Genomic DNA, 127921 nt, shown 5'->3' on the forward strand with positions numbered 1-127921 from the left:
TTAATGCATCCCATTCTTTAAACATAACATGAATGCTGCTAATAAATCACACTGTCGATACCAGTATTTTGACGTACTGTGTAGCCACATGCTCAATTAAGTGAGGATTGTGAAGGAATATTGATTTTGAAGACTATGAAGTCGAGGGCACTTTTTGAAAGCGTAGCAAAGGATATTTTTAGGGGTCCAAGCACCAAGTGTTCGAACCCTATCGAGTCTGCTATGGCTTTTCCTACTGTTACAATTATAAACGTGGTCCATATTTGGCAGGTGTTTAGAGTTCAGGTGGATAAAACACCTCAATTCACCAATTTACACCCAATTTTAAAGGCTTCAAACAAGAATGATAAGTATTTGGACAGTGGCACATGCTTTGTAATTTTGCTTCTGTACACCAGATGTCACCGAGGGGCTCTGGGTGGCTCAGTTTGTTGAATCCCGAACCATGCCACTTTGCCATCAGCAGCTGGCCATGGTGGGTAGATGGCGTACTCTTGAAGCGATATTGGCCGCCACAGGCGGCGTGGAGCTGGGGACCCATTGTTTCCTCAGAGCGTGATATCTGCTCTGTACTGTGGCACAGATTCTGTGGCATAAAATGACCCCTATTGTGTTTCATGTCGCATTTCATGTGACCCTGCCTGGTAAAGGACTCGAGCCTTGCCCTCAGAGCTTTAGGATGTCGACCATTTATCTACCAGTTTTTAGATGCGAAGGGTCCAGGACCTTGCATATTTAATGTAACGGCACATAAGCCGGCGGCTGTTGCAGTAGCGGTGTTGTTGGTGAGGACGATGCTGGGGGAGACCAGCGGCTGGCGAGCTAACACTGTGGTAGCGACTAACATTAATGCCACTGTATGTCTTTGCACCACTTGCCTTTACAATAACATCTCGAACAAGGAGTCAACCTAACTTCAGCTTACCTAACATTACAGCGCCTCCCAGCAGCACAGGTACTTGTTAGCTTTGTGGCTAGATGTAGTCCTCAGACCATCAGTACCAGGAAACGTCTTCTAGGCAAACACTTGGAGGTTCTCGCTAGTCAGTCACTCGCCACTTTTAGGCCTGATAGGACTGTGCTTCACATTACAGATCCAAATGAGCCATGCTTTCCATGTACTGCAGACAAATGTGATGCAGAAAGACCTGCTGAAGATGGCTGGAGTCAAGGTCTGGCAATACCTCTCAAGAAAGGTTGGATAGGTTGGGTCCGGTTCATTTAAACTCTGATGAGACCATACAAAATAATTAAAGATCAATCAGTTTGAAAGTAATTAACATATTCTAGCTTTTAAGGCCGGATTAAAAACCTTGGTTGGCCCGGGGCATTAGAGCTATGGTAGCTTGCTCCTACAAGGTCTCTATCACACACATACAGTTATCACACACTTATCCATTAATAATAATACGGAGTACGGAAAGCTCGCAAGTCTGGAACAGATGTGGCAAGGAAGGAAACCGGTTATGATTAGCTTGCATAAATACGTGATGGCTGCCGTTCAGGATAAGAAAGAGGGCTTTTGTATCGCTGGCTTGTAAAAGAGGGAGCGAGACAATGACAGAGGATGTAGGAACACCTGAGAGTCAGGTTTTAAAATAGCTCCATCCATATGCCAGCCAGTCTGCTGGGTATTATTCAGTAAGTACATACATACATTTCTGCCTCTTTCTTTTGTATAGAGATGCCCAGTTCCAACTGTTCTATCCTGGTACCCCCAGACCCTGGCTCTCCACTACCCTGCTGCCCGCTGTCCTGCTCTGGGGCCTTACGTTTATTGATTCCTCCTCACCTCACTGCATGACTATGCTTGTTTATCTGCATAGACTTTATCATATCGCTCACGTCTTCATCTTTTTATGGCTTGATGGCCAAGTTTTATTGTTGTTATTTTGCTACCCGGTGTCGACCAGAGGAGGATGGGTTCCTCTCAAGGTTTCTTCCTCTCGACCCGAGAGTTTTTCCTTGCCACTGTTGCCATTAGCTTGCTCAAAAGAGGCTTGTTTCTAATAAAGTGGCCAGTAAATGGAAGCACAAGGCCGGTGTTTCTAATAAAGTGGCTAGTGAACGGAAGCACAAGGCCAGTGTTTCTAATAAAGTGGCCAGTGAATGGAAGCACAAGGCCGATGTTTCTAATAAAGTGGCCAATAAATGGAAGCACAAGGCCGGTGTTTCTAATAAAGTGGCCAGTGAATGGAAGCACAAGGCCTGGTGTTTCTAATAAAATGGCCAATGAGTGGAAGCACAAGGCTGTTTTTTCTAATAAACTGGCCAATGAGTGGAAGCACAAGGCCGTGTTTCTAATAAAGTGGCCATTGAATGGAAGCACAAGGCCGGTGTTTCTAATAAAGTGGCCAGTGAATGGAAGCACAAGGCCGGTGTTTCTAATAAAGTGGCCAATGAATGGAAGCACAAGGCCGGTGTTTCTAATAAAGTGGCTAGTGAATGGAAGCACAAGGCCTGGTGTTTCTAATAAAATGGCCAATGAGTGGAAGCACAAGGCCCGGTGTTTCTAATACAGTGGCCATTGAATGGAAGCACAAGGCCGGTGTTTCTAATAAAGTGGCCAATGAATGGAAGCACAAGGCCGGTGTTTCTAATAAAGTGGCCATTGAATGGAAGCACAAGGCCGGTGTTTCTAATAAAGTGGCCAGTGAATGGAAGCACAAGGCCGGTGTTTCTAATAAAGTGGCCAATGAATGGAAGCACAAGGCCTGGTGTTTCTAATAAAATGGCCAATGAGTGGAAGCACAAGGCCCGGTGTTTCTAATAAAGTGGCCATTGAATGGAAGCACAAGGCCGGTGTTTCTAATGAAGTGGCCAGTGAGTGAAAGCACAGGGCTGGATTTGAGAGGCAGTGTATGGGAAGTGTACAGTATATGAAAGCTGTGGCTATTCAGTGTTGACCCTAACACCCACATGCAGTTACCCAGCAAACACAGCTAGGGCTGATGCCAGCTCTGGGCAATATCCAAGGGCCCTGTAACGACAGGGGCCTCCACATCATTGTCTTATTGGATACATTGGTTGGTTGGGGAGTTCTGAAAGTATAACCTTGCCTAAAGCCTCCTATATTCCAGAGCCGGCCCTGTACCCAGCAACTCACCATTATATGTTCCTCTGTTTATGTTTCCCTGCGATCCCTGGTCAAGTCACTCAGTTTTTCCATTTCGCCTCATTCTTTAATTCACCCTGTTATTGTACCTTTTATCCAACGGCAGCCCACACACACGAATAAAAGAAGCAAGTACAATGCTACACACACAGTTTCAGCTGGTCAGACTTAAAATTGCACAAAAGCTGTACAGAACAGCCCTCTTTTCCAGCCCGAGGGAAAGTAAAAGGGAATTAAAGCGAATTTATTTAGAAGAAAGAAGGAAAATGTTATTCAAATGAACCATTTGTTCGAGCAAAGCTGATTCCAGCTATTGTTGTAATCTTGTGCTGCTTTCTGAATGCGTTAGATTAGTGCTAGAATACAGAGCTGAGAGGCTATGGGCAAGATAAACACCCCACCAGAGCTGTTTACACTTTTAATCACAAAGAACAAACTCAGTATAGTGACTATATACCAACGCCCTGGCCACTATGCCAGAAACCCATGAGACCATGAGAGTCCGGTACATGGAAGTAACAAATCATGAATCGCAAACACTGTATTTTCTGTAGAAAGAAAATCCAGCATAACCAAAACAGCGCTGTAAAATGACCCTTTCGACCCCTAGGGGCCTCTATCTTTAGTGAAGGTCAGGGAGCTGGACGCGCTGCGTGTGAAAGCCAGTCCCAGAGAAACAAGCTAGTGGGTGCTAGGCAGGTTAGGCAGGCATGGCTATAAAAGCTAACCTGGCTACAGTTTCTTTAGCTAGCGAACTGCAGACTTCAGCGACAGGACAGCAACGCTATTCAGTAAGTTTCGAAAATCCCTAAAAATCTGTTTACGTAGTTTAATTTATTTGTTATTTAAATAATTTTGCTACAGCGCTAAAAAAAATATGCTATGCTATGTGGCTCAAACAGAGCTGAGCTCATCATTTTTATCACATCATGTTTCATTCTGAGGTAAATTGATTCAATTCTGAGGTAAAATGATTTAGTTCTGAGGTAGAATAATGATTTTGTTGTGAGGTAAATTGATTCAATTCTGAGGTAAAATGATTTAGTTCTGAGGTAAAATAATGATTTTGTTCTGAGGTAAATTGATTCAATTCTGAGGTAAAATGATTTAGTTCTGAGGTAGAATAATGATTTTGTTGTGAGGTAAATTGATTCAATTCTGAGGTAAAATGATTTAGTTCTGAGGTAAAATAATGATTTTGTTCTGAGGTAAATTGATTCAATTCTGAGGTAAAATGATTTAATTCTGAGGTAAAATGATTTAGTTCTGAGGTAGAATAATGATTTTGTTGTGAGGTAAATTTATTCAATTCTGAGGCAAATTTATTTAATTCTCAGGCAAAATAATGGTTTTGTTCTGAGGTAAATTTGTTCAATTCTGAGGTAAATTTATTCAATTCTGACGTGAAATAATGATTTTGTTCTGAGGTAAATGTATTCAATTCTGAGGTAAAATAACTTAGTTCTAAGGTAAAATAATGATTTTGTTCTGAGGTAAATTTATTTAATTCTGAGGTAAATTTATTTAATTCTGATGTTAAATTATTTAATTCTAAGGTAAAATAATGATTTTGTTCTGAGGTAAATTTATTTAATTCTGAGGTAACAATGATTGTGTTCTGAGGTAAAATTATTTAATTCTGAGGTAAAATAATGATTTTGTTCTGAGGTAAATTTATTCAATTTTGAGGTAAAATAACTTAGTTCTAAGTTAAAATAATGATTTTGTTCTGAGGTAAATTTATTTAATTCTGAGGTAAATTTATTTAATTCTGATGTTAAATTATTTAATTCTAAGGTAAAATAATGATTTTGTTCTGAGGTAAAATTATTTAAATCGGAGGTAAAATAATGATTTTGTTCTGAGGTAAAAATATTTAAATCGGGGGTAAAATAACTCAGTTCTGAGGACAAATAATGTAGTTCTGAGGGGAATTAATTTCATTCTGAGGTTAAATAATAGTTCTGAAGTGTAAGTAGGATTAAAACTGCATCTGAGCATTTTTCACCCCAGCCAGAGTCACACACTTACTATTTATACACCAAATGACAACATAGATATTCAATAAAAGCATTCTATGGCACCATTAAATTCCATTTTAAAATATTAAGATTAAAATATTATATACGGACAGATATTCAGTTATAATTTTAATATAACTTGACCTCATTGCAGTGAGATGTTCTTGAAAGCCTGAAGCTAAATCTGAAGCTCGAGCATTAGCCTCCAGCAGTCCCTTGGCAGTCCACTTTATTTTCCATCATCATTTTCTCCGACATTTCTCAGCATTTGATAAACACAGCGGTGAACCTAATACCTTAGCGACGCTGTGTTTACATTGCAAAATAAAAGCGCTAATACGTCACTACGGGAGCTTGGAGGCTGGGACCAAACTTGATGATGATTACTTTGCGTAAAAAAAAAGATTGTACGTAATACCCGACTCCAACACACCAGCCTGCTGCAAAGCAATGTGGGGGAAAAAGCACCCTCTACCCTCCCTCGCGAGAACAAGGCCAATTGGGCTCTCTCAGGGCATCGGCTGCCGATGGCTAACACCATGCATGGGGTTCGAACTGACTGAAGCCTGATTAGATTGTCTGTGATTAATCTGATGTGTAGGACCAGCTTTGGAAGATCTACCTAATGACAGAGCTTGTATGACTGAACCTGCCTAGATCCCATAAAGTGGTCAGTACCACTGTACCACTGCCAAAAGTGCTCCAAAGAAGTTCAACCAGTGAACCAGCAAAACAAGGTCAAGGGCACCCAAGGCCCATTGATTCTCATGGAGGCCCAACCTCCCAACTTACGGGACTTAAAGCATCTACTGCTGAAGTCTTGGTGGTCAGGTAAAACAGGACACCTTCAGAGGTCTTGTGGAGTCCATGCCCTACAAAGCTGTTTTGGCAGCACAAAGGGGACCCATGTATTATTATGGAGGTGGTTTCGGGTTCTCTGAGGTTCTCGGAAGCCTTAGGCTCGGAGAGCCCTGAGGGCTTCAGTGTAGGCTGATATACATCAGCACTGTAGGCTAATTACACAGTGATGTTCAATGATAACTTCTGATAGCTGCTCATGGCAGACAATTTCAAACATCGAGGTGAAACTAAAAGATTAACTGAGCCATTAAAGACGAAATCGATTGGCCGGTAAAACCCCCTTCAGATGATTCCCAATGGAAATGTCCTCCTAGAACTTTTCAGGAGTCATTCCTCTCAGCTCCTGCTTAGTGAAAACGACTCAGATTATGGCTGAATCTCTGAAATATGAGAAAGAGAAATATTTAAACACTCAAAGCATTCTTGGCTGGGATGAGCACTGCACTCGGGCGCTTTGCTTTGACTATGAGAGGACATTTGGTTTGAAGCCCGGCTCGCTCTTCAGATGAAGCACTTACACTGGTGACGCTGTGCCTTCAGAAAACCCGATAACGGCCCCCGGCTCCACTCTTTGGTGAGGAACGGTCTGCCCACGGTCTGAATGCTGGCTAGGCGTGATAAGCCCACAGTCATTAAGCTGATGATGACATCAAAGGATTAGACTGATTTACAGGAATTAGACACCTGTGTGTGTGTGTGTGAGTCGGGTGTGTATTGTTATATATATATATATGTTTTAAACAACAATGAATTAATGATGTAACTGATGTCTTTGCTAGTGTAATTAATGCCTGTGCTACCGTCTTCTAATTGTAATGGGTGGGGTTGAGGCCCAGGTTGAGACCCCTACGGCCACCAGGGGGAGGCCTAGAGTCACGCCGATGACTAATCAAGCTCAATGGCCAACACCTGGGCCAAGAGCTATATAAGCTCTAAGAGTCAGGGGTTCAGTGCTGGATTTTTGTCTTTTTAATATTTAATAAATGTCTAGACCCCCCCCCCCCCCCCTTTACTCTTTCCCCTACACACCACCGTTTTCTCCTGCCTATTTCCTCTCATGCTGGGTGTGGAGTTTGATTTTCCACCCATTTTCGAAGGCCTACAAGGAAAACCCTCTTAGCTCTGGTTTTAAGGACCCTCTTTATAAGTGCTGATGTAGTGGGATGCATCTCTTTTTACCTTCTTTGAGTAAATGGCCACCCTAGCCCGACCTGCTGGAAGACTGCTCGCTGAGGTCCCCTCTACCTGCGTCAGACCAGCTGCCACCTACCAGTCTGACCATCAGGCCGCCCACCCACCACCAGCCATACAAGACCAGCCGCACACCCTCCTAACACTGCTACCTGTTTAATGACCATGTTAAAACCTAAATGGACTCGTAACTATCTGCCATTATTAATATCACCACTATTAACTATCTACACCATTATTATTATATTATGATTATGATCAGAGCAGTTCAACAGTATAGAGGGTTCGGTGGCTTTTATGAATAATTTATAAATAGTTCTGATCAGAGGACGACGGGTCGAGGCCCCCTTGTGAGTCTTGGTTCCTCCCAAGGTTTCTTCCTCCAGCTCTGAGGGAGTTTCTCCTTGCCACTGTCGCCGTTGGGGCTCACTGGGGGTCTTGGATCCTTCATGTCTTACGTTATTTCTTTTTTGTCTCTGTCTTTTACTAATTACTAATTCTGTAAAGCTGCTTTGTGACGACAACAGTTGTAAAAAGCTATACTAAGAAGTTTGACTTTACTTGACTAGTGAAGCGGTAGAGCATTTGCCTTGTAGCCTGGCGGCCTCGGTTCGAATCCATTTCTTATGTAATAGAGGGAGCTCGCTTAGTAGAGTGTTGGCCTGCCAATGTGTCTGCCTGGGTAGGCAAGCACTGTATTGGGCTTAACCCTTTTTCTAATAATAAGTGGCTAAAACCAAAACATACAGCTATGAGCTATCATTACCTTGTCTGATGTGTGGCTGTCTTTCTTTTTAACGATTGCCTAATGTCCACGATGTGCAAAAACCAAAATAAACTGGCTCTGGCCAAACACTGACTTAGCTGCTGAAGCTCTTGGAAGGAAACTGGGGCATTATGGGAAATGTAGTGCCTGTTTAGTGTGCTCGGTTATTGGTCGCACAGCAACTGGGACTAACAGTGCCCTTGCTCTAATCTTCTGGGAAGGCTGTAAAGTAGAACATTGCTGTGTCACTAGAGCATTGGTGCCCACGCCACTCTGTCTCATCCCAAAAGTATTGGGTGGAGCTTGTTCTCTCCAGGGAATGCAGTTCAACAGCTTGGTGCTTGGCCCTTAGGCATGTTGATCATAGGCTCATTTTTTCAATTCCTCCAGCAGAGCAGTTTGCACACAACTGACCTCTGTGTCAGCAATGGTTGCAGCTTAAGTGAACTCATTAGAAGGGGTGTGGGGATACTTTCGGAAGAGCTCCACCCACAAACACATGCTCTACTGGAGCATGTTTTGCGAGGGTTGGGAAACCCTTGTTTAGCTTGTCCAACCTAGAAACGCTATGAAGAACCGAACATTATTTGTGGGAGGAAAAATCTTGGCCCGGCGACTGTGGCGGTGATCTTTGACATTTCGGTCTGCTGGATTCTCTCCATAGCCCTCCCTCCAGAAGATGCTTTAGGCCTCAGGTTTTCCAGCGTTGTGTGAAGAAGAGTCAGCATTTCAATCGGAGGAAGAGAGCGAGTTCTCTAGTAATGAGGCAAGAACTGAGACTGTGAGTCATGCAGGAGACAAGATGGGCTCTACAGGAGACACGTACTCCCACTCACACCTGTAGGCTTCGGTAACGAGGGAACAACACACAACACAAATGAGTTCCTGCATGCCCACTTAAATGAAAGCCCCTCTCCAGTTCACTGTGCCACCTTACTAAGGGCCAGAGCACACCGGCAGACACGGGCGAACAGGAACCGTTGCAAATGTTGGGTTGATGTGCCAGGGCTGTTGGTGTTTGTTTGAGTTTGTCCGGTGATGTTTGGTTGAATTCGGGTTTGATGTTCGGGCAGTTGGCCATGACTTCGATAAGACATGCAGCTGCACACCCATTACTTATTGCCAAAAAGCCAAAAGGCCACTGTTAAACATCCCGTTTGGAACTGGAGGAACCTCCTGAGGTGCTTTTGAGGAACCTTCAATGAACATTTTCCTCCCTCAAAGTTTCTCAAGGTTCTTATACTTTTAACAGTGTGCACTTTAGATCCCCCCTGGGGAGATACAGTCCTATTACTGGTGTTTTGCCCTCTCATGAGGTGAAGCTCACCGTCATTTTCTCCGTCATTTTCTCAGAGGACTCAGGAGAAAGCCACAGGTGTGGTCGATCCGGGCGGGAATACACTTGCAGAAGGGCCCCTAGAAAGTGAATTACCCCAGGACCCCATTAATATGGCTTAAAACATGCAAGTCTTCATTTTTCTCTCAATGAAGATCTGCAGTTTTCGACAGCATTCGAATAACGGACTGTGTCCTAGAATGCTTGGTTGGTGTACTCTGGCTGTTTACCCCTATACGCCACCAAGTACTCTGTTGGGTCCTTCAGTGTTGAGCATCTTTCTACTAGAAGACTTCAATGCAGGATATGGTGGAGCAGTCTTCTATGGATCTGACTGATGAGACAGGTCAAAGGAGATCAATCAGTAGGAGAGCAAAACTTCAACCTTCGCGAGCAGCTAAAGGATAAACACAAACACATCTGGATGCTTCCATATTCTTAACCGACACCTAAGAAGATCCTGGAGGACATTTTTTTGGAGGTTCTTCAGGAACCTTTCTTCTAAAGAACGTTTTCTTGAAGGTTCCTCAAAGGCCTCAAAAGAACCTCCAAAAGTGTGCACTTCAGATGCTCCCCTAAGGAGATGCAGTCCTGTTACTGGACTCGTCGTAGTCTGACTACTAAGCATGGTGTGCTTGTCACTAATGCCATTCACAGGACAGAGCACTGTTCGATTATGACCACAGGTCCTGAAGGAAGTGAATACACTGTTCTTGACTGAAAGAGGCCCAGAACAACTTGCAGAAGAGAACTCTAGTGGTCCATAATAAGCTTCTGGCAGCTCAAAGCTCTGAGGCAACAGTCCAGACTATCAGGTGTATCTTGCATGAAAGTATGATGGATGGTGATTTGCATGTGGTCAGGAATCTGAGCCTTTTAACTTTTACCCCAGTTGTAGAGTTTTAGGGATTCATGGATTCATGTTTGCACAAGTCGTCTTCCACAGGTTCCCCCAGCTGTGTTACTCGCTTGCTTGACAAGAAGATTGAAGGCAAACGTTGAGTGACGGTAAGTCATAGAGGACTTGGACATCTGTTTAACTTTGGCAGGCTTTCAGCTACCACTACATTTAAAGATTTGTGCACGTCCGGATGCAGATGATCATGTACCTGCCAGAAACCATGTAGATGCCTCCTTCCTGCACCATTGAAGTGCTTCCAAAAAACAACTGCAAGAGTATGCAGACCATGCTAGTATAACAGTGACCTTCTGAGCTGGCCATATTGTCTGACTGTCTGCCATCACCAAGGCTTTTCACAGGCAATTACACCGGGGACAGTGCTTGGCTCAAGGGCATTAGACGATTTGAGAACCATACTGAGTCATTCCATATCTGTATCCTGGAACATGCCACCCTGGCATGTCTCATCTTCAGGTCTTCGGGTAGTCCAAAACCTCCGGTCTTGAGTTCATTTACTTTGCTTTGGGTCACTGTCTTGCTGCATTACCCCACCCAACATTTCTTCAGCTTTCTTCATAAGCTGCTGGCCCTGCATTCTCCTGGACAATGTTTTAATACAGTGCTTCAGGTCCACTTTTGTGGAACATCCATGCAAAGTTGTTTTGCATCCTGGCATGGTCCAGAGCACCCAGTCTTTTCCGAGAACAACAGATTTGTCAGTAACAAGGCTTTGTTTCATGGGCAAAGTTCACATCTCCTCATTTCCCCTGATTTAGAGCATTTTTATGAGTCAGTGATGCCGAAATCTCGGTATTTCCAAAAGGCTCACTTCAGTAGCAGAACTCTAGGTCCAGTTGGCCAGTCTGGAGGCCAGATTAAATGGTCAGGGTGCACCTTTTGTTGTGTAAACTCTTCAAAAGGGTTCGTTTGTTGTGGCATGACCAGTCTTAATTGTGGCGGCTACAGTTGGACCAGTTTTGGACCACAGTACACTTGCCTTTGCCATCCTTGACCCTTGATATGGGGCAGTCTTAATTGGGCAGTATTTGGCCTAGAATCACCTGCTGTCTTGGAGCTTACTGCCTGCCTGCCTGACTGACAAGACACACACACGTCATCAGTTCCTCCGTTTTGGGTCATAGCCTTGTTTACTGAGCAAGAGAAAGAGAGGGAGTGAGTGAAGGAGTGAGCTGGGCACAGGAGAGATTGTGGCAGGACGGCTGGAGGATGATGAGACGAAGTACGGAGCGGTGGGTGCTGGTGGGTCAGGGAGTCGGAGAACGTCGGAGGCCAAGTGCTGAAGTTTGTTTGTCTAAACACGCTGACAGCTGGGAGGCACAACAGAGGATGGCTGTGTCATCCTCTCCCACACACACACACACACACACACACACACTCACACTCGTCATACACAGCCCCTCTGTCATCTGGGCCGACAGGCTTGTTTTTGCACTTATTCTCCCTTCAAAACAATGCAGCGAAACCATGACACAGACAGTTGTTACACGTGTACACACACACACACACACACACACACAACACACACACACAGGTATGGTAGACGTGTGAATGAGCTGAGTCACATGTTTACCCGTTCCTACAGGCACTCACACACTCGTTAGAGCTGTACACATGGACACACACTCAGCTTCACAGACATTACTCATCCATACAGACTCAGTGCAACACACACACACACACACACACACAAGCTGGAAACACTAAGCACTATGTCCCTGGCAAGTGTGTGAGTGTGTATCTCTGTGTGGGGACAACCCCCCCCCTTTCACCAGCCCAATTACAAGGAAGATTAAAACTCCAGTATTGTCCAGTATTAGACCCTGTACCTGTTATAGGCATGTCCTCACAGACCACCACTAACCCCTGAGACAACAATCCTGATTGGACAGGTTTTCATTTAGCATTTCACCAGTTGAACCCCTTTTGTTGCCAACCAAACCTTAACCATGACATTTTTACACTAGACCTTCTGTTAAGGCCAAGAAGACCCTCGAGGTCCCTGCGCTTCGCTAAAGAAGTGATTGTGACCCGCCGGGGGGGTCTTAAGGTCTTAAAGCTGGTTGTCTTAGGTGGGGCACAGCATAATCATGGACACACACTCATACAGAAGACCAATACAAAAACAATACATGTGTATATTTCTGTATGTGTGTGTGTGTGTGTATATATATATATATATATATATATATATATATATGTATGTGTGTGTGTGTGTGTGTGTGTGTGTGTAAGCGAGAGAGAGAGAGAGAGAGCAGGTCCTGGCTGGCCTTGCCCAGAGCACGTGTCTAGACCTTCGTACACTGTGCTGTGAAATGTCACACTGTTTTTTTCCCCCCACACAGCGAAAGATGTCCTGGCACTGTTCAAATCTAAGCCTGTGTGTGTGTGTGTACATATTCTTCAGGCTAAATTCACCCCCATCCCACCCCACCCACACCCCCCACTAATTTCCAGCTTGGCAGAATAAGAAACAGACTAACAGAAATGTAACATTCCAGCACCAACATAACGTTCCTAAACCAGTTAGAACCAAATGAATAACTGGATGCTTTTTTACTACCTGTTATATAAGCTGTTTTTCTCAGACCTGTAGCGCAGCTACGAGCTCTGCCATACGGCAATGTAATAAAGTTTATATGTAGAAGACTTTTACAGTAGACTACAGCTACAGTTTCCATCTTCCTGTCTGTGCAAATTACAGGCGATGAGCTGGGCCATCTCTAATATGAGGCCTACCAAAAATAAAAAGGCACAAATATGGCAACAAGCAGCAATTTTTGGGGGCCCAAGCATTTTTTTGTTTGTTCTTTTTACAGCTGTTCCATAGTAGTCCTAACAGAAAGTCTAATATCACAGAATTTAAACCAGGACTTATTAAACAATTTGATGGAAACGCAGCTATAGTCCACTTTTACAAAGTTTTAATGTAACTTCATTATATTATGGTATGTCAACACTGTCTATTGCTGCATTGCACCGGTGAGAGAAAGGCAGCTTACCTAAGAGGTTCTAACCAGTTTAAGAATGTGATATTGGTGCTAGAACCCAAGAACAACATCAAAAATGTTACATCGGATCAAATTTACAAGCAACAAGTAGGACCATTTTTCCAATGTGAAGCCTAAAATACCTAAATTAATGCACAAATATGGCAACAAGCAGCAATTTTGGGGGGCCCAAGCATTTTTTCCTTTTAACAGCTGTTCCACAGTAGTCTAATATGGTTCAAAGACCTTAAAGCAAAACATCTGGTTTAAGATCTTCTACTAACATGTGTTGAGTCTGTATTGTAAGAAACACCTGGTATGTGTAAATGCAGGTGTATTGGGGCTTTTACACACCCTGAAATTCTGGCAAAGTTGATGTTTGGGTTGAATTGTGTACATTTTGATCTGGTTACTTTTGGTTTCACATGCTGAAGAACCCCTGCATGATACACCTACATCCCGTCACTGTAGCTTTGTGCCTTTCAGTAAGATGTCCCAGCAAAGAGCTACCACGCTAACTCAAATGTGGCTAGGCTATCACTTGTAGAACCTCTACAAGACCTACAATGAGTTGATACTGGTTTTAAATGGACTATTTTTTTATTTATTAGGAACGTAATGTTCGTGGTAGAATCCAAGAACAGCAAATAAATCGTTACATTTCTGTTATTCTGTTTGAGTCCCTTAAATGGGCACCACCACATTTTACATTTACGATAGACTCTAGCTACATTTCCATCTTCCTATCTATGAAAATTACAAGCAATAAGTAGAACCACCTTTAATATTAAAAGCTACCTAAAATTAATGCACAAATATGGCAACAAGCAGCAATTTTGGGGGGTCCAAGCATTTCAATTTAATTTCTAATATGTTTACAGAATTTAAATCTTAAATCTTTTTATTAATCAATAAGCATTGGGTTTTGTAAGATTGCAATTTCATACATAGCTATAATCTACTGTAAATGTTTACAATGAAGTTTGCCAACCCTGTCCATTGTTGATGATGGTACTAGACATGCAAGACCAACAACCAAAAAAGTTACTAGGTACCACTGGGGACCTAAAATGGAAAGGGGAAAGCAGCCTGCAAAGCCAACAGAGCACAGCAGAGGATGTTTTCATCAAGAGGAGGCTGAAGAAATTCAACCTGCCGCAGGCCCTAATGATCCAGTTCTACACAGCGACCATTTGTCAGTCCATCCTGACAAAATCCATATGGTTCGGACTGTCCTCCTTACAGGAACGAGCCAAACTCCAGCACATAATCAACAACAGAGAAGACCACCGGGTATACACTTCTATCAACACCTTAGGACATTTACGACGGCAGGGTCATGAAGCACGCCGGCAAGATTTATATATTTATATCTTCTCCAACCATTACAATCTGGTTAAAGACTCCGGGCCATCAATGTCAGCACAACCAGACACTCTAACAGCTTTTCCCCCACCATCAGCCGTGGCACCATCAACTGCAGTGGATGCCTGAACCCTAAAACCATACAATTGCAAAACCACATCATCAAATTCTGCACAATTCTGTAAATAATCCATCTTATTTTTCTCTCCATTTTCCTCTAGAGGTCTGCTCTTGGGCTGAACTTGCTAGGACGGTCTGACCTGGTCATGTTGGCAGTTGTTTTACTGGTAACTTATTTAGCAGACATTGTTCGGAGCTCTTGAGTTTTGAGACCCTTCCCTGCCTCCTCTGCACCTACAGTCTTCAGAGAGCTCATTGGATTTGGCCATGATGGTGATCTTCACCACTCACTACAACAATCAAGAGCAGACCAGACTAAAGGTCTGGAACCATGTTCTGCAGATGATGTTCTGCAGAACATGAAGTAGTAGTGATAAATGTTGGGGTGTCCTAACTCTCAATGTTGTTTTAAATGAAGACCAGTAGTTCAGATTTAAGTTTAAATGTGTTAAAGACCAAGGTTTTCATGGGGTCCTGATTTTGCACATGGCAGTAGCTCAGTTTCTTGTGCCTCGATGTTGAGCAGTGCTGAGGAACAACGGTTTGACATGAAGCAGTTTTGAGATAGTAGAGCAACTCTGTTGTTTATTTCGGCGTCACACAAATACAGCTAGATATAAAACACCATAAACATCCACATTCCCTTTTTTCACTTTTTGGCTCTCCAACATCACGTTAGTGACTCCGTCCAGTTCTCTTCTAATCCAGCATTTGAGCATTTGATCGAGAAGTTAAAGAATCTGCAGCAATATACATTTATATTTTTGTTTGTGCATTTTACCTTGTGTGCTGTATTCATTATAATATTCAAAAGTAAATGGAGTTCTCAGTGCAGGGGGGTTGGGGTGGGTGTGGCCTTTCTCAAGACAGGAAAAATGACATCACAAACAGGCTTGCAATGGTCCGAATGTCTTTTCCTTCGTCGCATATGTGTGCTCCTTTTTTCAAAATATTTCTATACATTTTTTTTTTATTTTTACGTTTTTGCATCATTCCCGCCCGGCACAAAAGCCTCCTCCAAATAATTTGCGCAAAATAAGAAATTCAACAAAACCTCAACAAACAAAAAAAAGAGAAAATCCATCTGGTTTCAGAGTCCATTCCGTTCTACTCGTCCTCAAAGGTGCAAGCCATAAACATAAAAAAAAGCATAATCCCAGTCAATAAATAGGTCTGCCTTTGTGTATCGAGACACCTGTACACCAACCAGGCTGTTGAGCGCGCAACCATGGGTTCAACATGTTAACCAGCTAACTAGCGCTGATCTAGCGCAGCTAATCAACACCGTCGGACCGCAAGCCCCTGTGAGTCACGTCCACTACATAATCACGCAGCTCTTGGCGCGGTCCTTCCGGATGGTGGGTGGCCGCTCCAGGATCTCTGCGCGCTGTGCCTGCTGGGATACCCGCTTGAGACCTCTACGAGAGTTGGATCGCTTTAGCGGCGGCCGATGTAGCTGAGCCACGGAGGCCACCGTGGTGACGTGGAAGACGTCCCGCACGCTGTTCTCTGAGTACTTGGACGTGCACTCGGCGTACGCCACGGCCCCAATTTGCCTGGCCAGGGAAGTGCCCTAGAGGAGGGAGAAGGAGAGCATTAGGTAGCATTTTGCTAGCGATAGGCTAAAATGCAACTGTGGATCGGAATCTTGGTATAGTGTTGATCTGAACAGGTCGGATGCTTTTGTACAAGATCAGTAAGGAATTCATCTTCCATATTCAAGACCAGCTAGCCAGCTGTACACGCCTATGACACTACCTCCGCCATGTTTGACAGATGAAGTGGCTTGCTTTAAGTAAAACGGCTATATTTGTCCACTATGTTTTACTTTCTCCATCATTCTGCTACAGGTTCAACTACATCCATCACGTATCTCAGAACTCCTAAGGGTCAGCTTTTGTAAAAGTGGTGCTAATTAATGATCTTTTACCGACCAATTAGGCTGCTGGTTGAGAATGTAATTTGAGGTAGAAAACATGGAGCTATTCATTATACCAAGCAAGCCACCTCCTCTGTCAAACGTACTGTGAATACCTTCCGAACACTGGGTGGGTGCTTCAGGTCCTAGGAGCGATGGTGCTGTTAGCTGATATCCGCTTAAGCTATTCATTACCCAAATCAAACCACCTTACCTGTGAACCATGGTGGAGGTAGTGTCACAGGGGTGTAGGGCTGGTTCATTTGTCATGGAGGTTTGACATAATGTAAAGATACAGCTGCCAGATTCAAATTGCTTATGTAAATAAATAAATAATAGTAAGTGTGATAGGAAACAATGGCTATTCTTTAGCCATAGCAAATCATCTGCCTCATCTGTGAAACCTGGTGGAGGTAGTATCACCTGGCTCAACTGTCCTCAATATGATGGATGATGGATCTGGATCTGCTGAAATCCAACTGAACGCTTCAGAACTAAGTTAAGTAAGCTAATCTGTCCATTTTTGCACTTTAGCATCACTGCTGAAATTTTGATCAAATCATTTAAAAGCATATTTGGAATAGGCAGGTATTTCCAGAAATATTTGATTGCGAGCACTTTTGTACACACCTTTGTACACTTCCCCTTTTGTTTTCAATCATTGTCCGCCCATAAAAGCACTACCTGTTACTTTACTGTTAGCTTAGACTGTGCTGAAGCCCTCTAAGCAACATGCAGAACTGCTGCAGCTGAGATGGATGCACGCTAAAGGAACAGACAAAGCTAACGAGCTAACGAGAAAGCTAGTGAAGATCAGAGAGGGAGAATCAGACAGTATAAGGTAAGGGAAGCATGTTCGTTGGTGTCTATCAAAACACACTCCACTGTCACTAACGCTGCTCATGATTATTTTAGCGTGAGATGCTCGGGGTATCAGCAATTCTATGGCCTCAAGCTAAGTGGTGTGTGTGTGTGGGGGGGGGGATGTCGATCCGCCCATCCATTATGCTATGGAGGCAACTAATGCTGGAGCCCTGGTATGACAGTGGTGGTGGTGGTGGTGGGTGGGGGACCACACATATGGCTCGTAAGACTGGGGCTGGGTTTTGTATTCTGCAGAAGAGTACCAGCCGCCTCTATCTGCGCCTCTATCTCTCTTTCCACAGTGTGATTTTGTTGCCTAGGTATTTCTCTCATAACCTCTCACACCCATTTCATGCCATTGAGAACATAATTCTGGGAACCAAATAAAAAAAAAAATAGAGCGAGAAAGAACCCTCCTGTTTATCCCCCACTCAGACCCAGGCAGGCTCCACACTCTAAATGCCACTCGTCCAGAGCGTTTTACATAATGACCTCGCCGTTTAGAGCTGAAAAACTCATGAATGTCAAATGGGCAGCTCCGGCACTCATTTATCGCTGGCCGAGGACAGTGGCTTAGCTTATTTGTGTCCTGATAGATGCTTCTGCACATTCGTAAAGTGCTCCAGACGGCCGACCGCACGTTAAAGTGACCAGATCAAATCGGCAATGCCTTTAAAAAAAAAAAAAGGACCCATCATCATCATTTCACGTGTAGGCATTTCTAATAAAGTGGTCAATCGCTAGCAGTACAAGGTATGTTTCTAACAAAGTGGTCAGTGAGTAGAAATACAAGTTAGGGGTTTCTAATAAAGTGGCCAGAGCAGAAGTACAAGTTAGGGGTTTCTAATAAAGCGGCCAGAGCAGAAGTACAAGTTAGGGGTTTCTAATAAAGTGGCCAGAGCAGAAGTACAAGTTAGGGGTTTCTAATAAAGTGGCCAGTCAGTGGAAACACACGGTAGGTGTTTCTAATAAAGTGGCTAGAGCAGAATTACAAGTTAGGGTTGTCTAATAAAATGGCCAGAGAGTGGAAACACACGGTAGGTGTTTCTAATAAAGTGGCCAGAGCAGAATTACAAGTTGGGTGTTTCCACAAAGTGGCAAATTAGTGGAAGAACAAAGTAGGCATTTCTAATAAAGTGGCCAGTGAGTGGACGTAACCGGGGGACGGGGTGGAGGGACATATGTAGGGTTTCTAAGTACTGAAGGCTTGGGCTTTCTTTCACTGTACGGTTGCTGCTGAATGAGGCATTTAGTGAAATGCTCTAAACTGGATTAGACCTGCATTCCCGTGTAATTCACTTTAGCCAGGGATCGTCAGTCCCCAACTGTTAGCATTCGACTCCACTTTAAGGAGCCACCCTGTTCTCACAGGCCTTGTGCTGAAGGCTGAATCGCCTTCCCGGCGATTTGTTGTAGTTTGGGTAAATTAACTTGTGATCTGATCTGACTGAGTTCAGGTGAATTCAATGTGACCCACAGAGACCCAGTTCCAGATAGTGCTGGCCCAGTTTGACCCCTAGGCATCTGTTCAGCAAGTTCTGCTGAAGGATTTGTATAAATCAATACAAATATATACTTATATTTGCTCTCTACCAGAAAAAATCCATGATGTAAAGCTCAGGGGCGCTTGGGCCACGCAGCAGGACGATGATCCAAAATACAAAATAAAGGTTTTGGAGTGGCTTAAACTTAAATGAGATGCTGTGGCTGGACCTTTATACTTGAATGTTCATGTGTATATTATAATTCAGTACAGAACTAAAGACGCTAACACTGAGACCTAGTTCCAGATAGTGCTGGCCCAGTTTGACCCCTAGGCATCTGTTCAGCCAGTTCTACAAGTCACAGCAGCCGTCTGACCTGGGTGTGTAGGAGAGTTAGCCGGCTGTGTCAGTTGAGGCTTCCGATACGCTAGCTATCTGTCAGTCTCACTCTCTCTTTCTCTCTGTCATCAGACAGCTGATTGGCACCCAAAGCCCATCTTGTCCTTCAGCGGGGACGAGAGGAGCTGAAGGATTTGTATAAATGAAGCGTGGAGGAAAAGGGGAGGAAGATTTTAAAAAAAAAGAAGAAGAAAAATTAGCGTCAGAACGATGCATTAAAATTCACACATTGGTAGTCCGGCATGATCGCTGCTAGAGGACACTGCAAACAAACAATTAAAATCATCCCCGGTTCATCGCCGTCCCCTCCCTCCCTCCCTCTCTTCCTCTCTTCCTCTCTTCCCTCCCGTCTCTTTACAGGCCTTTGATACCTGGAGCAGTTTCCTTTTTCATTGTCATCCTCAGTGACAGAATGTCAGTGAAGTACGAGGTGGCGGCGGATGCTAAAAATAAAAGTTCGGTCTCCAGGGATACGGATTAATGTCAGCATTTCTGCGCTCTGTGATGATGTCTACCTGAACTGGAGATGTGTGTGTGTGTGTGTGTGTGTGTGTGTGTGTGTGTGTGTGTGTGTGTGTGTGTTAGGGAGCATTAATCTGCACAAAGCAGATGGTTTTAGATGGGAGGTGGAAGGGATGCTTTATTAAAAAAAAAAAAGAGGATCAGAGGGGAAGAGCGAGTGTTGCTTCATGTGTGTATGAAGATCTGCTAAGTGGTTGTGTGCTTTCACTGCGTTCAGGACCAGATGTTCTCATAAGAAGAGCATATTCCTGACTGCAGATGTGTACAAGGGCCTGTGCTGTGCTGTGTTGTAGGCAGTGGAGCCCTTTTGTGCTAATGCAATGGGCTGTGCTGAAATATTTTATAGTGGATAAGGGTGTTATTAGACTATAAGGGATAGCGTGAAGTGGAGTAGAACCCCTTTACCCCGGTATAATCATGGCCGATAAATAGCCGATTACCCATTAGTGCACTCTCCCTATGACATGTGAGGGCCGACACAGGCCTCCTCCAACACATGTGCAACCAAGCATCACTGGGCAACCAACATACCCAGCTCTGATGCATGGGCTAGCAGATGCCCGTGCCAGCCGGCTGGCCAGCATCACACTAAAGTGCAGTGGAGAGAGAGATTGCCATCCATCCACCTAGGGAGAGCAAGGCCAATTGTGCTCTCTCAGGCTCCGGCTGCTGATGGCAGGCAGCATGACCTGGGATTGGAACCAGGGTTGAATCCTCAGGTCATAGTGGCGGAGCCCCCAGAATAATTGCAATCAACTAAAATTAGACCAAATCAGAACATTTGTTTGTAAACACAGACTTCAGTGCAGACTGCTCAGATAAACCCCGTCTGAGAGGTAAAACGAGCCGTTATAGCTGGGCACCCGTGCAGTTACATGAATGCTAACATTTAACTATTTTAGCACAGAATGGATCAGGCTAAGGTGTTTCCTCTTTTTCAGCTTTCAGAAGCTGCAGAGCTGCTGTGGAGCTGAACCCAGTGAGGGGAAAGTGGAACACCAGGTTCAACAATATCATCAACAGCAACTGGGTGAGTATCTGTTTTGTCGAAATGTGGATATTCTGCAGTACATACGATCTCAGGATTTCATTATTCACTCACACCACCACTGCACATGCTCTTTTTTATATAGGTGGGTAAATAACCCTTTAAATGCAGTTACTACCAAGATCAACTGCAGCGCTAACAGCTACGCTATCCACCTATTTATTCATTTAGGCCTTATTTAGTTTTACAACTATGCAAAATCAGGTAATGTCCAAAGACCCCACATTTCCAATATCATAAATAAGGCCAGTCTAAAAACATTACCCATCATTTATGCACTGTTGGCTCTATTTGGCGAATAGTGCTTGAACCCCGATAATTGCCACTGTAATGCAATGTAATGTACCAGTGTAATATACCAGTGCAGCTTGCTGGGAATCCTCACTCTGATACATAACCAGTAAGTGTCGTCATTTGTCTGTAATTTCCTAAAGTGTGTGAGTAGGGTGTATGTGTGTGATTTACCTGTTCATGTGTGACTGGTATTAGCCGTAGTTTGGACAGTTCCCTCAGCGTGTTCAGGTCGGTCCTCATGTCTAGTTTACAGCCAACTAACACCACTTTAGCATTCGGGCAATACTCCTGTGTCTCCCCCTGCCACTGTGAGTGAACACAGACAGACACACACATAGAGGACATTTACAGAGATGTTGCATCACAAAGAAGAAGAAGAAGATTTAGCATGAAACTAATGGAATTCAACAAAATGTTCCACACTCCATCTATTAGTCAAGCCGTCAAACATGGTGGTGGTAGTGTTACGGGTTAGAAATGCTTAGTTAGATGTGCTGTAATTGATGGAACCCTGAATTTTGCTCTCTGCCAGAAAAAAAAACCCTGCAGGAGAATATCTGTTCATTAATCCATGATGTTAAACTCAAGGGCGCTTGGGCTACGCAGCAGGACGATGATCCAAAATACAAAATAAAGGTTTTAGAGGGGCCTAAATCTAAATGAGGTGCTGTGGCAGGACTCTTATACTCGAATGTTCATGTGTATAGATAACTCAGTACAGAACTAAAGATGCTAACACAAATGTACGCTCAATGGCAAAAGTATTGGCACCTGCTCATTCATGTTGCTCTTGTTGGAGAAACTGTCTGTACTGTCTAGATTTTAGAGAGCACGGATTTGATGCGAGGATTTGATTGCTTTCAGCGACCCGAGCGTTAGTGAGGTCAGGATGTTGGATCATCACCACCCCACCTTATCCATCCCCAGCTACTATCCCAAAAGTATCAGATGGAGTACCATCCAGAAAACACTTCTTCCACTTCCAATGCTGGGAGGCTCCAGAGAGTAATTTTCTATTGGCAGTACTTCTCTACTTATTCTCTCCTATTTTCCCTTTGGGTTGTTGCTTCTTCATTCCTTTCACACAGAGAGACAAAGGACTGAGGGTCCTGTGTGTGTGTGTGTGTGTGTGTGTGTGTGTGTGTGTGTGTGTGATGATGTCTCATGACTGATGACTATTTCGCGCATTTGTAAACACTGACTGTCTTCAGCAGACACAAACACCAGCAGTGTTCAGCTTCTGTGCTGTCGTTCTTTCGTCCTGAGACGGAGCCCAGTGTGCTGGGCGCTTACAGGACCGATGGGAGCAATCTGCTTTGTTGTCTGGAAGGAACAGGCTGTGTTTTTGGGTCTCGTGCACAAAGTCGACTATTAAAAGTGGCTGGACAGAATCGCTGTTGGTAAAATAGCGTCTGATGTGAGTGCAGTGAGCGCTGCCAGCTGCCGCCATTACATCCAGCCTCTAGTTAACAAATGCCGACTGTACACTGTTAATCTGCAGTATTGCAGTTGCTCATTATAAAGCACGGGACTGTTATACCGCAATATTGCCCTTATATCGTCCCAGCATTTGGGATAGATACCATTTCAGCTCCAGATTGTGGGACAGCTTGTATACAGCTTGTTAAAACTACGCTTGCCCTGATTTTCCCATAGGAATGAATGGGTTACAAAAGTCATAGCAACCACCTAGCAATACCATAGCAGCCACCTTACAATGCTACAGTTATTACTTAGGAGCACTACAGCAACCACAGAGCAACACCATAGCATCAACATAACCATTTAGAAAGCCACAGAAACTATCTAGCAACCACCTAGCAACATTATAGCAACCATTTCGCAACAACATTAACCACATGGGATGTCACATAAACTACGCAGCAACCATCTAGCAACACAGCCACCTAGGATGCCACAGAAACTACAAAGCAACCACCTAGCAATACCATAGCAGCCACCTTACAATGCTACAGTTATTACTTAGGAGAACTACAGCAACCACCGAGCAACACCACAGCATCAACATAACCATTTAGAAAGCCACAGAAACTATCTAGCAACCACCTAGCAACATTATAGCAACTATTTCGCAACAACATTAACCACATGGGATGTCACATAAACCACATAGCAACCATCTAGCAACACAACCACCTAGGATGCCACAGAAACTACAAAGCAACCACCTAGCAATACCATAGCACCCACCTTACAATGCTACAGGTACTACTTAGGAGCACTACAGCAACCAACTAGGATATCATAGCAACCACAGAGCAACACCTTAGCAACAACATAACCATCTGGAAAGCCACAGAAACTATCTAGCAACCACCTAGCAATATTGTAGCAACTACTTAGCAACAACATAACCACATATACCACTTTGCAACCATCTAGCAACACAACCACCTAGGATGCCACAGAAACTACAAAGCAACCACCTAGCAATACCATAGCAGCCACCTCACAGTGCTACAGGTACTACTTAGGAACACTATAGTTACCACCTGGGGTACCATAGCAACCACCTTGGATGCCACAGAAACTACCTAGCAACATCATAGCAACCACCTAGCAATACCATAGCAACCACCTCACAATGCTACAGCAACCACATAGGATACCGTAGCAACCGCCATATAGCAAATAGCAACAACTTGGCAACAGCATAACGGTAGCATGTAGACGTCTATGGGTTAAAGCCCCAAACTCAACTTTGTTAGGAAATTAAATATAAAAGATCTCCAATTGCTCCCATAATCCATCACACTGTCAGGTGCATATGAGCGAGAGAGACTGCATGACATTACATACGTCTCTCTCGCTCTCACACACACACACACACACACACACACACACACACACTTGCCTGTTAACATGTCACGTTTCCTTCGTTCTCAGAGCTATAGTGTTTCAAAACACTCAGTGCGGCCGGATTAAGCTGTGTGTGAGTGTGTAGGAGTGTGTGTGTGTGTCCTGAGGCGATAACACACACAGGAGTGTATGTGATACACACAGTGTGAGTTACACAGACAAAGGGAGGCCTACCTTTGTGCACAATCAGTGTTAGTCATCCCCTAGCCCTTCATCAGTGTCTGATCACAGAGCTGCTCATGCTACCGCTGTCGGTGCCACTACTGTGCTGAGAAAGGCCCACCACTCCTATAGTATCTGGACTATATATATATATATATATATATATGCAGTGCCCCATAATGTTTTGGACATGTTTGCTTGTTTCGGGGTCCTGTTCCCCCACGTTTTCTCCTTTAGAATAAGGAACGCATGCTCATCTGACTCCTGCAGTTAATAGCCTTAGCAGTATGTTTGGGACTCATTATCTCGCTGTGGGAGGAAAACACTAGAACCTGAACAAATAAGATGTTCCTACACACCTCAGAAGTCATTGTGTGGCTGCCTTCAGCAGTTACGTCATCACTGAAGATAAATGTGCCAGTCACTGTGGCAGCCATACATGCCCAAGCCATGACACTCCCACCACCATGTTTCACAGATGAGATGCTATGCTACTGAATATGAATGCTGCAACTGTAATCTGGGCGTTTTGCGTTGTAGCCTCTGTATTTCTGTTCATGAAGTCTTCTGTGGATTGCAAACTCTCTGACAAACACCCTCCCCCCCCCACACACACACACATACCTCCTGAAGGCTGGTTCTGATCTGCCTGACACATAATTGAGAAGTATTCAGCAGTGGAGGTCTTCCTTGGCCTACCATGCCTAACATGTCCATGTGAGGCCTGTATGGGTAACCCAGCTGGGAGCCTGATCCGTCCTGATTCGACCTGTTTCGTCTTCGGGTTTCCGTGCTGGCCTCACATATGGATGCCAACCAGGGTCGGTGATGGGACCAGAAGCGGTTAAACATGGGCCCCATCTGGGTTGTACACTGAATATGAGGCCTAGATGAGACCAATGTGAGACTAATGTGGGCATTTGGGAAGCCCTTGGGTTGTAGTACAAATGCATGTAATCCCCACCCCGCATTTTGCCTGGCAAACGTAGCTACATAGCTAATTAAAGCAATGGCTTGGTTCTATTTCCCTCTCTGCTCTAGAAATGAAGCCAAACTGTCCGCCATGGTGTCAAATTTGCAACCAGAGTCTGGGCAGTAGAGACCAGAAGAGGAGCCAGACTCGCCTACTCATTTGGTAGACCCCTCCCCTTCTCCCAGAGCAAGCAGTTGAGCTGAGCGGAAGCAGAGCGGATTTCCCTCTGGATTCCCAGTTTGTCCGGTAAGTGGATTGCTCCAGCAGTAAAAGTGCAGCTCATGTAAGTTCAGCTACAACTCAGCCACTGCATGTAATGAACAGAAAGGGCATCAAGCAGGTCCTGCAGATGACCGGTCTCTTCCAGCCAAGGCTGTCAATCACTTATTTCCTAAGTCTAAACCCGCCTTCTTACGCTACGGCTGAACAGGGGTGGGAAAACTGATTTCTGGGGGGACATTATTAGCAAAGGGGAAACTAGCTGTTGGAATTGGACTCTGGAGATGGAAAATGACATGAAAATGGGCTGTTTTGTCATGGAAACATATGGGGATGGGCGGAGCTACACATCATACTACAACCAGCCAGCAGAGGCGCTAGACCTGTGGTCCCATCACCCTCCCCCCTCACCCTACAGCTGATCACCCAAGACCCAAGCTTCTTCAGTTCTGCACTGGAGCCATGAGGCTAATGTAGCTAGCAAGCAATGGAAGCTTATATCCCCACCAATTACCATCAAGCAAACTGCATCCCTGGAGGCTGATTTCGACTTCCGCTTAGATGCATATAAGCACATCTGTGGCACATCTGTCATCGTGGGTCATGGGTAATTGTAGTTTTTTGATGAACTGGTAAATGTAATACCCTGGAAAATTGAACAGTATTAAAGGCCAAGTGGCTTTGAAATGTGAGGGTCGGGCAGTGTAGCGGAGAGTAGACCAGGCCTGCTGGTGTTTTTTGTGGGTATGTCGTTCACGCTCCAAAGTTCTTCTGGCCGAGTGCCTTTATGTTGCTGTTCTTTGTATCATCGTGTTTCTTCATGACCTTTACGCTCGCACGCCACGTCCAATCAGCCTCATTTCACGACCCCTGCAGCCAAGGGCAGATTAGCTAAGCATCGGGCCAGAGGTCAGGCCACAGGGTCAAGCTGCTCGGTTCCGAGGGCGTACATTAAAATAACGAGAAAGCTGCAACTGACCGCTAGCAGAGCTGTGTTTTGAAGCCCACTGTAAGAGTGTTGTACACCCTTACAGTGCCTCTAAACATACGCTACATGTCCAAATGTTTGTGGACACCCCTTCAAATGAATGCATTTAAGTTGCACCCATTGCTCAGTTGCACAGATGTGCAAATGCATTTTGTCATGCATTTGTGAAGAAAAACAAGACTCTCTGGAGCATTAGGCACCATCCCTAATGCTGGGTGTGGTCTAGACCGGTATAAAGCCCCCCAGCATTGAGCTGTGGAGCAGTACAGTACAATACTATTGGGATGAATTGCGGAGTTGGGGTTGAGGTGGGGTGGTGATCATCCAACATTCAATCATCCTGACCTTACAAACTACACTCCCGTCTCCGAATGCAATCAAATCCTCACAGCAATGCTCCAAAATCTTAATTTTAAAAAAAAGAAACAATATAAAAAAACAAGTGTCCCAATATTTTTGTCCATATAGTGTCCATATTGTGGCCAGACTCTGTACCCTGGTCTTGGGGCAACCATGCTTGTGTGTGTGTGTGTGTGTGTGTGTGTATTATGGGTAACAGATTTATTGAAGCCTGTGTATTTTGTTATTACTTTAAAATTCCCTAGCAACTCCCTAGCAACCCCCGTGACACCATAGTAGCAACTGCCTAGCAAGCACCTAGCAAGCATCAGTGGTTGCTAACGTTTTTCTAGGTGCTGGCTAGGCACCACTTAGCAACAATCTGGGATACCATAGCAACTGCCAAGCAACCACCTGAAATTCCATAGCAACCACTTAAAAGACCTCTCAAAGGACACAACCTGGCCCAAGACAGTCCACTGGACAATAGTGTGTGTGTGTGTGTGTGTGTGTGTGTGTGTGTGTGTATACCTTTTTCAGTACGCTGTCCAGTGTCTCTGGCCGGCTGATGTCAAAGCAGATAAGGACAGCATCCGAGTCCGGGTAGGCCAGAGGTCGAACATTGTCATAATAGGAAGAACCTGAACACACACACACACACACACACACACGAGTTATTGAGTTAATGAGTTAAACATCATACAAAACACTGTAAGCTGTAACAGCCATTGAAAAACTAGAGATACAGTTGTGTAAACAGCATGGTTCCGTTTCTGAGTACTTAATAGTTAATAATTCTTAGATTATTGAGAAAAGGTCAAGGCTGATATTGGACAGAGTAATTAAATATGAATTAGGATGTAACTGTTTAGGTAGATCAGACACGTTTTTACATGATTAGTCGAATAATCGTTTTACAATTAATCGAGATTAATCAGGTTTTGACACATTGGTTGAATGTTCACATTTTGATTTGATTGAATCATCACATTTAGGTAAACTGGCTGAATAATCAGGTTTTGATAATGAACAGGCTGAATAGTCACATTTTGTTAGATTAATCGAGTAATTCTGTTTTGACAAATTGGTTCAATAATCACATTTTGATGATTAATCGAGTAATCAGGTTTTTTGGCAAACTGGCTAATTCATCACGTTTTGATGATTAATCGAGTAATCAGGTTTTGGCAAATTGGCTAATTCATCACATTTTGATGATTAATCGAGTAATCAGGTTTTGGTAAATTGGCTAATTCATCACATTTTGATGATTAATCGAGTAATCAGGTTTTGGCAAACTGGCTAATTCATCACATTTTGATGATTAATCGAGTAATCAGGTTTTGGCAAATTGGCTAATTCATCACATTTCAATAATCGAGTAATCAGGTTTTGGCAAATTTGCTCAATAATCAAGTTTTGGCACATTGGCTCAATAATCACATTTTAATTTAATCGAGTAATCAGGTTTTGACAAATCAGCTCCATAATCACATTTTGATGATTACTCGAGTAATCAAGTTTTGGCAAAGTTAAGACAATCAAATAATTTGTTTTTGGCTAAAATATGAAGTAATCAAAATTTGAATATGAACTGATTTGAGCAAGCACGTTCTGGAAAATTGATGGACTAGTCAGGTTTTGATGATGAATCAAGCAATTACGTTCCGTTGATTAACTGAGAAACCAAGTTTTGATGCAATCTGCTGATATCAATATGTATAAAATGCAGAAAATGCAGAAATTGAAACTACTTCACATTATAGAACAAAAACCACCTACTTCTGTACAGCAAATTAAATACATAAAATTCAGCGTATTACTTTTCAGGGTTAATAAATACATACACTGTCAAATATCATTCTGAAATTTCAGCCAAATCCAATCATCAGTCTGATATAGAGCATCTTAGCCCAGCAATTACCCAAGAACACCATCTGATTCACTGTGCATTGCTAGTTGTAAAGGTAAACTACGCTAACATGTAAACAGGCCAATATACAACTCCCCTTATTGTTTTTTGGCCAGTTTCTAAGATTATCAACTATCTGTAGACTACTGTGTGCATGTCAACATAATGAACGACAGACAACCACCATAATCCTACCCCAATCCAAACCATCAAAACCAGCAAATATGCTGTTTTGAATGGATTTAACAGATGGATGTCTTCCAGTTCTACTCAGGCATGAGCACAGTACACTATGTTTACGTCACCAGAGCCTTTCTGCATCGCTATCGTTGCTGTCGGCACGCTTTGCATGTGTCTGTGGTGTTTGTTTGCATGACCACCCGAGCTAAAATTAGCTGTGCCCTTGCACATTCCCCCTGGGGGAAACCCTTTGTTGGGTCCAAATCCCCACTAAAAGTGACAAAGGGGGTAAAACGCTGTGGTACAAAGAGGAGGAGAGCCGCTTTGTCTGGAGCCTTTTTTTTTTGCTCAACTTGTTGTGTGTTAGGAATTTAGGGCTACAAAAGGTCCTGCTGTCCACGTGCCACTCCACAGTCCTTGCTTTCGGCTGGACAATGCTGTGTATTGGAGCCTTAATTGGAGCCTTAGAATGACTCAGATGAAGTTATGTACACAGATCTTTTTCTGATTGGCTGAGTACTGAGTACTGTGACTCATTCCAACATTAGTCTGAGCTCAAATATGGGGAGTAATCCTTAACAATGACGGAAACAATCATTCAGCTATACCCACTTATTATGGAAGTGCCAGTGGTTTACAAACGGCATCGATGTCTTTGGTTGAACTCGGCTTGTTGAGGATTATTCGAAGATCGAGTAACTGTCACTAACGACCTAGAACAAATCTACGGTTTCTAGAAATCTCTATTAGGCTAGTTTAATTGCAGCCTTTTGCTTCTCTTTGACTTGAATTGAAATTCTCCACAAGGGGGCGCAAAACAGCGGAGTAATGCATTAAATAGTTACGAAAATAATAATACTGAACTATTCCACTATGGGCCTGTTACCAACTAAGAAGCCAACACCTAGCTGCCTTGCCAGATGTGGACATATCTCAGGTGACCATTAGTGATGTCACGGCAAAAAAAAGAAAAGAAAAAAAAGCATATTTTATTGGATTCAATTTTGATTTTTTTTTTTTTTCCTTCTCCTCAATTTCTCTCTTGCATTGCAATGGAATGTTCCCAACACTGGGAGGGTAGGCAGTGAGGAAATCAGGTTTTGACAAATTGGCTCCATAATCACATTTTATATCCATGGTAATCACAATATGTCCATGGTTCTGGTGTTCTAAGACACTTTTGCTGAAGACATTTGTCCATTTCTGCAGTTTGTTGCCTGTCTGGGAAATGTCGGCCTTCCCTGCCGGACTCTTGAGTGGCTAGCTAGAACCTAAACTATGGTGGAAATGCCCTGTTTACCAGCGGGAGAACCGCACACCTCTCTCTGAATCGAGACATCTCTGCTGACTATCACTTTGGAAGCTCAGACCCTTAACATGCTCTTGCCAGCTAAGCTTCACAGTGGCCTCACAGAACGGCAGCTGCCTGTTCTGGAGAGTTCTAGGGTGTGTGGCTCAGCCTTCTCAGGTGGGCTAGCGTCAATCCCTTCCAGACACACTGCAGTGAAACGTGGTGCTGCTTGGGCGTTGCAGGCCTGTCAGATCTACAGCGCACTACGCTTCCTGGAAATCTATAGCACCCTGACCTCCGCTAAGCTGCGAAATCCTTCACATGCCCACCTCTTTACCTGGCTGTAAAACAAAATATAGAAAGAACACATGGTCCATTATCAGACAGACCTGTAATTAAGCCTCTGACATATGACCCAAATGAACTAATAACCTAGATCTGCTGGAAACATGCTCCAAGCCCCCTATGACAGTGCTGCCGTGGTCTCCAGATCCAGACGATCCCGTTTAGAGACTAAACCTTCCTGCAGATCCTTTGTGCTTTTAGGGTTTGCTTGCATTTCTTGGTCATCCAGAGCTCTCCTGGACTTCTACAGATCCCCTAAACTGTAATGTCTTAATATCTTCTCACTTTAGGGAGGTATGTGAGATTCAGACAGAAACATGCATGCATGGTAATGTTAGAGTTTTCAAAAATCAGCCTTTTCGTGTCGACGCAAACACTTAAATAAAAAAATGTTTTTTAAATATTCGGACACGTTTGGACCGGGCCAGAAAAACGTATTACACTCTGGAATTAACGAGTTCTGAGAGTCCGATTTGGCCTGGAGTAACTTTTAAAAAGTGCTCTCTGCATATTTATTTAGTAGGATATCATCCGGACGCCTCCTCCATGTACTTCAGGCAATACTTGCGTGAATAGAGAAAGTTATTAACTGCTTTGGTGAATTAGTGAATTATCCACAGCTTAGCTGCATTCCATTCTACAGGATCACCAAGCAGTACCAAGCAGACACGCCGAGCACAGGGTGTGTGTGAAAGTAACTGCAATACCTTTAATTCCAATACCTGGAACGCTCCCTAAAATTGGAACCACCCTTGAAATGCTGAATGCCCTCTGTGGTCCACTTTTTGCGGAAATACAAGGGAGATTAAGAAGCACTACCTGTCCCAACTGAACGTACTTTGGCAGGACACAGGCCCTAGAAAGCCCAGCTGGAAAGCTAGAAATGGGATAGAATAACTGTAAACAAAAAGAGACCACAGAAAATGCCAAACAATGGAGTAATCATACCCGAGTTGATGAGTCTTAAAGTAGTCACAGGTGCGTGGGATTATGAGCGGCCTGAGGCAGGGTGGAGCTGGAGGCGGTGTGGACCCAAATGCAAGCAAAGGGTCTATACAGAACACAGTACTCTGCTCAACCCTCCATCCCCCCTTTTTTTTTTTATACCTGGTCCTCTATCATTCCTGGCTCCACTCCAACTCCTCAGGGTTGTCCCCTGATCATAAGCCGAAGGCAATGGTCCGAACTCGCAAAGCCTGGATTACATCATAGCTGTGGACAATAAGGTAAACCGCCACTCCGATGGGTTTTGGCATAGGCCGCCATCAGGGAGAGTGACCGTGGTCAGAGCCTCGATCTGAGGCAGGATCTGGCCCGATGCATTTCTTATCTTCCCACACCAATGTGCTACTTTATCGGCCAGTGTCAGTAGGGTTTCTGCCTAAGGGCGATGAAGGGTTTGCATTGGGCTTTCAAGGTCGAAGATAAGGTGATATGTGGTTCTAAAGCCAGCAAATATATTATTTTTACAAAGTTCTGAATTACAAAACCTGCTGTTTTTCAGAAATATAGCGTTTTATTACTTTAATAGGAGGTGGGAATGTGATGTTTGAGTCCCTCTGAGTCTGAGATTCATATGATAATGACGTAAACATGTTGAAATGGGTTTCACTGGCTAGTTAGCATTGGTGTTACTTGCTAATTATTGTGATTAGCTAGAAATATAGCTGTAAGCGGCAATATGTGGGGTTCAAGCACTTCAGCTTAATAAGGCCTAATGCCCCTAAACGGTGGGGAGGTCTCCATACGGTATGATTATTGATCCTAGGCCTTCAGTAACTTGTTTCGTACATTGTTCATTGTTTTTTTTCAAGGGTTCAGGTTAGAAAAGTTGCAGTTTTTCAGATTTATAATGTACAAATGCCTGCTTTTCCTGCCTTGTCTGGATCTCCCCCCACCCCCCTCCTTATTTTGATCAAATAATTGGCTAAATGTAATCTCAACACATCGACTGAATGCCTTTGGTCTAGGTACTTCAGCAATTTCATGTGGATAATCGCATTCCTGAGATTTATTCCCCTGGAAATGTTCTGGTGTCAGCTGATCTAATTTTCTATCATTGGATAATATGACCTATCCAGTCATATTCAATTGTAGAAGAGACGTTAGTTAAATATATGAATAGGGAGATCAGTCTGGGTTTAAGTTGAGTCCCCCTGAGTCTGAGATTCATATCATAAAGACGTAAACATGCTGAAATGGGTTTCACTGGCTAGTTAGCATTGGTGTTAGGTGTCCATTATTGTGATTAGCTAGGAATATAGCTGTAAGCGGCAATATGTGGGGTTCAAGCACTTCAGCTTAATGAGGCCTATTGCCCCTAAATGACCGGGAGTCAAAGGCCCCTATAGGTATTATTGGGATTATTGATCATATTAGGCCTTCACTGAAGTTGTGTACAAGGTCAGGCATTTTGACCTTGTATACTAAGCTGAACAATTACAAAATATGAGACAAGCAGTGACATTTCTGACATGTGGCAACTAGTTCAAGTTTTGAGATGATCAGATTTACTGTTTTTGAGTTTGTCAATGCAGCAATAACTGATATGTACTTATATGTACTGATAACCCATTGTAGGAATTGACAGGAATAATTACCGTCGGTGCTTGGGCCCCTAAGAAGTCGTCGCCAGCATGCTTTCAGGGTCTGTTCACAAACCCTGCAGTGTATCTACCTGACAGTTTTCTTTGGATGCATCCACAGTGAAATCTGGCTGAGTAACCATAGCAGATCAGAACAGGGCAGGTCTGCGAAGGAGGGCTTTTGCTATTCTCCTCTGGAGAGAGAACATTTGTCTTTGAGACAGGTAGCATTCTCCTCTTCTCCAGCGTGAACGCTGGTGGAATTTGGCTCGGGTGCTCAGAAGCTTGTCAAACGAAGCCAAACCTCAGGCCTCGAATGGGGAATGGAGGGCCGGAGTACCTTGTAAACCTGGTGATTTCATGCAGTTTAATTGGGTGTGTTAAGACCGCCAAAATGGAGAGCACCTCACACCGCCACATCGTTACCGTGTTGTGTTGCCCACAATTTCAACACATAACTGCCCTAAATCTCACCAATATGCTGGAAAGTAGGCCACGAATGGGCCTTGCCTCCTTCTTCAGCCAAAGCCAACATGAAAAATCAGTTACGTTGGTGCTGTGATTTGCTACATATTGAATGTACATTTCACGAGTAGTTTACTCATTAGTTTGATGGAAGAGGGAAACACTCATCTAGAGCTGGGATTGACCCGGAGGCCCATCGCATATACTGTGATTGGTTAGAGACAGGGGGGGAACCGTACATGTATTCGTACCACTGAAAATTAAAGTATTTCACAGCAATTCTGTCTGTACCCTGTGCTTCATCGACAAACTACGGCTGTATTAACTACCTCAGAGGGGAGCTGAATTGAAAGAAATGTAAATATACCATGAGATACCAGGACTTTTCTGTGTACCGTTAAACCCTTAGTTAGATGGCCCATTTACATACACCTGGAATTCAATGATCTCAGTCAATGAGAGTGTATAGACTGCTGTTTCCAGTGGGGGGCCGGCTGAGGACAGTCGTGTAATGTCTGTAGAAGTTAATCTGCCCAAAGTTTTATTATCACAAACAATTCAGCCCAACAAAACAGCAGAACCTCACCAAATAATAAATACACTGAAAAAAACAGCCAAAACAAACAAAACCGTCTCAGTTAAACATTATACTCAAATAAATTATACAAAAAAATTATTTAGTTATAAAAAATAATAGTTATTTAGGTTGTTTATGTAAGTTGTTTTATTAATAATAATAATAATAATAATAATTTGTAAAAATAGAAATCTATTACTACTACTACTATTAACGGCACTATTAAGCGCTTCATAACAGATTAAAAGACAGAATGAGATCAATACTAAATATAAACTGTACAAATAAAATTGAAGTACGGAAATAAATAATACTATAATACATCTAAAGTAAATACATAAAAAATAAATAATGTAAAATGTACTGTAGCTATATCGAATATTTAGCTAAATTGTTTTTTACTAAATTAGTACATCTTCATTTAATTTATGTTTACAAAAGATTTTAATGAAATAAATATTTTTAATCAACTGTATTATAATATATAATATATGAATATATAAAAGTTATATAAAATAGTTCATTAAGTTAGTAGTAGTAATTACTATTTTGTAAAACAAAAAATAGTATTATAATTATTAATAATTTAAAATATATATAATAATAATTATAATGAACTATTTTTGTTTTTATTGTTATTCATATATATATATATATATATTATTATGTTTATTTATTTTTCATATGTAATTAATATAATTGTATATAAATTGTATATAAAATACATTTGAATAAAAAGGTGGTGCTCTTTTTGCTGACTGGTTTGCTAACCTTTAAGCTATGGCTGCCCCTGGTATTATTATTATTATTATTATTTATGGTCTACATATCAGAAAAGCAGACTCTCTTACCAGAAACTTTCCAATTCAATCCCCTGGACAAGCAGGAAGTGGGGGGTTTGGGGGGGCGGCGGCGGGGGGGAGGGGGGGGGCAGAGCTTTCTTCTCCCTAATCCCTAACTGCACTGTGTTCACTGCCCCCAGTCACTCGTGTGTCTGTGTGTTCACTTTCATATTCTGAAGCTGTGAAGTAGTTGTCAGGCTTGTGGGTGAAATGTTAGGACGTCCAGACTCTCTGGAAGCGGACAGTGGCCAGAGGGTAGTCTAACACCATTCAGAAATAGACTGAGGTGAAAGGAGGGTGGAATACCTACAGCTCACTGTACTGTACCATGTTACCAACACTGTACTGACGCTTACCAATCAGACGAATCCGAGCTCCAGGCAAACATAAAAACAACCTCAGAATTTCAACCTCTCTCTCTCTCTCTCTCTCTCTTTCTCTCTCTCGCTCGCTCACTCGCTCAGCGAGGGGGATGAGGGCAAGAAAGAGAGAAGTCTTTAATAAAGATGACAAAAACAAGCAACCGGTTAAACTCCAGTCTCCTGCGGATCCGGTGGCATCTGGGTGCCACCCTCGCCAGCTGCGCAGACTGCTTTCATCTATGCAAAATAAAAAACACTCCGAAGGAGGTGGAGGGGGCATGCCACAACCTCTGACTGCGCTCGTCCCGGAGCCGGTGGGAAAGGAAGAGCGAGCTATAAAGTGAGACTCTGAAGTTTTTAAAAGCCCCTTTCAGCTTTGCTGGCTCCAAAACAGCCTCGCTTCTCGCCGATACGAATCGCTAGTGACGGAGACGCTCTCGCCGCTTCAGAGAGCGGTTTGCTGCCCTCCTCCGCAGATGAAACGGAGGATTTTAGAAGGTCTTAGAAGGGCCTTGTAGCTGCTTTCAGAAAGCTATGCAGAAATAAGGAGGTGACGTCATTGTTGTGTTTTCTCCCTGCTGAAGCAGCCATGACAAATACGCCCTGGGAAGCTGGGTGAAGTAGTAGTCAAATGGAAAAGAACAAGAGGGTAGGATTGTAATCTGCTTCGTGCTTCAAGAGGACATGCAAAGCGAGCTGAGGCCTGCTAATGCTAACCTGCTGCTATAGCACTGCGTCTAGGGCGAAGGGCTGGAATACAAATGGCACTGGAAGCTATGACCTACAGAACAGACCGCAGTCATGGCTGTCAAACTGGGGGCGCGGAGCTTGCTGTAAGACGCTCAGCAAGCAGTTCATTAGGAAGGCCTGGTCACCTACACCTTCATGGCCTGATTGGGCTGGTTTGAGTATTTCTAGATACTGCCGATCTCCTGGGATTTTCAGCACAGCAGTCTCTAGAGTTTACTCGGAATAACGGAATAAAGAAAGGACAGTTCTGCAGACGGAAAGGTCAGCGGTGAATGGCCAGACTGGGTGGAGTGGACAGAAAGGCTACAGTACCTCGGATAACCACTCTGTACAGTCGTGGTCAGAATCTACAACATGTCCGCAACAAATCTTGAGGCCGAGGATGGTCTACAACAGCAGAAGACCATGTTGGATTCCACTTCTTTCAGCCAAGAACAGAAAGCTGAGGCTGCAGTGTCTTGCTCATGCCTTCATGACTACCTTCAGACTCAGACTTCAACCAGGACTAGAGTATAGACTGCACTTTTTAGTCTGGTTTAATCTGACCTTGGTTCGTTTGCCCCCTCGGTGCGGACCAAAACAACCGAACTGAGACCCTGGAAAGGAGGAGGTCTTGGTCTGGTCCAAAGTGAACTCTGGGGGCGGTTTGTTTGGGGGTGAGAACGTGATCTGACCTCAATGAAACCCAACTATCAGGTCTACTCCAGACGTCTGAGCAAAACCCTGTTAACCTGATGTACCGCCCAGAGAATTAGCCGTATACAGCTATAAATAACTTGGTACCCAACAAATAAAGATCTGGATGAAGATTTAAGAATTGTGGCGGTCTAACTCCAGTTAGCAAGTTAGCCTAGCATCTCTCGCTGCAATCTAAAGGTAAAGGTGCACGTATTTGTCACTGTACAGCGAAATGTGTCCTCCGCATTTAACCCATCTGGTAGTGAACACACACACACTCACACACACACATGTGTTAGGGGCAGTGAGTACACACACACACCCAGAGCGGTGGGCAGCCAACTCCAGCGCCCGGGGAGCAGAGAGGGTAAAGGGCCTTGCTCAAGGGCCCAACAGTGGCAGCTTGCCGAGCCCGGGAATCGAACCCACAACCCTGTTATCGACAGCCCGGAGCTCTGCAGAAACACGTCAGATATCCACCACGATTTAGCTAATCCACTGCATCTGGAGTAAGTGATCAACCAAGCCAATTTTGTTCCTTTGGCAACGAGAATGCTGGGTTTGGGCGACTGCACCTGCCTGACTACACCGAACCACTCCCTTAGGTTCTCCTGTAGGTTTAGCTTAGCTATACCCTGGCCAACAACCCTTCATCTAACAGCTAGGAGAAGAGCCGCATTAACAAGGCCTGCCAGGCTTCATCCTCTCCGATTTATTTTGAGAAAATGTAACCCTCACGCTCCCTTCATGGCTGTACGAATGTGCCATGTAGCCTGGCATGGAACGGCATGACGGCTCTCCTCAGGAATGCCTCTAATTGGTCCCACATGATGGCGGTGACAGCCAAGACACTCTGGCAATGTCCTGCCCAGAGGGAAGGGAAATGGAGAGGAGGGTGAAAGAGGGGATAGAGTAAAAGACGTTAAAAAGGTAAAGGAGGAGAACGTTTCCGTCGCGTTAAGCGGTCACTAGCTAAGTTTCGCTAATGAATTACTGAGCGGATGGAGGCCATGCTAATTATGGAGCTTACAAACTGACGCGCGCAACACAAACAACGGCTTCTGGAAGTTCGTGTATGCCTGTGCGAACAGTGTATGCCTCATTGGGAGAACAGCCAACTGTACGAATCCGTCCCGTCCTGAAAACAAGCACTGCCCAGACTTTTGGTCATGTTGCTCCTTTAAAAAAGAAAGCCCAAGGTGTTCGGGAAGCGGCGGCGTTCCACACAAGCAAAAATTAAGGCCTAATTAAGGGAAGAGTATCCCACTTATTACCCACCCCCACCCCCCCCCCCCCGCCGCACATCCCTCCCGCTGAGAAACAGATATTTATCCGTTTCTACTTCTCCACGCCTTCCCACTTGTTTCACTACACACATAAACATGTTGAAGCTTTGCTTCTCCGGGAGCTTTGAGGAGAGAGCGACTTTGTACTGAGGAAACCGTATCACGGCAACCCTAGCGAGCGAGCTAAAAGGCTTCTTTGTCCAACCTTGAATGAAGGTGTGGGTGGGAGGGGGGGTGGGGGGCGTAGAGGGTAAGGAAGCTGGGAGACATGCCCACACTCAGGCCTGGATGGTCTGAGAGGGATAGAGTGGTACCCCCACCCCCCCCCCCCCACCCCCTTTTTTTTTCTCCACTGTATAATGGTAATAACTTTAATCTGTTAGCTGAGGGAGGAGAAAAGTCTTTTATTTGGAAAAGGCTAAAAGTGATTCCACCGCCTGGCAGGTAATAAGTAATGGTCGTCCGGGTCCACTGCGCTACCATGGAGAAGCTCCAGCATGCCCAGTTCTTGATTTAACCTCCTGTCAGAGTGCTGGAAAAAGGCCCTCTTTATGTACGGCCTGTGGGGTGAAAATGGTTGGTGGGCCCTAAGATAGAACCTTGTGGGACTCTATACAGTAGTTCCAGCTTCAGGATGTGTTCAGGTGTTCAGATTAGGTTGGTAAACAGTCATTCAAAGTGTCGTAATGATGTTGCACTCTACGCTAGGGGGCGCAGTGCCATTATTAAACACACAACTCTACAATATTCTGCACAAAATGGAAGAAAAAGAAGAAGAATTCAGCCAATTGAGGTCTATTCTTCAAACCATACATCCGAACCATGCATCCATTAATGTACCATCCAAAAAAAGTTTCAGGACACATCTTCTTATTAGCCAATTTAGCTAGATTAAGGTGAAAAAGATTTCATGTTTTAGTGGGTCCAGAGCCTTCCCATTCTCATTGGGCTCAAGTCTATCACAGGGTATCACACTTATCCATTCATCTACAGGCAATTTAGCATAGCCAGTTCACTCACACACACCTCCTGGACAGTCCTGGAGTTTGGACTGAACCCACAACCTCAGGCCCCTGTGAACATTACCAATGAGGTGTTGTTAAGAGTGCAAAAACATATTAGCATTACTATACGTTTCATTTTGGAAGAAACTGTGGATGAGCAGGTGTCCACAAACTTTTAGGCATATATATAGGTTTGCAGCTTCACTACAGCCATGAAATCTGGTAAGAACTCCTCTGTGTTAACTGACTGATGACTGTGAATGTTCGTAAGAATGGAGCAAGGGAAATTCCTTGTCAGTTTATTTATGTTACGAATATTTCAAAAGCAAGTACTCAACAACTAGCATTATTAATAAAGTTTAGCTATCTATTTATTCATTAATAATTTTAAAAAGTAGGTGCATTTCTGTCAGTAAGTTATAAATAACATATGACCATAATACCTTTCATTAGTTCTCTTTCGGCTAAAAAGAAAACCTTGCTGTTTATCAAAAATGTACCATAACGATCAACCTTATAAACAGGAAAACAATTTTTTCATTTGCTATTTATTAAGTAACGTGAGATTAATTACATATTTGAATGATTTTGGCTGATTAGTTTCTTCCATGTAGTCGGTGTTCGGTCGAGCTGATAAACACAAGCTCTTTTCTAGCCTAGCCTTTCTTGCTAATCATTATGAATCAATATCAATGGTGCCAGTAATTCTGAAGGGCGCTGCTCCTCGACCACAAAGGATATTTTGCAAGCCTTTTGGCAAACCTGCAATGATTCGGCCACCTCTGTGGACCCACCTGGGCTGACGTTCAGCTGCTAATGTCTATGAGACTGCTGTGTTTTGTTTATTTGGCAGGGCCTGTGGCGCTGGCTGGCTGGCTGGTAGGCAGGCTGGCTGGCAGGCAGGCTGGCTGGCAGGCAGGCTGGCAGGCAGCTAGCTCTATGGTTAAGGTTCAGCTGCTGTGAGGTTTGTTCCTAGGCCCATTTTTTAAGGTAGCCTTCCCTCTTTCCACAAACTGACAGAGCGAACTGAATATTCATAGATGTTTGAGGAGAGACTATGAGAGAATTTAGGCCAATTAAACAAACAACAATAAAAAAATAATGGTTTCTGGAAACCATGTTTACATGAACTGAACCTGGGTAAGCTGGGCCTTCAGACGAGATCATGAAAGTTCCTAAAGCGTATGTGTGTATATTGGCATTAGCATTAGCGTTAGCCTCTGAATGCCCTCTTCAGTGTTGGTTTGTAAATTGAGAAAGGCGAGTGCGGTTCTCCCGCTGGTAAAACAGAGCGTTTCAGTGATGGTTTTATAAAGGTTTAGATATTATGGTCTGGTTTCATGTTCCACTGTGAAATAGCTCCACACTGCAGAACCTCAACTCCTTCATTTAGGTCAACAAGGACCTGGTGAGCCGCGAGCGAAAGCATGCGAGCGTTGGGAACAGAAGCTGAGGAACAGGTAGAACATGCCCCTGTTTATCCGCTTTACCTGCTACTGCAGACGCTAGCAGGTGACCACAGGAGACATCAGCGGGGGAGGATTAGGGGAAGTGCAGGTAAAACTATACCTGTTCACCCCGGGGCTCGAGATGAAAGAGCGTAACCTCTTCCTCACCAAGGGTGAGAGGATGTGAAGCGCTTACCGACCATGCACCTTCAAACCATGCAACAGCAGACTGTCGAGAGCAGCAGAGTGCAAGAATTATTACATGAGCATGTATACGCGATATGGACAAAAGTATTGGGACACCTGCTTATTCATTGTTTCTCACGAAATCAAGGGTATTAAGCGAGAGGTTATCTATTAAGCGTAAGTGTCCCTTCAGTTTAGGGAAGAAAGCTTTTTTACTAGATTTTTTTTTTCTGGAGCACTGCTGTGAGGATTTCATTGCATTCAGCGACAAGAGCATTAGTAAGGTCAGGAGGTCATCCCCAACTCAACCCGAAAGTAATGGGCCGAGCACCAAACACAGCTAGTTCCACTGCGCCACAGCTCAAAACCTACGCCTGGCATTAGGCAGCATGGTGCCAACAGGTTCATGTTTGAGAGTCCAGAGAGTCCTATTCTTTTGGCAGTGCTTCTCCACAGGGACTAGACAAGCTGTGTATGTGTGTGTTAACATCTCTGAATGCTTTGAATAAAAGCGGTGTCCACAAACATTTGGACACATAATGTAGATCTTGAGAAAGAAGAACTGGTGGAGTTCACTGTTCACTTTATTGAAGGCCCCAAAAAACAGACCGTCATCTGTTGTTGAGGGTTTGTACGGCTGTGGTTTTTAAAGGCTGCTTTGGGTTGTGCTTCTCCCTGTTGCTAAGCGACAGCAGGGTTGTAATTGTCAGTCAGCTTTGTTAGTAAGCTGTTGTTTCAGTACGGAGAGGTGGATAGCTCTGCTAGCTAAAACATGCCAGCAAAACAACTCTGTCAAATGATTTTTCGGTGGGGAAATGTCTCGTAAAAAGCCCACCCAGAGAACACCGTGGTTAAAATCAATACTCGGAACTGGATCGAGACCAGAACAGCCGATACCCCATCCATTAAAATAATCCCTGCTAGGCCCTGATCCCGTCCCGGTCCTCTAGATTAGATAGTGTACCTCAGGCCTAGCATAACTCTTAGCATTAGAGTCTTTGTTTAGCCACGATAAGTGTGGAACCATTTTCTGAATAAAACATGAAAACAGACCATAATATCTAACCCCTTTATAAAACTATTAATGAAACCAGCACAGAGGAGCGCATTCAGAACCCAGTGGAGGCTAAGGCTTACGCTAACGCTAACAAATGGAAGTGATTTCCGTCTCGATTTAAGGAGTTTTTGGAGTCAAGAAGCGAAGCTTTGTCTGGGATTTCAAACGCGGCAGTTTTTGGAGGCATGCTAGTGTGAGAATTAGCCTTTGTAACCTTTAAGATTTAGCTTTTAATACCTCAGTCCTTGTGTGTTTTTGCTTATCTGTCAAATGACTGTCTTGCTGAAGATCAGGGTCAGGGTGCGCCCTGCTTCCTCCAAGAAAGATACCATCTCAGCTGTTGAAATTCCACAAATACCGAACATCTTTAACCCCATTTTGACATTTCCCCGCAGAGCACTGCGGTGTTCTCCACAGCATAAATATATTAATGTAGTAATTACTTGGATGAATAATTTGCCAATGGAGCATTTGCATGCCATCCATTAGGCCATTATACGATACTCAGGCTCCTCAGGCTCTGTCTACTGTAATGAGGGCACTTTAACCGGTCTGTTATCAAGGGGAAATGGCCACAGTACTGGGCAACACCGGTCTCCTTCCTGACTAACCGTTTATGGCGCTCTTTGTCGGAAGTTCACTTAGCTTTGCACTGGAGCAGCGAGGTCAATGTATGATAAATAGACAAAAGTTTTGGGACACCTGCTCATTCATCGTCTCTTTAGAAATCAGGGTTTTTTGTTGTTTTTTTTTCTAAGTTTAATCTGTTTTTGTTGGAGTAACTGTCTTTACCTCCCTAGGGACGGCTTTCTGCTAGATTTTTGCAGCATTGCTGTGAGGATTTGATTGCAATCAGCGACAAGAACGTTAAAGAGGTCAAGATTCACTTGGATGATCATCGCCTTAACTCACCTCACCTCAACTCCCCAACTCATCCCAAAAGTAAGAATTGCCTTGACTTCATTTTAGGTGATGTGTTTTAAGACAGTACAGAATAATTTCTTTAAACGACCGATAGACATTGGCTAGGTGAAACCAGTGCCCGAGTCCCAGTGTCAGGACTGGTATAGGGATAGAAAATCTACCAAAAACAACAACAACAACAACAACAAAAGAGCCTTTCTCAGAAATGAAATGGCGTTCGTCTACCTGACTCAAACAAACCTCTCGGCCAGACATAAACAGAGTTTCCAGCCACACAGAAAACTGATCTTCATCTCCCAGGATGAATCAGTACACTCCAAAGGAGGCGAAACGTCTTCATCCAGGAGGAGAGAAAGAGACAGAATCTGAATAAGACACTGAATCTCTGATCTGCACTGGTTATATTAGCATAAAATAATGGCTTCGGCTCCATGAATGCACTTTTTAATGGTCGGATCTTTACAAGCTCATGCCATGTTCTTCTCCTTTGCTCTTTAATATGTAAAGCGTCCCTGCTGGAATCTGTTTTTTCGAACCCGCCGTTCCCTTCCCCCTTAATGGCTCAGTTTCCAGCAGACGAAGAAACGTGGGTATTGTGTGCGATTCCAACAAAAGGCAAACAAAGTCATGCTGTAATCTGATATGAATTATTTCGAACTCGTCGTTCATTAAAGCAAGCGTCGGAGTGTTATTCTTGTCAGCGCAGTGGTGTTAATGGGGTTTTCACACAGATCACGGCCTCCGATGGTCCACCATTGGTCAAACGCATTAAACCAATAACGTCTCTGAGGGCAAGAACTGACCGTCTGATTAAGGGATAGCATCAACGGATGAGCTCCTGACGCCAATCTGACCAGCAACGGTGGACCTACAAGGGAGAGGCTTCTACTACACGGAGAAACGGAGGCTGTAGACAGCTGTCTTAATGACCTCTGAGCCTCGGAGACATGCCAGACCTTCCTTCTGCTGAAGATAAGTCTCACCGCAGGAGCACGGCATCCTGGGTAAGCGAGGCCACTTTCTTTCACAGCCCATTTATGGTGCAAAACTGCATTAAGCACTGAAAAACTTTGGTTTGCATTTTGGTGAGAATGCTAATTTGTGTTAGCGCTAACTAGCGATGGAAGGACTGAACTATGGCTGTGTATCGGTATCGGCCGATTTTCAGCCCAAATATGCTATCGGATGATTTTTCTAGCCAATCCTGAGATACGATCCATATTTTGCAAGCTGTTGTAGTGTTGTGCAATGCCCCTCAGACACATTTCCAGGTGAATTCTGATGAAAGCAGAACAACAGAATATCGCAATGTCCGTTTTTCCAATATCGTGCAGGCCTAGACCACTATAGCGAATACCGCTAACCACACTCTGAGCTACGTGGCTCAGTTCTGCATGGAAATTCACAGGCTTCAGTTCAACAGTGCCCGGTCCAATGATTTATTACCAAATCAGCATGTAAAGGTTATCGTAACATCCAGCCTCTCTCTCTCTCTGCAGGTCATGAAAAGAACCCCTTGCCAGCTGTTAAGCATGAGGGTGGATCTATCATGCTTTGGGGTTGTGTAGCGGCCAGTGACCCATGGATTTTATAATGGCGTGCTCATTCCATTAACCAACAATATTAGAGTGCCTGAATTCTATCATGACCACTGCCTCAACTGGGCGACCACGTTGCTCGCGGGTTTAGCTGGCCGACCCCACCCTTTGTTTGTGGCTCTGTGACTTGGGCAGCAGGTGAGTTGGCCTCTTGGTGGGTCCAACTATACTTTTTACTTAGGCCCATGTTTCACGTCAAACTGCAGCACACAGGGTCGGAGTGTCTTTGATACAGCCAGGCATGGAAGGATTCAGTTAGGCCTTCAGACAACCTGGCTGGTGTTTCCTAGGAGTTATAACAGGTGGGGGGTTCATCCTTTTCATGAAAGGGTGAGTATTTGGGTTTGTTTTTTTGTGATAGCAACTGTAGCGCTAGCTAGTGCCCAAGCTTCAGCACATCCACTGTATATCTTGCCACTCAGGGTGATCTATAATATCTGCTTCTAATAATACTGAATAAAATAGAACACAATGCTCAGATTATAGTGCTGTGAAAGAGTGTCTGACCCCTCCTGAGTTTCTGCACATTTCCAACACTAAATGGCATCACATTGTAACCTAAAACCTAGTAGTGCATTAAAAAAAGATTTACAAAAGACCCAGACAGAGAGGAAAATGTGTGTTTATGTATTGTACTTATTAAGAAACGCCAATTCAACGCCCAATTTCCCTGTATTAAAGAGTGAGAGTATTAAATTAAGAGAATCGAAAGTCCTTCAGCTGAATGTTCTTAAGTATTCGTCCTGAAGCTGAAGTGTAGTTGGGTCAAGCAGCAGGACAGTGACCCAAAGCACACAAGCAAGTCAACTTCAAAAAGCCTACTGAAATGTTGTGGCAGGACCTGAGGCAGCGAAGGCATCTAGTCTTACCGGCTTCAACTTGATATGTTTATTCTGATTTGATTGTTTTCATTAGTTTTTTGCATAAATTACATTTTTCTGGAGCTTCGAGTGGTCCAGCAGATTAAGACACAGTTGTTTTTTCCTGTATATTCTGATTTGACCCGAGGATCACTGGTCCAAATCCTCGTTCGTTCCATGAAAGGGTGAGCAGTTGGGCTTGGTTTTTTGTGATGGCAATTGTAGCGCTAGCTAGTGCCCAAGCTTTAGCACATCCACTGTATATCTGGCCACGGTTCATCTCGTTTTAAATGCAGTTGGCGTTCTGCTTGTTTCTGCTCTCTAGAACATCTTCCGTTTTGTCTCTCAGACAGCACAGGAGATACCTCTTGAATTCTTAATGGAGACAAAATTAGGAGCGGAAAAAACACCATTAAAATCACATCATCAAAATTCAGCGCTTCAGTTTAGGGGAAGGAACATAAGGAGCACAGTGTGCCAAGGATTAATGGATGACGATGACTTCTGAGCAGGGTTTTAGAAGAGAACCGCCACATGCAAATGGTTCCACAGCGTTGAACAAAAAATAAAAGTCTCTAGATGATTTAGGCGGGGGTGATAGAATTTAGGAGAAAGACAGCCGTCATTACTCAGAACGAGCCTCACGTTATTATTGCTATAATGCGACATATCATGTTCGTTTATTTACATTACCATTCAAAGTTTTGAAATCACTTGTCATATTTATACAATATTGACCTTTACAGACGCTTCAACTAAGTAACCCAGTGTGCCCCCAAAGCATTCGTCCTTAAGATGAAGCTGAAGTGTAGTTGGGTCATGCAGCAGGACAATGACCCAAAGCACACAAGCAAGTCTACTTCAATGACATTTAAACCTCAAGCCTACTGAAATTTTGTGGCAGGACCTGGGGCAGCGAAGGCATCTAGTTTTCCCGACTTGGTATGTTTATTCTGATTTGATTGTTTTCTCAAGTTTTTGGCATAAATAACATTTTTCTGGGGCTTCGAGTGGTCCAGCAGATTAAGACACAGTTGTTTTTTCCTGTATATTCTGATTTGACCCGAGGATCGCTGGTCCGAATCCCAGGTCATGCTGCCTATCAGCAGTCAGAGCCTGAGCGGGCACAATTGGCCTTGCTGTCTCCAGGTGGGTAGGTGGCTCTCTCTCCGTCCCTTCAGTGTGATGCTGTTTGTTTGGCACATCTGCTACCCGATGCTTCAGAGCTGGGTGCAAAAACCTTTATATATTTATATATATATATATATATATATATATATATATATATATATATATTATTATACTAACCACCCAGTGTGGAGGCTGTACTCCCGAGACTGAAATTATATAGGAGTGAATTCTGTGATTGTACACTATCACTCTTCTACACTCAATAGGTTGTAGCATTCAAGCCATAACAGATTCAGTGTATTAAAGGGCATCGAGGAAACATTCCCCACACCATCCTAGACACCAGAACACAAGGCATTTGGGTCAAACTGAGATTCTTCAGACCAGGCTACGCTTTCTGTTCTTAGCGGACAGAGGTGGAACATGACATGGTCTTCTGCTGTTGTAGCCCTGTTGTCTGCCATGTTCACATTAGCACAAGGCTTCGCTTCTGTTGTCCTTGCCTCCTCCCTAGTCTCCACCTTTGTTTCTGCCCTGTTATATGTCTCCCAGGCGTTGTCCTGCTGTAGCCCTGCTCTTTGGTCTCTGTGTATATGTAGTACCTTTGTTTGCTGTGGTGCTTGTCAGTTCTTGTGTTTGAGAGTACATCTGGTCTCACGGTTGGTTTCCTCATCCCGTGCAGACTGTGGTCATCTCTGTGCGGAGTGTCGTCCACTCGGAAAGGGCCATAACTAGCTCTTTCTCCAGGTCAGATGTCCCAAATCGCAGGTAACAGGAGGATACCCGCAGAGTGTCCATCACTCCTCCTGCTATTGTCCCTGATAACTGTATACAGAGGCCGACGCCTTCCCTGTAGCCTGGTGCTCCCTGACTTCTGCTGAATTATAGATGAAGCAAAGCAGGATGCACAGGCATTACTCAGATCACTCTGTGTGTGTGTGTCCAGAGAGCAGGCCGCTGAAGTCCCTGTTGGGTTTTGAGTGCCTCTTACACCAAAGAATAAGGGGATGATGATTAACTATTGAGCATGGAGCTACTGGGTGGATTACAGTGTGTGTATGGGGTGAGGTCAGGGGTCTACAAATAAGTGAGGGACCCTGTTTTAAAGCGAAAGAGTGCGCTGCATTGATTTTGTGCTCTATATGCACTCTCCACATCAGACACATAACTGAAAGCACTAGAGTGTGTGTGTATTCAGTCCTTGAAGCCGCATGCACGCTCTGGAGATATAAAAACGCATCTGAAGGTGGTGACTCAAGCTTCATATGCCTTCGGGGTGATCTATAATATCTGCTTCTAATAATACTGAATAAAACAGAACACAATGCTCAGATTATAGTGCTGCGAAAGAGTGTCTGACCCCTCCTGAGTTTCTGCACATTTCCAACACTAAATGGCATCACATTGTAACCTAAAGCCTAGTAGTGCGTTAAAAAAAGATTTACAAAAGACCCAGACAGAGAGGAAAATGTGTTTATGTATTGTATTGAATCGCAGATCCTTCAGCTAAATGTCCTTAAGCATTCGTCCTTAAGCTGAAGCAGAAGTGTAGTTGGGTCATGCAGCAGGACAGTGACCCAAAGCACACAAGCACGTCTACTTCAAAGCCATTTAAACCTAAAGCCTACTGAAATGTTGTGGCAGGACCTGGGGCAGCGAAGGCATCTAGTTTTCCCGGCTTTGACTTGGTATGTTTATTCGGATTCGATTGTTTTCATAAGTTTTTTGCATAAATTTAAATTTTCTGGGGCTTCGAGTGGTCCAGCAGATTAAGATACAGGGTCGCTGGTCCGAATCCCAGGTCCATGCTGCCTATCAGCAGTCAGAGCCTGAGCGGGCACAATTGGCCTTGCTCTCTCCAGGTGGGTAGGTGTCTCTCTCTCTCCGTCCCTATATATATTTTATTATATATATATTTATTTATTATTATTTATTATTATTATTTATTTATATATTTTTTTTGCATTGACTGTCATTGAAAATGCAATGTTTTTTTTTCTGATATTTTGGAGATATGCAAGTAACAGCACGGATATGCCAAAGGAGACACTTCAGGAGATAAAACACCTTACAATAAATTTAAAAATGTCTAGAAATATTACTATTACTGTTACTAAGTAAACAATTAAATCCAACAGCATGGTGATTAAATTTCATGATGCGCTGAATAATAAATCAAATTGTTGTGAGGCTGGAGATTACAGCGTTGTAGCTGCCCTGCCTGCTTTATTTATTTATTTATTTTATATTTTTTTATTGTGAGTTAGTACAGGCAAGCACTTAGCGCACACACACACACACACACTCAACTCTTCAAAAATCCCCACTTTAATCTAAATCCCGTCCTTCCACTCTTGTGGTAATGGATCCAGGTGCTCTCTCTCTCTCTCTCTCTCTCTCTCTGTCTGGTGCAGCTGCGAGCAACATCCGATACGGCTCAGGAAAACGTCCTCATCAATTAATAATAGGCTGCTGCGCCAATATTGTGATACCACTTCCCCTTGTGTGTGTGTGTGTGTGTGTGTGTGTGTGTGTGCAGTGTAGTGTCTGGGCACAATGAAACAAAAGAAGCAGAATCTGGACCACATTGCTAATCTACACTTACAGTGGCTTGCAAAAGTATTCATACCCTTCTATAAATACTTTGTAGGGCCACTTTGGCTATGAATACTTTTGCAAGCCACTGTATTAGCCAGCATTGCTAAATGACTAGTCTGGGGTGTTCTGGGGGGTCCAGGGAGGTCCAGGACCCTGTTATTAACCTGTAGGACCCTCTGGGTGGGGTAAACACAGTATCATAAGAACGATACAGTGTAGTATTTTATTTTAGCCTGCTTTACCCCCCTAGAGAACACAGGCACATGTGTTGGCCTGCACGGGTAGCCCAACTGGGAACCAGAAAGGCATGTTCAACCTGGTAAACTAAAGGCATGCTGCTCTTATTTAGCATTATCTGCTAGTGTTTAAGGCTTATATAGCTAACTAGGCTAACTTGGGGACTTGGGGTTTAGCATCAACACTCTAAAGGACAGTATAGGGGTGGTTGGGTCATATTGACAGACTCTGAACACCTCATACTATTTGAATGTAACCAGTTTAGCCTGTCTGGATGCTAAGTCCTCCCTAAACGTCCACAGGGCCGTAATTTCATTCACCTGTCAAGGCATAACCCGTTTCCTTTCATGCGTCGCAATTGGCGCCTGACCCAAGGGGTTGTTCCTTGAGCTTAGGAGTTAACGACAGAGGTCAGAGTTCAGATAAGAGGATTCCACTGGAGGATTAGTTTTAGCTCCAGCGCTAGCAGCACTTCAGGCCGCTACTTAGGACGTAACACAATGGCTTCCGACTGAGAGCTCTAGAAGACTACAATAGACCAACACTCTCCAATTACAGACGGAATAATACTCGCATTCCCAGAAACAAGAACGGCAGCTAATTCCCATTGATGGACAAGCTGGTCCACTTTTCAAAGATAGAAGAAAGGGAGAAAGAATGCCCTAATGAACTGGAAATGGAAACACTGGCACACCAACATAGAACATAGAGATCTACCGCCCCAGCTGGGAACCTGAGAGTTTTGCCCATGGCTTCCATGTTGAACCCACATATGGATCTGAGCATCCCCTGAGCATCATGGGTGTTGGGACAAGGAGAGGTTAAGCATGGCATGGGCCCAGTCTTGGTTCGTACACTGCACTTTGGGGCCTACATGGGACCCATATGAGATTTAAGGTGGGCTGTAACGATGAGGTTCATTTGGAAAGCCCAACGTCCCAGTCCAGTAACAGCACAAGTACAAATCCACTCAGAGCCCATGCGCACCTGCAACCCACCTGGACTTTACACTCTTTAACATACCATCAAACTTCAAGCGTTCAGCTGGTGCAACTGGCTACTGGACATTGAATTTAAGAAACACCCAGTATATGAGGGTATCTAGGCTACGTCCCACATAGATTGAACTCTTTGTCCGGACTCTAGGAGGGTAAGGACTTAAGCCACCGCCAAAGCCAGCCAACGCCACTTTCCGAACCGCCGCCAATGCCAGCCAACATCGTTTTGAGAGTGATGAGAGGAAAGAGCGCCATCTACCCACCTGGAGAGAGCTCTGGCATTGTGCTCTCTTGTATGAAAGCTACTAGCGAAGGACTGAGCGAACAAAAGGTCTACAGCTGATTTGCGTCTCTCCTGAAGACCAAAAGAAAAGTCAACGCAAGTAAATCAGGCCGTCATGACCTTGAAGAAGGCTGGACGAAAAAATGGACGAGGACAACAACAACTGTACAGGGTTGAGAAACAAGATCAGCTAGATCAGCTTATCATCAGAACATAGCCTTCCGTGGAAGGTTGAAGCCTAACAATGGAAGGCCACAGTGTACAGAATCCACCTGCAGACTGACAACCAGCAGATAAAGTCCTGCGGCGTACTGGAATCAAAGAGTCAAGACAGATAAGACGAAGACGATTAGCCTGTGTGAGAGTGGTGGAATGAGGAAAGTGAGAGGAGGAAATGAGAAGCTAGTAATGATCCAAAGAAAACCGGCTAATCTGTGTTTACATGGTGGAGGTGGTTTCGTAGCGCTGGCATGTATGGCTGCCACTGGAAGTGGATCATTATTGATGATGATCTATCCCCGATATGCTCAAAAAGCCTATGTGTCTCACACTTCATCACGATAAGGACTAAATTATAAAGATATGGCTAGGGACATCCAGCGTACGCGTGATATCTGTACGGGCCGCTTCCATTTCCACTTATATCCCCTCCATCTTTCTCCCTTCCTCCCTCCCTCCCTCCCTCCCTCCTTCCCTCCCTCCCTCCTTCCTCCGTCGCCTCTCTGATAATTAACTACAAGACAAAAAACAGGCTGGTAATTATCCCTAACAACCTTCGCCACAAGCTACATTTTATTAAAGCCCGGTGTGACCTTCCGCTGTAATTCACCTACACTATATGGAGTAGTCTCCATTTCCCTAAAACCCTGTCCTCTATTCCACCCGCCTTGAAGGCTGCAGGTGCGCGAGTGGACGTATGCACGTATGTCTGACTGATGAAGTGTTCGGGGACGGCTAGCGCAAACTGTGTGCATTCACAGATGGGCTACAGTCTGCTGTACAGGACTACTGTGCACCAGCAAGGTGGAGCTGCGAAGTCCTCCACTGCAGGAACTGACCATTGATGGCAGAGGTATCACGATCAGTATGACTGGGCTCTCAGATATACACTGTTTTACAGATTAGAAACAAAACAAAACATTTCCATATATGTCCAAATGTTTGTGGACACCCCTTCTAATGAATGCATTCATCTACTTTTATCCCCTCCACCCCTTTTTGTTATTCAGTTATTATTCCAAATGCAGAAACCTATCAGGAATTAGCTACTTAGCATGTTGAGGAGTCCCACAAGGTTCAATCCTAGGCCCTATAAAATGTACCTGATTTATGCCAATAATGTAGCCCATCCAGGGTTCAAAGGGATGTGTGAGAAAGCCCACATAGTGCTGCCAATAGAATAGGACTCCCTGGGGCAGATGATGCCAGGTGTGGGCTATAGGGGTGTATATAAAGCAGTGGAAGAGCTGTGTTCTCTGGAATGATGGATGGTGCTCCATTGCACAATACTTTTGGGATGAGTAGGGCAGTTGGGGATGAGGTGGGGTGGTGATCATCCAACATCCTGACAAAAGCCTGACATCCTCACTAACACACTTCTTCCCTGGACAGGAGAGATAGCCACGCCAACAAAAGCAGGATGGCATTCATTGATTTCGGAAGAAACAATGAATGAGCAGGTGTCCCAATACTTTTGTCTATACTTTTGAGTTTATATATATATATAAAAAAAAAACATAGGGGAAAAGGGGATGTTTCCAGGTATCAGATGGCTAATATGAAGCTGTCCCTAAATTAAATAAATGACCATTAACCGCAACCCAGCGCTCGCCCCCTACTTCCCTATTCCCCTCGACTCCTCGTCTCTGCACCGCCTGCAGCTGTCCCCGAGACTAATGGACCAAAACAGAGGGACAGGGAGCAGGACGGGCGAGTGCCGCACCTGTCCTTCAGGGCCGCAGCGCGGGACAAGCCAATTCGGCTAACAGCTGGCCACTTTCCTGCTGGACCAGCCTCCCAGAGCCAGCCTGTGAAAAATTCATTGATTGTAGCAATTAAGCTGTGAAGCAGCACATAAATCGCACTTACAGATACTGCTAAAGCGCTAATACACTCGCTAGCTAAAGTCGTAACAGAGCAATTAAACCGTCACAACACTCTCGCGCGCACACACACACACACACACACAGTCAGGTAGCTCCTTTTCAGGAAACACCGACACACACACCTTCACTGGTGCTCTCTACGTCCCTCGGTGCCACGCTTACGCTAAATTAGCGCTTCTGCTAACTAATGTACAATCTTAGACACTTACTCACACACACACACACACACACACACACACACAGACTGATGAATTAATGACCTTCCAACGTGGCAAATTAGCTCGCACAATTAGTCACTGCTTTGACATCCAGATTCAGATGACTCGCACTCGTACACCATATGGACAAAAGTATTGGGACACCTGCTCACTCAGTGTTCCTTATTAGGAGTATTAAGAACAGAGCTTATCCTGCTGCTGTCGGGAGTAACTGACTGCTGTCCAGGGAAGGAGGCTTTCTGTTAGATTAGACTCGACTGCATAACGAGGGCAGGAGGTTTTGTGATCACGACCCCACCTCATCCCCAACTCCCCACCTCATCCCCAACTCCCCAACTCCCCAACTCATCCCCAACTCCCCAACTCCCCACCTCATCCCCAACTCCCCAACTCCCCACCTCATCCCCAACTCCCCAACTCCCCACCTCATCCCCAACTCCCCACCTCATCCCCAACTCCCCAACTCCCCAACTCATCCCCAACTCCCCAACTCCCCACCTCATCCCCAACTCCCCAACTCCCCACCTCATCCCCAACTCCCCAACTCCCCACCTCATCCCCAACTCCCCACCTCATCCCCAACTCCCCAACTCATCCCCAACTCCCCAACTCCCCACCTCATCCCCAACTCCCCAACTCCCCAACTCATCCCCAACTCCCCAACTCCCCACCTCATCCCCAACTCCCCAACTCCCCACCTCATCCCCAACTCCCCACCTCATCCCCAACTCCCCAACTCCCCACCTAATCCCCAACTCCCCACTTCATCCCCAACTCCCCAACTCCCTAACTCCCCACCTCATCCCCAACTCCCCACCTCATCCCCAACTCCCCAACTCCCCACCTCATCCCCAACTCCCCAACTCCCCACCTCATCCCCAACTCCCCAACTCCCCAACTCCCCACCTCATCCCCAACTCCCCAACTCCCCACCTCATCCCCAACTCCCCAACTCCCCACCTCATCCCCAACTCCCCACCTCATCCCCAACTCCCCAACTCCCCACCTCATCCCCAACTCCCCAACTCCCCAACTCATCCCCAACTCCCCAACTCCCCACCTCATCCCCAACTCCCCAACTCCCCACCTCATCCCCAACTCCCCACCTCATCCCCAACTCCCCAACTCCCCACCTAATCCCCAACTCCCCACTTCATCCCCAACTCCCCAACTCCCTAACTCCCCACCTCATCCCCAACTCCCCACCTCATCCCCAACTCCCCAACTCCCCACCTCATCCCCAACTCCCCAACTCCCCACCTCATCCCCAACTCCCCAACTCCCCAACTCCCCACCTCATCCCCAACTCCCCAACTCATCCCAGAAGTACTGGATGGAGCACCAAGCATTTGCACCAAGCACTGTATGTCCAAATGTTTGTGGACACTGCTTCTAATGAATGCAGTTAGCTACTTTAAGCTACTACGTTGTATCCATTGCTGAGACAGATGTGCAAATGCACACACACACAGCTTGTCAAAAAAGGCACTGATCTAAAGGAAGAAACCGACTGTCAAAATAAAAGCCACTAATCCAAACAAACAAACTGTTAAAAATAAAAGCCACTAATCCAAACAAACAAACTATCAAAAATAAAAGCCACTAATCCAAACGAACAAACCGACTGTCAAAATAAAAGCCACTTATACAAACAAACTATCAAAAAATAAAAGCCACAAATCCAAACGAAACAGCAATACAAAATACTTTTACACTGACAGGCAACCGTAAACCGATTAACTTTTGTTTGATTTTATTGCTGCTACTTGCTACTTGCATCTTAAGAAGAAAAACACATTGGAGCTTTAATTAATCTTTCTATATTAGTGGGAAAATAACAGCTTACATTTTTACAAATTCAATTCAAATTCAATTTTCACAACCCATGGATGCATTTTATGCCCTTAACGCACAATAATGGAATGTCAGGGCGAAGGCCAAGGCAGTATACTACCTGCCAAACCGCCATTACACATCTGTCTCTCTTTGTTTCACACATACACACACATACACACACATACACACTCGCACCGCACATCATATCCTTCCAGACTAATGTGTTTGACATTGAACAAATCAGCTGCCACCAGAGAGCTGTGAGGGGTGTTAGAACTGGCTCCTTATGGAACCAAAGCCAGGTATCCTATGGCATCGCTTAAAGAACCCTTGCTAGCACCTTTATTTTTAAGAGTGTAACGTTTGGTATATGTGTGTCTGCATGTTTTGGAGAGACATGCCCTCAGGCCTACGTTATCACTGGCTAAATGGAGCTTATGTTCGGCTGTACGTTCCACACGCTACTGAAAGTACTTGCATTGTGAACAGGTCTGTCCATGGCTATTCCATGCTTATCGTCTAACAGTCCGCTTCTAAAAGTTGCACTGGATGATATAACATTTAACATTCCCCTACATAAGTGCGAAAACAAAACCCCGACTGGCTCTACCCCTGAATTACTCAGCTACTGACGACAAGACCCACCCAATTTTAGCATGAAGACAAACCTGTTTCCAAATGCAGTGTTCAAACTGAAGACTGCACAGGCCTCTGCGTGTGTGTGTGTGTGTGTGTGTTCATGGGTAATGGGGTTTGGCTGCATAGTCATCCCTCACTAAGCCTTGTAAGCCTTACAAGTGTTTGGGGCACAAGAGATTTGAGCTCTCGCATAACTTTTACCAAGCTCTCAGGCCTTGTAAGCCTGTAAGGGCTTTTGGCTTGTTGTCGTTCTGAAAATTTCAAGGCATTAGAAACTCACACTCCTCAAACCTTGACCCAACAATTAGCAGATGTGGGTTCCTCTAAGCCGCCTGTCAACCTAAAAATTCAAATAATTGATGTCCACAATAATAATAATAACCCCTGTCTGACTGCAGATGACCTTCAGGAAGATTTGGCAGAGCCAGACTCTGGAGAGCACTTTTCTACTGTGCAGCAACACCTGCACCAATACGAACCTTGCGGAAGACGCAGAGCCAACTGTGCAACCGCTTTGTCTAGGAGAGCACAATTGGCCGTGATTTCTCCAGGTGAGTAGATCTGCATCTGCAGCAGTTCAAAAAGAGACGTGGCTGGCTTTGCATGTATCGGAGGAGACGTGTTAAGTCCTTAGCTGCCTAGTGATGGGAGCGTTGCTTAATTGGGGGAAAATTAGCCAAACAAATATGAAGAATCTGTGGGTAGACTGTCCACGCCGGTTAAGAATATCCCTCAACTAGAAGCCTCCTGCAGTATGAATGGGTACAAAAATCTACCCAAAACAACTCAAAGACTCTGCTGCTACATAAAGTGTTGAGAAACTATGATACTTGCCAAAGGCGGTGTTACTCAGTACTGACAGCATTGCAGGGTGCCCAAACTTTAGCCTCAGGCCCTTTCCCCCTTTTTTGTTATTATAAAAAGTATTTTTGCTTAAAATTACCACTTAGTTATTCCCCGTAACATATCATTTGAGCAGGCACGCCACTATACGTACATGCTCAGCCATAACATTAACACCACCTGCTTAATACTGAGTAGGTCCCACTTGTGCCACCATAACAGATCTGCCCATTCGAGGCATGGACTTTAGCAGGCAGACAAGACGTTAGCAGTTAGACGTTAGGGCCTCCTTGGATCGCCTCAATGAGCCCTAGGTGCCCTTGACCCTGTCGCCCCCTGTGGTGTCGCCCCCCGGGAGTTTCCTTGGAGCACTTTTGGTAGGTACTGACCACTGCATACCGGAAAACATCCCACAAGACCAGCCTTTAACTCCCCACCTTCAAGAACTGAGCATTCACTTGACAGGAGCCACTGTAGATAAAGGTCCTGTTATGGCTGGTCACTGTCAGTCCAAAACTCTCAAGACGAAAACTTTCTGAACTTTCAGTGGAATCATTTTGGACATACATGGTTTTTGCGCAACAGTGACGCGCAGTGTGCGCATTACAGCCCAGGCAAGAACCCAGGCACTGAGCCAGAACCGGAATGATTAATCACACTATAAATCAATGTCAGCTGCCATGTTGTCCCGACTTTCTCTCATAATAGCCTAGCTAACAATGTGACGGCAACGCACGATCAGCGCCAGATGTCTAACCGCTATGCTAATCAGGCAGGGCCGGACTTTTTTTTAAAACGAGCTCAGCTGGTAGACTTCGTCTTCAGGCTCCATTTAGAAAATGCCTCAGAGATTAGTCCGTTTCTCCTGCGCTGCGGCTCAGAGCACCGGAACTGGACCATCTGCCTCGAGCCTGGTGTCAGGAACGGTGTACCTGCATCACATCCAGGGTCAAGTTCGGCACAGATAGTCCCCAAACCCCCTTATAGATGTAGCTTCTAATGGAAGGAGACAGAGCGGCACTTTTGACACCTCCCCTTAATCCAGACGATAGATGGATGGGCCAATCCGAAGTAGAACTACTGCTATCTGGATTAGTGTCAGTGGATACACTACACACTTATTTACAGACCCATAGCTACACCCATTTCCAAGGATACGCTACACCCCACTACGTTCATTTTCATGGACATGCTTCTCCTTTTTGAACTGATAAATTGCACCCATTTCTATGGTAACACTACGTCCCTTTTCATGGTAAACTTCATCTATTTCCATGGTATGCTACGTTACATCCATTTCCATGGATACACCCGTTTCCATTGATATGCTACTGCCACTTCAATGGTAAACTACACCTGTTTCCATGGACATGCTACTACCATTTCCATGGTAAACTTTACCCATCTTCATGGTATGCTAAGTTACATTAATTTCGATGGATACACCCGTTTCCATGGATATGCTACTGCCACTTCAATGGTAAACTACACTCGTTTCCATGGACATGCTACTGCCACTTCAATGGTAAACTACACCCGTTTCCATGGACATGCTACTGCCACTTCCATGTTAAACTTCACCCATTTTCATGGTATGCTACATCACATCCGTTTCCATGGATACGCTACCGCCACTTCACTGGTAAACTACACTCGTTTCCATGGACATGCTACTGCCACTTCAATGGTAAACTACACCCGTTTCCATGGACATGCTACTGCCACTTCAATGGTAAACTTCCACACTAGTCACCTCACTTTGAGAAGATTTCAGTGTAAAGCACAACAACTCTCCACCTGACCGACTGTCTCAGGAGCCAGGCCCGTCCTCGTTGCTGCTGAAACTCCGGGACTGGACCGGCTTCTTCCGTGAGCTGCTCTGGATTAGAGCGTCTGCTGAAGACCCGCGTTTGGATTTGGACTAGACGCAGTCTACACGTCTGTCCCGATCGATGATTACCACGGTCTCAGACACGGCCACATCTTCCTGCACTGGTGTGGACAAAAGTAAAAAGTTTCTGGACACTTACCAGAAGTGTCCCACATGTTGAGCTCGATCCGCCGCTTGTCGATTTCGAAGCTGGCCGTGTAGTTCTCGAACACCGTGGGCACATAGGTCTGAAAAAAAGGGACAGTTCATTGGAGCGGATTAGGATCCCATTACAGTGATAAACAGCCCGGCGCTAACCTGATTTCATCTGCACCGCAGTCTCTAATCTTTGGGAAAGAGCCTCGGGGAGGCTCAGGGAACCAACCCCACCATCTCAACGTGCAGAAGAACGATCAGTGACTGGACCTTTCACAGTTCTGAAGATGGGACTGAACCTTGAGGTGAACAGATCTCTGACCCTTAATGCTGGATCAGTGTCAGCTGGCCTACACCATTCAGAATGGGTTCTGTATGGGCCGGATTTCAGAACCATGGTAACTGTGATATCCTTCAAAGCGCGATTGGTCATTTACAGTTAGCATAACTGTTAGTGCGCTAGCTCACCAGTATTGGGTATGGTGTTGACAAGGCTTTGACAAGGGTGAGAACAATTTTGGACCCCTAGCCAACCAATGAGATATCGGCTTTTCTTTTTTTTTTTTTTTTTTTTTTTTTTTTACAAAATGTGCATTGCATTATGGGTCAGGTGGTGTACTGATACATTATAATTTAGCCAATAATAATTAGCAATTTTTTCCCAATTTGCTTAAAGTTAAAAAGTTCAAATGAAAACTATTAAAGGTTTTAAACATGAGTGAAACTCTCGAAACCCACCTCCGGGTACGAGTCCTTTGCGAACACATGCAGTAAAGCAGTTTTCCCACATTGCGTGTCGCCCACCACCACAATCTTGCAGCGGCCAACTTTGCTCTCCATCGATCCTGATCTCTTTGCAGCAAGGTGGCGCTAGCGGTCCACTCTCCCCACCCTGTCCTTTCCTGTCCCACCAAAACAAAACCAAAATGAAAGGGGAGTCCAGGGCTTCGCGCGCATGTGACCGCGCAGCTCCTCCACACTGCTCCTCAGCTCCAGTTTCTGAGGTTAAATCCCTCTAAAATTGCCTTCAAACCGGATCCCGCTCCGTTCACACGCGCGTCTGCGGGAACTCCGACTGCGGCTCCTGTGCGAATCCTCCGCCGCGCTGAGGAGAAGCCAGCCCAGCGGCTCCGCCCGCAGGCCCCGCCCACGCCGCGCCGCCTTCCAATGAGCGCGCAGCCCTTCTCTTCTCTTATGAATATTGATGTATGTAAATAAGCGCCACAGCGGCGGCGTTTTCTCGGCAGGCTCCGCCCCGTCACGCTGGATGTTCTCCTCTGTAAATAAGCAGCGAGCGCTCCACACGTCTCCCAGAGGTCCTACACGAGTTTTGGGTTGTTTTTGACCTCAGAAATAAACTTGTTTGCGCGTCTTAATCGCGAGTCCTCCTCGCTTTAGTCTGTAACTCTGTTTGAGGACAGTTTCTTATGGTTTATCTGGTGGATTTTTGCGAGGGAGAGCGGGAGTCGCTGGCTCGCCGGAAAAAGCAGGTGTTTAGTGACATCTAGCGGCCGCCGTTAAAATGACACCCTGCACGCCCCTGTCCACCACTGCACTGCTTTAAATGTCCAGGTTTGGTGAACAGCTCTGTGCAAAAATGACCAGTTTCTCTGATTGTACTATTTATAGGTATATGTTTGAGTAAAATGAATATTCTTGTTTTATTCTATAAACTAAAAGCATTCATTGCAGAAAATGAGTCAAATAATGGTCAGAATGGTCAAAATAATAAAAAAGATGCAGTGCTATAAGACTTCAGACAAGTTCATATTCATTTACAAACAACAGTACTACTGTTTTAACCCAGTATTTTCCTCTTGATTACGTTCCAGAGATTTTCAGCGGGGTTCAGGTCTGGAGATTGGACCGGCCATGGCAGGGTCTTGATCTGGTGGTCCCTCATCCACACCTTGATTGACCTAGCTGCATATGGAGCATTGTCCTGCTGGGAAAGCCAGTCCTCGGAGTTGGGGAACATTGCCAGAGCACAAAGGTGTGCAAAGTATTCACACTCATTCCTCAGTTGAAGTGAGTGGAGATACTAGGGTTTAAAAGACTTCTATAGAAGCTGAAGTATCCAGTATCCAGTAAAAGTGTAAAAGTACTGGTTTCAGATCGACTTCAAGTAGAAAAGTAAAAGTAATGGAAGGAAAACAAAGGCCGGAAGCTTAGGCCGCACCACAGGGGCCTATAGTGCACTACCCTACACTGCAGGACACTGTGGCTCATACACCTCTCCAGGCCTCCGTCTAAGCGTTAGATGACCAGGTGTTGGGTAAAGCTGAAAATTGGACTCATCAGAGAAGATGACCTTACTCCAGTCCTTTAAGGTCCAATCCTTATGGTCTTTGGGAAACTTCAGCCTGGCTCTCAGCATTTGCTTCTCATAGGTGAAGGGCTTTTTTCTGGCTTAACGGGACTTGAGCCCTGCCTCTAGCAGTCTGTTTCTAACTGTTCCTGCCATGCACTTCACCCCTGCTGCCATTTGACTGACGTTCGAATAGGTTGGCGATCAGTCATCGCAATCAGTGGAGAGTCGATTTCACCCTCTGCTGGTCTGTAGCGGTGTTGTGCCCAATGTCTGCTGCTGACCATGTAAGTGGTCTCTTCATTTTTCTCAGAGCTGTAGAATCGTGAAGTGAAATGGTTCACTTACACACCGGATGGGTGTGAATACACAGTGTAGCGTAAGTGGGTGCAGTGTGACTGTGCATAGGAGTAGTAAGTGTGTTTGTATGGGGAGGAGGTGTGATGGTACAGATGAGGTCCACAGTCCACAAGCTATTGTTCGTTCAGCAGCCTGATAGCTTGAGGGTAGAAGCTGTTGCTCAACCCACTGCTTCTGGTCTTCAAGCCTCTGTACCTCCTGTACAGCTGCGAGAACAGGCACTGGCTTGGGTGGGCGGAGTCCTTAATGACCCTCCTTGACTTTTTTTAGACCGTGGCTGGTGTGTAAATCCAGAAGGTTTGGAAGCTGAACCCCGTGCAGAGCTTTCCGCTCATCAGCAGTTCAGCTCCTGTACCAGGTGGGGATGCAGCCCGTCAGAATACTCTCCACAGTGCAGGTGTAGAAGGATTTCCTGAGGATGCAGGGGTTCATACCAGACCTCCTCAGCCTCCTCTGAGGTAGAAGAGATGAGGAAGGTGCTAAATAAGGAAAACTGGTTTCTGCTGACCTCTAGGTTCTAGGTTATGGGTGGTGGAGGGACGTGGATCGTGTTGTGTAAGCACGGTTTTCATGAGCAGAGATAATATTAAAGAGGTTTACACAACTAATCCCCTTAAATCTAGAGCACAAATCTTTCCTTCTCTTCTCTAGGACGTTATTCTCACATCTTTGGACTTTCTTATTTTTTTCTGTGTGTTTTTGTTGTTGTTATTATTATTAGTTGTATTTTATTGTTGTTGTTGCTACTATTATTGGTATTATTGTTGTTGTTGTTATTATTATTGTTATTATTAATAGTAATCCTTTTGAATGTGACATTTATGTATAACATTTATATATTTGTTTCTAAAAAAGTAATATTTATATATATATGTAAATGTTATTTAATATATTTTATTATATTATATCTAATATTCATATATATCATTTCTAATCTAATATATTATAAATATCTTTCTTTTTTTATGTGAAACAAATGGAGGACTCAAACATTCACTATCATAAAAGTATTTGTAACAGCATTAAAATCATAATTTGATATATGAGCCGATTTTAATCTATGATGGGATATTTGTATTTTATGTTAATCTGCATTGACTGAATGAACATAATCTATTATACCTTTGCCACTGTTTATATCTATTATCGTATATTGTTTTTGTTTTTTTCTAAGACCTACTTTATTTATTACATATATATTTGCATATTTGGTATTATGGAAGAAAATGACAAGTCAGTGTACATAATAATAATAATAATAATAATAATAACAATTATATAAATAACAATAATAACAATAATAATGATACATGTGTTATCTATTTAATTTGAATATGAAAGATAAGGAGGAATGGAAGATCTGAGATTGAACGTTGCACTTCCTAGCAGTGACCACCAGAGGCCAGTGTTACCGCGTCAGAGCGCCGCCCCACCACATTCTCTACACGTTGGCGTTCAAGATACCAAACTGGCGTCATTACACCTTCATTACTAGCTCATCAGTGAAAGTCTTCATGTATCACCGGTTAAACACTGTCGTCAACATGAGCACAAGCTGATCCTGCACGTTTTGGTGCCTTTAACAGCTCCCCTCACAGAAAGTGGAGATTCTGGAGGAGCGCAGTCGGGACGTTGGATGATCACCACCCCATCTCATAATCCCCAACCTCGGGCAAAAAGCATCGGATGGGGCGACAACCATCATTCCAGAGAACACAGCTGCTGTAGTTCCACTGCTCCACAGCTTCTCAAAGCGGGGGGGCTTTATACCCCTCTAGCCCACGCCTGGCCTTAGGCCGCATGGTGCAGATAGGTTCATGTTAATCTGGCAGGAAATCAGCTGCTGAAGACAAACACCACTGGCTAAGACTGGACTATGGAAGAGGCCGAAGGCTACACAGCCGAGCCGTATAGCGATTTGCCCCATGCTGTCCCATCAGACTTTGCAACAGGAAGTGATACAGTGGCTTTTCTCTCTGTTGGCTATGGCATTTCCTGTCCCACCCTTCTGGCATCCTAATCGCTCTAAGACACTTCCTTTAGCCTGAGTGACAGTGACAGCAAAGTTCTAGCAATGTTACGTCCTCTATAGCGCACGTTCCCAGGGTCAGTCCCTGAGGGCCTCAGCAGTTTAGTGGTTTCTGTACATCAGCACTCCAGGTGCTCTTTAGACTGGGTTGATTTCCTTGCTGTGGTGTAAGTAGTTGTGATGCGTAGTTGGATTGAAATTGCCAGGCGGTTGCTATGGTATTTCAGGTGGTTGCTAGGGTGTTGCTAGGTGGTTGCTTTGGTATCCGACATCGTGGTGGCAGCTGTGTTGCCAGTGTGCTAGCAACGTTTGCCCACCATGTATTCTTATGGGAGAAAGTCATACCTAAAAGTTGGTTGCTATGGAAACAGATGTCTACTGAAAAGCTGTGTGTGCAAGCCGCACTATTCCTGATGGGACTGGGAACATGGCAGTCTTCCAGTTTGGTGGTTGGTGTTGATATCGCAAGGGAAAAAAATGAATATTAGTATTAATACAATAACAAAGGGTTCGAGACCCAAAACCCACTCACCCAAGCTTAGGTCAGCATTCAGGATTCCACCATAATAATAAAAAAAAAAAACAGTTGCACATCCAAAACCATTGCTAACCATGCGGAACGTTAATACTAGGGGTACCAGGAGTTAGCTCAATTTAGATTGGCTTTTAAAAATTATATATATATATATATATATATATATATAATCTATTACCCTAAACTATCGTTTAAGTGCATGCTAGTGTTCTAGGCCTATTCTCGGGATCAGTTCTACTTTACAGACAGATACACAAGCTCCAGTTGCAGGTGTGAAGTAAATTTATGATCAAAACATTAAGGTTAAATATGTACAAATATCTAAATTCCATTACATCTCTAATTACATCTCAAATTCAGACATGGTTAAGCAGCCTGTAACCTCTTCAGATTAACATGCCATGTGTAACAGTAACAGTAAATTTATGCCAGACTATCACAAAATCACGCAAAATTGGCCTGGAGGTCGAAGGCTTAAAAGGGGGGAAATGGTAGTATCACATTGCTATTGGTATTGGCAGACACTCAGGTTTGCAGTATTGGTTTCGGTATGGGAAATGAAAAAGTGGTTCCAAACATGGTTCAAAATCCATGGATCAAATCTGGCGTAGAGCTAAGTCAAACATGGTGGTGGTAGTGTTGAGGGGGAAGGGAGGCTAATAATGGTTCTGGTGCCGCCTGTTTTTGTTTGTTTGTTTGTTTGTTTGTTTGTTTTGCCATTCAGGGCTAGGTAGGACTCTCTGACAGGGACAAGCAAAACAAGCAATGACATTATGTTTTTAAAAAAAAAAAAAAAAAAAGCTTTTTGGGAAAGAACTTATTTTAAAGAACTTTTTTTTCACTTAAACACATAATAAAACCGTAGTTAAAAAATATAAAATGCATAAAACTACATTAAACGTAAAAATCAGAGGCATAATATGAACGTATATTTAATTGAATAATTAATAATAGGTTATTGTTTGGTAAAGAACATTTGAAGCGATTTATAAAAAATAATAATAAATACAATTATAATTCATAATTCATCAAAATATTTAATAAGAGAATCTTTAATAAATCTCCTAAAACTCCAGTTTCCGGGATTTCCGACTAGCCCGCCCTCCGCTCAGCCAATAGGGAGCCGCCTTTGGCAGCGCGCGGAGCTGCCGCGCTCACATCTGGCCAGAGCGCTCGAGCCTCCTCCGCGTCTCCGAGCAACGGCGCTCTTCGCCTCTCCGCCTCTCCGCCCGCAGCCTCCGTGTTCCCGCCTGCTGGTGTCCGTCCGTCTCCCCGTGTCTCACCGTGTCTCACCGTGTCTCACCCCCTCGACGTCCTTTAAATTCGTTGGAATTAAACCCGAGAAGTCGTCCGTCCTTTTCCCCGACGTTGTCTTTACTACACCCGCGCCGTTAGCATGTCCGCCGAAGACGCAGTGGCAGCCCAGCAACAGCCGCTGGCTGAGGAGGAGGCAGAGGTGGAGCCTCAAGCCGGCGACCAGCCGCCCGAAGCCGGCCAAGAGCAGCCGGGCGAGCCGGTGGCGCAGGCGGTGCCGGAGGACCAAGCGCCTGAGGTGAAGGAGGAGGAAAAGAAGGAGGAGGAGAGCGAGGAGGAGGCGTTCACCTACCGCGCCCTGGTGCTAACGGGCTACGGCGGCTACGACAAAGTGAAGCTCCAGCTCAAGAAGGGTCTGCCGAGCCCCGGGGAGGGGGAAGTGCGGGTGCGAGTGAAGGCCTGCGGGCTGAACTTCGCCGAGCTGCTCGGCAGGCAGGGCCTCTACGAACGGCTGCCGTCGCCTCCCGTCACCCCGGGCATGGAGTGCTCGGGGGTGGTGGAGGCTGTGGGCTCGGGGGTGGAGGACAGGCAGGTGAGTGTGGAGCACTGTGGCTCGGTGTGGGTGGTGCACTGTGGAGTCTGCAGGTAGGACCTATAGTGCCATATAGAGCCAGCCGGAGACCCTCCAGCGTCCAGTAGACGAAGCCCCTAAATAACCCTTAAGTTACGGCACTGGAGAATAAGACATAAGGGCCCATGATGGACCTCGGTAATCATATTAGGCATGCACTGCACTGGGCACCGGGGAAGGGCCGCATGGGCGAGGCTTGCCCTAAGAGAAAATCAATAAGAGCCAGCAAAGATCTGCCAGCTCCCACAGTCTCACAGGCCGGGCCTTAATAGGCCTCGATATCAACTCCTGGCTCTCAGTTCTTTGGAAACGTGTTGGGTTAGAAGGTTCTAGACACCCAGCTGGCATAATCAGAGCAAAAGAATGAAGAATAAAAGCCAGGGTTCTCCAAACCGAGCTGAACAGCATCGCAGGGTTGTGCTGTGAGTTACACTGCTTAGGTACACCATATTATAGGTTGCACCCTTTGGGTACGGCATAGGTACGTCAGGTAATACCACTAATTTAGTGATCAGGTCCCCCTTGTGCCGCCACAGCAGATCCGACCACTGGAGACGTGGGCTCCACCAGACCTCTGAAGATGACCTCCGCGAGCATCAGTTAGCCTTAGGCGCCAGTTCCACTGTTGTTTTTTCTTGGAGCACTTCTGGTGGGTACTGACCACTGCATACCAGGAACGCCCCACACAAGACCTGCCTGACGTTTTGGAGAGGTTCTGACCCGGTCGTCTAGAACTTCACAGTTTGACTGGTGTGAAAGTGTGTGTGTGTGTGTGTGTATATATATGTATATATTGGCACATTTTCGACTGTGCTCACTATACCTATGGTGACACCCCGACTTCATACGTGTGAAAACAGCTCCGTTGAGCTCAGTTGGGTCATATGATGGGTTACAGCATTAGTCATGCCACATTTATGGGTCCCGCCACTCGGTCATGTCACGGCTTTGTCACGGCATAAATCCGCTGTTTGAGGAGGTCGGGCCTTGTGCCGGTGGCGGGCGCTCTCGTGACATCCCATTATCCGCTTTATGACGCCTGTTGCCATGGCGACTGAAAGTCAGAGAGGAAATGGGAGAGACAATGAGGCAGAGGCGAGGAGTCTCCTGATAGCGGCGAGCGTCTGGAGCGGCGACACACCTGTTGCCGACCGAGAGGGACGGACGCTCGCCGTGCCACAGAGCAGGATATGATGAATGTCATGCGCTCGGGTGGTTTGGTTCCTGGTATTGATTTATTGATTGATTCGATTCATTTATCGAAGGTCCATAAACCCATAAATGAATGTGTTTTATCAGTGTCTTTTTGTTATGTGTGTATCTGTGTGTGTGAGTGAGAGAGAAAGATAGAGAGAGAGAGAGAGAGAGAGAGAGCACAGCCCAGTCCCATATGAGCATAATTATCCTCCTTTGTCTAACATTGTCAGTTTGGTATTTCCTATCCCGCCCGTACACACACACACACACACACACACACACACAAACACACACCCGCCGAATTCGGTCATGCTCAAAATCGCTATCTGCACACGTCACACCTTGTCCTTGTCTCTCTCTCTCTCTCTTTCTCTGTTCCCCTCGATTCATCACATCGATAGATCACAGTATCAAGAAAGATCTGCACAAACAAAAACACCGGGCGGGAAAACAAAGCAACAAGGACGCACGGCAGTGTAGCCATGACTGGGCTTTGCTGTGGTCATGTTTGTCTTGGCCTACAAACCGTTGCCTTTGGTCTCTGTGGTAGCCAGAGGGCCGCAGCGCTGTTTCTGAGATTATGCTCATTACAGTTCCTGTGCTAATGCTGTTAGCCTCGATTCCATCTGGCCTGCGCTCATCTGGATACTCCATCATATCACTGAGCAATGGGTCTGTTCGCTCATGATGGTAAACGCTCGAATGAGCTGCATATCCAGCCATGGTTAGCTTTAGCGAACAAAAGAATGGCAGTTCAAGCTGCTACGACTGTTTTTAGCCAATACAGATCACCTGTGAAGCCACATTAGCAAGTCTTTTACAGATTAACGAACACCTCCGCAAGGTATGCAGTCTGCACGATGCTAATTGGTGTGCTACTTGTTAGCGACTTTAGCCTCGTAGTGCGAATTTCAGACGCCAACCTTCAGTTCATTAGCGGTTTTAACAAGCCATTGTCCACTTCGCCCCTCAGGAGAATCCCCAGCAGCATCTTAAGGGCTGGTCCATTACTAAATTAGCCAAAGCAAAGCTCTGTGGCTCCATCTCCTCCATCTCCATCTGAGCCAATGACTGTAGAAAACGTGGAAGACATGGTCATGTTTCCTTTCGTTCTGTAGAAATCAAGTCAAACTGTCCGCCATGTTGGCAGATTTGTTGACCGGGCTCTGGACCGGGCTCTAAAAGGCTGTCAGTCACTTCATTCCTGGGTTTAACCCCACCTTCTTGTAATATAGCAGAATAAGGGTATAAAAAACTGATGATGGCTGTTGGATGTTTTCTGAGCTACGCATCATTCTGCAACCGGCCAGCAGAGGCGCTAGACCTGTGGTTGCTTCTCTTTTGAGAGACGTTGCGCTTGTCCATGTTTTCAACAGTCATCGGTCAGAACTGAAAGCCTTTAGTAAGGCCATGAGCTACAGATCAGGCAAAACCAAGACTCTCAGAGCTCTCAGAGTCCCGACTGTGGAGAGCTGCAGTTTGCCGGGATGTGAACCTATGAGCTTCTGGTGATCGGGTTAGACAGTTAGGCAGTCGTACAGTTGTCATTTCTGGGCCCAAGAAAGACTGGAGAGGTAAATTTACACCACACAGTGCGACCTGAGCTCCAGACATTCTCAGATGTCTGGAGAACGTCTTTTGACCGGTACTTAATTCGACCTGACTTGCTAATTTGACTCGGGTGGGCCGAGCTACACTCGTTCGCATATCTAATGCATGCAGTAAACAAGGTTTTATCCATTTGGTGTTCGTTTTAAACACGTTGTGATGAACGTTAGCTTGGTCATTGGCATCCCTGCTTGCTTGATTGAACACGTTTGAGGTGAGGGGGAACCGTGCAGGCCTGGTTTTTGGCCGAACTATGGCTTGAAGGTCAATTGAACAGCAAACATTGAAGAACAGTTTCCCATTGGCAGACATCCTGAGCAGCGAACGGAGGAGGACAGGGTTTCCTCGCTTTGTGTGCAGCTTAAGAGAGGGAAGAGGGGAAGAAAACAATGCTGGTGGGAAGGAGGGGTGTGGGCGGCTGATGGATGAGTACCAAGAAGGAAAGGAGGAAAGAGAAAGTGTGTGTGTGTGTGTGTGTGTGTGAGCGCGAGTTAGCTGTAGGTTGCTGTACTCTATCCTATCTGCTGCTCCCTACACAAAGTAAGGGTTCTATGATTAGGTGGTTCTATTAGCGGCTAAAGGATTCTCCAGATTGGTGGAAACGTAGAACCTTTACAACTATATGTTCTATACTACATATAGGTGCCCCATACATACTTTGCCATCAGCAGCCGGAGTCCATGAGAGCACAGCTGGCCGTGCTCTCTCAGGGTAGGTAGATGGCGCTCTATCCCCTCATCCTTCTTAAGCAATTGCAGCAGTGGAGCTGGGTGCCCCAGGTACGGCAATGATCAGCGTTAAGTCCTTACTCTTCTAGTGTTGGGAGCATCGCTGGCGCTATGGGGGAGCTACGAGTGGGTGGGTTATTTGGCAGTACTAAATTAGGAGACATTATTTACTAAGCCTTGGGCTCACTTTTGCTCATAAAGCTTTTGGTTCCAGTCCCAGTAGAGCCATTCGGGGGAATGATTATTATATACATTATTATATACGTTACAACAGAAACTGTTCCTGTACGCTATTCGCTCAGCTGTGATGCCTTCGTACCGTAAACACACTTTCTCTCTTTTTGAAACTCCCTTTCCGGAGTTGCTTGTTTCGTTCATCATCTCGAGGAAAACACAAAAAAGCACATTGAGTAAAGGGACAATGAGGGCCTATCAAAGTCATATTGTAAGAAGGATAAACAGTCGAGGCATGCACACGTTCACATGGGCGGGAGATTGTATTTTTTTTGGGGGGGGGCGCATTAGCCTAGTCTGATTGGTTATATTCGAATCAGCGCAGTCATAACAAAGGTGTACGTGATCATTGTCCAATCCCTCGTAGATCCCTTCAAAATGAACATGCTGTCAGTGTTGCTGTTACGCAGTTCATATACAGGAACAGCTCGATCACACACCCAGTTCATTCTTGAAACTCATCCATATCTCCCCCATCTCTCCGCAGGTTGGAGACAGCGTGTTGGTTTTGGGTAGGTGTGGCTTGTGGCAGGAAGTGGTCGTGGTCAAGGCTGACCACACCTTCCCCATGCCGGACGGAATGAGCTACGAGGAGGCCGCCGCTCTGCCCATAAACTACATCACTGCTTACATGATGCTGTTCGAAATGGGCAACGTCAGGCCTAATAAAAGTGTCCTCATTCATATGGCAGCAGGTAAGAGCAGCATTACAGACACACACAGCTGTGTTTTTATATCTTGGCAGGCTCATCATGTACAGATACAGTGGAAGTGTAATATGTTATAGTGGAGAAAAAAGATTGGACTTGGATCTTGGCCTGGTTCACAGTAACCATTAAGAATGGTCAGGTGATGCAAAATTCAAAGCTTCATAAATACTCTGACTACTCAAACCTTGTACCTATAGACAGCAGCCATGGGCTCCTCTAAGCAGCTGCCTAGCATTCTGAACATTAAAGTAACTGCTGTTCAAAGAAGAGTGCAGTTAGAGGAACAGTTAGAAGAGCATGGTTAGAAAATCACAATTAGAAGAGCACAGTTAGAAAAACACAGTTTGAAGAGCACCGTTAGAAAAGCACAATTAGAAAAACGCAGTTAAAAGAGCACATTTAGAAAATCATAGAAGAGCACAGTTAGAAAAATGCAGTTAGAAGAGCACAGTTAGAAAAACGCAGTGAGAAGAGCACAGTTAGAAAAACGCAGTGAGAAGAGCACAGTTAGAAAAATGCAGTTAGAAGAGCACAGTTAGAAAAATGCAGTTAGAAGAGCACAGTTAGAAAAACGCAGTGAGAAGAGCACAGTTAGAAAAATGCAGTGAGAAGAGCACAGTTAGAAAAATGCAGTTAGAAGAGCACAGTTAGAAAAATGCAGTTAGAAGAGCACAGTTAGAAAAATGCAGTTAGAAGAGCACAGTTAGAAAAATGCAGTTAGAAAAATGCAGTTAGAAGAGCACAGTTAGAAAAACGCAGTTAGAAGAGCACAGTTAGAAAAACGCAGTTAGAAGAGCACAGTTAGAAAAATGCAGTTAGAAGAGCACAGTTAGAAGAGCACAGTTAGAAAAACGCAGTTAGAAGAGCACAGTTAGAAGAGCACAGTTAGAAAAATGCAGTTAGAAGAGCACAGTTAGAAAAATGCAGTTAGAAAAACGCAGTTAGAAGAGCACAGTTAGAAAAATGCAGTTAGAAGAGCACAGTTAGAAAAACACAGTTTGAAGAGCACATTTAGAAAATCATAGAAGAGCACAGATAGAAAAATGCAGTTAGAAGAGCACAGTTAGAAAAACGCAGTGAGAAGAGCACAGTTAGAAAAATGCAGTTAGAAGAGCACAGTTAGAAAAATGCAGTTAGAAGAGCACAGTTAGAAAAATGCAGTTAGAAGAGCACAGTTAGAAAAATGCAGTTAGAAGAGCACAGTTAGAAAAATGCAGTTAGAAAAACACAGTTAGAAGAGCACAGTTAGAAAAACGCAGTTAGAAGAGCACAGTTAGAAAAACGCAGTTAGAAGAGCACAGTTAGAAAAACGCAGTGAGAAGAGCACAGTTAGAAAAATGCAGTTAGAAGAGCACAGTTAGAAAAATGCAGTTAGAAGAGCACAGTTAGAAAAATGCAGTTAGAAGAGCACAGTTAGAAAAATGCAGTTAGAAAAATGCAGTTAGAAGAGCACAGTTAGAAAAACGCAGTTAGAAGAGCACAGTTAGAAAAATGCAGTTAGAAGAGCACAGTTAGAAAAATGCAGTTAGAAGAGCACAGTTAGAAAAACGCAGTTAGAAGAGCACAGTTAGAAAAACGCAGTTAGAAGAGCACAGTTAGAAAAATGCAGTTAGAAGAGCACAGTTAGAAGAGCACAGTTAGAAAAACGCAGTTAGAAGAGCACAGTTAGAAGAGCACAGTTAGAAAAATGCAGTTAGAAGAGCACAGTTAGAAAAATGCAGTTAGAAGAGCACAGTTAGAAAAACGCAGTAAGAAGAGCACAGTTAGAAAAATGCAGTTAGAAGAGCACAGTTAGAAAAACGCAGTTAGAAGAGCACAGTTAGAAAAACGCAGTGAGAAGAGCACAGTTAGAAAAATGCAGTTAGAAGAGCACAGTTAGAAAAATGCAGTTAGAAGAGCACAGTTAGAAGAGCACAGTTAGAAAAACGCAGTTAGAAGAGCACAGTTAGAAAAACGCAGTTAGAAGAGCACAGTTAGAAAAATGCAGTTAGAAGAGCACAGTTAGAAGAGCACAGTTAGAAAAACGCAGTTAGAAGAGCACAGTTAGAAAAACGCAGTTAGAAGAGCACAGTTAGAAGAGCACAGTTAGAAAAACGCAGTTAGAAGAGCACAGTTAGAAAAACGCAGTTAGAAGAGCACAGTTAGAAGAGCACAGTTAGAAAAACGCAGTTAGAAGAGCACAGTTAGAAAAACGCAGTTAGAAGAGCACAATTAGAAGATTACAATTTTAAAAATCACAGTTACAAAAACACAGAAGAGCACGGTTACAAGAATGCAATTAGAAGCGCACAGGTTAGGCTGCTGACTTTTGCTTGAACTCCAGACATTTTATGGATTTCCTCAGTTCCAGCAACAGCTCAGCTGATTTTCTATAATAAAGGACTGATCAGGTAAACTAGGTGTTGGATGGAAACTGGAAATACTGGCATTCCTCCAGGAGAGCACTGGAAATAGTTAAGCTAACTCACCCACCCACTAAATCATACCGTATCATTTATCTGCTTATTTGTATATGTGCTAAAGACGGTAGTAATGTAGTAATGTAGTAATATTTTGTACGGATAAACAGATTTACAGATACACATCATTTCCACAAACTGAAACAGAAGAAAAACGTATTATATGAACAGAAAAAGATGAGCTTATAAACCTCCTACAAACAAACACACACACACACAGTTTTCAACACAGCAGTCATTCACACATGTCCTGTAAACAAACACTGACCACACACATCAGGATGTGACAATACACGAATGATATGCTAATTGACCGGCTGTTGGACTTTCTGCTGTGAGGAATGGTGACGAACCCTGGAGAGGGTGTAGAGTCGGACCAGCTGGAGAGGTGTGTGTTTGCATATGTGTGTGTGAGGGAACTTGTTTTTCTATACTTATGAGCTAATGTGCCAATGTTTAGGTTTAGGCTTAGAGGCTTAATAACGGTTCGAGCTGGACGTTGGGTTAAGGTCAGACTACGAGTTGGGGTTAGCTGTGAGTTTCAGATTAGGATTAGTATACTTGTATAGGCTTACTATGGGATGGTCCTATGTTAAATGGCCTATCTTATACAAGTATTCCTACATACAGTAGCTACACTGTATGGCCAAAAGTATTGGGACACCTTTTAATTTATTGTTGCTTACGAAATCCAGGGTATTAAAAAGAGTTGATCCTGCTTTTGTTGGAGTAACTGTCTCTACTGTCCAGGGAAGACTGTTTTCTACTAGATTTTGGAGGAGCATTGCTGTGAGGATTTAATTGCATTCAGCGACAAGAGTGTAAGTAAGATTAGGAAGTATTGGATGGAGCACCGACCATCATTTCAGCAGTTCCATTGCTCCACAGCTCAGTGCTGGGGGGTGGCTTTGTACCCCTCTAGCCCACGCCTGGCATTAGGCAGCATGGTGCCAATAGGTTCAAGTGTATCTGCTCCAGAGAGTCCTATTCTATTGGCAGTACCTCTGTACAGGAACTAGACAAACTGTGTGTGTATGTGCATTTGCACATGTATGCAACTCACCCACGGGTGCGTCTAACTTAAAATAGCTGAATGCATTCATTAGAAGGGGTGTCCACAAACATTTGGACATATAGTGTATATGCCTTTGTTGAAATGTTGAGTTGTTACTGACCACAGAATGCCTATGAGGGAAAGACAACAACCAAAATCTTGCATCATTGATTGGATGTTTTCTCTGGGCGGCGGTCACATTTCTGTGTTTTCGAGTGAGTGTGTGTGTGTGTGTGTGTGTGTGTGTGTGTGTGTGTGTCGTTCATATATCTCTATGTTTTGCCGTCCGTCTGCAGCACTAGGCTCCTGGTCTCCACCAGAGAGTGGTGTGTTTGTGCCACATTTCCGTTTGCCTTGGCCGGCGGATCTAGGTCAGCCTCATTCTTCGGCGGAGACGTAGAGGTCTCTGCTGCAGCTTCAGCTCCGAAACCACAGGAGCCTCAAGCATCCACATGAGTTATAGGAGGCCGTCCAACCTCTCTCCGGAGCAGGCTCTGTCCGCTAAGAGCTGCAATAAGAAGTTAGCGTAGCCGTGATTTATACACTTGTTGTGCAAGCGTGTCGTTTACTGAGGCCCAACCAGCTTCAGAGCTTTATGGACTTTTTATTATGTGTGCAGTGTCCTCAGTTAGCTGGTGGTCAGTTGGTGTTTAGTAGGGCCTAAATGTCAATGAGATGGTATATGGAGAAAGTGGAGAACCTTTACCTGTCGATACCATTCATGTGTGCTGAAAATATGGTTGGGCGGTACAGCGGTAATACCGTACACTGCAGTATTTACAAATGTTGAGGACGTAGTACATGGTACATGTTCTAGTAAAATTAATGTCCAGAATGATGTTCTAGTAAAATATCCAGAATAAAGTTCTAGTAAAATACCCAGAATAAAGTTTCAGTAAAATACCCAGAATTAAGTTTTAGTAAAATGTCCAGAATTAAGTTTTAGTAAAAATTAATGTCCAGAATGAAGTTCTAGTAAAATTAATGTCCAGAATGAAGTTCTAGTAAAATTAAGGTTCAGAATTAAGTTTTAGTAAAATGTCCAGAATAAAGTTCTTGTAAAATTAATGTCCAGAATGAAGTTCTAGTAAAATTAAGGTTCAGAATTAAGTTTTAGTAAAATGTCCAGAATAAAGTTCTTGCAAAATTAATGTCCAGAATGACGTTCTAGTAAAATTAATATCCAGAATGACATTCTAGTAAAATGAATGTCCAGAATAAAGTTCTAGTAAAATTAATATCCTGAATGACGTTCTAGTAAAATTAATATCCAGAATGACATTCTAGTAAAATGAATGTCCAGAATAAAGTTCTAGTAAAATTAATATCCTGAATGACGTTCTAGTAAAATTAATATCCAGAATGACGTTCTAGTAAAATTAATGTCCAGAATGACGTTCTAGTAAAATGAATGTCCAGAATAAAGTTCTAGTAAAATGTCCAGAATAAAGTTCTAGTAAAATTAATATCCAGAATGACGTTCTAGTAAAATGAATGTCCAGAATAAAGTTCTAGTAAAATTAATATCCTGAATGACGTTCTAGTAAAATTAATGTCCAGAATGACGTTCTAGTAAAATTAATGTCCAGAATGACGTTCTAGTAAAATGAATGTCCAGAATAAAGTTCTAGTAAAATGTCCAGAATAAAGTTCTAGTAAAATGAATGTCCAGAATGACATTCTAGTAAAATATCCGGAATGAAGCTCTGAGAAAATTAATATCCAGAATCGATGTGCCACAGCTTACAACAGCTTACTGTTGTTGTAAGATAAGTGAAATGCTAATTTCAAGTAATAGCCAGCAAAGCTGGAAGAGCTTGTCTACTAAATATGCCTGAAAACACTCCTGAGACCCTTCTTCACTCGACTCTGTGCTCTCAGACATGAGGCTTTATCCTCTAAACAGGTGGATTTGAGCCTCAGTCAGCCAAAACACAGCTTGTGCTGTGGTGTTTAGCCTGCTAGCTAACTTATCTGAGCCTAGCTAGCCAGCTACGAGTCCAAACACAGCTTTTCTGAAGTTTGTGAATCAGTACTCCCCTAGTCTCCACCTATCAAAGGCCTCAGGTGGACAGACTTTCCTATAGGGGCTTGTCGTAGGTTTCCTGACTTACGTGAAAACCTCCTCCCAGCATCTAGCTCGATACACCATAACAGGATTTGTCCACTCGACAAACACATTGTTCTGAAAACTTCACACTTGTTTTTCTGTGTTTCAGAAAGGAAGTGATTTCAGCTCCTCGCTGAGTTATGTAATGGTTTCACTGAAATATTTGACGTAGAGTATTTATAGAAACTCTCAGCTGGCTGGTGGCGACTGAATAGCGAGCGAGCAACGAATGGACACACTTTTTGGGAAAAAATGACAAGTCCATTGTCCGAAAAAAAATAAATAAAATAAGACCCAGAAATGCTCGGGTTTAGGGATGCCCCAGTCATGTTTTATACCGATCCAATCTTTGTGTTTCTGTAAATAACACAGATCCATAACTTAACTAATATGTGTTGTTGATAAACGCCAGTAAACACCAGTAAAATCACTGCTTTTTTGTTTGGAGCAACTTTTTAAACTCTATGGTGTTTAATATCTTACAGTCCAGGCTGTCTGACTGACCTCCCCGACCATTCAGCTCCCAGTTCCTCTACAACTCTGCAGTCGAATCACTGCTAGTGTGTCCCAGTTCGACGGCTACATCCTTCCGAGGCTGTATTTAAAGGCAGATTGCGTTACAGCAGCGCGACTAGACTGTCCCATTTTAAAGACTCTGAGCATGCGGCTGAGAAAAGCATCCTTCCATGGCTGAATCCCATCAACTTTCACAGCTTTTACAGCTCCTGTTGACTTTTTTTCCCCACCCCTGCCAGTGTATCTCAGTGAAACGCTCGCTCTCCATTCATAAAGGCCTTGATCCACCAGCTAAGCTCTGAAGAGCAGATTACTCCCATTGATTTCCTGCGAGAATAGTTTTTTTTTCCCCTCTTGGCCTTTTTAATCCTCATTAAAGTGTTCGCCTTCCCGTAGTTAAGCTTCTGTCAGACCTATTGCCCCAAGGTAAAAGCCTGGGTAATGGCTAACAAAGGATAAAAGCTGTAGAAAGCTAGTGAGCATCACATGTTCATGTTCTTGTTTCATGTTCTCCCTTTCTCTACACTTCCAAACACTTCCTACATTAAAAAGTAGCTCGTTTCCTTGACAAACAGACAGAGAAAAGGTCTAGGAGGCCAGTCATTAGAGCAGGTCACACCTAAAAAAAAAAAGAACAGAACTGTGGAAAAGCTTATGCAGGGCTGCCGTAATGGGATTAGACTCATGGATGGAGAACATCTGTCCTGAGTAAGCGCATTGTGCTGAGCTGGAAGTGAGGAAAAAAGAACTGCGAGGCCTTTATCGATAGCAAACATCCACTCCCAAGACACATTTACGGCTCGTCCTCGTAAGAACCACGTCCGTCTTCCAACGTTAAAACTGCTGGTTCTTGCAAAACCCCCTAATATGACTAAGCGATGTGGTTTAGAATCAGCTGTAAGTGCAGTGACACAACCATTAGTCACCCACACTATAGGGACAAAAGTTTTGGGACGCCTGCTCAAGCATTTTTTCTCCTGAAGTCAATGGTATTAAAAGAGTAACTGTCTCTACAGTCCAGGGAAGAAGGCTTTCTCCTAGATTCTGGTGGAGCATTGCTGTGAGGACTCATCATCACCTCATCTCCAACTCCCCAACTTACCCCAAAATATTGGATGGAGCACAAGCTATCATATCAAGCTTTATACCCCTCTCGCCCACGCCTGGCATTAGGCATAGTGCCCATAAGTTCATGTTCATCTCCAGCTTCAGGATGGGATGTCTAATTTTGCTGGCCAAGACAAGAGACCAGTGGAGGCCATGCCAGAACCAAGCTTCATCTTGAGTTTGTGGTGGATCATTTCAACTTTTGTTTCTTGACTGTTCTTGACTGTACCCATGCCCAAGATACTGCAGATACAGCGCTGTCTGAAATCTCAGCTGAGGTCAGTATGAGCGTGTGTTGTGTTTGTGCAGAGCTCAGCAGAGACTGACCAGACCCTGAGTGCTCTGAGGGTTTTCGCTGGTCAGATACTGAGTAATGCTCACGGGACTGTTTTGGATTTCTGCTGCCCTTTAGATTCACTGACTCACACTCACTCCTTCCCTTATCACAGCACCTCCTCACTCTCCCTCTTTCTTACTAAGTAGAATAGTAATTCATGTTTATTCAATATTTCAGGAATGACAAGATTATTTATTTATGTATTATTTATTTGCAATACATGGTATTCTGTAGTCTTTGTAGACATTTTCCTTCTGAAAATATATTTTTATTGTAACGTCATTCTGGATATTAATTGTATTAGAACTTCAGTTCTTTCTTGATATTAATTATATTGCTACTTTTAATGGATATTAATTTAATCATTTTCAACTTCGTTCTGGATATTTTACTAGAACTTCATTCTGGACATTAATTTTATTAGAGCTTCATTTTGAATATTAATTTTATTAGAGTTTCATTCTGGATATGAATTTTACTAGAACTTCATACTGGGTATTAATTTGACTAAAACTGGATATTAATTTTACTAGAATATCATACTAGAAGTTAATTCTGGATATTTTCTGAGAACCTCATTCCAGACATTAGTTTTACTAGAAGTTCATTCTGGATATTTTATGAGAACTTCATTCCGGACATTAGTTTTACTAGAAGTTCATTCTGGATATTTTATGAGAACTTCATTCCGGACATTAGTTTTACTAGAACTTCATACTGGACATTAGTTTTACTAGAACTTCATACTGGACATTAGTTTCACTAGAAGTTCATACTGGACATTAGTTTTACTAGAACTTCATTCTGAATGTTTTACTAGAACTTCATTCTGGACATTAGTTTTACTAGAAGTTCATTCTGGACATTAGCTTTACTAGAACTTCATTCTGGATGTTTTACGAGAACTTCATTCTGGATGTTTTACGAGAACTTCATTCTGGACATTGGTTTTACTAGAACTTAATTCTGGATATTGTGTTAGAACTTCATTTTGGATATTAATCTTATTAGAGCTTTATTCTGGATATTGTACTAGAAGTTCATTCTGGATATTTTACGAGAAACTTCATTCTGGACATTGGTTTTACTAGAACTTCATTCTGGACGTTAATTTTACTAGAACTTCATTCTGGGTATTTTACTAGAACTTCATTCTGGACATTAATTTTACTAGAACTTTAGTATGAATATTGTACTAAAACTTGATTCTGGATATTAATGTATTACTTTACTCATGCTGGATGTTAATTTTATAACTATATTTCTATTAATAACAACATTATTGATTATTGGTATTTGAACAACTTTATTCTACACATTCATTCTTGACATTCTACTGTTTCCCATCATTTCAAAATCATCTACTGCTCTGTTTGCTATTCTAAAACCTAACACTGTTGCAGCGTCCTACTAAACATGTAGCATGACTGCATACATTTAGGGTACACTGATTCTAGGCCTATGACTGGTAGACTACATTCTAAATTGACTCAGTATTGATTACCACACACTCACAAAAAAGCTTTTGGTTTCTGTGGTATTTTTTTTTTTACATAATTGAATATGGAAAAGGCTTCTAAATGTTCTCTCTCTATCCCTCTCTCACTCTCTGTAGGTGGGGTGGGAATTGCTGCCACTCAGCTCTGTAACACAGTCAGTGATGTCACCGTTTTCGGCACTGCCTCAGCCAGTAAACACGAGGTGATAAAACAGGGCGGAGTCACACACCCCATCGATTACCGCACACGCGACTACGCCGAGGAGATCCGCAAGATCAGCCCCAAAGGTCAGGGGCACTCATACACTTGCCTTAGACGCCCTCCTACTGCAGCTGTAGTCAATCATATATGACATGTTTGGTGTCTGAATTTGACGTTTTTAGTTTTGCACTGGAACCAGTTAGCATCACAGGCCTAAATCTTACCTCAAACAGACCTGACTATCACTGATGGGCAGGATTTGTGAGGCTACATGGCGTCTACGTAAGCCTGCCATAAACATACATAAATATTTCTAAAGGCTTATTCATTTATATAAAAGTCTGAAGTTCTCAGGTCTGAGGTTCTGACAACAGTATTTCCAGATGTTTCTGTAACTGATGCTAATTGGTGGGACATAAGCTTCCACTACTTTTTAGCAACGGTAGCCCAAAAGAAGCACCAAACGTGTTTTGCCCCTGAACTATCGCTTCAGATGCGGCTAGTCCGTCGCTGCATAAACTGCTGAGTTGAGGTCATGGTTGCCTCGCTGTTGTTCTTTAGTCTCAGTGAGTCATAACGCAGAGCGTGCACTGCACCCACAGCTACCTATTTAATGGCACACTGAGCTGATAAGAAACAGCAGTTAGCACAGGATGTGTAAAACTGCCACACAAAAACACATGTCAACATGCACGCAGACACACACATTTTCACGAAAATATAAACTCTTAAAGCTGTACGTATGTTCTCTGTCTTTCAGGATTGGACATTGTACTGGACCCTCTGGGAGGCTCTGATACTCAGAAGGCCTTTAACCTCTTGAAACCCATGGGAACGCTCATCGTGTATGGTAAGGAAGAGCTTGTGTGTGTGTGTGATTTCGCACCCACGTCAACTATCACACTGTTACTCAACTCCTCAGTAGACTGTCATGAGACTTTTCTACGGTTGAACCGTGGCCAAGTCTATTAGAATCACTACAAGGACAACAAAAACTGAAGAGAACAGCACAGCCTACGTCTTTACACGGGCCTAGAAGTTTTTAAGACGTTTGGAAGGTGCAGAATTGTCGGACTTCAATTCACAAACTGTGTGGATTTGTTCAGTTCCACCAGCAGCTCACCTGATTCAGGCAGTGTGGTAAAACCTCCCAGGAAAATAAAGAAAAGGAACAAAATATTGTGTATATATATATATCTCCAATAACTTGCATACTTTACTACAAGATACACTGTGTCCAAATACATATGGACACTTTTTCTAATTAATGCAATCGGCAGCTTTAAGTTGCGCTCATTGTTGACACAGATGTGCAAATGCACACTTACACACAGCTTGTCTAGTTCCTGTAGGGAAGTACTGCCAGAATAGGACTCTCTGGAGTGGATAATTAAGGAACCTATTTGCACCGTGCCTGATGCCAGGTGTTGGCTAGAGGGAGTTGAGGACGAGGTGGGTGTGGTGATCATCCAACTACACCCCTGCCGCTGAATGCAACAGTTCCTCCAACAAAAGCATTCTTTTTTAAATACTCTTGATTTCTAAAGATGAACAATGAACAAGCAGATGTCCCAATACTTTTGTCAATATAGTGTATTGCCATTTGGCTCACTTATTTTCTGACAAAAATCAGGGCCAGAAGTCACCTCCCCACTTTATGTTCTGTCTGCCACCCCCTGGCCTGCCCTTTTTTGTTTAGTTTTGGTCTTAGTAGGCACCTAGACACTGCCCAAGGCTCATCAATGCACAAGGAATGCAACAGAGGCTTTCCTTTTTTGGGTCCCCTTAGCCTGCAATGTATATGCGAGTATCAAAGCTGGACCTTGAATCAGTGGAAGAAGGTTGCCTGGTCTGACGAGCCCTGTCTTCTTTCACATCAGCTTGGGGGCCTGTGGGAAGAAGACAAACGGTGGGCAGAAACGGTGTGATCCTCTGGGCAGTGTACTGCTGGGAAACCTCATAGGTCTGGGCATTCATGTGGACGTTGTGGATTTTATGGCAGTGACCTTAGGCTTTCATCAGAATAATGCTCCCTGCCACACTGCGCTCACTGGAGAAGGACTGGAGAGGAGGTCAAGGCGTTGGTCTGGCCTCCAAATTCTCCAGATCTCAGTCCGTCTCAGACACTGGAACAACAAGATCTTGCTGCCAGATACCCAAGAGCACCTTTAGAGGTCTTGTAGAGTCCATGCCTCAGCAGGGTTTCACAGCACACAGAGGAGCAACGGAGGACCTTAACATAAGGTCACATCACACAGGTTTCCATACAGGGCTTGTGGACCACAGAGTGATGTTCTATGTGATGTTCTAATGACACGAATGTGCTTCTGCCTTCCCCGTGAATGTGTGTGTGTGTGTGTGTGTGTAGGTGCTGCAAACCGGTTGACGGGCCAGAAGAAGAACCTGCTGGCCCTGGCGAAGTCCTGGTACAACCAGTTCACCATCAGCGCCCTCAGCCTCATGCACTCCAACAAGGCTGTGTGTGGTTTCCACCTCGGTTACCTAGACGACGAGTTCCCCCTGATCGCCCGCGTGCTGCAGACGCTGCTGGAGCTCTACAAACAGGGCGAGATCAAACCCCGCATAGACTCCACCTACCACTTCGAGCAGGTCAGAGAAAAAGAGAGAGAGGGAGAGCAGCTCCAGCACTCCCTGCACTGTTTGTTTGAAAAGCAGAAGATAAAGTGCCATCCTGGGTTTCCTCAACCCTGATATTCCTCCTCAGACACCCCCCCCCCCCTCTGTCTCTCTACAGCTATCTAGCTCTCTCAGTCTGTCTTCCTCTGAGTATCTCTTCCTGTCTTTCTCTCAGCTGTCTTTACTTCTGTCTTCCTTCCTCTCTCTCTCTCTCTCTCTCTCTTTAGTTCTCTCGTCTCTGCTCTCTCTGCTCTCTACCGGTCTGTCTGTATCTTTCTTTGTTTGTCAATCTGTTTTGTCTTTCTCTCGTCCTCATTCTCTCTCTCTCTCTCTCTCTCTCTCTCTCTCTTCTTTCTTTCTATCTGGTTTTCTCTTTCTTATCTCTCTTTCCTTTCTTTTGTTCTCTCCACCATTAGTTTTACTTTCTTTTATTTTCTTTCTCTTTTTTAACTCTCTCTCTCCCTTCTTTTCTTCCTTCCTGCCTTCCTCCCTCTTCCTTCATCTGTCTCTCCTAGGGCTGGGCGATATGGTCAAAATACTATATCACTATATTTAAAGACATTTTTCACATTATTTACCCTTTCTTCCTTCTTTCCTTCCTTCCTTTATCTCTCCCTTCTTTCCTTCCTTCCTTCTTTTCTTCTTTCCTTCCTTCCTTCCCTCTTCCTTTATCTCTCTCCCTTCCTTTTCCTTTTCATTCTCTCCCTCTGTCTTTATTACTCAGTTTGTATTTCTTTCTGTCTATCTTTTATTCTCTCCATCATTTCTCTCCCACTTTCTCCTCGTCTTTATTTCTTTCCTTTTCTCCATTTGTCTTTTTGTTTCCTACTCTCTCTCTCTTCCTTTTGTTTTTTCTTTTTATTGTTCTGTCCATCACATCTCTGTCTTTTTTCTTTTGTCTTTATTTCTCTCCTCTTTCCTTTCTTTTTCCTCTCTCTCCATCTTTCTCCCTTCCTTCCTGTCTCTCTCTCTCTCTCTCTCTCTCTCTCTCTCTCTCTCTGCCATGAAAGGCGATGTTTACTCCTTCACTCGTTTTGAAATGTCGGCAGGTGACATCCTAGCAGACCCACACAAGCAGCTCTCCAGTGTGTGTGTGTGTGTGTGTGCGTGTGTGCATGTGTGTTTGTCTGTGAAGAGCCTGGCTAAAGGTTAAAAATCACTCCAGCCTGTTTATGTGGACTCAGGGGGTCTCCATAGCAACTCATCACCCATGACAACAGATACAGAGAATGGCCACCCCCCCCCCCCCCCACACACACACACACACACACACAAACACACACTTCCAGCCGGGAGCGATTTTTAGGGGTCAGGAGTCAACAGGAAGAGCGCGGTCAGTTCCTTTGAAGAGAGACTGAGAGAAGTGGACTGGAGCACCTGTTTACAGAAGGCCCTTCATCTCCAACGCCTGTTTTTTTACACACTGCGTGTGTGTGTGTGTGTGTGTGTGTGTGTGTGTACGTACAGACCTAATCGCCAAATCAATGCTGGGAGGAGGAAGGTTCTCTTTTAAACAGAGACCCAGAAGTCGTGGCAGTTGCTAAGTGACTGGCCGTTGTTACTGGGGCTCTGGTCGTCAGGGCGATCTGATGCCGTTGCCATAGAGACCAAGCCTCTATGGCAGAAAGAGAATAGAGAATGGCTCGTCTTGCATTACTTTTTTTTTTTTTTTTTTTCTCCCAAATGAACCGAATCACCTCTTGGCCTTTCACTCATTTAGTCTTCAGTCTACTTTTCACCCGAAGGGGATATCTCTGCCGCGCCGAGTCTACTGGACCCTTCTTGAACCCGAATGAAATGTTAAAGGAGTCAGGTAATTTAGACAGCAGTCAGGTCTCCACTCCGACCCTCGTCTCTAAACCAGTAAGTAACATTTTACATAACGGAACTGGACCGAATTTGTGTCCTTCAGGTGCATCCAGCTGTCTAGTGATGTTAGAGGAAGCCTACGCTAGTCCTCACCCTCCCAGCTTGGTAGAATCGAGTGATATAGGGAGCCCCAGCTTGTGAGCATTAAAACCAGCGTCAGTGGTTCACTGCTGGACTTCTATCTCTATTAGAGCTCTGAAACAGCCGGGGCTGAGGCCTGAGGGCTGCTCACTCCACCTTGTGTATCTTGTTTCTTCCCCTCTGTCCCTTATATGCTGAGTAAGTGTGTGTGTGTGATTGTTCACACTCTCTGAACAAGCAGGACAGAGGTCTTCCTCGTTTCCTCGCTTCCTCGTTTAGTCTTCTCAGTTTCTCAGATCTTCCTCAGTTAGAAGATCTGGCAGGCCTTCATTTGTTTTCCCGACTCCTTTTAGTTCCCTGTGGGCTCTTCTTCTAACTGCTGGTTTAATGAAGTGACAGGGCATTTTCGGGTTCGAAACCCTGGGTGGGTTTGTTTGCTCTTTTGAGTTTTAGCTGCTCTGCTCTTGGGGCCGTCGTTCCTGTGATTCAGGTAGCTCACTTAGTAGGCCGACATATTGGCAGGCGAACACTGAACTGGTTTTGTTCCGCCTTCTAGGTGAGGCAGCCGGTCTATTCGTAAAACAAACAGGCGCAAGGGCCGGTTTACCTTAGCTAACGTTTTGCTGCTAGCCCTGTACAGCTCGTATCTTTCAGCTGGAAAACAGCTTGGTTACATGAACATTTAAGGCATTTAGCAGACGCTCTTCTCCAGAGCGACTTGCAAAACTCCTCAGCTAGTTCGGAAAGACTAAACATTCAAAGATACCTCTAAGTTTAGACTCTACTAAACACAAGTCAGTAAGGAGACCACTCTGCTATTCGCCCAAGTATTCTTAGAAGAGGAGGGTCTTCAGTCTGCGTTTGAAGACAGCGAGCGTTGGACTCACACTCAGGGGAAGCTTGTTCCACCACTTCGGTGCAGGACAGAAAAAGCCTGGACGCTCTTCTTCCGTGAATCTTAAGGGATGGCGGGTCGGGTCGAGCCGAGCCATACTTGAAGCTGGAAGGGCTCTTGGTGCGGATCGGCTTTTGACCATTGCCATCGTACGGAGGGACTGGCTGGTCCTTTCTCGTCTTTTCACTCCATCCTCACCCCCAACTCCACAACTCATCCTAAAAGTATGGATGTAGTACCATCCATCATTTTACAGAACACAGTTCTTCCACTGCTCCACAGCTCAATGTTGAGGGGCTTTATACCCCTCTAGCCCACACCTGGCATTAGACACAGTGCCAATAGGTTCATGTTTATCTGCTTCAGATGGTCCTATTCTATTGGCAGTACTTCTGCACATGGACCAGATTTGCCCCTGTCAACAGCAGGTTGCAACAAACAGTAGCTAAAAGGATTCATCTGAAGGGGTGTCCACAAACATTTGGACATCTGTATCTCTAATCTCCCCCTCTCTTCCTCAGGTGGCCGATGCAATGCGGCGAATGCAGGAGAGGAACAACATCGGCAAAGTGATCCTCCTGCCTGAACCAAAGAAGGAGGAGCCCAAAGCGGAGGAGACCACGCAGGAGAACGCCAAGGAGGACAAGAAGGAGGCAGAGCAGAAAAACGACATCCAGAAGGAAGAGCCCCAAGAGGAGGCGAAGGCTGAGGAGCCAAAGACTGGCGAAAGTTAGGCTAACTGCCCCATACTGTGATGTATTCTCGTAACGGAGGTCTCTTCTTCAGGTGGGAAGGGCTTAATATCCGAAAAAGCAGGGTTTGACTTTCATCGGGTTGGGTTGGATTGGGGTTGGGGTTGGGATTGCAATCACATCACAAATCAAACACCATCACAACGACCACAAGGCAGTTCATTACAGAAATTGTTGAGAATGGTTCATCTCCGCTAAGTGACCTGTCCCAAATTACACTATAGACTAAATAAATGCACTAGACCAATGAATGGATAAAGCACAAGGGGGGGAAAGGTGGCCGATGGTCACACTCAGAAGTGAAATCTCAAATTCACGTTAATGTCGTAGACTTAACTTACTAAACATACTTAAACGTTTACAGTAAATGCCACAGTTCGTTATAAACCGCAGCTGTTGTTCATTACTATGAAATAACTCTATGCTAATTGGCAGGTGCTTCTTAAGCTATCAGCTAGCTTTAAGGCACATGCCAAACATGCTAAGACCAATTAAAATTAAATTTTAATTTTTTTTTAAATCCTCATGCCACTAAATCACCCATACACACCGCTCGGTCAAGGACACCAGCCGAGACTGAAGTCCGCGGCCGTGACCTACAGCAATGCTGAATTACAGATTTGAGCATTTATCTTGCATGAAATTCGGTTCTTTGGGGCGCTTCCTGGAGCGTTTGTGCTTGTTATGGATGTGCCGGCGCATACAGATGATCTGCTTGGGGGAACGGTTTGGAGAAAGTCCAAATTCCAAGCGAGGCTAACCAACTATAGCTCTGACTAATGCTAACCAGGCCTTCCTAATGGCCACTATACGAGTCCAGGAGGCTTGACTTTTTTATTTTTATTTTTTGACCAATAAAAAAAGTGAATTTGAATGAAAATGGATGTGAATTGAACAAATACTAGAACTAGAACCCAAACATGGGATTTGCCATGACCCTTTATGCATGATTACGCACGAGAGCCTCAAAGATGGAGATTTACCGTCAGCTAGAACAGTCCCTAGGTTAGCCTGGCTAGCAACTTCTGACTAAAATGGAAACAAATTCAACATTGTAAACATTTTAAAAACTACGACCCCCCCCCAAACTTTCTTCTGATGATGTATCTTGAAGGTAGACCTTCAAGGAAGGGAGGAACCTTTTGGAAAAACGACAACTGCTAACGCAGATGGAAGGAATGCATATCGTAGCCTCACCAGATGTCTTTATCGTTGTGTTTAGGATGCCCATGGTTATATGGTGCATTTGTGTAATGCATGCTGGGTACTGTAGTCAGAGTATTCCAATCTGATGAGGCTGAGAAATGCAGTGTGTTACCAGTATTTGACACATTTTACACAAGGTAGTGATTTAAATAAGATTATTAGAAATTAGAAGGCAACAGCCTTCATCAAACCCTGGAGGAAGCCTTCATTTTTACCAACACTGTGATCTGGATCACTTCAGTGAGCCCTGAGGGCAAAACTAGCATTCATGAAATCCTCACAAACGCTCCAGTGAACCGCCCAAGGGGTTACGTGCAAAAAAAAAGAAAAGAAAAGAAAAAAGCTCAAGCTTCTGGTCTTCTCACTTTTTTTTCCTATGCACCTGTTGCACACTGTATCTCAGGTGACATACGTCTGTCTTCGCCGGACGCTCTCGATGGGGGGGGAAAAAGCCTGATTTTTAGCTTCTAAGCCTTACACGTGGCACAATCCCTACCGGCTGACTAGGTTCACTAGCCCGCCTCCGCTAAATTGCGAAAGAGCTTTCGGTTTGTTTTCGATTGTTAGCCGATACAGAAGTTAGCTAGCATTTCTAGTGAAAGTGGAAGTGATTGAAACAAGTTTACCTCTATATTTGAGTCGATCAAGTGCCAATTTCTGACGTACAGTCGCACAAACCCAGGCCTTTGCACCCCTGCCTTAGCTCTGGCCCCGTCTGTATTGCACGCTCTCTCTTTGGTTAAGACACCTGTGGAAATGGCCCAATTTTTTTCACGTGAAGAGGCCAAATCACTGTTTGAAATCAGACCAAACAGTAGTGGTGGCTTTCTGGGGGGACGTTCTTAGCATTTAGCACCGGTGATTCCTTTCGTGTCGGGGACAGTCGGAGGATGTATGTGCAGGAGTGAATGTGTTCGTGTCTCTTTGGGCCGTTTTCTGTCGAGCGCCCCTGTATCTCAGAGGGTTTGGGGCGCCAAGGGACATTTGTGAAGTATTTCTGGAAAATGGTGTCATGCTGTGCTGGTATGCTGGCGTGTTTTTGTCGTTAATTCTTCGTAAGTTTCCGTTGGTTTTTTTTGTTCATTTAGTTTTGTTTGTATTTCCTGTTTTTCTTCTGTGGTTTGAATATCGCGCTATGCCTGACTACAAGTGTGCCAACCTGTCCGCCAACTACTATGCCTTGATGCAGACCCGCGTTTCATGCAAAGCGTTGCACGAGGTTGCCTTTCTCACTTTCTCAATGGGCTCGAGGGGCTCTCGAAAACCAAGCATCTCCAGACCATGAACTGTAAAACCTTCCGGCACAACGTGTAACTAGCTTCTAGGAGCAGCCGCTGCACTACCCACGCCGATCACTCGAGCATACTGTGAGCCGTCCCTTAGTGAGCCGCAGGAAGAACGCCAGGGTTTTCCTGCTCGATTTGTTTTCAGCATGATCTTCCACCCCCCACCCCACGGATTTTGTGCCAAATTTTTACAGCTCTCTGCTCTTGCGGTGTCGTTCTGATTGTGGGAAGTCAAAGTTTACCACACGGTTTTGATTCAGAGCCATTCACTGGTACCGGTTCCACTATTGCATGTTTGTCTTTTGAGCTTGTCGTGGTCGTGTCCAACTGTCTTAATCTTATTGCCAAAGCAGGAACTCTTTATCATAAATACACACACATACCACAGCGTTCCAGCCAGGAAACTTAAATCCCACACAGCAGAAGCGCATCATGGCAACAAATACACGAGCCTCTGGTTTAACTCGAGGTCACTCTTCGGCTATGAAGTCACACTTTCCTGTTTTCCACCCGCTGGTGGCTGCTCGAGTCGAGGCTTCAAGGCCGGAGAATTTGGCTCAGGCCTTAGTCCGTACAGTCTATACGCTAAAAGGTACAGTATAGCCGGTTAAGAGCTCTCCCAAAGCTCCTAAAGCTCTGAGCAATGTTTCAGTACAGTGAAAAGACAGTGAGACGCATGCATCACTTCCATACACCTATTTGAACGAGGTCGCCTCAGTTCGCATCACAGTTTCCAGTGCAGCGGCAGAACAGCTTCCTCTAAACAGTTAACTAGGAGTCGTGCGTTGTAGGAGGAAGCAGATGTTTTTTGCAGCTGTGGTAGAAACCTAATGCCGTGGCACCGCTCAAAGGAAACGAAAGGGTCCCTATCCCGGCCGACGCTAACCTCGCGCATTCCTCTTTTCAGCTTCGGAGAACTCTCGCAGACGCCCCAATTTCACCCTGCCTTCACTTCCCTCATCTCGAACGTCACTTTTTCTTAAACGCCTGAATTCCCCCTCCTCTCGAGACCCGAGACTGGCCGCACCCAGGTCATCACACACATCTCAAATTTTCTGCAATCGCTTTGAGTCCTTTTTAAAAAAAACTAAATGCGTTTGACTCTTGTTGTTTATTCCTACTCCTCCTCCTCCTCTTCAGGCCTGGGCTGAGTCCCGCTGAAGACCTGGTCCAGACTCTCAAGAGGATCAAGAGAGCCTGTCAAGAGAGCTTTTGTAAGAATGTGCTCTGCTTTCTGTCTCTCAGAAGGGCACCCACGTTCAGTCCCATGGTTCAGAGAGCGGCTGCTCTTGAAGCTAGTATTTCCTCCCGCCCTTGTGAACGTGAAAGCCAGATTGGGTAGACTCTTTTTAGGGCCTAGTCTTGAACTACAGAGCATTCTGAATGGTGAGTATCCATTGGAAAAAGTCAACTTTAGTCCAAAACTAGGCTTAAATCTCTGTCTGGGGGGATTAAGCCAGCCCTTAAAGCTGTAGATTGTCCCAAAATGATATTTTTGTCTTTTTGGTGTCTGTAGTTCGCTTCCTTAGTTTCGTGCTACAAAGCTAATGAAGCCAACATGTAATTTAAAGCTTATTCCCCAACAGTTAGCAATTAGCATAAAACATCAAACCGCCCCAAACTGTGTGGAGTTGTTGGGTAATCTCAGACAGACTTGCTTCTGTAGTTTCTGACACACTATATATCTATGTAATTAGACACTGTGTAGCTACAAACAGTAGTAGCAGCCATATTGAATTTCGAGGATTTAGGTAAAGGGACGAATAATGTTTTGGCAAGTGAATATTTTAGGTGTAGTTCCATCTAATGCATCTAATATTTCTCAATTTGGTGTTAGAATATTTAAATATTTAAAATATTCAACCCTCCAAAAGCACTCCAGTCATTCTGTCTTCTTCTGTTGGCAGATCTAGGATCATTTGTTGCAGTTTATGCCACAAGGGTAGGTGAACTCTAGGTTAAGGTGGAGGGGGGAAGTGTAGGTTAAGATTAGAGCGGTCATCCAAACCTCTCTTTTTTGGGGGGGATTGGGCGCCGAGGTTGAACTCGCTTTCGGCTACTCAAAACTAAAAGTCAATAATAAAGAATCAAACTCCTGGGACTGAAGGTGGGTGGCCATCTGTGGTTGTGGCCTTGGTACTTCCTGTATTGCTTGATGTTTCTTAAGTCAGTGTTTGCAAGAAATTGTTCCGATTCCGCTACTTTGTACTCCCAAAGCCTCTAAATAAATAACTGCTTTCGTGCTTGAGTACTTGTTTATATGACGCTGTAGAAAATCTACTTGGAAATGTGACGCTTTAACAGTGTGTGGTGTTGCAGTTTTGCCTTACAAGGTATTGTACATGTTATCTGGACTGAATAAAATGCATACCAAAACCACTGCTGCCAATCTCTCTCTCTCTCTCTCTCTCTCTCTCTCTCTCTTTCCTCAGTTATGTAAATACAGGACACGCGCTCGGCCTCCAACGGCAGGCCGCTGTCAGGCCTTTCTGACTGTTGCTGTTACTAGAACAGCAGGATTACGTTATCCTTTACTGTTTGCTCGTGTCAAATCCCGGGTCATCTACTTCTGATGACCGTGTGTGCCTGCGCAATCATCACTGTCAGTGTCAAGTAAAATAAATCTAGTGCTGGAGCGCCCCCTGCTGTTAGATATCTGTCATGTGTGGCCAGTGTATAGAAGGGGCTGCTCATGATGTGGCCAGAACCTCAACCTAACCCCATCCAATATGTAAATCAATTTCCTTCACATTTATTTATTTAGTATTTAAGGTAGAAAATAGTGAATATAGTGTTATATAGATTTGTAAACTACCTTCTTGTAAAGGTGGAATTTTTTGGCTGACAAACATTGCTCCTTGGTGCCCCATGACAAAAGGCTAGGGCACCCCTGCTGGATATAGTAAGTAAGTAAGTTATTTATTAATGAACCAAAGTGCTGTATACATATAATCCAAAAACTCTAAAGAAATAACATTGGCTCCAACTGACTAAACCCTTGAGAATAATGCCCCCCTCTGTCTACATATTAGATTAAATAACCTCAATTTTGCCAATACAAAGTTACAGGAATTCTTTAAGAAGCTAAGCAGCTTCTTATAATCTCAAAGGATGAGCAGCCTGTCAGGGCCGGGATCTTAACCTAATAGGTCTGGTTTTAAAAGGTGCGGCAGAGTGGAGGACGGGGGAACATGTGAAGTTTAGGGTATTAACTAGCTCCTCAACACTATATGACGCAGGCAAGACACATCCTGATTCCTAAGAGTCGTAAGGTGGGCTTCTGAAAAATGTCTCACTGTAAGAGGGTTAATGGGCCAAAAGCCACGACTGAGAGTTCCAGTACCAACGATCTGACCGGCTAATGTCAAAGGTCAGAAATAATGAACCTACGGTCAGAAAAACCTACATCCTCGAGTTCAGTGTTGCTGATGTAAACCCCATAGGACGAAACAAGATCCAAAGTCAAAGCCAAGAAAATCGGCCAGAGTAGGAAATCTATCCGAACTGGGCATGAGGGGAAAAATAAGAACGTCTCAACTGAGAGGCAACTTGACCGTCACATCGTCCAGTAGCTCTAGCGCAGCTAAAAAGCTGCAGCCTGAGGGGCACTGAGGGGGCATGTACTGCTGTTCAAAAGTAAAATAAATATTTTATACATATAAATAAATATAAGAGAAAATAAAAGAATATTTATAAACTTCTAATGTTCACATCAGTCCTGTTCAGACTGGCTGAGAATCTGAAAGAAAATAAAAAAGGAAATGCCAGAATGATGACGGAGCTATAGAAGACTCTACAATGTCTTCCCATCTTGATCCTGGGGGGATTTGAGGGGGATTATTTGTTAGACAATTATGTTTTTTTTCAGAAGTAGCGACTTAATCTTCACTTTAATAAATATTCTTAATAGATAATTACATTAAATTATTTATTCATCTACAAGTGTTTTCCATCCAAAATATTTAGAAACACCTTAAAATAGTTTGGTGTTCATAGTATTTAAATCAACAATGTTGACAGTTTTTGTACTGAGTTGTTCCAAACTTTCCAAAACTGATTCACTGAACTGATTGCAGCACAAATAAAGCAGCAGTAGGTAAATATTACAACATCCTTTTATTACCATACAAAAATGATCGGAATCAGCAGAAAAAGCTCATTAAGCCTGACATTCAAACTATTTAGACTAGCGTTAGGCGATACTAGACAAAGTATTTAAACCACTTCCACATCAATGTATAAAACAATGCAATATCGTGATCCCCTACCCCTGAAATCAAGTATGGATGATCATATTTAACATATTTATTCAAATCTCTGTGTAATATTGAACTCATTTGGACGTTCTATGACTTTTCTAATGCCGCTTTTAAACATATATACTTTATGTTTCCCAGCCCGGATATATTTTTACCGCATTTTGCGAATTGGTCAGTACGGAGTGTTTCAACTCCAATTCAAACCGCAAGAGTTTCACTGGTTCACTGGCTCATTCTTCTAGCCCAGCGTTCCTCAGTGCCTCAGCCAAACGTCTGATGTAGGCGGAGTCCGGGTAGCCGTTCCTACAAGTACAGGAAGAATGGTCAGAAAATAGGGAGTTTTGAAAGCCTCAATGAACAGAATCTCATATCTGAGTCAGAAACACCATAAAAAGCCTTATATATGATCTGGATTGCTGATGATGGTACTGGAGTACCAGTCAAACATATTGCAGACGTCCTTTTCTAGATTTTTTAAGGTTTAGCACATTTTAGAATAACAGTTTTAGATTTGTCCAAGTACTTTTGCCTTTTGGTATTCTCTCAAACAGGTTCCCAGGAAGCCATCAGCCATAGACGCCTCTGCACCAGGCTTGAAGAAGACACGCATCTACTCGCACCATATCCTTGGTGATAGCATTCAAAATATATGAAAAACACATATCTCCAAAATGGTCTTAACGTTGGATGGAAGTCAATGTAAGATAAGCGCATTTCTATTGGTCCATTGTTTATTGTCCATGATTCTGATTCTGGGGTTATTTACACAGGGTGCAGAGCAGCCACATGTTTCAAACCGTGGAGAAAACTAAAAATGGACAGAAATGGACATTGGACAGCAGCGATATGTAGATTTGGCATTTCTGTCTCGGAAATAAATTCATAAAAAGCATCAACTTTACTTTTTTGCCCTGAAATTTTTTTCAAGCATTTGATGTAAACATAAGCCTTAAGATACAAGAATTGTTAATAATTATGTTAATAACAACCTGGCCCTGTAAGAAATTAGCAGCAATTGTACACCTATTTTCATCAGAAGTGCAACTAACCTGCTAATAAATGAATACATTAGTAATTCGGCAACATGGGGCTCATTATATTGTGCAGCACAGTTAAACAGCATAGTTCAGGAAATGGTCTTTAAGTGGGCAGTAGTGGGTCCGGGGTCTAGTGTGGCCTATTTCAGAAGACTAGCCGTGATTTTCAGTGGTATCTCCGGGGTCTGACAGTAAATGAATGGAGTGAGGCTTGAGCTTCATTGAGGTTACATTTTTGCATTTTCTTAGAACTGCTTGCTGGAGGTGTTCTGTGCTCTGGAAGGTAGCTGTCGAGAGCAAACAGCCAAGCAGAAATGTCATCTTACCAGTTCGAGCGCTACTACGAACCTGGATCATCTGCTACGGTACTGTAATTAGAGTGAAGCTAGAGTTCATACGAAGTGCAACACATCCCCCTCACGCTGTTCTTTGCTGTTTACGGCGTCCTCGGCTGCTGCATTCAAGAATGGGGAAGCAGGCGCCACATATCCTGTGCAGATTTCAATACACCATGCTGGGAACTCACTACACTCTGGAATGGATGAATACACAGCCAGTGCACCACCTTCCACGCATTCACAGTTGTTTTTCTCATTTATGCAGGTTTAGCCGCTCAAGTTAACACATACGCACCCATAAACATCGAGGAATTGTGCTGAATTTGACTCCGCTGTCCAGCTTAAGAACAGACAAAGAGCTACGCCTGAAAAGGTAACCATGTTGTATGTACTCTAGGTTTCTGGTGGACTGGTGGATGTCCAGTATCAGTAGCAGCTGAAAAATAAGACAGTCCACTCAAGGTAAGGCAGTCCACACAGTCCACACTGTGGATTTTCTTGACATTTGTTTTAGGTAGTGTTGCTCAGAACAACGGACGACTTACGGCAAGACACACTAGACCCCTGTATATAATCTAAATTTCCATTTTACTATAAATATAAAATAAATGAATTCAGTGAATCGCTGGTCAAGTATGAGACTTGTAGAGAAGGTCCTGCATACTGTGCCTACTATGTGAAAACCTCTTTCTCAGTAATCCTCCTCAATACTCACTTAGAAGTGCCGCCATCCAAGCTGGTTTTGTGAGGAATACTGCCCCAGGACACCCGCCACTGTCTGTCTCCGTCCTTCCCTTGCTGCTCAGGTAATCCAGCTTTCACAGTGAAGATGAGGCCTTTCTGAAAGGCTTTGTCCAGCAGAGGCAGCAGTTTTTTAGTATCTGCATTAAGTGGTAAATACGCCTCAAACCGGTTCCCTTTAAAAGGCTCTCCTGGGCAGGGATGACCTTCCTGTGGAGACATTAATCCGTTAACTTAAATCTGATAACTCTCAATCTATGTATTTGCTCCATTGACCTCTGTATGAAAGACCTCCACAATAGTTGTCGCCACCTCTTGGCACATTGACACAGAGCCCAAAATTGCCAGTCTCGGACATCGACATCCATATCTTAAAGCCCCTGGGAACCCAAATGTCTAATGAATGTCTGCTGACTTTGCCCAGTATTCCTCTCCTCTCTATGTGGAATGGGTGGTCCTAGAAGTGGGTCAGGGGTACGTCAGCATACCCGTGACCACAAAAGCCTCTCTTTGAGTTTCCCTACTCTGATAGCGTCTGCCCCTCTCTGCTTAACTGTGTAATTTAGCTGCTGGGTGCTGGGACAGACAGGAGGTTCAGAGGCAGCACTGTAGCCGGATCCCAAGATCCGCAGCCCACCCATGCCCCACCCTATCGGCACAACGTGTGGCCGGCTACCTAAGTACAGAAGCAGAAAGGGGGCCGGGCACCGGATGGGAGGGACAACTAGGGACATGAGGAAGCCGCCTCCCTGGATGCATCTCGAGCTTATATCTAAATATGGGCCGGTAGCTCGGTTCCAGATAGCAGAACCTCCATAAACCCGAAAGATCTGTGAAATCGCGGTCTCAAGGCTGTGTATGTTGTCATGGTAACGTACAGAAAATTTTGTTCACCAGTAATGGACTGTCAGTGGCTGTCAGTCACACACGTTCATTACAATATTAGGACCACGCCCGGACCGGAGGGTCTCCGAGAGGTCTGAGGAGTGATTTTTAACCTTTCATCATTTTAAGAAGATACTGGCTGTTATGAAAATATGATGGACTTACCCCTTGAATACCATCAGGTATATCATAGACCAGCTTAGCTGTTGTGTCTCTCATAAATCCAGGAATCGTGATGGTTGACTCTCGAACAGACATCGTACCCTTGATACCCCAAGCCTCCCTGTTCCTGGTTTCTGGTGGGCAGAGTTTGCAGTTGGCATGAACATCATCTTTCTGGCACTGAAAGCAGAAATTCCTGCCACATGCCGCTCGCCTTACAGTGCTGTTCTGATCGCCACACACACAGGACAACAGGAGGCCCTGATTTCCAGTCCCATTGGAGGGCAAATCGGTCCTTGTCACTTCTGAGACGCCAAGCGGCTGCGCAGCATCACTTGTTTGCTCCACAGAAATACCTGGGGTCGCTTGTTCAGTAAATGTTCTACCATGTATATCAGAGGTCTTTTGTAAAGTGGGTGTGGTGCTGTGGTCTCCATCAGCGTGGCCATCTGCTTGCCTTTCTGTCTCCAAGTTGATGCTGCTGTCACTGTTGACCTTCTCTCCTAGATGAACCCTAAATGCATAGCCTTTTTTGTCTGAGCTGTCTTCTGCTTCTGGCTCTCTTTCAGTTGCCTCCAGTGCTGCATCTCTGGTTATGTCATTTTGATTCGAGGCATTTTTATAACTCTGGTCCTTGTCGCTGGTATCTGGCGCGCTTTCATTCGTCCGTGTCGGACGATCTGTAACCAACAGTGTGGGATCTGTGCTTACTTCTTGATCGTTCGGCTTATTAGGCTTCCGACTCTCCGTTTTTGACGTCGAACCACTGACCCCTGTACGGAAAACCTCCATCATAGTTGCCTCCACTTCTTTGCAGGTTGACTTTGGGCCCAGGATCATCACAGATTTGGACATGACTACAATCTTAACCTTCTCATGCATCTGTTTCATTAGTGTACAGAAGTCCACCACTCTCTCGTCCGTACAGTCAGACAATCCGAGCTTGTCCAGTGGTAATGCTCTCGCGTCGAAGTCCTTTTCGATTCTGGCAATGAGGCTTTTCAAACCGCGGTGACATTCTTTTACCTTTTCGGAGCTCGCACCCCTCAAACACAAAGTGAGGTCCTTCTTATCGAACTCTTCTTTAACTTGGAGGTCCGAAGTCAGATTGTCTAATTCAGTGTTATAGACCGACTTAAGATAAAGCCACAGTCTTGAGGACACAAGGACATCCGCAGTGAACACTTCCTTTGTCTGTGAACACAGCTCCACAGCCGTTGGTCCATCTTGCCCTTTTTTGATCTTGCCAGAGAAGCTGTTGGACCTTCTCCGAGCTGAACCAGGAGGCATGGCGGGGTTCTTGCTGGCAGCTATGTCTCCACCCAGATCCATGTGACTTAAAGAGAAGTGCTGAGATTCGGTGGAATAAGCTGGCATCACTGTAGGCTTCCTCTCAGCTGAGGTCAAAGAAAATTGGCCAGGTTTCTTCAGGTCACCTTTCAGGCCTTGGATGTCCATCCTGCTCAGACCGCTGCTTTTTGCCCCTGATTCACCGGACAAGGTGTTTCGTTTCAGGCTACTATTCATTGACGGCTTAATAAAGGGAAGAGAGTGCGGCTGTCTGCTGTCGGGAGGCGTTCTTTCATTCACAGGCGAGCCAGTTTTTAGGTCTTCAGCACTTTTTTTGTCACCGTATGAGTCCATAGGGCCACTTGACAAGTCCTTACTAAAATTAGGAGCCATTCTCAGTCCCCTTCCCGACTCACCTTTCTTGAGTCGCTCTTTACTGGACTTGGGTTGCTTCTGTAAGCCATTGAAAGTGGTGTCTGGCTGCCATTTCGTGTCCTTGGTGTCCTCTAAAATGAAGTCTGGGTTATCCAATGATCTCCTGTGGAGATCCAAGGAAGGTTTGGCAGAGACAAAGAGAGAATCTGTGTACTTATCTTTGTCATACCAACCACTACGCTCCATTCTTTTTACATCACTTTGGATGCGTCTCTCTTCCGAAGTGTCGAAGGTTCGCCTGGTAGAAAATAGATCTTCCTCCATCATTGCCGTACTTGCCGGAGCTTGTGAGGTAAATTCTCTGTGATCGTCAAAGTGCTTCAGGTCACTGTGAATCTCCTCATGCTTCTGGTAGTCCTTCCTTGGATTAAACAGGTCATCAGGGGCCTTGAATCTGTCTTCTAGTGGCTTAAAGCTGCCCGGCGACTTAAGATACTCTGACGATATTGAACCCCCCTGGTTCAAGCTGGGCAGAGAGGAAGAAAACGGATAGTTCAAGCAGGTTTCTGCATCCGGCCTAATCCCTTTGACGTCAGTAATAAACTGCTTGGCCTCAGAGACGTCGCTCTTACTTCCAACCATCCACACGTTCTCTTTATCTTCTTCCATCATCAGCTGTGGCATCCTCACCCGAAGGCTTTCCAAGGCGTGCGTAAGGTCTTTTTTGGGGATGCCGCTTGTAGACACGTTCTCCTTGCGTAACTGGGAGCCTTTCTCTTGATACAGGCGCGCTAGTTGTTGCTGGGCCTTTCTTACGGAGCTTGTGCCACGTTCCGAGAGGGATTTCTTGGGCTTGAGGTATAAGGTGGTGATGTCTTCGGAGGTCACATCCACTACTTCCACCCTGTGGCGCCTGAGAAGGCCTTGGTACTCCTTGTTGCAGTACTTGTGGAGGTAACGGAAGATGTCTGAGTCGACAACCATGGAGAAGTCTTCGAAATTGGTCTCATCGTCTGGCTCTGGGCCCATTCTGTCTTCTGTTAAAGCTTCATCTGATGCATGATGGAGATAACTGCTTGGCTGAGCTAAACCTGTGAAGAGCAAACAATCGTGTGCTTGTTTAGGTATGAAGTTTGGCATAATCCTAGTTGGCATACTACTGGAGATGCATCCATCTGCAGAGCCGCAGGGCGAGCCGATTCAGACCACTGCCATGCTGTGGTTCCAGATGAAAGAGGCTGGAGCAGTGTTTACATTCAGCATAAAAGCTGTGTATTGCGCTATAATGCTATGGTCTCTCATAGAGACGGCCCAAATACCAGTGTTTAAGTGTAATTAAAATGTAATTAAGTATGAGAGTAAATAAAGGGTTTAAATGCCAATAAGGACTTCAGCTGCATTTCCCATTTCCCTATATGAGATAATCTCAGGTGTTGTTACGACCTGTTCTGAATAATTAGTGATTTAGAAGAGCTTATTTAAAAAAAAAAAACGCTCGTCCAGAGAAGAAAAGCTGCCTACTGATTCTGAAACTTTTTAGCCAAGCTTCTAACCAAATTTCTTTAATTTTACAAAGTTTTAATCTTCACAGTTTATTTTATTGATCTGTCACTTACAAGCACGGCTTGTCTCCTTAAAATATTTGATTTAAGACACATAAAGCTATTGTGTGCATCCATTTATAACTGTCAAACATGGTGGCGGTATACCACTCAACAGCTCAATTTCTCCGGAATATAGGGAGTTCAATATTTTCAACATTGGCAGACAGTGTTTAATATTTAGATCATATAAAATACTAATAACAGTAAATAAAAAATGACTGTAGGCTGTCTGAGTGTTTAGTGTCCAGATTTTGCAGGACGTGCAGAAACCTAAAACCTAAAACCTTAAAATATTTCATTTGAAATTACAAGTGTAACTTCTATGCTCAAAACAACGTGATTTGGACTAATATGGGCAATATAGCTCTTTAATAACTCTCTACACGAATAGTTTGATAAAGGCGTCCTTTATGTAACTCTACTGCACTTTTAAGCTTCTGGTGGAACTGAAAACCTGAAAACGACCTAGTAAGAGTAAAAAGAACTGCAGTCGGCGCTCCAGCTCTGCAAATGGATGATGTTGGGTTATAAGCTTCTATTACTTTGGCAATACTTTCTCTTAGCTACATGAACCTCACAGCTTCAGTGCAAACGTAAAGCAGCAAACCAAATCTTGGACACAAAGCACGTCTTGGCAGGTTTACTGTATTTGATCTTTAGAAAGTTGTAAAAACATGAATAAGTCATAAGCTGAAATCGCTACCCGTGTTCCAGACCGGGCTCTCCGCTTTCAAACCCTCCTCAGGCTGTGGGGCATCCTTTGTCATTCCAGCTGCTTCGCTTGCTTCTACGGAGTGGTCATCGGGCTTCTCCACCAAGGGTAAGCCGTACTTCTTTTGGCCCGCTGTCTTTAACGACAGCCCGTCTCCAGAGTTCTGTTTCTGAGTGAGAAATACATTCCCATACGTAAAGGCTTAAAGTCCGATCTATAGAACTTGTGTATGTAAGAGAAGTACATGCTGGATACGTGTCGGGAAACTGAGCAAGCATTGTGTTCTACCTGTGATTTCAAGGACCGCAGGACCAGTCTGCATAAGGACCGAACCTCAGAATAGCGACCTTTTAGAGTGCAAAGGTCTGTTTGGGGCTCAAAGGTCAAATGGACACCTGGAAAAGCCTCATGCAGGTACAACAGGGTTCTTCTTCCTTCAGGAAGCTTACTGTGGTCCACAGTCACACACATATCCACTACGATCTGTGAAGGAGAAAATACAAATGGTGAAGACTGCTGGATAAGACTGGACGGAAGGTGAAAAGGCCGAAAAGCAAGGATGAAGCATTTCAACAATGTCTACCTCATCTGGATCCATTTCTTCACAATGGAGACTGACTGTGACGGCATAGCTCTTGTCGTTCAGTTTAACGACCTGCTTCCCTTGTTTCGCCAGCTTCCAGGCAACTAAGAGAGTTAGGAGAACATTTTTAGTACATTGAGCTTCTGAAGGGCCTTGATTCCGACCCCCAGAGGTGGTGCTTTCAACATGTGCGAGTAGAGCTGGGTGACATAGAAAAACAATGGCTGGGATGAATATGTCAACATCAGCAGTGTGATGGTAATTAGCACTAGACTAGACTAGCATTAGACTTCATGCAAGCAAGCCTTACCCTCCTTCTCTTCAAACGTGATGAAGGCCGTTCCAGGTGTGCTTTCAGAAATGTTCACAGAGCTGATCTCCCCACCACCGTTCTTCCTGCGCAGGAAGTGGATGTGGAGTTTGTCTGCCAGCCGATTTTCAGGCATGTCCACGGGGAGACCGCCCACTCTCACTGTCCGCCCTTCCACTGCCATCCTGAGCGAGGAGGATCTGATCATTTGGTCATAAACAGTTTTTTTTGTAGTTTATCCAAGTTCTACGAAGACTTTCCGCAAGATTCTGGAGCACTGCTGTCAGGATTTGATTGCATTCAGCGACAAGAGTGCTAGTGAGGTCGGGATGTTGGACGATCACCACCACCAACACCACACCACCTCATCCATCCCCAACTGGATAGAGCATCGTCTATCATTCCAGAGAACACAGCTAGTGTGTGTGGGGGGGTGTATACCCCTCTATATACCCCTCTATATACCCTTCTGTATGTTCATGCCTGGCATTAGGTAGATCCAGTAGCTGAATGCATTCATTAGAAGGGGTGTCCACAAACTTTTAGACATATAAAGCTATTGTATGCATCCATTTATAACTGTCAAACATGGTGGCGGTATACCGCTCAACAGCTCAATTTCTCCAGAATCTAGGGAGATAAATATTAAACATTTGTAGACAGTGTTTAATATTTTAGTTTATGTAAAATAATAATAATAATAATAATAATAATAACAGTAAATAAAAATGGCTGTAGGCTGGAAAATGTCCAGTGTATGAATGTTTAGTGTCCAGATTTTTTAACCCTGCCATTAGCCGTGACAGCAGTCCAGACACAAACACACGGTTCATTTCATTGATCTGTCACTTACAAGCACAGCTTATCTCCTTAAGATATTTTATTTAAGACACATAAAGCTATTGTGTGCATCCATTTATAACTGTCAAACATGGTGGCGGTATACCGCTCAACAGCTCAATTTCTCCAGAATCTAGGGACTTCAATATTTTCAACATTTGCAGACAGTGTTTAATATTTGGTTCATATAAAATAATAATAACAGTAAATTTTTAAAAAATGGCTGTAGGCTGGAAAATGTCCAGTGTCTGAGTGTTTGGTGTCCAGAAAAACCCTGCTGCTGTTAGTGTTTACAGCCTGAGAGCAGCTCTAGCCGTTAGCCGCGACAGCAGTCCAGACACACACACAGGCCAGCTCTGAGGCCAGATCCGCGCAGACTAACTTCTGTACGGGCTGTAAATTTTAGTAGAGCAGAAAGTTGCCTCAGAAAAAGGCGAATTGTGAGAGAAACGTCGAGCACGTTCACCGCAGCCGTCGACTACAACGCTCCGAGGCTCCGAGCCGCGGTACCGGCTCACCTCCAGCGAGTCGCCTCAGAGAGCAGCTCACCTGTGCTCCGAGACTCGGAAGAGTCGACTCGGGCCCTGCACATCTGCGAGCTCCGGCGCCGGTCAGTCGGTCAGTCGGGCTGTCCGCGCTCCTCCAGGCCAGGTTCACTTTCCCAGTAAACAGAAACCGAAAGGAAGGACGTGATTGGTCACGTGATGCCGCAACAGGTTGAGCCCAGCCGGTTGCATAATGCATCATAATACGTGCAATACACTACGTGTCCAAAAGTTTGTGGACACCCCTTCTTAAGTATGCCCTCAGCTACTTGAAGTCGCACCTATTGCAGCCCACTATCTAGGCTCTGTAGAGAAGCACTGCCAATAGAATAGGACTCTCTGGAGCAGATCATAGACATGAACCTATGGGCACCGTCATGCTGGCTAGAGGGGGTACATAGCCCACACCCCGTCCAATACTTTTGGGATGAGGTGCCCTTGATTTTGGGAAGAAACCATAAATAATGAGCAAGTGTCCCAATACTTCTGTCCCTATAGCATGAACAAAATGAATGTATGGGTTAAGTAACCATAGCAGTAGTGATAATAATAATTATAATAATGATTATACTTATATTTAATTAACACCTAAAGATGCAGTCACAGGTCCACAGCTGTGAACACACGGATCTGACCATTGCTGACCATTAGACGCAGCGAAAATGTACAACACACCGAGCAACCTTCCATCACATTACAGACCAACAGACCTGGCAACAGCTTCTACCCCTGCGCCACACGTGTACTGAACACTGCCCACCGCTGACGCCGACTGGTCGGGACTGGCGTACATGCACCACAACTGTCACCATGACCAGAGGATCGCCGATCGTTCGAATCCCGGTCATGCTGCTAGCCATCGGCAGTTGACCTTGCTCTCTCCAGGGTGAGAAGACGGCCCTCTCTCGCCACATCACTCCAGTGCGGTGCTGCCACACACCTGTAAATATTTATATATATATATATTAATTAAAAAACACGTTATTATATTTATTCTCCACAGTACGTGTTAATAAGCCCATCATTGATATTCATACTTTATATTTTCTCATGCTTGTTGTTTGGATTGCCGCTCAGTGTTGTAGGACTCAGCAAACCAAGAATAACCCACTTCAAGGATAATACTGACACGCCACGGAAATTACAGCCATTTGCAGCTCCTTTCTACAGTCCCACAACAAACCAGAAGTGAATGATCATTTCCTGTAGGCCCGAAAAGCATCTGTCCACTGCCAGTGCTTTCCTCCACCACTGGGGGGCGCTACAGCACCATGTTCTTCATTGCCTTCATTGACCTGAACATGGTTTTGAAAGACTGAGACTGCAGTTGCATTGTGTCCATACCTTTTAGTCTGTTCTGTTCTTGATGGGAAAACTTTAAACTAAATGGACAAAAGTATTGGGACACTTGCTCATTCATTGTGTCCATACCTTTTAGTCTGTTCTGTTCTTGATGGGAAAACTTTAAACTAAATGGACAAAAGTATTGGGACACTTGCTCATTCATTGTGTCCATACCTTTTAGTCTGTTCTGTTCTTGATGGGAAAACTTTAAACTAAATGGACAAAAGTATTGGGACACTTGCTCATTCATTGTGTCCATACCTTTTAGTCTGTTCTGTTCTTGATGGGAAAACTTTAAACTAAATGGACAAAAGTATTGGGACACTTGCTCATTCATTGTGTCCATACCTTTTAGTCTGTTCTGTTCTTGATGGGAAAACTTTAAACTAAATGGACAAAAGTATTGGGACACTTGCTCATTCATTGTGTCCATACCTTTTAGTCTGTTCTGTTCTTGATGGGAAAACTTTAAACTAAATGGACAAAAGTATTGGGACACTTGCTCATTCATTGTGTCCATACCTTTTAGTCTGTTCTGTTCTTGATGGGAAAGCTTTAAACTAAATGGACAAAAGTATTGGGACACTTGCTCATTCATTGTGTCCATACCTTTTAGTCTGTTCTGTTCTTGATGGGAAAACTTTAAACTAAATGGACAAAAGTATTGGGACACTTGCTCATTCATTGTTTCTTTTAAAATCAAAGAGCAGATCCTGCTTTTGTTGGAGTAGCTTTCTCTGCTGTCCAGGAAAGAAGGCTTTCTGCTAGATTTTTGGAGGAACATTGCTGTGAGGAGTGTATTGCATTCAGCGATAAAACAGAAGCGTACTGGATGGAGCACCAACCTTCATTCCAGAGAACACAGTGAGGCAGGGTGCCAACAGGTTCATGTTTTTCTGCTCCAGAGAGTCCTATTCTATTCCCTCGGTGAGACAAGATGGCGTCTCTTAATCTCCGGTTTATCGCCATCCGGGAACCAGTGGCTGGCGATAACGATCATGAGTGTTTTTTTAAGATAAAGGAGAAACAGTGCTGAGCGCTAATTCTAAAAGGTACAACTCTGAGATTAGCTTTCATTGGTGTCCAGTGGATCCTGAGGTGGCTGATGAAGTGCTTTTGCGTGCTGACCGGTGGAAAGCAGAAATGCTCGTGCTTACCAAACTTAGAACCGGAACCCGGAAACATCACCTTACGCACCTTACGTCGATTTGCATTGCCTCTCTACAGGAACTAGACAGGCTGTGGGAGTGTGTGTGTGTGTGTGTGCATTTGCACATCTGTGTAATGACTACCCAGCAATGGGTACAACTTAAAATAGCGGAATGCATTATTAGAAGGGATGTCCACAAACATTTGGACATAGTGGACCTCTAAATGTATGCTATTGAATTACCGCTATTCGGGTGCTACTCGCTGGGCCTGCTGCTGGAGGTGGCTGAGCAGGCCTGTTACACCGGCCGCCGGGGTGACCCTGTGCCATGGCTCAGGTGCTCTTCGGCAATGTGACTTTGCACTGTGGCTCTCAGCAGGCCTTTCAGACCTTCCACCACTCATAAAGAGTCAACGGACTTCAGGCCACCGTAGATGCATTTGACTACCTAGTGTAAATGCATGTGATTCCCAGTAGGTGGGAACTGGGGAGCAAATTATGGGGGAGGAGGAGCCTGTATATACTGAAATGATAGCTTGGTACCACGACTGACTGACAGTTGTGTCGCTACTGTTGCTTATCAGCAGTGTGAACCCTCCCCCAACCAGCAATGATCACACACTTGTGGTTTCTGACAGTACACTGTGTGTATTGTCCATTACTCGTCCATTGCTGGCAGCTCCAGTGCTACAAATTTGGGGTAAGGGAGGAACCTTGTGTACAGACTATGCCTTTAACTGAAGCCATGCTAGCCACATTGTTAGGGAGGTGTGGCCTGCTAGTCTTTCAGATGTATTCCTGGCTTCAGTGGCGCATTTCAGTGGAGTGTTGCCCACTAAGCAGAGGTCCAAGCTCATGCCCCAGCTGCGCCATGCGCCCTTCATGACCCGAAGCATGCACACAAATGCACACACACACACAAACACACACATTCCCGAGTCTTTCGTGCTATTCATTTACAGTAGCAGATGGAGGTCCTGTCCTTTGGATTGGATTGCTAAATCAACAGTGCTCACATGACGCCTATTTTTAGAGCCTGTTATGCTCCCAATATCCTGCTTGTGTTGAATGGGAACAGAATGTAGCTCTAGCACACATGCCGGAGCACATACACGCAATTCACTGCAATTACGGATTTACCGCGCCCCTGCGGCTTGTGACAGAGATGGCGCGAGGCCCAAAATGCACATAGCCAAGTCAAACCGCCACAATCAAGTCGCTACAAGAAAGCATTACACTTTATTTCCACGTTTCCATGGACGCAGTACATTCCTGTGGAGATGAATCCGCAGATTAAGGGCTTGCTAGCCTTCGTTTATCAGTCTGAGGCCTGAATTTCCAGTCAAAACTGCTGGTAAATACAGCAGTTTTGACTGCCGGACACACAGTGTTAGCATCGCTATCGCATCACGGCTGTCGGTTGCACCCACATGTTCATGAGGCCCTGGGCCCTTCACATCTAGACACTAGTAAATATGTAGCTATGCCTTTAACCATAGCTACTCCTTTAACTGAAGCCATGCTAGCCACATTGTTAGGGAGGGGTGGCCTGCTAGTCCTTCAGGTGTATTCCTGGCTTCAGTGGCGCATTTCAGTGGAGTGTTGCCCACTAAGCAGAGTGGGCAACGTTCTTAAGGCTCTGAGGGTAAGGCCTGAGTCCTTTACCAGGCAGGGTCACATAAGAGAGGTCACTTTCTGCCACGGATCACAGCAAAGAGCGGATATTTGGGCCCCAAACTCCCCACTGACGATTATTATGTGCAGCCAATGGCAATCCAGCAAAACTAGGCTAGGCTCTTGTTTTCCTGACGCTGACAAAAAAGGAAGAACTTAGTCTCTGACCTATGATCTGACCTATTCACCTGCAGAGCTGTAAAGCTGCCCCTGACTTTACTGGACTTTACGTGCTGGAGAAAAGGAAAAAAAGGCCCATCGTCAGCATGGTTTGATTAAAAATGACCTCTAAGCTCAGCAAGGTTATCACACTGCGGGAGCTGTGGGGAGAGTGCATATTTCCTCCAGTAATTATGATACGTTTATACTGGCCACTTTATTAGAAACCCCTGTGTCTTATATCTCCACTTTGCTGGTGTACAGTTAAGGGATCTATCTGTTGCCCATCTGTTGAGGCATCTATGGCATCTGTTTCCTCAAACGTTTCACTGAGAAGGAGAAGCAAGCCCTAGCTGACCTACGAGAAATCCAAAGAAGAAGACTGGTAACCTTTCAGGAAGCTGAGTGGCATCGAAGAAGGGGAAGAGAGAGGGCTGGAAAGCGTGCTGCGGTTATTGCAAATCCCTTCTGCTTTACAAAACAACGGCCAGCTCAGCCTGCTCAGCAGACGGAGGAAGTTACTGCTCTCCTGCGTGACGCTCTGAGCGATCCAATGAGAGAGAACAGGAGCTCAAACCCAACAGAGAACCTAACATCAGCCCAGCTCCACCAACAACAACAATGCTCGAGCTGAGGGAGCCAAGCCAGCAGGAGGTTCAGGAGGCAATTAGGGCGGCTTGCTCAGCCCCAGTGGTGTACCATACATCGTGTACAAACGCTGTCCCCGGCTCCGGCGTCACCTCCAGAAAATCTAGACCAGTAGAGGTGCACGGAGGGGGTGCGGATCCCCAAAGAGGAAAAAAATGCATCAGTCAGTTTCGGTCCATCTCACTGTTGCGTGTCGAAGGGAAGGTCTTTTTTTAGCACTGTTTCCCGGAGACTCACTCAAGAACAACAACATCGAATCCCTCAGTCCAGATGTGTGGCGTCCCTGGAGTTCCTGGTTGCTAAGAGCACACAGCTCATCAGAAAAGCCCATGAGAATAGAGTCGACTTACAGGTGCTGTGGCTGGGCCACCATGTCCCCAGTGCGATCAAGGACCTGATCAGCTTCAGGTCGAGGGTCACTTCTGGGGAAGTAACATCAGACTGGCATCAGCTGGGACAAGGGATAGTAATCAGTCATTCTTTTTGCCCTGGCCATAAACATGGTGGCAGGTCAGCTGAGGTGGAATGTAGAGGCCCTCTAACCTGGTCGGGGGTGCGGCAGACCCCCAGAAGAGCAATTATGGTTGACCTCACTGTTGTAGGGAAACCCTGTGGAGCCACTGTGGAGCTTTCAAGCAGGGGAGCCTAGGAGGTGCTTTATGGGCTTATAGGGGAGAGCATGGAACCACACCACACAACACAACGAGAAGTCTGGTAGAGCTGTAGATAGAGCTGAAGAGGAATGTAGAGGCCCTCTAACCAGGTCTGGGGTGCGGCAGCCCCCCATAAGAGCAATCACGGTTGACCTTACTGTTACGACAACAACAGTCCCAGGATTTGTCACCTGGGCCAGGATGAGCTTCAAGTAGGGCTGGGCGATACGGGAAAAATACTATATCACGATATTTAAAGACATTTTTCACGATGCACAACATTTATCGTGATACATCGTAACCGTAATCATAGACTAAATACATCAACAACTGCCTAAAAAAATTGCATATTGTCAAAATTATCACAATATGATAAAATATCGTCTTATTACCCAGCTCTAGCTTTAAGCCTTCCAAGATCATCAAGATCCATGAAAGTAGGGGGAAGTGGAGAGGTGCCGGAAAGGGGGCTGGAAAGCTATATATAGGCCAATATTGGTGGGCTGTAGAGGTTTTGCAGGTCGCTGACTTTGCAAAGTCCTCAACCAACTGGGCACTAACAGGAGTGGCCATCCGATCCGCATGCGGAGCTGCAGAGAAGGCCAGGAGGTGGCTGATCCATGGGCGGTCGGTGCTGGGACGCAAGCTAGGGGCTGATGTCGAAAGACCCGAAACACGCAGTGAGCCCAGGTTCCATCACTGATGATGGGTCCCATGAGTGCATCCAGAAGGTGTATCTTGCACAGCCACAGTTTGCGTTAGCCACCCTCTACAGGCCTCAGAGACTTGGCTGTGTATTTTTGGGTGGCACAGTATCTCTGGCGATCCTGCGGTCAGAACCTGATCCACTGATAAATTGCAGCGACAGACGACCAACAGTCTGTAACTCTACACCTACACAGTGGATCTGTAAGGAAGCTGTAGACAATGAGTGGGAGGTGTTTTACCAAAAGTGGACGATAAATGTGTTGACCTGAATGGTAGCAGGCTGTTCAGGAATGGTCTTGATAGCAACATTATTTTTATGTTTTTTTCGAGGTGAGGAGGACTTGCAGAATCTTCTTGACTTATGTAGGGAAACCCTGTGGAGCCACTGTGGAGCTTTCAAGCAGGGGAGCCTAGGAGGTCCTTTATTAGCTAGTAGGGGAGAGCAGGGCACCAACTGACACAACGAGAAGTCTGGTAGAGGCGTTAATATGGGAATTCGCATATTAATAACATTAGCTCCAAATATTATCCAAACCGTACGTTAATGGCAGGTGTAAACTGGCCCTTAGGCTTTGGGATACATTTGCTGACTGGCGTTCGTTTGCATAGACAACCGGCTGCATTGTCTATGTGCTACATGTGTTACTGGAGGCTCCCACTAGAGGGCAGACTGAATGCGAAGTAAACCACAAGTATATATCTAGCCTTACGCTCACTAGTAAATAAAACTTCAGTCTGTATCAGACAATTAAATAACTAGTAAATAAAACTTCGCTATGTATCAGACGATGAATTAACTAGTAAATAAAACTTCAGTCTGTATCAGACAATTAAATAACTAGTAAATAAAACTTCGCTATGTATCAGACGATGAATTAACTAGTAAATAAAACTTCGCTATGTATCAGACGATGAATTAACTAGTAATTAAAACTTCGCTATGTATCAGACAATTAATTAACTAGTAATTAAAACTTCACTCTGTATCAGACGATGAAATAACTAGTAAATAAAACTTCGCTATGTATCAGACAATTAATTAACTAGTAAATAAAACTTCGCTATGTATCAGACGATGAAATAACTAGTAAATAAAACTTCGCTATGTATCAGACAATTAAATAACTAGTAAATAAAACTGTGCTATGTATCAGACGATGAATTAACTAGTAAATAAAACTTTGCTATCTATCAGACGATGAATTAACTAGTAAATAAAACTTCGCTATGTACCAGACGATTAATTAACTAGTAAATAAAACTTTACTATGTATCAGACGATGAATTAACTAGTAAATAAAACTTCACTCTGTATCAGACAATGAATTAACTAGTAAATAAAACTTCGCTATGTATCAGACAATTAACTAGTAAATAAAACTTCGCTATGTATCAGACAATTAACTAGTAAATAAAACTTCACTCTGTATCAGACAATGAATTAACTAGTAAATAAAACTTCGCTATGTATCAGACAATTAACTAGTAAATAAAACTTCACTCTGTATCAGACGATGAAATAACTAGTAAATAAAACTTTGCTATGTATCAGACGATGAATTAACTAGTAAATAAAACTTCGCTATGTATCAGACGATGAATTAACTAGTAAATAAAACTTTGCTATGTATCAGACGATGAATTAACTAGTAAATAAAACTTTGCTGTCTATCAGACGATGAATTAACTAGTAAATAAAACTTCGCTATGTATCAGACGGTTAATTAACTAGTAAATAAAACTTCGCTGTGTCAGACGATGAATTAACTAGTAAATAAAACTTCACTCTGTATCAGACGATGAATTAACTAGTAAATAAAACTTCACTCTGTATCAGACAATGAATTAACTAGTAAATAAAACTTCGCTATGTGTCAGACGATGAATTAACTAGTAAATAAAACTTAGCTATGTGTCAGACGATGAATTAACTAGTAAATAAAACTTCGCTATGTATCAGACGGTTAAATAACTAGTAAATAAAACTTTGCTATGTATCAGACGGTTAATTAACTAGTAAATAAAACTTCGCTATGTATCAGACAATGAATTAACTAGTAAATAAAACTTCGCTATGTATCAGACGTGAATTAACTAGTAAATAAAACTTCGCTCTATTTTAGACGATGAGTTAACTAGTAAATAAAACTTTGCTATGTATCAGACGATGAAATAACTAGTAAATAAAACTTCGCTCCGTTTGGGAACGTGTCGAAAACGTGTTGTAAACTTGGAGATCATCTAGAATCCCGGGCTTCCCAATGGTAAATACCGCTTCACTTCCCACTCAAACGCATCAATATTCGCTTCGGAAGTCGTGGACAAAATTTCGTAAATTCAGGGAATGCCACTGACATCATAAAAATGTACCGTCCAAGCCCACTGTGCTGTCCATTGACTTTGCTTTACATGCGGTCGCCTGGCTTTCACCTATAACCACCTATAGCACTGGCTTTTAGGCTGGGAAAGCTGGGAAGGCTGGGAAGGCTGGGAAAGCTGGGAAACAGGGAAAACCCCAGCATTCAGCCCTGATCTGAGCTGACCTACATAGAAACAGAAACGCAGCCCTGAGAGTTAGAGGCATGATCTCAGATCTCCGCTTCCTCCAGCTTTAGGACGTCGGAGAAACACTGACCCCACATCAGCACTGCTGCTCCTGGAAAAGTGGGAATGCTGGCCGCTGGATAGGAGCCAGCCCTCATCCTCAGACGGACTAGCAGCAGTGGCCAGTCGTAGCGCAGTGGGCGGGGCTTCGGCGGAAAGCGCTGTGAAAGGAGCACATCTCTTTCTGAAGTGACGGGAACCCGCCCGTCCCTGCGGTGCATGTCCCGTTACCGGCGAGAGGGACGGAGGGACGGCGGCCGAGCGGAAGGACAGGGAGCCGAGGAGACAGGAGACAGCTGACGGGTATCTTTCCTTTATCCTCTCGCCTCGCCTCGCCTCGCCTCGCCTGGACGGGGGTTATTGTTCGTGTTTGTTGCCGCTCATTGGAGCTGGTAAACACACCAGGGCGTAATTAGCAAGGCGGCTAACCGGTTTGTTCCGTAACTGAAGCCACAGAGCCGGGTGCCTGGGACGGGTAGCGGGGCAGTGAGTGTCGGCGGGTGGAAAGGACGCTGGTTCGGTCAGGGACCCACGCTGAAGCCCGGAGGAGCGGAGCTGAGGAATGACCGCGGGTATTTCATCATCTGAGGGGGGGGGAGGGGGGGGGGACGTTTAGGAGACGTTGAGGAGACGTTAGGGTTACCTTGAGGAGAGAGCGGTCACGTCCGGTCCACTTCAGTCCGGTCGACGGTGAAAGCTGGCAGCTTTTATACATTTTGGTCTAATTTGTCGAAATTACCGCGTTTGACGTTTAAACGACGAGCGTCTCGCGCGCTAAACGTTAGCTAGCTAGCTACCTTCCCCTAAGCTTGCAACTTTGCTTGCAGCCTGAAGTTATTTTCTTGTGTAATGCATGTTTATATATATATATATATATATATGTGTGTGTGTGTGTGTGTGTGTGGGTGTGGGTGGATGTGCGTGTGTGTGGGTGGATGTGCGTGTGTGTGGGTGTGTTGGTGTTTGCTTGCAAGGCTGCAGATGCATGCATGCACGCACGCACGCACGCGCGCGCGCACACCGCACTGTCACCCATTGCACGAGATGCGGTTAGCCCGCTACCCCTGCAGTGCACGCTGCCTCTGCCGGCTCCACTGGTCAGCGCGTTAGCACCCATTACTGCACATACAGACCATAAAGGGTTGGGCAGATACTTACTACACGACTATGTGTCCAAATGTTTGTGGACACCCTTTCTAACGAATGCATTCGGCTGCTTTAAGTTGCACCCGAGTTGCTGACACAGATGTGCGAGTGCCCAGCACACAGCTGGACAGAAGGACTGCCAATGCAATAGGACCCTGTGGAGCAGCCAGGCTGGAGGGATGGACGGCGCTCCATCCAGTACTTTTTTGGGAGAAGCTGACCTCACAAAAAGCTCAGTTGCTCCTACACAAGCGGGATCAACTCTGTATAGGAAGCGAAGAAGGAGCAGGTGTCCAAATACTTTTGTCCATATGGTGCATATGTAAATGCGACGTTTATTGTGACGTCATAATCACAAGCAAAAGTCAAAATGGGATGTTTTTGCAGTTTAGGGAGTGTGTACATATGGAGCGGGGAGTGAAATGTACTGGGCTACACCGGTAATAATTACACTGTCCTACTCCGTCGCCAGGTGATGATCACGATGGTCATCATGACCTGAAGTCTGCAGATCTGTGTGATTCTTGTCGTCAGTAGGTGGGCAGTGAGTGGGCATACAGTGGAGGGGGAGGGAAGAAGAGCCCTGAGCGGGTGGACGTCACTGAGCTAGGTTTGGTCTGTCTGAAATTTAAGGGGGGGCGGGTGGGGGTTGTAGGGTGTGTAGGTGGAGATACCTCTCCATACCTCGCCTTTTGATGGAATGGGAGGGTGGACTCAAAATACTTATGGCTTGGAGTCCGGCTTGGCTTTGTCATAGATTTAAACGACCCAAGATACCTCTGACCTAGAGTGCCTAAACTCCTTTTCCACAGGATATGATGGGATATTTACTCACATGTCAATTAATGCTGTATTCCATTTCATTTGGAAGTCGAATAAGAGGCCATGCCCGAGTTAACTGTATCCCAGTCCCCACATTCCCAAAATTGTTCCCTAGTTTGCAGATGTTTTTAAGAGAGGATCTAATTAAAACATGTCCCTCTTTTTTATGTCCCAGGTGAGATTCCTGGATTCTGAACTCGTTGGTGTTGGTGAGGCTCTCACGACTTCCCGAGTTTCTGACTGTTCCAGTTGAAATGTCCTACTTGGAACTCGGAAAATCCGACATCCGAGTTCAAATGCAGCGCAGCATAATCTAACCGGAGGTAATTTTATTGGCTCAGAAGGTAAATCTTTACTGACGCCGCATTTAGACGGGACTAAAATCTAAATAACATTACCTTACTTTCTGTACAACTGGACCCTTAATAGTTGGGTGTCTCAAAAGGTCACCTACGGTATCGCACGTCTGATCCCATTTTCCTCCTCAACTCATCCTGCAGCGAATGATCTTTTAATCAGGATTTATCTTGATTATTTAAGGGATCATGTAAACAGCATATTCTGATTGTCTTAGATCAGTTAAGGCCTAGAAATCTGATAAAGAGCCGCACTTTAGCTCAGTAATCAGACTCTCTGCTTACCCCAATTTCCTCAGTTTAGAGGAAGCTAGAAGAAGGGCAGCATTGTGCGCAATTAGAAACCATAAAAAACAAGAATTTGACGTTTGAAGGTAAGGTCACATGTCACATGAGTGCTGAGTAGAAATTGGATTATTGCCTGACTCATGTAAACCCGTTTTTCCATTGTCTGATTTCCCAAGTGCATGCAAAGCATGTGAGTGCATGTAAATGCTGAGCGTGCTCGTCTGAGAACACTAACTGCCACTGGCTTGCATTGCACTGTGTGCTGAGGAGTATTAGGGGCTTTCCTGACTACTCAGGAAGAGTGTGACCAATTACGCTGTCTCGGACTCTTGTAAACAGGGAGATTACAGGGCTTTTATTGTTAGGAAAGAACGACGATGTCCATCCAAAATCAATCCTATATTCTGTTTTTTTTTTTGGACAGATAACGGAAGACCCTCTTGAGGCCCTGCTCCCTGTCAGTCACCTCCTCAGGCATGGCTTCCCCCACTGTTCCCTCAAGCAGCCGCTTCCTGATGCTGTTTGATTTTGATGAGACCATGATCGCAGAGAGCAGCGATGATGCCATATTCCGCATCGCCCCCGGCCAGGGCATTCCTGACTGGCTGAAGGACAGCTTCCGTCCTGGCAGGTTCAACGAGCACATGCAGCGCGTCTTGGCCTACCTGGCCCAGCAGGGCGTGCAGGAGGACGCCATCCGCGAGGCCATCGAGGGCATCCCTCCTGCTCCAGGCCTGCTGGCACTCCTTGGCTTCCTGCGCTCCCACCGACAGGACTTTGAGTGTGTGGTGCTCTCGGACGCAAACACCTACTTTATCGAGACCTGGCTGCGCAAGGCCGGAACGCGCCAGCTCTTCTCCGAGATCTTCACCAATCCAGCCAGCTTCAACAAGGATGGGCATCTGGTGCTTCTGAATTTCCATGCTCACGGGTGCCCGCGGTGCCCGGAGAACATGTGCAAGCAGGTGATTCTCAGGGACTATCTGGCCAGAAGGGCCAGAGAAAGAGGGAAGCCATTCCAGAAGGTTTTCTACATCGGAGATGGGGCTAACGACATTTGCCCCACTCTAGCTCTGGGACAGAAGGACACAGCTTTTCCGAGGAGAGATTTCCCCATGCACCGGATCATCCAGGACATGCAGAGAGGACAGCCTGGGATTTACAAAGCCACTGTGGTGCCCTGGGCGCACGCAGAAGATGTGATAGACTGCCTCAAGAAAGCTGTGGAGGAGAGATGACTGAAGAAGGAGGGAAAAAATATAAACGATTAAAACTTCAGGGGCGTTCACCTACACAAGACTTACTAATCACGAACACAACAAATGATCTGAATCATGATCGCGCAGTTTTAGCAAAATAATGACCAGGAACCAATAAGAAAAGCTGTGGGAAAAGTACCAAATTGACTAGAAGCATTAGCAATAGTAGTATTGATCAAATCCAGATGTACACCCCATGTCATCCTTGCATCCATCTACCTAGTACCTTGTCACTTCCTTCTTCAGACATTGCGTCCATTAAAGCCTTCCAGAGGGCTTCCCTACATCTGCATCTACATGGATTTCATGGAATAAAGGCCAGTAACATTTACCCCGGTTTGGCTCTAATACGAGGAGATATTGCTGTTCATAGGATGCACAGACAAAGCAGAGTGTGCAAACAGGGAGAAAACCTGAGCAGGTTGGAGTTTGTTTGTCATTTTGAAAACCAATGGGGTTCTCCTCAAGCTCCCCCCACAAATGCGCACAACACTCTTCTATAACAGATAAGCCAATTCGCTTCTGAATCAGGACAGAAGAGTACACAGTAATACTAGCATTTAACGCTGACGCCGCATAAGAATCACTCTGACGGAAATATCATGTCTACCTTGGGGGCCGTAGACGGTTGCTTACATTTCCCTAGTAGTGTAATGTCCATCCCTGACTGGCGGTGGAGGAAGGGAACAAGTAAAAAAAAAAGAGGAAAGAGCTTCGAGAGCTTTCAGAGCTCCTATTACAGACACGCACGGACACCCAATACACAAGCCGGTCGGCACCTGAGACGTGGTTCGACTTACACAAGGACTGACAGACGGCAAACACAACAAGACCTCACCGGAATAACGACCCACCACTGGCATCAGTGAAACGTCAGCGAGGGTGTGGAGCGAAACTCTTGGGATAGTGCCTGCGTTAGGCCAGAAACACACTCGGCGCAAATACGCAAATGTACGGATGTACAAGGCAACGTGTGTTCTGCGTCACTGTGGCGGTTGAACACTCTGTACTCAGGGTGGTGATGGAGAGAGCGAGACTTATCAAACTGGTCCACCTGGAAAAACAGCATTTCCTCTAATTATGGGCTTAAGTTTCAAGGCTTATGCTTCTGAGAAGTAAAGGAAGCTAGACTTGTTATTGGGATTCAACTACTGCTGTTTTTAGCTATGCAACACTTTGCGGCAGAAACTAAAGGAGGGCCTGGCTGATCAACCACGTTACACTACGATAAGGAGAGCAGCGATTTTTGAACTGTGCGTCAAATCATGTTTGGACTGTAACTCCGAGGCAAAGCTGAGCTGCAGCTCAAGACACAAGAGCACTTGGACTGGTTCTGGAGGCAGGAGACATAAGCCCCTTTCAGAAGGTTTCCAGGCCTTACCCGGAGGAGCTCTGTGTGAACGCAAACGCCCGGATCAGTCATACCAGACCTTTCCCAGACTTTATCTTGTACAAAGTCCGGATAATGTCCGAAAGAGCCCATCTGTGAATAGGGCAGGTCATTGTCCGGAGAAGTCAGAGTGGGTGCGTTAATGACATCATTATGGTTGAGTCGCTAGCCTCGATCTTTGATAAGCTGTAATCAAAACGCTGCTATTTCCGCAGTGTACTTATGGCGGCCTACCGTGCCCACTGCACGCGCCGCACGGGCGGCGGCCCATGCCCAAACCACGCGGCACATTTCCTGTAGCGACAACACGCCCGAAGCGGCTAATCTCCGGATAATACCTGGACCTGATTCTTCCCACATTTTCCAAAGAGAAAACGGCTGTAGAGAAATAGACTACCCGTTTCCATGCCGGCTTTAACAAGCCCTCGTCCAGTTGATGCTCATATGTCCAAATGTTTGCGGACACCCCTTCTAATGAATGCATTCAGGTACATTTAAGTTGCTGCAGAGAAGTACTGCTAATGAAATAGGACTGTCTGTAGCAGATAGACATGGACCTATGGACACCGTGGCTAATGCCAGGCGTGAGCTAGAGGGGCATTCGGCCCCCCAGCATTGAGCTGTGGAGCAGTGGAATTGACTGTGTTCTCTGGAATGATGGTTGGTGCTCCATCCAATACGTCCAATATTCTGACCTCACAGCAATGCTCCCCCAAAATCTAGTAGAAACCTTCTTTTCTGGACAGTAGAGACAGTTCCTCCAACAAAAGGATAAAGGATAAACCCTTAATTTAAAAAACAAAAAACAACAACGATGAATGAGCACGTCTCAATACTTTTGTCCGTATCGTGTAGGCGTAATCACAAGTGGGCGAGGGGGTGTTAAAGACCAGTATGGAAACGAGGCCTTCTTCTTTAAATGCGTCCAGAGACTCTCACACATCATCCCTAATACCCTCCCACACATACTAGCCTCTTTAACAGATAAGCCCACACACACACACAGGCTAGATTAACACTTGCACTCACTCACACACACAGAGCCAGTCTATTTCTGCCATAGACGTAGACACACTCACATACACTGACACTAGCCTGTCTGCTACATACACACACACACACACACACACACAGCCACTAGTCATTCTACCTCACGCACACACAGGGTAGTGGTGGAGGACGGAGTCGAGGCAAAGTGCAGTAACGGTACTCATGGTATCTCTCATGGTATCTTCTCCTAGATGGTGCTGAACAGCCAAGACACACAGTGTCCTCCATAATATTTAGGACAGAGACACAGTTGATATGTCCCTCCATCTGCTCCACAGTTTAACATTTTAACCAGTGACCACGCTTTTCAGGGCACCGTAATGATTGGGACATGAGCTGTCATGCTTAGTACTGTGTTGCAGATCTCCGGGCGCCTGCGATTCATAGACCTAGCCAGGTGCTGAGTATCTTCTCTCACGATCCTCTGCCAAACGCCTCTAAAGCAGCCGTCTTTAGCTTGTTACTTTGATTAAACACCTGTGTTGCCTTATGTAGCAGTATGTTTGGGATCTTTATCTTGCTGTAGGATAAAGCCACATCCGAAAAGTCCTTGTGCGGCTGCCCTCAGCGGTCACGTCATCAGTTTGGAGAGAAGTGTGCCAGCCCCTGAGGCGGCCATACAGGCCCGTGCACCATGAGGTGCTATGCCTTGGATTGTGGGCAGTCCAAATCTAGGCCCCATCTGTCCTCAAGACCTTTTTCCAGAATTCTGCAGCTCTTCAGACCTTCGTCTTGCATTGCAGCCTCTGTAGTCTCGGACAAATACACACCCACCTCCTGATCCTTTCTGATCTGTTGGACAGAGTCTTGAGGAGGTCCTACGTCTAGGCTACGTCCTCTCCTCTTAATGATATTCTACACAGTTGAGCTTGGTACTCGCAAGGTTTGACGGACGTCTCTGAGAGCTTAGCAGCAAGCCCAATGGAAAACCCCAATGGAGTAAACGTCCCAAACATCTGTGAAGCCAGACGTCCCAAACATTACTCATCTCTGAAATGATGGGGGCTGTAAATTCAAAATGGAGACAACTTAAAAGTGGGCACTTTTGCAATACCCTGGAGTGCAAAAAAGTCTGGAGTGTGGACTTTAACCCTGTCCCAGTCTGTTTTTTTGGTTTGGCGAGTAACGGGACGTCTTCCAGACGTCTTGGCGGGTCAACTGCACAAACTATCTATCCTGGGGCACTGCTACTTTGTGCTGATAACGGCCTGCAGGTCTCCCGTTATCTGTAAGCCTTAAGAGCCGTATCCACTTCCGCATGCTGGAGCAACCCCACCCAGCACCAAACGCACAAGCAAACCCCGTTAACCACCACCCAGTGCAGTTCATATGACTATACTGTATACGTACATATACGGACATACAGTGCTGCGTATATGTCAACCTCTGTATAACCATGTAGATGTGCACTCAGCAGGAGTGTGTTCCTCTTAAACTAGCGACTCCACAGATCTGTCAGAAGAACATGGCTAATGCTGGGGATCTTTACCACTTGTGATGCTTTTTTTTCTCAAAAGGGAAATGGGAATTTATGCAGGGCTTTTTTTAGGATAATACTCAGAAAGTACAGGATACTTAAACCACATCAGCAATATATACGTATTTATATGGTTGTAGGCAATAGTAACGATTGTAACACTCCTGTTATAAGATTAGAGCACTATTTGTTTTTTGCCTGAATATATATGTAATATAAAATGTGCTGTAATGTTCACACCACAGTTTATGTTTAAAAACAAACAAATAAATATCTGTTGAATTTGGATAATAAACTAGATTTATGCATTAAAATGTGCAGAAGCGTATGTACAGTGTTCAGAAGTCCAAAGGGTCAGAATCCCTGTTTGAAAGTCTGGAATCTCTTTTCAGAAATGTGGAATTTCTGTTCGAACCTTCGAAATCCCTGTTCAGAAGTTTGCATCTCTGTTTTTAAAATTTGGATCCTCTTCAAAAGATGTTCAGAAGTTTGGAATCTCTGTTTAAACCTCAGGAATCCCTGTTTAACTTTTGGAATCACTTCACAAGTTCTGAATCCCCGAATCAAAAGATGGAATCTTTTAAACCTTATAAATTCCTGAATCACTGTTAAAAGGTTCAAAATCATATCAAAAGTTCAAAATCCCTGTTCAGAAGTTTTAAATCACTGTTTACATGTTCTGAATTCCTGATCAAAAGATGGAGTCTCTGTTTAAACCTCAGGAATTCCTGTTGAAAGATTCAGATTCTCTGTTCAGAAGTTTGGAATCTCAGTTTTAAATTATTGTTTAAAAAAATCTGAATCCCTGTTCAAAAGATGGAAGCCCTGTTCAGAAGTTTGGAATCTCTGTTAAAAAAAATCTGAATCACTTTTCCAAAGTCTAGGATATCTAAACTTTGGACATAGGAATTTCAAAAGTCTCTGATTGCTGTTCAGAAGTTTGGAATTTCTGTTTCAACTTTCTGAATTACACAAGTTCGGAAATACTGTTCACAAGTTCAGAATTACTGTTCAAAAGTTCGGAATTACTGTTCAAAAGTTCGGAATCACTGTTCAAAAGTTCAGAATTACTGTTCACAAGTTCAGAAATACTGTTCAGAAGTTTGGAATTACTGTTCACAAGCTCAGAATCACTGTTCACAAGTTCAGAATTACTGTTCACAAGTTCAGAAATACTGTTCACAAGTTCGGAATTACTGTTCAAAAGTTCGGAATCACTGTTCAAAAGTTTGGAATTACTGTTCAAAAGTTCGGAATCACTGTTCAAAAGTTTGGAATTACTGTTCAAAAGTTCGGAATCACTGTTCAAAAGTTCGGAATCACTGTTCAAAAGTTCAGAAATACTGTTCACAAGTTCAGAAATACTGTTCACAAGTTCGGAATTACTGTTCAAAAGTTCGGAATTACTGTTCAAAAGTTCGGAATTACTGTTCAGAAGTTCAGAATCACTGTTCAAAAGTTCAGAATTATTCTTCACAAGTTCAGAATTACTGTTCAAAAGTTCAGAAATACTGTTCACAAGTTCGGAATCACTGTTCACAAGTTCGGAATTACTGTTCAAAAGTTCGGAATCACTGTTCAGAAGTTCAGAATCACTGTTCAAAAGTTCAGAATTACTGTTCACAAGTTCAGAAATACTGTTCACAAGTTCGGAATTACTGTTCAAAAGTTCGGAATTACTGTTCAAAAGTTCAGAATCACTGTTCAAAAGTTCGGAATTACTGTTCACAAGTTCGGAATTACTGTTCACAAGTTCGGAAATACTGCACCATTCATGTCAAAGTTCGGATGGCCTGTGGTTCCGAGTTCCAGTGAACAGTTGTGTAGTATCATTCACAATATCAAACTCAGGATTGACTTTTAAATCTATTATATTATAACAATATTAAATACATACATTCAATTCTATTCAAATATCTCTAAGCTTTTGTATGTCAGATTATGACATTTGAAAGTTAAATGAAGCGACACAAGGCCAGTGCACGTTTGCATTGGTCATGCAGCTGACCTTTAGCTTAGCATTCTCATATTTCTCTCGGCTCGTCAGCTTTCGCAAACTGAGAGGACTTCCAAGACACCAGGACAGAGCCAAGCCTCTGACCCGCACTGAGCTATGCGGTCAGTGCAGTGAGCTGCTGCTGTAAAGACGAGGTCACTGTGTTTTGCCCGTTGAAATGACCTACACTGCCTCGCTAGTTTGGAAGGTGCTAAATTCCGACGTAGGCTGAATAATATACGCACTGCAGGCTTTTTGGAAACCTTCAGAAGCAGCAGGTTATTACCCCATGGCACAACGCTCGTCCTGACCACTCGAGCCAAAGCATCCTCATCGTTTTGGAGTAAAAATGGCCTGTGTGCTTAGTTTCGACCTGTAGTGCACTTTTCCTCTTGCATATGACCTTATAAGCCCTTCGAGCTTTGAGTATGGCTCGGCTTGACCCGCCACACCTTTTTCTGTCATGGCACGGAAGTGGTGGAACGGACTTCCCCTGGGGGTCCGAACAGCTCTACCATTCAGTCAGCTCTTCCAAGAGTACTTGGGCGAAGTGCAGTGTAGTGCAGAGTAACTCCATACTGGCTTCTGTATTTAGTAGCATCTAAGCTTAGAGGGATCTTTTGGATTCCAGCCAATACAAACTAGCTTACTTTGTGAGTAAACATGTAAACATAAGGCTGTTGGGAGGAAGCGGGAAACATACCATAAACTTAATGTGATCAATGAAAGTCACATAGCGAAAGGTTTTTCAACGCAGTTGAAAGTGATGTTGACCCATGTGAGTGCTGTGGTGCCATCTTGTGGTGGGACATTAATAATTACAAGATTAATATTCATTTATTTACCTCATTTAAAGCTAACCAGAGTCTGTGATTGTAAATATGTATACTGAGCTTAAAAAGACCCGCCCTCATGTCCTGTCAGACTGTACTGTCTCATTGTCTACAGTTTCTTGCATGGCGTCCCCATAACTACTGCTTGGAGCTGAGGGAGCATAGACATTTCTTTATAGACGTGAATGATGTTCAGGTTCGCTCTGTAAGCTCTAGAAACTGCTTATTGATGCACGGACCTATAAAAGCCCGTTTTCTTGAGATGTTTTTCTGATGTTTTTGACGTATGGTTTAGTATAATTATTTGCCTTCAATTTTTCTTTCAATATTATTTTCTTGCATTCTTAACATTTTGATTTGTGACTTTTGTTCTTAACATGTTGACGTAGCGTCACATTTCTGACTTGGCATCTCCAAATACTGACTTATGTTTTCAAAATGTAACATATTATATTAAATTACTGTCTTAGTATCTCAAAATATGCACTTGGCGTCTTAAAATATACGCTCAGAATTGTGACAGAATCTTAAAATATTGCCTGGGCTCCTCTAAGTGAGTATTTTGTGATGCTAAGTGAACCATACAGTGACTTCCAGTATGTTCTTAATATTTTGAGTTATTATCTCAAAATACTGGCTTAGCATTTACAGTTCTGACTTATAATCGCAAAAATGACGTCGAATTATGAAATACTACCAGTTAAAATGATTCCCAGTTAAGCTACTGACCAGCACTATTATTATTACTGCACATATGAACAGTATAACTTGAGTATTGCACATATTGCTGGTTGATGAAGCTGGTCAACCAGCATGACCCAAGCATCACCAAGCTGGACGACCAGCATGACCAAAATCTTGCTCTGTACGCTTTTGCTGGTCGAGAGCTGCTTAACAAGCTGGCCTACCAGTATAGTTTTCTCGAAATGACCAGCTTCTCAACCCCCTTGACCATCAAAGCCCAGCTTAGACCACCCACCCCACAACCAACAACCAGTAAAGGCTGGGAAAGCTGGGCCCCTATTCTTCCTAGGCCTGAGATGTCAAAAGCCAACAGTCTAATACATTTATAATAATAATAATAATAATAATAATGTTATAAGTGATGAAGGCTAATACCCCATGATGTTTATAGATATAGACATCACTAATAATCTACAGTGCTCTACAGTTAGCCACATTAGCTCCACTAGGTGGAGGCAAAGGACAGTAAATACACTGGTTAACAAAAAGGTATGTTTGTATAGGGTCCTCTACCTCGTGTTTTCACACACACACACACACACACACACTGTCTACTTTGTGCTTAGGGCACTGTTGTGTCCACGCTGGTTGCTAGTGTCCATGCCCTGCTGTCAGTGTGTCAGCTGTGGTGATACTGAGTGGGAGCTGAGTGGACACAATGCTATGTAGCTGTTGCTTCACATACACACATACATACACACAGACACACACACACACACACACACACACACGCGCACATACACACTGACTTTGCCCCTGGTCCACTTGTTCTCAATCCTATGGCGAGTTTAACTTGGGTCAGCAGTAGCTTCTTAGTGCCCTGGGTAAGATGTGAAGACAGGCAGCCTACATGTGCACACATACACACACATGCGCACACACACACACACACACACACATTTATTTATTTTTATACCTTGTGAGATGTAGGGTCATACGTATGTTGCATAATATACGTGCATTATGTACAATCATGTGAAAAATGAAAAAATATATAATATTAGTTTATAAATTAGAAAATTAATAAAAGAATACATTTAATGAATAGCTAAAACATTTCGTTAGACGTGTCCTATAATGATCTACCAGTCTCTGACATCAACTGGGAGAAAGGTTTTCCTACTCCTCCATGCAGAAATCTTTCAGCTTTAGTTTGTAGACAGATGGTCTCACATTTTCCTCAAGCTTCCTCTGATACAGTAAAGAATTCCTACTGGATTCTATGTTGGAGAGCACTCCAGGCCCTGCTGCAGAAACGCAGCCCCCAACCATGACCATCTCCACCTCCATGCTTCACAGCTGATTTGGGTTCTAGTGCTCAAGTGCTGTGTCTGCATTCATCTGTCCAAAGTAGATTGTTCCAGATGTCCTGATCTTGGTCTCTGGAGTTCTCTGGAAAATCATTGTTTTGCTCTGCTGTTTTTGCTCCCATGAAAATCAAACCTGTGTGGTCTCTTTCTGATGATAGATGCTGTACTACTCCCTGTAGGTCCCGCGGCGACGTTTTAAGATTGTTGGAGACAATTCTTTACGCTTTATCTTGTGGTCTGCTGTTGGACTGAACTTGCTAGGACGGCCTGAACTGAGATTTTTCTAAACCCCTTCCCAGACTTACATACATCTACAACCTTCTTTTGAGGCCTCAAAAAGCTCTTTGGATCTTGAATGTAAATGAGGGTCATTTCCATGTTGCATGGCCCAACTCTGCTTCAGCTTCAGGAGGGTTTTTAATACAGAAATTCACTTAAGCCCATGAAATTCATAGTGGATTCTGTGATGGGGAGCCTGCCAGGCCCTTCACATTTGGTATGGGGTTCTTTGTCTAGTTTGCGTCAATCATTTCTTCTGCTGATGTGCCCCCGAGCCCCCCCAACAAAAATCATCTTAGCTTGAATCTGTCCAAAGCACTTTCTTGCAAAAGTCCTGGTCTTTTTCTAAACCTTAGTCTTCTCTGAGTGTCTTTGTCTGGCAAACTTTGCAATGGTTTCGTTCTTGCACACTTCCCATGAAGATCAAACGTATTTGGTCTCTTTCTGATGGAAGTCTTAGGCTGAACTTGCAAGGAAGGCCTGACCTGGACATTGCGAAGAAAGACTGGTGTTTTTTGAATTTCTTGGAGTTGCTCTGGTATTGCATGCAGTTTAAAGGATCTTGCTAAATGGTTTCTTCAGTATTCTGGGTGGTTGCTGTGGTATTGCAGGTGGCAGGATAAGTACCTAATCGCATTATTTAAAACCACTGATCTCCATCAGACTGCAGATCACATTAGAACCGACGGAGATCTTGAGGGCTAGTTTGAAGAAGCTTGGTTCCAGGTTTCTGCTGGACGCCCCCAGCCAGTTGGATGATGACTATAGATAATACTAGAATACTAGAGATGTTTAGATCTTTAGACTTTAAGTAGGCATGTTCAGACTAGGATCCAGAAGATCCCTCTAAGCTTAGATACTACTAAATACAGAAGTCAGTATGTAGACCACAATACTCAACATACACTACACAAGTACTCTTGAAAGAGATGGGTCAGCATATTTATTATTATTTATTATTTTTACTGAGGCAATAAACTTAAATATACTGTGTATATGATTATGGAAAAATTTATACAACTTCTTTAACTTTTCCCGTATAATCAAACAGGCGATATTTGGTGGTTGGCGTGGCGCAACAGGTAACCCCACTACCTGCCAGTAAGCTACCACACCATGTGGGAGACCAGGGTTCGATTCCTGGTCTGGGTGACTATGCTGTGCTACACCAATAAGAGTCCTTGGGCAAGACTCCTAACACTACATTGGCCCACCTATGTATATTTGTTCATGTGCCTTTGAGATTGCTGTGCTCCAATTTAACTGGGATGTTGGATTTTCTGAGTTCTGAGTAGGTCCTTTCCAAGAGCCTCACCAACCCTGGGTTCAAAATCCAAGATGGCCGCACCGCTCAACAGTACCATAGTAAAAGCAGTAGTGTTACAGAGTTTGTTAGCACTTCTAGCTATTCGTGTTTATTAAATCAGCCATACTCTCAACCTGTGGACGAGTTTCCATGGTGTTTGGATGTGCAAAATACTGTAGAATCCGAAGTCTTTTCGGAGTTTTTGGAAGTTTCGCCATAGTTTAGAATTGTCCGAATGTTTAACGGGAACGACTCGGGTATGACGTCATTCCCAGCTCCGACTTCCAACTTCCGACGCAAATGGAATGCAGCATAAATGAGCTCTGACTTCCGGTCCTGTTGTGCAGCTGACTGGGCGGATACACAGTCTATGTCCAAATGTATGTGGACACCCCTTCTAATTAACGCATTCAGCTTCTTTAAGTTAAGCATCCGTTGCTGACACATCTTGTTTAGTCTGTGTAGAGAAGTACTGCCAATACCTGCAGGTAGAAGCTGCTGCACCACGGATATTTATAGCCGGCAGCGCCGCAGAGCGCTAACCGCAAGCTAACTTTATCACGGTCCAAAAAACCTCACTTGTCTAAGGCCATATGGCGATTGGGGCTACACATAACCTCATTGATTCGCCTCCATTCAATTAGAGGAACGAATGGACGGAGGGGGTTGAAGATAAGTGCAGTAGGGGACGTAGCGCCGGGAGGAGGTCACTTTGAATTAGCAAGGCCCGGATACCACTGCCAGAACACTATCAGACTGATTAGCCTGTAAGTGTTCCCCACTGCTGCTGCTGATTGCTCTGACTTGCGTACGCATCCCCCCACACACATACACACTGGCGCACAGACCTACATCAGGTCGCTGGCGTTAACGAGACAATGGTGGCGGGTTCCCAGAGGAAGCGTGGGCTGAAGATATGGAGCTGTCATGTGTATTCCAGCGTGAGACTGGTGACAATGTCACCCAGGATAGCCCGATACTTTATGAGCTCAGGCGAAAGGAGTAGTCCGGCCTTAAAACTCATACAACTAATACAGCAGCCGATTCGATGCACCGCCACTATGGGGTCATGAGTTTGCCATCAGCGGCCGGAGTCAGAAAGAGCACAACTGGCCGTGCTCTCTCCGGGTGGGTAGATGGCGCTCTCGCCCCTCAACACTCTTAAAGCAGTGTTGGCTGGCACAGGTGTCTGTTAGCTGGTGAGGCAGAGCTGGGGACAAATGGGTGGGTTAATTGGCAGTACCAAACTGTGAGAAAAGGGGAAAAATTGGAGAACAAAATAAATACATTTAAAAATATTAATTATGAGTAAAATGCTGTTAACATAATGATGTCGATTTTTCATCTTGTTTTGTTTTTGACAGCAGATACGCGAGAATTAGTATTTCTAGCTACTTGGCTCCCCCTACAGTTGAGCAGTGTAATTCACTTTTACACCACTGCCATCGATACAAATCACACTTTGAGCGCACCCTCCTATGGACAGGTCAGGTTCAGGTCATTCAGGATTACACAGTTCTCGCAAGATGTCTTGTACACATCAAGTACAAACTTCTGTGCTGAGGTCGGAGTTGGGGGTGGGTCTTGTCGCTGAATGCAATCAGATCCTCACCACAGCAATGTTCCTCCAAAATCTAGTAGAAAGCCTGGACAGTGTGAACCTGTATGTGTGTAGTTTGCTAGATGCTAACTGGTCCCAGGCTCCCATTACTTGTGAGCTACATTAGCCTCGTAGCTCCGGTGCAAAACCGGGGCAGTGACTGACCACGTTTTGGCTCGTAAAGGAGAAACTGGGCACCTTTTGGGATAAAGTGAGCTTCTCCTTTAATGGACTCTCTCTCTCTCTCTCTCTCTCTCTCTCTCTTTCTCTTTGTATTCCTGTGTTCGCGCTGTTTCCTCTCTTTCAAGTGACCCTGTCCCCACGATTCCCCAAAGCTACAGCTAGCCCTGTGTAACCCAGGTGTGTGCCTGCCCTATCAAAATCCAGAGCTCTGGAGGCATTGGGGGGAGGAGGAAAAAAAGTTAGCATCCTCATCTGTGTGGCAGCATGGCCTGAGATCGAACCGCTAGCATACACACACACACACACGCGCGCTCACCAACACACAGGTGAATTAAGCTGGGTGGTTGCCTCAGTCTGGGGGATTTGGTGTGTTGTACATTTTCAGTCACACACATGAGACTTGTGAGTCCACTCCTGCGCTGATCCACTCTGAAAACATGGTTAATGAATTCAGCCATCAGGTAGCGTGAGGTCATTTGCATGGTGCTGGTTCTTGCAATACTGCGCAGACTACATACACTGCACAAGGTGTTTAGGGGTTAAAATGGGGCTTTGAGAGGCCCAGTCAAACGAGGAACCGTTTGGACCAGTTCCAGAGGCCAAAGGCACCTTAAACCCTCTTCTGGGAGGTCCCGTCACTGAGGTCCAGCCTGCGAAGCATCAAAACCACTGGAAGCCAGTTGATGCCTTTTCTGTAAATCGGCTTAGCACTTTTCATCTCCAAAATGATGCCATTTTTACACTATATACAGAGGTAAACTGCCAGATTGAAATGATGAAAACGTTAAAAATATAATTTTTTATATTTTATTCATATTTATTTATATACAATTATATATATTATTATTTTTTTATGCCTTTTTATTCATTTCCATATGATTTTATTGTATTAATATTTGTTTTTATTTCTTAATTTATTTCTTTTTTGTAATATCTTCTTATTAAAACCCCCCAGGCCTTTTCTTGTTGTGCCTTGTGGGCAGAAAATGTTAATTATGTGGAAAATCAGTAGAATTAGGTCATTTACAACAAGGAAAATGTTCAAAATGAAGATCTTTGTGAGGCAGTGGCGATACACTGTTGTGCTTTTCACTCAGGAGGGTAAAACACTGGACATGCATTTTAGATCAGATCGTAGCTGGAACCTGGACAAGGTTGGATTTCCAGATACAAACGAGACCCTGAGGTAAAAAACAAGCCCTCTGAGGTCCAGTCGAAGGCTCCGTTTACACCTGGGCTAGTATCTGGATTGTATCCTGATCAGGTTTTAGCCACATGTGTTTACACTGGGTAGTCGAATTGCTGTGTGGGACGGAATATGCTAATTCGCTTGTTGTGTGGCAGTTATTACTGGGGTTTGGGTTGTACTGGGTGGGGTTGTGGTTGTTGGATGCGAAGTGACCAGGTGTAAAAGATGATCCACTGAGATCCAGCCTGTAAAAAGCTTTAAAGAACTCCAGTTTGGGAGGTCCAGTCTGGGAGGAACCACTGGGAGCCATTTAGGGGGCCAAAGGTCATCACAAAGCCCAATCTGAGATGTCTCTGGAGAAGCGTGGGCTGATCAGAAAGGCTGCGGTGGGTTGAATCCATGGCTGCACACCTTCTCTCTCTCTCTCTCTC

At 44.4% G+C, this 127921-nt stretch overlaps 4 protein-coding genes across 7 annotated transcripts; 2 read left to right on the forward strand and 2 right to left on the reverse strand.

The window, feature by feature from the left end:
* Positions 1-15241: 15241 nt before the first annotated feature.
* LOC140544108 (rho-related GTP-binding protein RhoN-like) lies at positions 15242-59159 on the reverse strand. Its single transcript, XM_072667480.1, has 5 exons — positions 58777-59159; positions 58043-58130; positions 27306-27415; positions 21385-21519; positions 15242-16257 (listed from the first exon to the last, which is right to left on the reverse strand). The coding sequence occupies exons 1-5, from the start codon at positions 58876-58878 to the stop codon at positions 16003-16005; spliced, it is 690 nt and encodes a 229-aa protein (XP_072523581.1). The 5' UTR covers positions 58879-59159; the 3' UTR covers positions 15242-16002.
* A 5247-nt stretch (positions 59160-64406) lies between these two features.
* On the forward strand, positions 64407-90020 carry LOC140543636 (synaptic vesicle membrane protein VAT-1 homolog). 2 transcript variants are annotated; one of them, XM_072666738.1, is made up of 7 exons: positions 64407-65116; positions 69410-69617; positions 78831-79001; positions 79676-79765; positions 81284-81525; positions 84919-85183; positions 88549-90020. In XM_072666738.1, exons 1-6 carry the CDS (start codon positions 64667-64669, stop codon positions 85129-85131), a joined length of 1374 nt encoding a protein of 457 aa, XP_072522839.1. In that variant the 5' UTR covers positions 64407-64666; the 3' UTR covers positions 85132-85183; positions 88549-90020. The 2 variants fall into 2 exon arrangements, with proteins under 2 accessions (XP_072522839.1, XP_072522840.1); XM_072666739.1 differs by having other exon boundaries at positions 88782-90020.
* A 1718-nt stretch (positions 90021-91738) lies between these two features.
* Positions 91739-102172, reverse strand: LOC140544212 (uncharacterized). Its single transcript, XM_072667639.1, has 8 exons — positions 101327-102172; positions 99938-100137; positions 99628-99731; positions 99333-99527; positions 99036-99213; positions 95067-97819; positions 93991-94226; positions 91739-92203 (listed from the first exon to the last, which is right to left on the reverse strand). Exons 2-8 carry the CDS (start codon positions 100119-100121, stop codon positions 92131-92133), a joined length of 3723 nt encoding a protein of 1240 aa, XP_072523740.1. The 5' UTR covers positions 100122-100137; positions 101327-102172; the 3' UTR covers positions 91739-92130.
* An 8258-nt stretch (positions 102173-110430) lies between these two features.
* On the forward strand, positions 110431-118364 carry LOC140544292 (probable phosphatase phospho1). Of its 3 annotated transcripts, XM_072667759.1 has the most exons (3): positions 110431-110565; positions 112406-112553; positions 113299-118364. In XM_072667759.1, the coding sequence occupies exon 3, from the start codon at positions 113351-113353 to the stop codon at positions 114110-114112; it is 762 nt and encodes a 253-aa protein (XP_072523860.1). In that variant the 5' UTR covers positions 110431-110565; positions 112406-112553; positions 113299-113350; the 3' UTR covers positions 114113-118364. The 3 variants fall into 3 exon arrangements, with proteins under 3 accessions (XP_072523860.1, XP_072523861.1, XP_072523862.1); XM_072667760.1 differs by lacking the exon at positions 112406-112553; XM_072667761.1 differs by lacking the exons at positions 110431-110565; positions 112406-112553 and adding an exon at positions 110603-110834.
* Positions 118365-127921: the final 9557 nt, after the last annotated feature.

The sequence above is a fragment of the Salminus brasiliensis genome, chromosome 22, assembly GCF_030463535.1.
Source record: "Salminus brasiliensis chromosome 22, fSalBra1.hap2, whole genome shotgun sequence".
Lineage (NCBI taxonomy): Eukaryota > Metazoa > Chordata > Actinopteri > Characiformes > Bryconidae > Salminus > Salminus brasiliensis.

Coding starts and splice junctions, on each gene's coding strand:
- LOC140544108 (XM_072667480.1), bottom strand. CDS start 58,878: ATGGAGAGCAAAGTTGGCCGCTGCAAGATTGTGGTGGTGGGCGACACG. Junction 58,131..58,776: donor CAAAGGACTCGTACCCGGAG/GTGGGTTTCGAG, acceptor CCTTTTTTTCAG/ACCTATGTGCCCACGGTGTT. Junction 21,520..27,305: donor TGGACAGCGTACTGAAAAAG/GTATACACACAC, acceptor GTTCACTCACAG/TGGCAGGGGGAGACACAGGA.
- LOC140543636 (XM_072666738.1), top strand. CDS start 64,667: ATGTCCGCCGAAGACGCAGTGGCAGCCCAGCAACAGCCGCTGGCTGAG. Junction 79,002..79,675: donor CCGCAAGATCAGCCCCAAAG/GTCAGGGGCACT, acceptor TCTGTCTTTCAG/GATTGGACATTGTACTGGAC. Junction 81,526..84,918: donor CCACCTACCACTTCGAGCAG/GTCAGAGAAAAA, acceptor TCTCTTCCTCAG/GTGGCCGATGCAATGCGGCG.
- LOC140544212 (XM_072667639.1), bottom strand. CDS start 100,121: ATGGCAGTGGAAGGGCGGACAGTGAGAGTGGGCGGTCTCCCCGTGGAC. Junction 99,732..99,937: donor CACGTTTGAAGAGAAGGAGG/GTAAGGCTTGCT, acceptor TAACTCTCTTAG/TTGCCTGGAAGCTGGCGAAA. Junction 92,204..93,990: donor TTGGATGGCGGCACTTCTAA/GTGAGTATTGAG, acceptor CTGTACTTGTAG/GAACGGCTACCCGGACTCCG.
- LOC140544292 (XM_072667759.1), top strand. CDS start 113,351: ATGGCTTCCCCCACTGTTCCCTCAAGCAGCCGCTTCCTGATGCTGTTT.